Source organism: Ammospiza nelsoni, chromosome Z (genome assembly GCF_027579445.1).
Source record: "Ammospiza nelsoni isolate bAmmNel1 chromosome Z, bAmmNel1.pri, whole genome shotgun sequence".
In the NCBI taxonomy this organism is placed as follows: Eukaryota; Metazoa; Chordata; class Aves; order Passeriformes; family Passerellidae; genus Ammospiza; species Ammospiza nelsoni.
In genome coordinates this window covers 11,259,830-11,372,828 of record NC_080669.1, presented here as the reverse complement: position 1 = coordinate 11,372,828, position 112,999 = coordinate 11,259,830, and the positions used below count along the sequence as shown (strand labels likewise).

Here is a 112,999-nt window from a genome sequence, read left to right as displayed (position 1 = left end):
TGGTACAGAACTGTGAGTGGATATAATGTTTAAAAGTTGTCACAGTATCAACTGAACATAGATCTGTATTTGTATTGACAAGACTGTCTTTATTGGCCAGTACAATGCAATTCAGAACGGCAAAGTGGAGAAGATTTCAAATTTAAAAGGGTCACATTTGACCAAGCATTCAATTCCATTCTTCAAAAAGAATAAAATTGAAAATTCAGGTTAAAGGTTTTGAGTGAGATGTCGTTGTGCAGTGGTCACTATATGAGCAAATCAAGTGCTTTCACCACAAGTTATACATCAATTTAAAAAGTTGTATGCAGGGAAGCATGCTTGAAATACTGCCGTTATAGGTAATGATGAATGATCTATAACTGGATGGTTTTTTAACCCATGCTTTAATTAGAATAAGTTCCTGGGCGTTTCAGACTAACAGGGCACTGATAATCCTCTGTCTTGCAGATGATGAAACCATGCAAAAATTTGTAAATTCTGTTCTTGTTTGATGCACCAGCTGTGAGCTGTTTACCAGGGCCTTGCTGACTGCCTCTGTAGATGTGTGTACTGCTGGCATGGTTTGGATCTGAAGAGCAAATCCTGGGTAGGAGCCATGGTTCTCACCACTGGAGAAAGAACAGCCACTGAAGCAAAACAAAGCTATTTCTTCTGCTTGTGGAGGACAACAGGGTAGTCCCTAAATGGTGTGGGTAAAATAGAATAATGATGAATCCATGAGCAGAGTCATGGTGCTGAAGACTCCCTCCAACGAGCTGAGGGTGTGCAAAGAAGCCAGCAAGACCTGCAGCCCTGTTTGAAGGTAGGACACATGGGAAAAGCACCTCCTCCTCAGGGAGGGTCAGGAAAGCAATTCTAGGAAACATTAAGAGATCCACAGAACAGCATGGAAAACAACACAGAAATATGCACAGCTGACATGAAAACCATTAACCAGAATATCAGCGGAAGATGACAATTAAGGAGGCTGCATTTTTGTAAGGGTTTTTGGTTTCTTTTGTTTTGAAAACTGGTGATACTATCAGTTGGCTTTGAAGTTTTGGCAGGCAGTTGATAGGACTGATAAACTAAGTCTGGCAACTGAGGCTGTATGGCAAAGAAACATCACATTTTCATCAGTCAGCTTAACAAGAAAAAAACCCACTGGAACAATGCACTCTGGAATGAAGTTTTGAAAGAAAATTGTTCCAGATTTAATAAAAAAAGGATAAGTGTATCCATGAAACTTTGTTCCAGACACCATTTAACCTCTTCTCTTGTGAAGTTTTATGTTTTCTGATTATTACTGCACTTAAAAACAACTTGTAGTGGTATCAGCATTTCTCCAAATATGCCAACACTTTCAGGCTTGCATCCTGTCAGACTGCAAGGAAGTGGTTAGTAGATTGTTATTGCTTAATATGATGAATGGTGTCATTTTTTAAATTGTTGGCTTTTTTTATTATATGTTTTAAAGCTTTTAGATGCCCATTATTTTTCTGGGAGCCTCACTGAAATTAACCAGGAATGTAGTACTTGTCCCCTGAGTGCTTGTCATACTGAGGTTTATCAGCTCTCTAGGAGGAATATCAAGTAAAACTTTGAAAAATTGATGTATTGGGATACTGTAAAATTTTTCTCATCCATGGATTTGGACCAATGGATTTGGATCAAGGACCTATGTGTCTCCTTTTATTTCATCTGCTTTTGTTGCGAGGAGGGCTCTTGGATGGTATGCAAGCCTAAGATTGCAACAGCCAAGTACAGGAAATGCTTCACAAAGCTAACTCCAGCCCTAGAGCTGCAGAGGGAGCTGAAAGGGAAATAAGCAGAACCTTAGCACATCCAGCTTGCTTTCCTGTTAGGACAGGAGGATAACAGAAGACAAAGCCATGGCTGTTCCTGCTGGAAATAACCTCTTCATCTGCACTAAGCTGGTGCCAGCCAGTCCAGCTGTGCAGAACAGTGGGCCATGCTCAGTCTTTGTCAGGAATTTTGAAGCCTCTCTCCTGGGGCACTTTGTGCAGTCCAGCCACTGATGGGCATTTGGGCCAAGACACAGAAGAGAGAGGTCCAGGGCATCACAGCTGATCCAAAGTTAACTCCCTGGAAATGCACATGCTTTGGGCACTGGGTCCTCTGTACTGACTGCTTTGTTTCTTTAGGGTCATCACACCTGTAAATGACAGCTTAATCTTTCTTAGCCCATTTTCCTAAGAAAATGCTCAATTTTTCTGTACTGGGAGTTAGCTTTGAACAGAGCTCTATTATTGCAAATGTGCAGCAAGCTCCACTGGATCATCATCATAAAAAAAAAAACCCACAAAAAGTATATATAGTTCACGTTCCAAAGTATTGTTTTAAATCTGTCCTCTAAGATTATAAACTGTTTGCCACATTTTGAGATGTGTCAGATTTTCAAAAATTACTGAGAAATTAGTACAGTTATTCCCCCACACTTTTTTTCCCCAGTCAGACCTGAAGATTACCAGTGGGAATTCTCATGCTGACAGAGACCTAAATACCCAAGACTCCAACAGATATAAAGCATATGCATCATCTTTATCCCAAGATTCCAGATATCATATTTTGAAAGATAGACTTCTTGAAGAAGTTCACAAAACACTCTCTTCTTTATTGATCCAACAAACCTTTACTGCAGAATGTGGCTACATGTCAACTTGTGATCAAATTGGCCAGAGCTCTGTATATCCTTACATTCCCCAGACAGCCTGTTTTCCAGGGCCTCTTTCTGGCAGGCCTTTGGCGGAAATGTACTAAGGTTTGAGCCTGATTTATAAGTGGAATAAAGCAGGTCTCCAGTTTAACCCCTTAGTATGTCCTTCTGGCATCTCAGAGCACAGTACCTGTTTAGAATTCTTGTCCTGGTGCAGCTTTCAGTCCCATTGCAGTTCATCATTTCTACTTGCTAAGTTTGCTCTGTTAAATCCTAAATCTGATCTCATCTGATCTCCAAACGCTCTGATCCAATGAGACAATTAAAAAAAAAAAGAAATCTCTCCTAAAGCCCATGTGATTGGCAGGCAAAGAGTTCCAATATTTTTGGCAAGTCTCCACACTTGGTGACATGTGACGTGTCTCAAGAAAACATGTATCATAGAAGAAGCTCAAAATAAATAAATTACAAAATATAATTAATAAATCTTTTGCATAGATGGACCTGAGGAGGGTATGTACTTTGAGCTCTTGTACAAATCAGCTTTCTACAAAGACTGTGAATAAGATACAGAAATAGGACATTCCTACTCACAATAGGATAGGAATACATTTTTCACTTAAAATTAATGTGTATAGAATAATAATGCTGCTAGCTACTAGACCCTGTCTTTGGTGCAGAAAAGATCATAATAGAATAAAAGGATGTGGGTGAGCCTTTGGATATCTCTTTATATTAAACAAACAAACAAACAAATAAACCAAGAAAGCAACCCAAAACAAAACCCCAAAAACCAAAGAAAGAAGAAACCCAGTACAACACTTCTGCGCATTTGTCTATTTGTCTGTGTTGGGAAAGCTAAAGCCACAAAAGCAGGATTTTCTTTCAGGACTAATGATACAGTGGATGCCTTTGAGAACAGCTCAGTAACAATAATAGAGGTGGGAAGTATTTCTGATCTTTCCTTTGATAGAGTTGTGTGGGACTGCAGGCTGACCCATGCTCCCAGCTGCTACGTGTGCTGCGGTGGTTTTTGAGATGGTGTGGGAAAAGCCTTAGGAGAGCACACTCAGGATGCACTCTGAGGAAGATGGCAGTAGGGACATGAAGATAGCGAGAAGAAAACTCCGAGCTGATGGCAAGGTGAGGAGAAACAGGAGGAAGGCACAGGGGCTAGAAGGCAGCCTGTGGCTACACCACTGGTTACTTCAGGGCATAACTTCTCAATCATTGAAGCCAAACTATGGGAATGCTAGTTTCCTTATAAAGTCATGAGGAACTTGTGCCATTATGGTCAATCTAAACAATGAAGTTATCAAATCTCTATGAAGGACAGAAGGATGTGTCAAAAAAAGGAGCATCCCACTCTTCATGTCTGGTACAGGAGTGATAAAAACACAGTCTCTGTGCCAAAAAATCCCTACACATAACTGAGAAATTACTGAAAACTAAGACAAGTTCAACCTGAGAAAGTTTGGGTGCATGCAACATGTGCTATTAGTATTAGTTTGTTCTGGAAACAGAAAGAAGGACATTGATAAAGTACGGAAATGGGCTGCTAACCACATTCTTCATTCTTCAGAAACTAGTAAATCTAGTTGTGAGGTAAAGGAAGAGGGGAGCCTAGCAGGCATAAATCAAAACAAATACCATGGAATAAGCAAGGACATTCTGGCAAAGTATTCAAACCTTCAGGCTATGAGAAGCTCAATGCTGACATTGCAAAAGAGCACAGTTTTGTAGTGCTAGCCACTCAAAAGAAGAGGGGCCCCAGGATTCTTCCCTTCCCATTGCCTGGCCAGCCTTTGGATGATCTGCTCTGGTGACTGGACTTCGCAAGCCAGAATCATTTGTTAAAGTCTTAGCTAGTGACTTCTGGCAAATTTATAATACACTCAGTAACTTGGAGAGAAAAAATCTTGGTGTCTTTTTGGTGAACTTTAGTCCTTAAGACTCTTACCTCACAGTGATCCCAAATGGGTTTCATTCACATGCTGAAGGAACTCTTTGGCTTGCTGTAATTTCTTTATTGCACTGGTACCATACTGATTCAGAATCATCTTAAATATCACTGAATCTCACTTGGGGTCATGGTGCACCACCCTTGTCCTCACATCAGTCCCCCTGTTCTGGAGGGGTGACCGCACCCATGACAGATCATACGACACGTACACATTTTCAGTTCCTGTCCCTTGCATTATGAATGGATCTTAATTTTCTTCCCTGGGGTCACTTCTGACCAGAATGAAGACTGTATGATCCTAGCTGCAATTTCAACCAGAATTTAAAACTGAACTCCACAAGATCCATGCCCCATCCCCTGAATTTGACACTTCAGGAGAGATAAACCTCCAAGCCCAAGCAGATGTCCAACATAACTGTAAAAGGATTATCATGGGCTTATTTACAAAAGTTCTAAATAACTTTTGTTCTGGGAACTCATGGGAAGCTATTGGAAGACTGTCAAGCAAGCTGAGCTTTTATTACCAAACCCACACCCATTTCATGCACATTTCAAGTGATGTCCAGGATGAACAGTCTATTCTTTGTAGTGTTTTCTTTTCTGAATTAACCAACCCTCCTGGTTTTGATTACCCTTCTCAAGCACCTCCTCAATATGTTGATTCATTTAATATTCCCTTGGTTCCTTGTTGCATGACTTTTTCCTCACCATGTGCACAAAAAATGTATATGCCAAAAAAAAGTGAACTCTGAAGTGTTCCTTTCTGTAACAGAACAAAGTGTTCTCTTTCCCCTTCAGTTGATTATTGTTCCATGCTCTGCTTAAGCTGACAGCACCTTAAAGGTTATAAACGTATATTTCAAAGGAAAGGTTTTCCTATGTGTTTGATAGACAAAGATGAAGCTCAGCATAGAGAGCACATCAGCAACAACTACTTATCTCAAGGTAGTTTATAACTACCCTGAGCCTTGGTAGGGTATTCTTCCATAAATCAGGACATTGCAAAATGCAGAAGAGCAACAAGGAAAGTGAAAGTACTAAAACACAGAATGAATTGTGAAAGGCAAGAAAATAATTCCAGGGCTGTCAAAAAAATGACACCAGGACTGGGCTTCTACTGCAGCAAATTTTTGGAAACCACTGTGCAGAGTAATATTACACACATTTTGCTGAGTGCCCTTTTGCCTGTTCTTCACCTTGGTCCGATCAGAAATAATGTATTTCAAAGCAAAGATGACACACAACATGTAATTGGGATACTCCTACATCACATAGATTACATTAAAACATATTCAGCAAAGATTTCCCACAAATATTGTGCAGGTGAAAGCTGAGATATCTCACCTGCATGGAACAAAGAGACATTTGTAAGCAGTTTCTTAAAGCTGGATACAAACAGGAGTACATTAGAACCCAAACATTTACAACAATCTGTCCAATTTAATTTCAAAATACATAGAAATCTCAAGTGTGAAACTCAATCATCTTGCCTGTATTTAGATTTAGGAAGCACAAAGGGCAAATGCAGATCTCATCTCACCATCTTTCTGCAAGTCTCTGGACCATAATCCTTGGCCAATGCTGTCATAAAATAGAGAGTGGGTGCTGACTTGTTCAGAAATAGCAGCAATACAATTGATTTGGTGTTATATGGGTGTAGAGTATTTAACCATTACTTCTCTAGGCCAGGAAGATGTTGTCAAGTGTAAAAAGGTATGTAGAGCACAGTGGATAATACACCTTCCAAATAAAGAGCACTACCCCTTCCATTACCTCCTCAGTAGCTGCTTCTCCTGATAAATACCTTGGGTTTTCCTTGGTGATTAACTTTTCCTTAAATAATTCTGTTTGAATGGTAATGCGCACCAAGTTACAGTTACCGTAATGACTTACTCCATTCTCAATTTCCTTACTTCCCTCTGATCACATTCTGTTTATTACAAGGTTAATCCCATTGCTAGATAATCTTCTACCACAAGAAGTAGTTTTACAAAAGAATGTCAGGTGGAATATCCCAAAAAAACTTTTTGAACCAAATGCAGCTATTCAGGACTCCATCTCAAAACCAGAACTACTGCATACAGTCACTTTTTGTGGGTTTTATGTCTCAAACTGAAAATGTTTTCAAAGTTTTGTTAACACAGTTGTATTTATAAAAAGTGCAAGTGAGCCAAAGCTCTGGCAGTACGCCACTTTTGCTACACTACTTAATCATTATTCTCCTTCTCTCACATAATAGACACTTCAGTTCATAAACATATTTTATTGTATCATAAAATGGCAGTCAGGGATTGCTTCAAATATCTTAATGACTCCTTGCTGTGGGTATGTAGCAGAACTAATGGACTTTGGAGTGTATCCCAAGAATTATCTCAGTACTCTTCCCAAATTCATTGTGTCAACTCTAAAACAAAGTGATGTGATCATAGTAGGCAAGAGCTAAAGACTTTACCATGGGGAATGGTAACTTCATTTTAACATCACAACTGTCCTCATTAAACTGCAAATAGCTAACTTTTGCCTAACAGCTGTGTTTATTGATATCTCTGTTGCCATGCTGTATCCCTTGGTACCATCAGAGAGGGTCCATTCAGGAAGGCTCCCCAGTACCCCAGCAGCTCACAGCTCAATGAGACAATGAACCACTTCACAGGGAAGATAGCTAAAAGTTCTCCTAGGAGAGACATCTTCCACTTCTGCAGCCATCAGTTTTTCTTGCCTGAACTCTTTGTTAGAGTGTTGCTTATGTATGCACTACTGTAGAGGAGCCCACAGTTTTTATCATCCATGTATCTATCCAGCAGTTGTGAAAAAATGGTATTCACCAGCAGTTTGAAGAAAATGGGTTGCAGACATCAAAATGATCCTATTGCCTCATCTACCATCTAACCTGCCAGGCATGAATGCCTCGCATGCAGAAATCTGGGCACTGGTCATGGCCAGTGTCGTGGTTTGCCACACCAACACCTGTTATTGCCATGACTGTTGTGCCAAAAAAAGAAGCTTTCCTGAAATTACCAGAAGGGGAAAGAGGTCATGTGGTGGGAATTGAGGGACAGATTTGGAACTGGAAAGAAGTGTGGGATGAAGGCATGTAAAAGTATGAATGTTACAGGTAAAAGGAAGGTGTCTATGTATCTCTAATTGAGAAATGTCACATATATTGCCAATTAAAAGAGCACCAATTTCTGATAACCCCTTTTTTAAAATTTGGCATCATGTTGCTCTAAGTATATGCATATTATTACTGCTCTGCTGTCTCACACTGAAACAGATCTCAGGATACCTTCACAAAATGCCACAGCTTACGCATATGCTTGTTTTTTTCCCATGAGAAACACTGAACGTGAACATACAGAGCTGGTTAGGGCAGTTAGAGATTCTCTTATTCTATATTGTATACTCTGCCAGCAAAGTGATTTCATTTCCAATTACAAAAAAAGATGCAGACAAGCTGCACAACAACATTTCTGGAATTTTTAAGTTAAAAGCAAGAATTCCAGGAATGGTCCAAATAATCAGAGAATTGGAAAAACAGAGTTCCAGCAGGAGGGGTGAAAAAAAAGAGAGAGGAAATTCTAAATTATCAATCCCTTATTTGCATTACGTGTTTTACTGTTTGTACAAAGATGTTGCCTCAAAACCAAAACAAGAAATTATTAGAGGTCGAATGCTCCAACCTTTATGGCTTCATGTAAACATACCTCTCTCTAGTTAACATAGAAAGTTTTTGTGGTCGTTTCTAGAAGTATCTAACCTCTCCTGTGTAAAATTGATTACCACAACAAAATGACTGCAGTATCAGAAAATGGGGTAGAGCTAAGTAAGCATCTTACCATACAAAAAGAACCAGGCCCTCTAATAGCCCTGGGAAACAGATCTTGACCATACAATTCACTGGAGCAATTTGCTGAAATGAATAAAAGCAGAAGCACAGCTTGCTGAGGTCCAGAAAAACAGGTAGGAACCAATTAACCATCAACAGAGACTGTACGCAGTTAAATAACACTAGGGGTTTGCATCCAGCATTCTTTATTCTCCTTTGACTTTTGTTTTGTTCTAATGTTTCTTTACTTACTCTTCAAAAGCCTCTCAGAACTGAGGTGGTGTGCTCAAGGCTGCATCCTTAGCTTTACTCTTGCTCACTGCAGACAGAAAAGTTCATAGCTGTTAGCTAGCACATCTACCCAGGCAAATCCTGCTGCATGGCAGAGGCAGAATATGTGTGTATCTTGAGCAAAAAAAAATAGGAAACATTAATTTTGGTGAGAAATAGTAAAGTGATACTTTTGAGTTAATGTGAAGCAAAACACTTCAAACATATCAGACTGTATACCTTCCAAGCTGGTTTAATTTTGAAATATTTTTTAAATTGTTCATGTCTTCATTTTAAATTGTCGTATTATAATTTTTAATATCAATTATGAAGCAGTGAACAATTAAATAATGACTACAACTTCCTATTCTCCTTAGGAATTTCAGTAATTAATTTACTGAAAAAAGTTTAATATATTTATTACTAAAATATCTACAGTACTTCTAATAAAAAAGATTATTAACAGACATGTAATAAAATAACTTAAAATACATATACTATTAAAAAAAGGCACAAAAAATCTACAAGGCTCTAAATTCAGAGTGAAGCGTGTAGAATTCAGCAAAGACCCTTCAACTAAAGTGAAAAGAAAAATACGTAGAAATGCTGGAACTTTTCACCAGTTGGGTTTTTTGCTGCAGCCAGCTTTGTGTTTTCTGGGCACGGGATATATACACATACACAGAATGTCTCTGTGACAGTTCTGGTGCATTAGCAAATCTTCAGCTCTGTGGAAGGTGCAATTTCATCTTACACATCTCTAGTGACAGCACTGGTTTTAAAACTTCCTGTCCTCCTTCAGTCCTTTATTTATTCCTGCCTTCATGCAGCTGTTCACCCCCGCCCCTTGCTGAGCCAGTGTCACAGTCTGTGAGAGCAAGGGAAAAGAACACAAACTTCCCCCATCCCCTTGAAGAAGAAAGTGGAAAAAGAGAAGCAATGATGAAGTGATAATTGCCCCCTTTCCATTCATATTTATTGAATTATTTGCTTCTCTAAACTCCATGTAAAGACTGTCAATGCCTTTGCAGTATCATTTTCTGAATGACAATCTAGCATGATACTCTTCCCAGTTAAAATCTAGACCTTCAACATCTGGCAAGACAGACCAAACTCTGGGTTAGCATAACAAAACTGTTTCTTATCATGAATACTGGGATGAAGCCAAATTACTGCAAGTGATATGACTTTGCCTTCTAAACTTTGTGTTTAGACTGCTGAATTAATGAACTAATGACTTGCATGGAGGCTACACCCTCTTCTTGGCAGCACTGGCTGAAGAAAGCACTCGTTATAGTACAAAAACAAACACAGTGCTTTTGGAGAAGCAAATTGTGAGGGTACTAAATCATCTTTTTCTGAACCACATCAATATTACCATTTCTTCTCAACCCAGAAAAATCAAGAAAAAATACTATCCTCCACCTCTGAGGTTTAAGACTGGAAAGTGCTGATGGAATCCCATATCAATTATTGATTCTTAACTCTTAGAGAGCCTCCAATGAGTACTTCATGTCAAAGAGGTTTACAAAGTCCTAAGATTTCTAAGGCAAAGGTACTAAACTTAGAAGAGTTCTCCTCAGACTCCTTCTCAAACAAAGAAATGTGGTATAATAGTACAATGGACGGGTGCTTATTTTTCAATTGAAGTCACTGTAAGATAAAAAAAACTTTATCCAATGCAGATACAAGAGAAAATGAAAAATGTAAACCATCTGCATGTGAAAAAAAATGTAAAGGATTTATGGAATGATTGGGAAGGCTTCTGCACAATGTACAGGCCATAGCAAGATTTTTCTTTTGATCGAGAGACAGGATATACTGAAAGAGCCACAGACCCCTTGCCAGCACATGGTAAGAAAAATAGAGTAGTTGGCGGAGGCATGGTGCTGACTTTACCATGTGTTTGGAGACACTTGCTCCCAGACCTATTCATTTTAGTATTTTATCACTTTAGCATTTTCATGGTAGGCTGTTTAACAGAGAAACCTTTACTCTAGTCTTTGTTTTGCTGCCTTTAAATAAACTGGCTGCATGCCCAAACTTCTCAGAAAGAGTATACAGTATATACTGTCTAGGAGCATCCAAAAAGGCTTGTCCTTTGGCTCTCTACATATTAAATTGTTGTTGCTTGGACAATGGACAGCACAGGGGAGATGAAGACTTAGAAAACAGCTGAAAACTGGACCAGTAAAATGCCTGATGAACCTCATCAGGTTCGTTCAGCTGTAATACCAGGAAAGACATGAGGTCTCATTGGGTTCAGCAATCCTATGGTTAATTTATCTGGGTTTGAACAAGTGAGGGTAAGACCATGATCTTGACATTACAGACAGGGGAATCATGGGAACAGAGAGCCTTGGGGAGAAAGCACAGACTGAGATTTATGTTCTGCTATTGTTATTCGGTAATCAATAAAGCCAAACCCATCAAAACATAGCTAAGCTATACAATTGTAGGGCACAGCCAGTTTCACAGGGCAGCAACCCTTTTCTATGCTCAGAGGTCAGGGAAAAGCAGAGATACTGTTTGAGGATGTATTGGCAGGCTCCAGGTGCTATAAAAAACTGAGAAGCAGCACAAGGTTGTTGTCTTGAATTACACTTTCACACTTCCTACACTGCATCTGTCTCCACAACTCATCTCAGGAGCCCCCTTTCACTTCCGCTTTGTCTTCAGGCTTATCTGCCTTAGCCTTGCACTTTTGAATGGACTGCTAAGGCTGAGTCCTCCCAAGACAGGAGAAGAGAGGCGGGAGACACCTTGGCACAGGCAGTCAGCACAGAATCTCAGATTGATGAGCAATCTGCAATCCATCCGGCACGAATGACAAGACCTAGTGGGAGGCTTTGTAAAGGACTCATGTCATGTCTGATAAAGTCTGTGCAGCTCTGAAGAGTTTTTTGTGACACAGGCAGAGCCCTTTTTCAGGCAGGTAAGGCAAGGTAATAATGAGCAGGAACAATAACTAAAGGCTACTAAAAATTCTGACAGTAGAAGCAACAGCTAGAGGCTACTAAAACTACAAACTACTACAGGCTACTAAAAAGGCACAAAGGGCATACACAATGGATTCATTTGTTAAAGACAAATGGACCTTTTGTATTCTGTACAAGAAGAAAGAAAATAAAACCGGGGAGTTGAGAAACAGAAAAAAAATTCACCTGACAAAGTAGTAAACTTTGCTGTGAGCATTCAGAGACATAGTCTCTCATTTGAAACAGAGAGATGCTAAATGTTCTTTACATTAAATAGGTAGATAGGTATTTAATTCTCCAGAATTTTTAATCTCTTTGAAAGCAAAAGGCTGTCTATTAAGTAACTTTGTCATCCAAAAGAAGTAAGCAACTGAATCAGAAACATATTTTATTTGTAACAGCTGTACCAGCCATCAGTAAAAGTTATTTTGTGAGCTGCAAGAAAAGCACATATAATTTTGAATCTTTTTTATGTTTCCATTACATGGCATTTACCTGTATGGAATAGCTTATACTTTCAGATCCAGTTGAAACAGCCACTTTCCAAAGCATACAGCCTTGGTTCTTGAGAATTTAATACAATTGCCACATGAAGCAAGCTATCCCAATGTGATGAACATGAAAAGACCTCTGGAGAGTAATCAAGTTACAGCACTTACAGTGAAGTGGATTATATAAAATGTAATGAGTCAAGTTTTAAATCCTAGTAAGAAATATAGGAAAAGACCTAAAATAAACCACTGCTTTATGTGAGGACCCACAGTGAAAGAAAAATTACATATAAAGGAAGGAAAAAAATTCACAAAATAATCTGGATTAGTGTAAGGGTTAAAGCACTTTTTTCTCTAGATGGGCTCATGTTAATAACATAAGCAACATGCATATGACATTGTAACTCCCATAAACACAATGTGTTAGAAGTTTTTTAAAATTACTTCATATACCTGTGTTTATTTGTTACAACACAGTTGGCATGGCTAGGTGAAGAAAACAAATAAAACTTTCCAAACCCTAAGCACATTTATCCAATTCTAAATAATACGTCTTTGGGGAAGTTAGATCTGGTTGCCCTAATAAACAGAGCAAAAACTTTAAGAAGAGAATCTGTAGAGCTCAACTTTTGTTTTTTATACAACACATAATTAATACTAAGGAAATAAGAGCAGACACTGCATCCATGTACTAATTTATAGATGAACCGTCCAGCTCTACAACATGACAGGGCTGCCAGTTGGTATTTAGGCTAAACTTCATGGCCACTGAATTACCCAACTGCAGTAGGTTACTAATTGTTTATTCATATATCTGAGTTTCCATACTACAATCATTACATGCCATCCAGATGTCTCAAATAGCTAAAGCTATGCATACCCATGCTAAGTGGCAGACACACTAACATTATCAGTGTATCTAAAGAAGAAAGCTTTTTCAGTTTTCTCCTTCTCAGCTTTGAATCTCTTGATCCATTTCAGCCTGTTTGACAAAACCAGACATCTCAAAGACATTTAATTACCCAGGTGTTCTGTATCTACAGAGAGAAAAAATGAAATCCAGTATTCTTGCTGAGGGAAGTGCTATACACCATTTCCTGTGGCATTTCATGGCAGGCCATCCATCCCACAGGCTTTGGCTCTCCCCATGGCATGTGGCACTTGTGGCGCATTAGCTTGCTCTTAACTGCAGCCAGTGTTTGTCCCCTCCCCTCAGAAACACAGGGGGTGGGAAAAGAGACAAGAATACAGAGGCAAGTGGTGAACTGGGAACACTGTGAGCACAGCAAGATCTCAAGTTACTGAGATGCACATCTCCTGGGATACTGGAAGGGAAACTGGCTTGGTGTTGGGTGACAGAGTGCATGGTTTTAGAGGAAATCAGCATTCACTAGATCTGCTGCTCATGGAATAGCTTGTCTTTCCTTCTGGTTTACTTACAAAGTGTCAGCAAGCACATGGAACATTGCTATTCTAACAGCAATTTCTGATTTTTTATGAATTGCATTCTAATACAGGTTCTCTTTTATTTGAGATTAAACTATCATGGGATATTGCAGCTTGAAGGTAATGCTTGGCCAAAGCCGTCTGAATAAGAACGGGTGATATTCCAGTTCCAGGAAACAATACACATGCACTGCTGTGTGGAAAGTAGGAGGAAAATACATTTTAAAAGTCCAATTAAGGAAGGCTTCGCTAAAAAAAGTCCCTACATTGCAACATGTAGCTGCTTTCCCACTCCTAGAAAATTCCAGATAGATTATTCTCCCTTCTGCAGATATTCACTTACTTCTATTTAACTGGAAAACTGAGAATATCATGCATCTGGTTTGCATTCCTTTTCCAACTGGAATAATTTGCTTTAGATTTACTCATATTAATTTAGGGCTAGAAATATTTACCTTTACCCTTCTCAAAATATAAGGTATTGTACCTTATATAATACCCTTCTCATATGACACTTCAACCAATTTGTTTTGTTTGGAGTCAGCTTGGACCAAGCCCCAAGTCAGGCTGCTCAGTGAACCCTAAAAAGCCCCAAGCCAGGAGGAGCTTCAGAGTAGGCAGAACCTTCAGGAATCACTTGTTTGGCGTCATAGATGTTACCACCTTTCCACTAAGTAGTTAACAGGGTTAACTGGACTTCATGATATGCTGAGGAAGACACATCCACCCAGATACTGATTGTTGTGCTTTTTTTAAACACTTAATCCTTGTTTCTCTTCTCAGCATCCCTTGTGATTATCTTCCCATGCACTGTGTTCCTTGGGGGATAGACTCTCAGAAGCATAGGTCTCCAAAACCACTGGAGAAGAAGCTTGGCCATGAAATCCAGGTGGCAGAAAGACACTCTATTCTCCTTTTATTGTTTTAAATCTTGTTTGACTGTTTTTTCTGAAGCTTGGAAGACAAACCAAATAAGCAGGTAGATGGAGAGTGGCAATTCCTTATCTTAAGGCAGAGCCTATCATTAGTTCACTCATCTACAGCTGGGCAGATTACAAGAAGGGATTTTTATCTGTGTAAAGAAATAACTTTAATTTAGATTGCTTCTCTAAGCAATCTTTTCTGTTTGCAAACAAATTGCAAGCTAGAAAAAAGAGCACCAGAAGCAGAGGTCAAAAGTTATTTCATGGACCTTGGCTTAGGACAGTAGTAGTTAGGTGTTCAAATGCCTTTTAAATATGGCCTAATGGACCTTCTTGTCTTTGCACACACAGCCATATTGTGAACCATTTAGGAATGTTAGGATTTTGTGGTTTGATATGGTATGTGGTTTCAAGATGATACTGAGTTTGTCATTGAGGTTGAACCTGGAGAGACAGACTTGTTTAGATCACCCTGCCAGTCTTTGCCCATTTTTGCACTCTTTAGAGGAGTTTGTGCAAACTGTAATATGAAAGGGGTTTCCAGAAATACAGAGGTCCCAAGAGAATACAAAAGTACAAAAATGCATGGAGCAACACTGGCAAATTTGATCACAGGGTTCAGCCCCTCATCCTACTTTCAAAACCCTTTATGAAACTTGCTTAACCCCTTAGTCCCATTTAAAATACTCAGTTAAATAAAGCTACCCTGTGTTCAAAGCAAGATCTGGCTTCAGTTTCCATTACTCCAGTCACAGTTCTATGAACAGTGGTGCAAGGGCATCAAGGAAGCTGGTTTGATCAGTACTGCTTGGTCTCAGAAATGTAAATTGTAGGTTTATTGGTTTCTTTCTCAGTGTGCAGCTATACACACTGATTGTTTCCACTAATTCTGAGTGGAGTCCCAAATGAAAAGCTCAACTCTGTTATATCTAGAGTGACCTTTTTTGAAAAACTCATTCTCTATGGTCAGAGCTCTGGATTTCCTGATCTTGTTTCCTGGTGTTTAAGACTAAAAAAAAAAAACAAAAAACTCCAGATGGTATAAGCCTGGCTTTAACCTCTCCCTACAGCCTTCATAATTTAAATGGGAGGGATAAGAAGAATTATACAAAGATATAATGTTTCATAGTAACAAATAATGGTAGCTGTAAACACAGGCACATTTCTCCCATGTAACATTAACTGCCACCTGAAACAATGAATTTTCTCTACCTTCTGAAAGTATTAGATTTTTGCTATTGCATAATATAGAAAATAAAAATATCCATCTTCTATTAGTTTGAGATGTCATATACTGAGAAAAAAATAATCTTTTATAGTGGTTTTGATACAAGGTAGATGAATGCGTTGGATATTGCATGTTTTTAAACAGAAAAAAACTATGCAAAAAAGAGGTTAACTTTCTTGTGGTTGAATCCATGAAGTAAATAGAGAACATATTTTGTTTGTTTGGATCTTGGGGGAACAAACTGTTTTTATGTAGTCATATTACACTAAAGAAAGCACTGTAATGTATTGCATTTCAAAATCACATATTTATATAATAGGGGATATACTCACATCCAACATAATCAGTCTCAATCACAAAACCTGGAAACAGTTTTGAAAAGTAAAAACTTGTAAAATCACACCTTTGTTTTCTAAATGCTGACATGCAAAGGAGGAAAAAAAAAAAAACCCTATAGGCCTGAAGTAAACCTTCACATCGTTAGGATCTAATTGTGAAAAGCAGTTTATCCTACATAACTTTCTTACACAAGCCTGATTCAAAGTGAGTACCTTTGAAACATCCTGTCTTGCTAAACTCCACTAATCTCCTCACAATCTAGCTCTTAATGATGCTGCCTTTTACCTTAATTCCCACACTTGCATTTCACCAGGGAAATGTCTGATAAAAATAAATAACATAATTCATCTTCAGTGAAGAGGACTTGGCAGGTATTTCTCAAGTTTAACTAGTAAAGAAGATGGTGTCTTAAGAGAACTACAGGTTAGGAGGAGTGCCTGGAAACTGTTCCAACTTTGAAAATTATTCCTGTGCCATTTAGGGAGAAACCCAAGATCTTTCAAGATTTCCTGCAAAGAAACTGGGAGTGAGAAGCTCAGAGTAGATAATAACATTTTCCTTATTTGGAACCACTGTGTGACTTCAGGGCTTTAGCTGTCCTGGCACCAGGGCTGCTCTGGTAGTTGCTTTGGTTTTAAGCAAAAATTGCATGCAGTGAAAACTGTCTTTAAAAATTCCTGTCAGCTCAGATTCACTTCTTAACAGTGTGGTCACAACCAAGCACCTTCTACAAAACTCTAATTTTAAAAAATCCATAATCTGCTAGACTGATGCTTCTCTCCCCAGCAAAAAAGTCACCCTGTACTGATTTACAAGTGATTGCAGTTGGGAATTGCTGTGTGGTAGAGAATAGGAACATTTCTAAATAAACAATGATGTAGAGCACAAAAATGCTAGCCTCTGTGATCCACTGAAACATGAGATGGATCTCAGTATTCCTAGAGGAGGAGTAAGTTTAGCTGATTAGTTTTAGGGATACAAATAAACACAGTGTGTTTCTAATTACACCAGTGAGTCACAATAGAGTGCTGGTTAATTTGGGTAGTTTTGTGCCTGAAGTTCTAAAACTGTTTCAAAAAACAGTGTGCTTGTCCTTCTTCCTTTCCCCAAGCACAGCTGACTTCTTAGCAGCATTAGTTAATCATCACAGCTGACACAGTTTAGGTCACAATCCTCAATCTCCTTTATGTCAGGACATTCATGCTGTCCCTGCAAAGTTCTACATAAGTAACACAGCCTTGTTGCTCCTTGTGACTGCTTGATTGTGGTAGAGCTCAACAAGTGTTATAATACATTAACAGATCTGAAAACATCCCAGTCACACCTGCTCAGACCACCTCAAACTCAAAAGCATTTAAAAATCTACTTTTCAAAGTTATACTCAAAGAGGCAGACAAGAACATTTTCAAACACAACCCAAACTTCAAAACACAAAATCCAGGGATTTAAGTATATTGGTCTTCACAACCTCTCATGGTTTGTTTTTTTTTTTTTGTATACTATTACTTCTTAACTAGGGGCATGTGATTTTTCAGACTGGAAGTGTACCTTAGACAGCTACAACTCCAATTTCTTGACTGCTTTACTTTTGTACAATTCTGTTCAATAAAAAACAGAGGAAGGAGAAGAGTGGCTACCTAAAACAGAATTTTTGTGTCAGTATATATATATATATATATATATATATACACATTTTTGTGGGACAAGGTTTGTTGTTTTAAACTGCAGAGAAACCATGATGTATTAAGTTAATTATGATTAACTTAATACATCATGGTTATGTATTAAGTTTAATTATGAGAGTTGTGCTTATTCCTTGGTCACTGTGTACAGTGCAGAGTCATCTTGACAAAACTGCCATGTAAGTAAGGCTACGATTTATTCATTTTGGACAAAGTACCTTTCACAGTTATAAAAGGAGTTCTGAAAAGTAGTAGAAAAATTACTTTTTATTACAATTACTTTTATCTGTGTATCTTTCTATCTACCTACCTATCTCATCTCCCCCTTAAGCCCTGTCCTGCACACTTAGAAATTTTCTAACTCCGACACAACTTTGATCCCAATTTCCTGCACAAGCATCAACAATAACTCCTAGAGCCCTACCTTGATTCACATTCCTCTCTCTTCTAGTCCCTCCACCCAAACAATTCCATAACCAGAAAGTGATTGCAGTACTACTTAACTCTTAGTTTATACTAAAACAATGCACTAATAAAACAACACAACTTTTATGCGTTCACTCCAAGGCTAAGCAGTGTACAGCTCTCATTTGGACCTGTGTACTTCAGCAAATATAGTTACATAAGTCATGCAAATTCTCTATCATGAATAAAACTGACTTTGTGTGTGTGTGCATACACACACATATATATGTATGTATGCATGTATGTATGTATGTATGTGTGTATTTTATATTACTGTGTTCACAAAATAGAATCAATGTGAGTTTGGTATTAAGATTTCATTTACGATGGAAAAGTCTGTCCACCTGGAGAAGACATTTCAGAGTCATCCAAAGAGAGAACTTCACCAATATTTCTCCCCAGGGGCTTGATGGGATCCATACTGTTCATTCAGTCAAATGGCTCTGCAGCAAAGCCACAGCCCCTTCTGATTTTCTCATCTGGCAATCCTCTAACAAACTTCACCTTTTGCAGTCTTCCGGTAGTATCTTGATTCCTACCCTCCCATCCTACATTTGTGAGTCATCTTTCTGGGATTTTTTTCCAGAAATTTCTACATATGGCCTCTGTGTGCCTTTCCGCCTTCCCGTAAATTTTTCCATTATCTCTCTCTCAAATCGCTTTTCCCAAACTGTGCTTAATTTCTTTTCTCTTCTTGCCACGGAACTCCCTTTTTTTCAGCTTCCACTCACATCCCCAAGTTTTCTATTTCTTTCCATCCATTTGAATCAATTAGATTAATGGATTTTTTCAAAACCACTCTTGTCTGATGTCAAGCAAGGAAGTTCAGTGGCCTCTCACACAGAAACACCGGAGTTGCAGTTCCCTCTCCAGCTAAAGCGAGGGGTCTGCAGCTCCCCGTGTGTGCTGTAACCAAGAGAATTAGGAGGCCTTCCCACACATGAAGTTGTGAACTCAAGCTGTCCATCAGATCACCTATAAAATCAGTGCTCCACTCAAACTGCCTCCACAAACACCTCATCTGCAAAATCAATAAGAAGAGTAACAATGATAACGATGACGATGATGATTATAATCCTATCTCTACAAAAACTCCAAATGAATCTTTTTTTATACAGAAAACTCAGAAGCTAGGGAGGGGAAAAGAGAACAATTTTGCTAAGGCAAAGAAAACATATGCTGCAATAATTTACTTGGGGGCAGAAAAAAAATTTAATATATTTGCATTGGCCTTGTGTTGAAACCTTGTATGCTAAACAGGTCTTTGGCCATTAAATGTCACCAGAACTCCCAAACTTTTGGCACAGTACTTACATGTAACAAAAAGACTAAGTAAGTGAAAAGCTACTAGCATGTCTTCTGGCAATGGACTATCTCTATTTTCTTCACTGTTTTCCCTAACTTGAAAGACCCTGCATTCAGCCTCCCTGCTGCTGTCTAGACACAGCTCTGCTTTTGCCATCCACCCTGGGGTGAGTCTGTAGCCTGAAGCCACACTAACACATTCTCAGCTGTCTCATACAGCTGTGCATTGAAGGGCTCATGGGAGGCTGCAGTTTCCCCATCCCTTCTAGAAGAATACAGGCTCCCTGCTAATGCACCAGATATCGCCACCAGCTAATGAAGATGTCAGCAGATGATAAATTGTCTACACCTGGTGAGCTAACACAATGCTCGTTCCCCAAAACCACTGGCCTATAAAACTGCACAATGCCTATTGTGTGAGAAGGAGAACTGGAAGCTCCCCAGCCCTAGTGCCCTGCCAACTCAGCCAGGTCACCTGGAACAGCAGGGTCTACAACCACCAGGGACCACCAGAGAAACCCCCAGAACAATGCATGGGTAAAGGCGAGGGGAAATACATTAATGATTTTGGGGAAATGATTATCATATGTATGTTTATTCTGGGACAATCAACCAATATGTGTGCATAATATGGTATAAAAACAGAAACAATCCAGTACTCAGCATGCACAGATCTTGGAGGAGCTCTGTCTCTGTGCATCCACCCAAATAAAGAATGCCTACCTCTTAATACTACACTTTGTTAAGGAGTTTTTATTTCATCAAATTTTTGGTAGCAAAGATAAAACTTTGAGGATCAGCTTGGGAGGAAGTGAGTGAAGTGCCTTAATTTTGAAAACTCACTTAAACCCATTAACAGTTCCAGCCCTCCCAACATATTCAAACCTTTACTTGGAAAAACTTGTCTAAAAAATGATGAGGCAGGAGTGATGAGTGGGAAGAACAGGAGAGATAATTGAAATTCCAGAAGTGTGTCCTCCTAGAATAGGTATGACTGTCGTAGCACACACTGGGCAGTGAAGGGGTGATAGATACCATTACAGCCAAACTCTGGGAAGAATTTCAAAATACAACTCTGAAGTATGAAACAAAATGTTACTTTCACTCTTGATTTTGATCAAGAGGCTCTGTCTTCCTTACACTCTTACAAATCAAAATATCTAAAAACTTAAAAAACATGGATGCCAAGCAAACCTAATGACTCTGGAATGTTATTCATTCTTCTTGTGAACAGGAGAGAAATTTTCTAAAAGGAAACATCATTTGGGAATCCCAGTCTTGGCACTGAAACTGACATACACTCTGAAGAAATCCAGCCCTCTTCTCCTTTTAGCCTGTCATTTATTTAATAGGTAGCACAGGTAGAAGGAGGCTAGGGAAATAGGGAGATTGGAGAACTCATATGTTAACACTACATACCTTGAATATTCACCCCACCAGCAGCCCTATCACTGTTTTGCATCAGAAAGTGCACAAACATGGTGTAAGTACTTTCTTGCACTCACAAATGCTGCTAATACTATGTAGAACTTACTAAGAAACAGCAAATTTTCACTTTTCTCTCATTTAAATCCATTCATTTTCTAATCATCTTTGTTAGTGCTTCCTCATCATTCATACTGCCTTTAGATAAATGGTCATCAGAAAAGCAAAATTTGATCAAACAGCAACTGTCAGATAATAAACACATATTGCAGCAGTTTAAAGCTCACTGCTTTTGTCCTTAGCCCAAGAAGACCTGGGTTTACAATGGCTATTTTCTCTCCTTCCCTCCCTCCCTCTCTCTCTCTCCCTCCCACTCTCTCTGTCTCACTTAACCCAATAAATGATTTCTCAATTACATCACACTTTTGTTCCAAGAGTATAAAATGACCTGTTTAGCTCCTTCTTTTACAACCTTAATTACACTCATTTTTCTTATAGCTTTTGGGCAGCATCCTTTCCAAGCTGCTCTGCAAACTACCAATTTGGTTTTGCCCAAGCCTTCTCTTTGGTATTTGCCTCCTGGGAAACCTAATTAATTTAAAATAATGACTTCATGCATGATACAACATCTTATTGAGCTACTACCCTCTCACATCACCTTCCCTCATCCTACTATTTCTCTTACTATTCCCTTGGAGTTGGTTGGGACAGATTTAATTTTCTTCATAGCAGCATGTATGGTGCTATGTTTTGTATTTGTAACCAACCAGCAGAGACAGCACGCCCATTTCAGGTACTGCAGTGTCAAGCAAGGCCTTTTCTGACACCACCCCACTCCAAGCAGCAAGGGAGCACACAGGAAGCTGGGAAACGACACAGCTGGAACAGCTGTTAACTTGTGTTGTGCTAACTCAAAACATTTGGATAAGTATTTTTGGATAAGTACATTACTAAGTATTTTAGTAAACTGCGACCAAACTAAAGAGATACTATAGTGGCATTACACTACTTAAATGGGCTGTAACAGATTCCTAAGGACTGAAATTTCAAAGTCAAGGAGACCCATTTAATAGGGTAATACTTGCAAGCTTTTGCAATCTGTTGTACTGATGCCATGAGGGAAAGGATGAGCACTATTTCTTACCTTCCTTCTGATTTCTGTGTGACTCTAAATTGTAAAATACTCTCTCTGTTTCCACCTACCACTTTTTTTCCTGCAGATCATCTCTGTGATAGCAGCTCTTGCTGAAGACCTGGATTAGCCTTCTGTGTAGCCTCACAGCCCCCAGGACAACTGTAACACCTCATGAGGCTTTCTCAGGCCATCACTTCTATACTGCAGATTCCAGTTACCCTCTGGCAAGAGGCTTTCACACTAACTTTCATCCTCCCTCCTTTGCCAGCACTACGGTTCCAGCAGGCAGGTCCACAGAAGGGCATGTCTCTAACCAGCCTTCACCTGCCCTTGATTTCAAAGTAGCAAGGGAAACCTCAGCCAGGATGCAGATGTCTGTATTAACATAGTTCTATATAGAAACATATTCACAGAATCACTGAATAGTTGGGATTGAACAATAAATGTCACATAGTTCCAACTCACCCACCATGGACAGGGACAAATTTCACTAAACCAGGTTGCTCAGAGCTCTTTCCATCTTGGCATTACACACTTATAGGAGTGGGGCATCCACAACTTCTGTGGGCAACCTGTTTTACTGCCTCCCTCCCAGTCAGCAAAGAATGCTTTCCTAACATGCAACCTCAACTCAATGTCTCTCAGTTTGAATTTGTGTTCTACATGTTGGCAGCACAATCACATCTTGCATGACTGCTCAACATCTTGAGGAGGGACAGCAGCCAGGATTTGCCCTGCTGGACTTGGCTGTCCTGAAAACACAGAAAAGACAGACAGACAGACTTCCCTGCCTGTGGAAACACACTTTGTATGAGAGGCAGGCAAGCAATGACACGATAACATCTCAGTGTCTCAGGAAAGGAAAGGAATTATGTGTTCTGTCCTATGACCCAAACAACTCTCACATGAAGTAAAACAGCACCTCACTCAGGAATGGGATGGCTGTTTGAATTGTGAAATATTTTTGCTGTTCTGGCACATATCAGCAGAGCAAATTATTGCAAATTACTATTTTAAATGCACAGTCCATTTCAGTTTTGCTTCTCTCTTCTAGAGACTGCTTGGCCAAACTTATTCAGATGGGCCTTTAGGGGGGAAGATGTGGGTGCTACACACTGGCTACACCAGTGAAGTTTCTCAGGTACACAGAGAGTGCAGATCACAGAGGTATCCTACCATGCACACAGGTCATGCAGTCACCCAGCACACATCCCAAACTGTGACATTCGACTCACATTTCACAGCAACTCTGCTGGCTGAGTCAACAATCTCATGAGAAGAAGGTGTATGGATTTATCTGTGCAAGCTAACAAAAACCGAGGGGACTACAGAGAGGTGTCTATCCAAGCAGCTCACAGGCTGCTGTCGTTACAGGCCTGTATTTACATGCAGCTCTGGTAAGATTATAGTCCTGTTCACAAAGAATCTGGAGAGGGATTTGCTCCACACCTCCAGCAGCCTTTCTGGCTGGTTTTACAGCAGAGCCAGCACAGAAAGGGACACCCAAAGTCTGTGTCTGCTGCCGAGTCTCAGAAGAGCCCAAATGGGCAGGAAAGCAGTGGAACATGTCACACAAGTGTGCCTGTCAGTCTGCCTCGTGGGACGGACACAGGAGCAACTCCAATGTCCCTAGGATTCCAGTCACAGGCATATTTGCTCTGTGCAGAGAGAGGGTGCCTTGACCTGTGGTTGCTCTTGGGTCACACTGCACTCCTACTGTGCCACGAGACCAAAACCAGCACACATGAAATCTGGCTGCCAAGATAATATTCAGAGTCACTACCCTTGTGTTCTTGCCCATAGAATGAAAGCACTGAGTATTTTGGGGTAATCACTGAACACCAAAATTTTCAAGGACAGATAACTTCCCTCAATGGAAAAAGATTTATGATTTGTTATGGTAATTGTTAGCAGCAAAAAACAAAACAGTACTTTTTGTGAAGTTAATTGTTCACCTTTAGTCAGGTTTTGGCAGTACTCGTTTGCTTTCCTTGCTCTTCCTAAAAATTATGAAAAATCTATGCAGAAGTTGAGAAATATATTTTCTGCAGGACCTAGGCTGTTTTTCTCTAACAGTTACAAGCAGACAATTCCTTTGGTTTTCCCTGCATATGCCGTAATTCTGTATCAAGGAGTTTTATGAGGTAACCTTTAGAACTTTTTCAAGTTCTCATTTCACTATCATAGGCCTAAGTAAAACTCAAGGCTAATTTTAGCATTTATTGGAACGTGCTGCTAGAATGAAAAGGTCAAATGTGCTCACAGGAAGGCCGCACCAATTTGAATTTTTGGCTTGAACCTGTTTCTCCTTGCAACAAATGACTTTCTTCCATCTACCCATGTCAAGCAGAATGAACCTCAGCAGCAACAGCTGTTAAAAAGGAGGAATTCTGTATACACTTGTAACGTAAAACTTTCCCTTTTCCCCATAATGTATTCAAAACAGTGGTGTCCAGGGAGGAGAGAGGAACACAATGACACAGCACATGTACTTTCTGTGCTGCTGATACCACAGACAGATTTCTCTGCCAACATGAGATACTTCATTTTTATTAAAAGAAGAGTCAGATTTTTTTTCAGCAGTACTTACTGCCCCTGCCCCAGCAGAAAACTAGCTGCTCTGTTCCAAGTCTAAGGAGGCAGATGATAATGCCTACTCACCCTATTGAAATATTATCCTTTCTGCCCTTTCTGTTTGGTTAGAAGAATCCACCTTGCAGTTCTAAGAGAAGCCTGGAGTTAGGAAAAATGGCTTTCAGAGATTCATTTACACTTGCTGGTACCCTTAACAACACCACTCAAAGGCAGGCCCTGTAGATTTGGAGAATGGCAAATTAGTTGTCTGTGTCCCACAGGTGATGGATGACTCAAATGACCTTTTCTCTTTTTAACAACAAGCAAAAGAATGTTGTCATATAGACATACACATATAAACACATAAATATCCACACAATCACCTTTATCTGGTAAGGGTGGGTTTTTCTGTTACAAAAGTATTAAAAACATTTAAATACATAATCAAGAGCTTAAACATTTAGATCCCACATTCTGTTTCCATTTTAAATCCTAAGCGGTGGTTGAGAGGAAACTGATGAAACAGGAGAAAGAATTCAAAAGGCACATTATTCTCATGAAGGTGAAGAACAAAAGCAGATCAATACTGTGGCAAGACTATGAATATCTGAATATCATAAAAGGCAAGCCTTAGAAGGTAAAGGGAAAGAATACCATTTCCATAATTTCTATTACGCAAGTATCCCCTCTTCCCAGCAGTGTCTAACGACATGGTAAGAGGACAGTACCTCCCCAGGCAAAGTAAAGATATTCCTCTGGCAAAGGGGTGGCAAGCAGACAGGTTCAGCTACCTAGAGGAAGCCAACATGGTCACAACATCAGTGTTTATTTTGAGGGGAAAGTGCTACCATTGAGGCTCTTCTATGGATGAGAATTTCTCATAGAAAGGAGTGCAATTTTACTGTGAAAAATCTAATAAAGTGTTTTTTCCCATCTAAAGATCTTCTGAATAAGGACGCACTAAGCTACAGTCACGCATTAAATATTTGCTGGCTAGTCACAGAGAATCTTCATGAAAAGCCTGGTGTCAACAGAAGAGCTGTCCAGAGAAAAAGTCTTTTGGCAGAAGACACATCAGATCAGAAAAAAAAGCAGCATATACAACAGTTATAAAACCCACAAAACTAAACCAAAAGAATTTAGAATAGCCATATAATTGTTAAAAGCAAAGAACCTACTGAACCTAGTTCACTAAATGAAAGACAGGCTGGCTATTGACAGGTGAGAAGTTAATCTGAAATATGCTTCATGTCAAGATGCATCTCAGACATACTTTCTTTTGGGTGTTTCATCCAAATAAAGACAGAAAATATTTCTCTGCAAGGAATGAAAAAATTTTTAACTACATAATCTTACAAATTTGAAAAAGAACTAGGGGAAGAAACTGAGACAAAAATAGAGGACTCAGAAGAATTTCTGAAATTCTGAGTTGCTTTAACAAGCAGCCCACAGAACATTCTGTGGGTCAGAGTAGCAAATGTTTCAAAACATCCTATTCCTCTGGCAGGAGACCTAACCATATCATAACAGGGGCAACAATGAGGAAAGCTTTCAACATTGTTACTTTCAATGTCACATGTGCCATGCATTAAGAAGACAAACAAAAGTAGGCAAAAGCAGATGAAATGGTGAGGTTCAGTTTTGTACTAGCTAAGATATCCAACTTGGGCATACTGAGGAATACCTCATATGGGGGATAAAAAATGGCTGCATATTCTACTCTCTCACTTTCTTTGATCAAAATGATAAAGAGGCAGTTAATTACTTAAACCCCATCTGAAATTTTCAGAAGCCTCAAATTAAGAAATTCATTGGAAGAAGAAATATTCTTTTTGAGAGATTGGGAGAGAATAACTGTTTTTGAAATAATTTTTAAAATGGTGTATGTTAGTGTTTGCTAAATCTAATACCAAGACTATACATGAAGTTGTTATTCTCTTCCCACTCCCACCTTACGAAATACATTAAAATTTGCTGGATCATGTAAGATTTTCTACCTCAGAAATAATTTCTCTTTCTCTTTTCTTTCTCAAATACTCCCTAAGATGTTAGCTATTGTTGATCAAACAGAAAATATTATGTGTTTCAAAGCTCATTCTATAGAGTATGTCTTAATATTCAACTGAAAGGAAAATAACATTTACTTTACATCTGAAGTAAGGCAGGACATCTCAGACTGAAATCTGTTGTTCTTGATAGAGAACTATTGCATTCTCATATACAGTATCAACTAAATACTTCTTTGGAGAAAAAAAAAGGCTTTGCAGGAATTCTTAAATATCCCAATGATATTTTTATTATTCATTAAAACAGACTTATACATCACACAGAGCTTAAAAGCATGATTATAAAAATCAATCACTATCCCCCTTTATGTTTTTGAAATCACAGAAGAGTTTAAGAGCTGAGCAACTTACGCAGAGGTGATAGCACTTCGATTTCTCTGAGATCTTGACAATACTATGTGTCTCATAAATCTAATTCTCAAAGCAGAGAATCACAATGTCAACAGGCACAGAGGCCCTATTAAAGTATCCCCAATTATCTTTCCAGAGTGCCTTTCTTTATCACATTATTTGATAGACTCTCATGTACAGGTTTGAGCTGCCCAAATATAAAGTCCTCAGCCCATTCTGTGCTTCTCACAAGACAGAGCAATCACAGGGCCCATTTTTTCCCCTAGACAAAGTCAGACCATCAGTGAAAGTCTATCAGATTGTGTAAGTATCAACATGTATATGTAAACAAAAATCAGATCTTCGGTAAAGGCAGTTTTTCCTTCAGTATAATAACGAACAGCTTTTGTGAGAAATGTAAAGAGCCAATATGTTCAGCATAATACCCCTGTGTAAGCCCTTCAGAGATTAAACTACAATATCAATGTCTGCTACAACAGTATTTGTCAACATATAGTCAATTGGCTCCATGAATAGGAAATAATGTGGTTTATTGCAAACAGTAGACTTCAAAAAACAGGTATTTCGAAGTCCAGTTTGTTATGATTTTATTTAACAAAACATGAGTTAAATGTTTTCATGCAACATTTGCACTTAGGTCTTAAATAATCATGACAAACAGAAGTAGTTAAAGAACACACTAATTATAGACTTTGGTGAATATACAAAAAAACTCAGCATTATAGGTTATATAAAGTAAAGAACATATTAAATACTTCCCCAAAATACTGCAGCAGCTGAGACACAGTGATATGCCTTGCAAGGGCACAGGAATGTAATTTAGAAATCACATGGGAACTACCCCTTTCCTTTAATTTCACAAACAAGACAAAAGCAATATTCAACTCCACACACTGATTTTTCAGGTTATGTCTATGCAGTACCTTGAGTTTTATCCAAACAGTAAAAGTAAGACATGTTTATTTAGTAAACAATTATGCAGTAAATCTTTATTACATTTCTTCCTTGGTATTACCTGGAGTAGCCATGTTATTTAAAAGTGGGCAGGTTTGGTACTTTTATACTGATGTCACCAATATTAATATTTCTTGGGATCTCTGGCAGATTCATATTCTTTACAGCTGAAACAGCCCGGGCTGGAGCTCCTGCTAAACCAGCCTGTATATAAAGTGAGGAAAAATGCAAGTCAGGCAAAGTCAGTCACAAGAAGGTTCACCAGCAATCTACACAGACAACTAACTTTTCAAGTATTTCCATGGTTACACAATTAGAAAAACCACATGGTAATTGTGTTTGGAATGAAATGGGTTACTTGGAAATATTAAACCAGAAAGAGAAAACAGTTCACATATTCCTCTTTATATGGTAAAACATGTAATGTCAATTGGATGGAAAAGTATGAGAGGAAGGAACAGGAGGCTTATCCAAGCACATGTAATGTGCACGTCACAGAACAGACAGTCTCAAGGTATTGGGTGTCCAGTGTGCTGCCTTTGCCTCTCACCTATTCTAAAAGTTCACGTGGTTCACACTTGACTAGCACTGGTTACAGGTTCAGAGTAAGTAACCTCAAAGTAATAAGGTGCTGAATGTCAGTCAAATCAATGAACACAGACACAGACACACACACACCTGTGTGTGTATATATACATACATACAAAAATACATATATATGTACACACAGAGGTATTTCAAGGTGGCTTTGACTAAAATGAAAAGGATAAACACCCTGCATTTGTGGTTGATGAAGAGCATGCAGACAGCCAAACTAGAATAACCTGTTTCCCACAGTAACTAATTATACACTAACATATCTGCATCCCCTTGAGCATTACACAACAACACAGTTATGCCAAATTAAACTATTACACAGCACCTATTTTTTATTAAAATTCTCTACTGCATGCAGTGTCTTTGCATACAAAACTGGAGCCTTTCTGTATAAACATGCAAGTTTTACAATAGAAAATTGCTGACTTCCATTTAGTTCTGCTTTTAGTTAAAGCAGCTGCCAAGTTTGCACACTGGGGTATATTATGAAATGCTAACAATTTACAGCTCAGAGGCCTGAAGACATACCAAAATCATCTTTCCCTCTTGCTTCTGAAAACACCTATTCAAAATCTTGTTATTTTAAGGACTATTAAAACAAGACTGTTAAGTGTTACTACTATTTTTTATGCTGTGAAAAAAACCAGACTATTAATTTTAGGTATGGAAACGTTTCTCCTGAAAGTTCAGATTCTCTACGCAGATTTAGAATTTGCAGTGTGGTTTTACTTCAGGCTTGCCACAGAAGTGTAAAAATAATTTTTATTTTTGCAAGGAAATAAAAAAGCATGGGACATTTTTATAAGAAGAGCTCTTATTAGCAGAAAAAGATATCATATTACAAATTTTCTGAATAAGTAAAAAGAATTAACTTTAAATTTAATGTTTTAAAAGTAAGATTAAAAATATTCAAAAACAATAAAAATCACAGTGTAAGATTTACTAGTTTTACAGTGTGGCATCTTACAGGTCCAGTAAAAAGGAGCAATCCACAAGAAACAAAGCCAGATGCTAGCATTTAGTTTAAAAAAAGACTAAACCAATTGGAAGATCTTTAATTTTAGGTTTTTCAAAGACTGAAGAAACCAGTCCATTTGCACACAAAGTATTTCTGAACAAGAAATACAGCAAAATGAAAGCAGAAAAAAGGTTGTGTCATATTTGATTACTAAAAAGCATTGGTACATGACTACCACTCAAAGTATAACCCTTTCAGATTCTTGGTTTTCACTGAAATTCACTGCAAGTGCAGGGTAAAACTACTGAGGAGTGCACCTGAACTTCCATGGCGTTCACCTGGTCAGCTTCACAAAAGGAGACAGACACCCCACACACTTCTCAGATAACAACTCTACTTTTTGAAGGCTATGAAAAAAAATATTTTCTCCTTTCTACTACTCACTTATAAGAAATAAAGTCAAGTTAACATAATATTTTCACTTAACATCCTACCTACTGTTCTTCCTTCTCCCCTTAAAAACAAAACCCAAGTCAAAATAAAACTGATTGAAGTTTCTGATTTTGAACTAACCCTTTACATGGAAAGGCTAAAACGTCATAAATCCCTAGACTTTAGTCATGGGATGATTCCCAGAAGAAGAAACAGAGACCAGAAAGCCATTAAGTCATCTATTAACCATATCTTCCCTGTCAAACCCTCCTATGTGAGACACGCCAAAGTTGCGAAAAGCATGTGTGGCAGAGAAGATAGCTGAGAAAACTGCATCTCTGATGTTATCAAATTTGCTCTTACTTTGAATTATCAACAGAATTACCTGTTCTCAGAAGAACAGACTTAAGTAAAACTCAAAAGGTGCAAAAAAGTATTCTGAAACACTCTTTTTCCTTCATTTTCCTTAACCAAATCTATCAGGCCATCCTTCCCAGAGGCTCTTTCAATAGCAGCATTTTCTTAAGAGGGGAAAACCTGGACCTAACACCAGCAGTACTAAGAAATGGAAGTATCTAAAATCTGAATACCCCTGAATCTGCAATAATTTAAAGGAGAAGTATTAACACTGCAATTTCTTTCTATTTACTAAAAAACAGTGCAGAAGGCATGAAGATGCCCAACACCGTCCTGTTATAACTGAGAACTTGGAAATACTAATTTTAAATCAAGAGGCAACTTCCAGTGAAGTCTTATCAGATAAAACAGTAAAGGCTTTTAATCCTTTAAATTCTACTTGCAGTAATGGAAGAAAAATTCATAAAGCAAAATGGGGCAATGTAAACTGTTTTCCACTGAGAAGATGAAAATATTAATTAAAAGCAATGAATTATACAATCTACAATTGAAACAGTGGGAAACCAGAAAAGTATAATAAGTAATGACATGGTAGCACATGGCTGGCAATCAAAGGACAGGTGCCTTCTGAGTGACTTGGATGGAGATTCTTTACCCTAATTTAATGGAAGTTATTTATTCTTAATGGACAAATAACATTTTTAGTAGAACTGGTTATTATTTTTACCTACCTGCTACTATCCTCTTTATACAGACTTACAGTCCCTGCCTCCCGCCCCAATGGCTTAGGATACAATGGAGACACAATTGAGAATTATTAAAAATACCACAATTGACACAACCACTGCCCTTCCACCCCCCTACACAGTCATAACTTCCAAATTTCATGAGGACCATTCTGGATCACGATCAGTGAAGATCCCTGACAAAACTGCTCTGATTGTCAGATTACCTCTTTTTTTGACAGCGAGATTATCTTTCACTATCAGATGCTGGAGTAGAGATTTTCAAGCTATTACATTCTCTTCTCCTGGAATTCTCTGTATTAAGTGAGTTTGAAGGATAGTGTATACATAAAATGCATGGCAGAATGCTATTTAGCACAATTAATGTCCACCCTATCAAGCACAATACATTTACACAGCATTTCTAAGAGAGAGCAAACAGCTCATAAAAAATGTCTAATGGATCAAATGACTGAAAAGCACTTGAACTCCCAAGCTGGATAACAAATACAATTCAAATACTATTATATTTTAACTCCTTAGCACTACTTTTTAGCATGTCAGGCAGTGAACTAGTAGCAGTCTTTCAATTTCTTTTACTGGAAGTGAACTGTATTTACAAACACAAAGGTACAACAAACAGTACTTTGAGCCCTGTGTGCTTTTGAGGCATTTTCTAGAGACACCTGATTAATACAGCTTCCACTGTAACACTGAACTCAACTAGTTCCACCTGCCTTTTTTATCATGTAATTCAGCAGGTAAGTTGGTGATGTGCCAAGAAAAAACTGTTCCACTTTAAAAAACAAAACATGTAGCAAGCCTTAAACATGCAGTGAGAATGATGAATCGTCTGTCACAGCAAGCAAATGACTGAAGCAAGTGAAAGTGAAGCTTCTTAAGACAATTAATGCAATTTCAGAAAGACAATATGAATTGCATACAGCTGGTATAACAATAAGCCAATACAACACAGTTTTGCCACAGCTCCTTTGTACTCTCAATTTCATTTGTTGTTGAAGGATGTGCTCTAATGTTGAAATGCTGCATATTAAAATTTTAGGTTCCATTATTGCAAAAAATGCTTGTAAACATGTTCATATACTTTTAGAGAGCAATACCATATATGCAAAAGAAGACACTATTTCATAGATTGAAATAGATGCATTTAATAACAGGATTTTTACTCTACTGGTCCTAATCTATCAAGTGAGAAACATAAGCTGTCAATAATTTACTGAGGTCATTATTAACCACTATAGGAATAAATTTTCTCTGTTCTCATCCTCATCCTTTCTTAGAATGCCCAACTGGTAACTTCATATCAAAGTGATCCCAGCAACCCTGTTTTACTCTTTAAAAAGAAATTCAGATAATCTGGGTAAAGTATTGCACATGACAAATATTGTTAATATGCATATACAAATAAAAATGTTACAACTATCATCCCAAATAATTCTACACAGAACTAGCTAGCACTAGAAAACCACAGCCTACTGGAAAACAAAATAATGAAGGCTAACACTGCAAAATAAGCCACCCTTTTCCAGATACTTCAGAGGTACTAGGACCTCTCTGCTGCTGGTGTTTCATAGCAATGCTTCTTTTCAGAACAAGTATGACTTCAAAGCAGCAGGGATATGAAATCATGAAAGGATGCAATACATAATATAAAGGAATGATCATGTCCCCTGCTCATGAGGTTAAATAAATGAACGTAATTAGAGAAAAACCAAAATGAAGTCTGCAAGTATATCAAAATGAGGCCAAACAGATAAGAAGACTTAAGACATACTCTTAGAAATTTTAAGCACTTGAATCACAAAAAGAGTAATGGATGGGAATGATTAATTATTTCTTTGTTTGTTTTTCATTGCCAGACCCAAAAATAAAAACAGAATATGTGTGAGCAGAACACAGAAAAAGAAAAGTAGCTTTGCACAAAAAGAAAAACAAAAAAGAAACCAAACCAAAAATCTGAGATCAAGCTCCCTAGTGTTACCAATAAAATACAGACTGTATATTACAAGTGTTAGTTAATATATTAGGCAGAGGAAGGTCACATCTTTGATTTTCTTCATGTGCTGTAGCATACTTCAAATTTAGGTTAAAATGTTGCATGTTACCAAGAACTATTTTTAGCTAATGCTTTTACAACTCAGTGCTACCAAATCCAATTGTGGAGTTATATTTGTTAAATCTTAATGGTATTGTAGTACACTATCCTAGGAAGATCACATAAAAAGTAAAGAGCAAGGCTATTAACAAATTAAATAAGTTTCAATTGCTTAAGATTCCACCTGTTTAAAATACCTGCAGTTTGAATACACAGAGACTTAAAACAAGTGGAAATTAATTTTCAAGTACTGCCATTAACACGGACCGACATTCAAACTGTTAAGCTAAACTAAATGTTTCAAACAACAAATGGCAGGTGACATTGACCATAAACTGATACAGTCACACATACAGTCTCCTTCTCCTTCTGTTCTTTGCTAACATTCATGTTCAGGGACTGCAGTTGCTGGGATATCTTAGATCAAAATCTGGACATTCGGATTATAATGACAGCAAATGTACATCTCAAGTTGAGTACATGCTGACAGCCCTTCTCATTTGATGTTCAACATCCTTAAGGCTGGATCATCAACTTTGGAAATTCTACATCATCTTTACAAATTGCACTGATAATTTTATTCTCTCTATACAGAACGATTTCAGTTTGCTGGTTTTAGTGGTGGGATTTTTAAGATTTCATTCACCTGAAGCTTTTTCTGAAACTTCTCTTTGCAAGCAGGTAAAAGTTCTTTGTTTTTGTCTGGAAATAGTAACTGGTGAAGTAAGAGAGTTTGTATTGAGTTTGTATTATTTATTTTAGATTATCAGGGACAAAATTCTCCCATCAAAGGAGTTATTTGTATTATGTCATCATATCTTATTTTGTTATCTGTGTGTTCCTTTTTTATTGACATTAATTAAGCAGGATTTTTTGGCTAATATTAACACAAGTTCATATTCTTTTGTTTGTTAACAATGATACAAAGAAAAGTTAAATTCTAAAATGCAGGAAGAGAAATAAAATAAAAAATATGATGTCAATGAAAAGCTAGTAAAATACACTATAGCCAATAAAAAGATGAGGGAACTACAAGAAACTAGCACAAAAAGTAGGCTACAAGGACTAGTATGGGTATTTTTACACATAATTTTTGAGTCTGGCCTACGTAATTTATTGCCTTTGACATCATTTTGCTTTCCCTTTTTGTTAAAAGTACATTTTTTTCTAAAAGTCAGCAATACCTTTGTCTACCTGTCCTGTCTGGGAGACTGAAAGATAAAGGTCTGTAAGAGAGAAGAATGGAAAGAGCCAGAAAAGATCAGGAGGTTCAGAAAAAAATGAGGCCCAGCTTAAAAGTCTAAATTACACACAGTTGAACACTCCAAATAGAGAAGAGGTAGCCCAGGTTTACCTACAATACTTCCAGAAGCTCAGAATAAAATCCCAATGACCCCTCTCCCAAAGAATTCCCTCCCTTGATATCACAATGATTCTTTGGCTTCAGGATTGACCAGAAACCCATTCACAGATTAACACTAAACTGAAAGCCAGGGAAATGCATATAATACAACATTTCTCAGGGTACAAATAGTTTCTTTTGTAGCCCATCCAAATAGTATTAGCTCAATCACAAATCAAAGCTAGGGACTCTCTTATAGCAGTTTAATTAATCGCTGTTGAAAATATTCACAAATTACTCAAGCTGATAATTTTGGTCAAATACATGTAAATATTCAGACTTTTTCACTAAATTTTAACCGAAAGCCTGTTTAGAAACCTAGCACATAACTAAACAAATACCTGATGTTAAATAGCTAAATTTTGTATATTACTGAAAGCCCGATGGGCACAAGAAAAACTGAAGTATTTCTGAAAATGTAACCCAGATACAGCTTTATTAGTTTCATCATTTCAGCTATAACAGTAAAGGCCGCTTGACATTAAATAGCTGCTTTGTAAATGCAAGAGGCATGATGGTGGTCTAAAAGCCAAAGGGACTAAAGCAACAGTGCTGTCCTATATACTACAGACTACATTAATACTAATTTCTATATTTTATTTTTTCTAATTAAAGAAAACAAAGAAGATTCACTAGTTTTGGTTTCTTTGTGAACAGCATTCAAAATTTATTAACTTATTACTTATTTTGATTTACAAGGATTTGCCTGTGTCTTGAAAATATGTGTTCAGGAAAGACATACTCAAAGAATTACAATCTTGATCAAAAAGACAAAAAGAAAAGAAATAGCAATCAGGAATTTTCTGCGGATATACATTAAACAAATGATTAATGGTCTAAGGAAACATTTATCAAATATTGTGATGTATCTCAGCATTACAGTAACAGTTAAATTTGAAAAGAAACAGTCACTGAACTAAGGAAAAAGAATGTATTTGTGGGGAGCAGACTGTGAAATGTTCTGCTTCATCCCAGCCACCAAGTGTTTTAATTTACCACTGCTACTTCTTTACCTTCTATTATTCATTGCTGAATGTAAAGGAACAAGTTCCTTTCACTTTGTATATACTTCAAGTTCTGCGTGGGTTTTTTCAGATCATCTAGCATCTACTTTTATACTAAAAGCTCTTAAAAGAAAGAACAACTGGTTGATGAATAATGGAACACAGCAAGTATTGCAGCTGGCTGCACTGAATCAATGTGTTTCAGAAGACTTGTCAGAGATTGGTCTACAGTTGATTTGGTAACAGAATTCACATAATTAAATGCTTTCAGACAGAACCAATATGTACATAATACATGGTAGAGCACAACTGCTGAGCAAGTTCAGCTTTTGGGAAGACAACTGCATTTTTATCAAATAAGGAAAAGTGTAAGTATACAGAAGTTATTCAAATATAATAAAAATTTAGGAGAATAACTCCAAATATTCATCTCTGTGATCAGTGTTTCATTCTGAGCGCGAGAAAAACATTAAAATGAATACTTTGGACATGTTCAAAATCTACTATAGAATCCTTTCAGATGCATATAGCTATGTATTGTGTTACATCATATCTAGCTTTTTCTTGTTTTTCACATGTTGTTGACCGGATACAGTTTGGAAGTTGTGCAAAACAAGGAATTAAATGCATTAAAAAAACTTGAGGTGGCACAGCTTGAGACTGCAGAATTAGAACAGTATACATTGTACCACAAAAAAAAAATGAAAAATTCATTTTTCTCTTTACTGCACTTCAGTTAGAACTAAGAAGTCTCTGGGTCCTCTCCTAAAATGCCATTTAGTTCATATTTATGCCACCTGGAAGTCTGCTCAGCTGACTTCCAACCTCAGAAATTCAGTCTCCAATTCAAGCAAAGGCCTGCTTAGAAACTTGGATATTATTGTTTTGATGTATTCCTCTGTGGAATTACTCCCATCATTTAGAATCCAGCACAGACTTAGCAAAGATATATTAGCAGCAGCATTTTGACTTACAAGGCACATATGGTGACGTTAAAGGGACAGTAATATACTGTATCAAAGATAAAGTAATTCTAAGATCCTTTCTTAATCTAAATGTCTTTCCTAAACACAAATTAAACAATTGTTAAATTGAAAAAGGATTCCCAAAACTCTTATGTGATCCCTCACTTAGCCCATTATAGACAAATACAGAATATAATTTTCTCACTTATTGAAGACCAAAGGCTCAGATTATCAAAACTGCAGAATTCATATTTACTTTGAAGCGTCTAAAACTGGGCTTTAAAGTCTGTCTAGTCCACTTCAGTCCAATTTATTTCCTTGTGTTGCAGTATTTCTGCTGCTATTTATTTCAGGTGCTTAGAAGCATACTATCAGACAGGAATATGTAGTCTTTGAAGACACACTTAGTTTCTTCATCTGATTTCATTTAAGGGCCGAAGTCACTAGTCCAGCATAACAAGTAGGCTGGAATTAAAAGGTTTTCTGTAACAGAAACTTAGAGAACTACAGAAGTATCTTAACAGCAATGGTGCACAATGCAATTAGATACAAAAAGTAAAATCTAACCAGCAGTGACTAAGCAGTTTATTACTTCTAATGAAAAGTATACTTCTAATGAAAGGTACAGCACCCTGAGATACACTGCAAATTTCTGGTACTATAAGCAGGCAGCTTACACTATTTAGTTTACTATGAAGGACAAAGAGCATTATATAGCATGCATTTACTATAACCCCTGTTTTTAGTTTAGAAACTACACAGTGCATCACTCTTACCTCAGATTTCTCCAGTTTATTTTGAGCATCAATCTGAGTGACAATTTCATTCATATTGGTCTCCAAAACCATTCCACCCATAACCATTTCAGCCAATATATTATGGACCTAAAAGAGACCAAAAGAGAATTTAAAAATGCAAAATATCCTACATAGAATCTGAAAAAATGGTCTAGGTACCTTGATACAGTGAAACATTCTGTAAGTCATTTAATTAATGTTAGCACTTAATCTAAAGGCAGTTGGAAACAAAGCTCATAATTTCATATTCCTTTCTCTAGTATATTCTTTGTTCACACCACTTACAAACATGCTAAGAAATTTTCACAGTCCTCTTTTTTTGTTCCCATTTTCTATCCAATTACTAGAGTTTGAGTTAGCATCAACAGCAGTAACACCTCTAGGAAGGAAGTCCTACTAGACTAAACATATTGCTCACAAGGAGATGTGTAAACACTCTGGGCTACACTTGAGAAGGAAGAGACTCTGATGCTCACCCATCACAGACCCCAAGATTTGGCTCAGAAGTAGAATTGACATTCCCGAGACACCTGATAAATATGGAGTCTTCAGTATCTACAGCTAAGACTGCCAGCTAGGACTCAAACTGCAGGAGCACAGAAAACAGCTGAGGACATTGCTGAAATGGGTATGTTTGAACATCTCTCCTCCCTGCAGCACTGACTTGAGGATGAAAACTCTGGTTCATAATTGCTGCCTCAGAGTCTGCACTCAAACCATAATAAGATTTGGTTTGGGTTTTTTTCTTTTTAAAAAGGCATCCTTCTGCACACTTACTAGTAAAAACCCAGGGTTATCATGTAATGTATAATATTTTAATAGTATATTAGTATTTAAATCTGAAGACAAGGAGTATTTTTCTACTTTTCAGAAATAAACATGTACAATCTGGTATCTCAAAAGCATAATTTTAGCTACTATTTTGGATATTCTCCCTGTTTCCCCATGGATTGAGGATAGAAGTAAATCTTTAAATCAAATAATCAGGAGGTAGTACATCAAAAACCAACACAGTCCTTGCTTTTGTGTCATACCTAAAAAACAAAATTGAATTTGTTTCTCTAAAACAGCCCTTCTCCAGGCCCTTTTGTGCTCTTCCAAAACCTTTCCTCCTATATAGTTATTACTCCTTTGCCTCCAGTCTCTAGAATATTTAACTTCTTCCTCAGTGCAAACCACTCCATACCTTGGGTCATGCTTATCTTTCTCTGCATTTTTTCCTACTTTCAGAATGCAGTAGTGAAGTCTAACACACAGCATTTAAAAATGTTCAAAGCATAGGTGGCTTTAAAGAAGCTGGACTATTTTGTCTTTCCCCACTTTTATTCTAAAGGGACAGCTTTCTAAATAACAGCATTTAATTAATTTTATTGGGTAATCTCCATATGAAAGGAAATCACAGCTTAACTAATAAAGTTACATAAGCATCATAATCCATTGACTCCTTCCTCTTAAATACGTTTGCTCATATGTAAGCAGCAGCAAGATAAAAATAAACAGTAACTGTTTTTTCTTTTCAAATTAAAATTCATTGCATATACATATTAAATGTACAATTACACCTTATTGTCCCTATCTTTTCTTATTTAAAAAAATCACTATTTTTGCCAAGAAACAACGAAAACAAAAAAATCATTAACAAAAATGCAATAAGTGGAAATGAAGTGCAAAAGAGACTTCAATAGTGTATTAAAAATAGTATTTAAGGGAAAGACTGAAGGCACAACAAATAGACATCTTATATTCCAAAAGGGATCTGACTGTTGAGAACATCAACTTTTTAAAATTTGAAATTGCTGTTTTGTAATAACAATTTTGGAGTGTTTTTACAAAAATCAAGAGAGTGCTTCCTATTTACATTTGATGCACTCTCTAAAAGCATGAATGCACATTCTAAAGAAAAAGGAATTTATCAAGAAAAAAACTCTCTCAGGAAAATTTGGCAAACACATTTTCTTGTCTTCAAGAAATTTGATTCTGAATGGTTCACTCATCTGATTAGATAATAAACTCTTGCAAGAGATCATGATACTCCCAGAGATATTTCAATAGGTGCCAAAAACCAGTGAAAAAACCAAAGTATTCCCTTACATCCCTAGCTGAATATATTCTATTATTTTAGTTGGATAATAGCTTTCAATGATGCCTTTTCCATCAGAAAGTATTAGGCTCTTGGACTCAGTAGGACCGAAATAAACCTGCCCCTCCTCCTCACAAGACATGTGAAAACATCTTGCTCCAGCTATAGCAAGTTTTTTGGCTGCTTGTAATACAGATGAAGAGAAGTTAAATTCTCTTCTGTACGAACTACATTCCCCAACACCCCAAGTCCTCATCTGCTACAGCACATTAGAAACAGTCATTCCACCTATATTCCATTCTCCAAATGAATTCATCATACTCTGTCAATATTCTTGAAGAAGCATCTGTCTTGGCTCTGGGTAACTCTAAGTCACTGCAGAGTCCTGTACAATTATAAACACCTGAGGAGCATAAATATTTCCTTACAGAAATACCACATAAAATACCACACAGCAACAGCTGTTGAGATTACATAGTTTAACTCTTCTACATGCCACCTCATCTTTTTACAAGAAAAAATGTTGGTTTAGGCAGCTCTCACAAGACAACTGCAAGAAAATAACCTCCCACAGCTCCATCAAGAACTGAAGACACAGAACAACTCTCATTCAAATAACTTAGCCAATCCTCACTTTTCTCAATATCAGACCACTCAAAATACATATATTTTAAAGATTTCACTCCTAACAGCACCCACACATAAGCACCCATTATAACCAAGACTGTCAAGATCAAGCAGGAGCAGCTGCTGTTCTTCCCTTTTGCACACTTGAAATATATTAACAAGAAAGAGAAAGTTAATGCATTAAGTATGAAGGCTCAGTGCATTATGCTTCTTGACAAGTTGACTGTATCAGCAGTTTAAAGAAAATTTAACATTTTAATTTAATTCTCACAGATACGTCTTCCTGTTTTGTTCTCTGACCTATAAGAATATTGATGAAGTTAAACTGGAGGGAAAAAAAAAAGGAAGAATCAAGATTACATCAAATTAGTCACAGCTGCCCAACTAATGCTACTGTACAGTTGGTGGCAGCCTTGCCTTAATACAGAAGTTCATGTCTCTACATTGAATTCTTTTGTTCATTTACGCTCAAGTTAAAAATCACTGCACTGGTTAATGTCACATTCAGAGCTTTTTAACTCAAGGTTTCACTGGCTTTTATTGTGAAAATGTATTATTTTTACTGGAGTATCTAACTAGTATTTTGAGTTCTTTCAGATACCTAACTTGGTATTACTTTCAGTCTGCTTTTTCTATCTTGCTTTTCCTGTAAAAAATAGGGACAGGCGACTGCACAGAAAGCAATGGTAGGCACAAAATGCAACAGAAGGAATAAATTCTATATATTAAATTCTCAGCATTTTAGGTATTACACCAAGAAATGCCAAAGTCCTTTTAAATGAAGGGTGACTATAGTAAAAGAATTTCTCTAAACTAAATGAGTAAGTACAACACTTGTTTCTCACAGCTGGGAATATTCAAACAACATTGTTTCTAAGTGTTTGAAAAAAGACAGTCCATTTTGAGATTTTAAACAGAAAGAGCCACACAGCATTTAAATTACATAACCATTGCATATTAAATGCACCTTCCAATCCAACATTTGACCAAACCCCATCATGTTGATTAAGCCACAGCAGCAAGTGCCATGTCCAATTGCCTCTTGAACACCTCTGGTTATGGTGTCTCCATCAGTTCCCCAGGCCATCTGCCTCAATGCCTGACGACTCTTTCAGGGAAGAGGTTTCCAGCTTGAGGCCACCTCCTCTCGTCTGCCCATGGTTACCTGGGAGAAGACACCAACCCCCCAATTACAATTTCCCTTGGGGTGGTTGTAGAAGGCAGCGTGGCTCCCTCGAGCTTCCTCCTCTCCAGCCTCAACATCCCTGCTCCCTCAGCCCCACCTCACAAGACATACCATCTAGACCCCTAAGCTTTGTTAGCCTTCTTTGGAAAGTAAAGCAGAGTTTAATATCAAGTATCAGCTGAAACAAACATATTACTTGATAAAAATATTACAGGATGTCATCACAGTACCTTGTCTACATGGAAGATTAAATCCAGCTCACAGACATTTTCAAAACATTTGTCTAGTGTTTCCACAAATACCTGCAAAGAGGGGAAAAAAGCACCAAAGGTCAATCTTTAACAAAAACTCTGCAGTTCCATTAGGTGTGAGGTTTGAGAAAAGCAAATACAGAAATAAAACACCGGTCAGATCTTAAGGCATTAAAGGCATCTACTGAAATTATGTGGTTAACATTATGTCAAAAGTATGTTATCTATGTAGAGGACAAAACTGTATGCACAAGCCAATTTAGGTTAAAACTGCTTAAAGTCACACTGTTTTAAAAAACAGATACATCTTGACAAACCAGTAACATAACCTACGCTATAATTTTCTCAGCTGTGATTTAAAGTACTCCTTCCCATTTCATTACAACTCAAGTATAAAGCAAAGAAAACCAGCTTTTCCCATCATTGTTTTTAGTAATTACTGCATTGCAGGCATTTCCTAGTTAACCAGACTGTTAACTTTGCTGTTAAGTGTCAACATCACTCCTTCCAGCAGCAGGACAGTACAGACCCACTGAATCCAGGATAAAAAAGGCATCTGTCTTAATGTCATACCTCCTGATCCTGTCAGGCATATTACCATATAAATTTAGAAAAGTCTGTAATAGTTCACACATAAGCAAATAAATCCTCCCTGAATCCAGAACATAAAAGCATAAAAATCCAAGCAGCTACTGCACTCCAGCCAGTGATGTTCCCTGCCAGATATGGTCTGTACATCGCCTTCCTCTGGGTGTTTCTGGAACAGATTTCTTGGTATTTATGTTTTTGCACCTTGCTACACCAAGAGCACCTGATCCTCACTTAGTCTGGACAATGAAATGATGATTGCACTTGCAGTCCTGAAGTTCCCAAATACCAATCACCAAGTGCTTGTGGTGAGTGCTATTAGAGACTCCAGCCTTAGAGAGTTGTACACACAGCTCCCTTCGTCCAAGGGATAACTCCTACGGACACGGGTTATGTCAAGATCTTTCTAAGTTAAATATAAGATTGAGCTTAGGGTCTTCAAAGCAAATTTCTGAAAAAATTTATTGATCTTTTATTAATGGCATGAAAATAGTGGCAACTTGTTGGAAATTTTAATTAGTTTTGTATATGTCAAGGCCATTTTCTCACAACATGTATTTAATATTATTTATTAAGCTGTCACTGTATGCAATTTTTTATTCAATTCTTAACTCAAACATCCTAAAGAAGCAGTATGGAAGACAAACACCTCATTTTGACTCTCTGTTCCACATGATTTAGGAACCCCACCTTAGTATTTGAGAGGCACCAGATTTCAAACTGTCTAGGTCCAGGCACAAATGTGACACAGATCACAGAATTGTTTAGGCTGGAAACCTGAAGATGAATGAGTCAAAGAGGTACGCTAGCATTGACAAATCCCTACCCCAATCTCTACCCCAAGTCTCTGAGTGCTACATCTAGATGTTTTTAAAGCACTAGGCAGGGTGACTCCACCACTTCCCCAGGCAGCCCACTCCAATGTCTGACAACCCTTTCAGTGAAATTTTTTTTTAATATCCAGTATAAACCTCCCTTGGTACAAATTGTTTCCTCTTATCCTATTTTTTCTTTCTTGGGAGAAGAGGTTGAAGCATCTCTATAACCTCCTTTCACACAGTTGTATAGAAAGAGAAGATCCCCCCAGTCCTTCTCTCCAGATTAAACACCCCTAGGTCTCTCAGCCATCACTCCTTGTAAAACTTGTGCTCCAGCCCCTTCACCACTCCACTGCCTTTCTCTGATCTTGCTCCACCCCCTCAGCATCTTTCTAGTACTGAGGAGCCCAAAACTGGACACAGGATTTGAGGCACGGCCTCACCAGTGCCCAGTACAGAAGGAGAGTTGCTGGCCTCACTACTGCAGATCTAAGCCAAGGTGCCACTGGCCTGCCTGGCTGCCTGGGCACAGCTGGCTCATGTTCAGCTGCTGCCACCCAGCATCCCCAGCTCCCTTTCCACTGGGCAGCTTTCCTGCCACTCTGCCTCAGCTTGGAGCGCTCCAGGGACTGCTGTGATCCAAGGGCAGGACCCAGCATTTGGCACTGTCAAACCTCCTACAACTGACTTTGGCCCATCCCTCCAGCAGATCAACATTCCCACTCAGCACAAAGTCATCTGCAAACTGGCTGAGAGAACACTCAAACCCCTTATCCAGTTCATAGATAAAGATATTAGAGAGGCCTGGCCCCAACACTGAGCTCTGGGGAACACCACTACTGACCAAACACCACCTGGACATAACTCCATCCACCTCCACTCTTTGTGGATGAAGTCCTGCTTCTACAGACATGTATTTATATCTACCAACCCAGGGACATAGATCTGCTTGACATCACCCATTCCCAAGTGTCTACCTTGCCTTATCAACAAAGACTACTTTCACATCTTAATTGCTGATCTTCAGATCGTGCTCAAACTGAAAAAGAAAGAACGATCACACACTGCCCTTGCTATGACTACTACTATTAAAGTCTTTAAAATGTTGACATCAAACTATAAATTAACTAATGATGCATTTAGACTATCCTTTAATACCAAAAATACAAATCTATCACTTAAACTATGAACACAGAGCATATTCAGAAGCAGGACAATAAGGTTTGGTGACAAGGTAACTAAGAAAATAGAATATGCATCTGTTAAATTATGCTGAAGCTAAGCAAAGCAGGGATTTTTCTTCAAGCAGTTGTTAATTCATTGCAGTAATAACAGTCTTCTGTAAAGAAGGGATGCAAACAAACAAAAAAAAACTTGTATGTTAAGTAGAAAAACTACACATTTGACAACATGTGGTGCAAAACAAATCACTAAAGATGTTCTCTTACTTTCCTTGCACCTTAGGAGAATGCAGTTACAAGAACAGTGCTGTTTGACATTAGCTGTAAGAAGAAGATTGGAAACAGTGTAAATGCAACCTCCGTCCAATAGTTTTACTTACAAGAGCTAAGAGTTTGACACTATTCCTCATACAATCACCAACTCTGCACATGATTCACACACACTGACATCTGTCTAGTTCCTCGGAAAACAAAGGAACCCATTAAAGACACAGGCAACATAAGAATCCTAGAAACACCACCCTCCCCACATGTGTTTAGTAGCAACGTGCTGGCTCTAAACCTTTACCTATTACACAGCAATCCCATCACACACTAAACAAACTCACAAATCTCTGCTTAAAATGCACGACCAGCAATGCACAACAAACATTTTTTAATCTAAGGGAAATACAGCTGGCACTGGCTATTCCTTCACAGAGATTTTTCACTGACCAGGGATTTCTCACAGAAGCTTTGGAAATTTCCCCCATCTTCCATTCATGATGGCAAGCTCACTCAGAATAATGCCAGAAATTACAAGGTCTACATCTATTATAAATTATCTTTTAAAACACTAGTCAGCAAGGAAAACTAGATTTTTTACAGTAACATTTCTTGGCCTGTTTTAAGATGCCTGCAACAATTGAAAAGGTAAATAAAATCAGAGTCACTTTCATCTGAATTTCAGTTGAGTCAAATGAATTGCACACTGAGGCAAGCAGTGCTAATATTTAAGTACTTCAGTAATCACTTCAAATGCTGCAGACTTGTAGATCAATAACCAGAAGAGAAAACACATCGATTGCTTTGACACACACACATATCAGTTCAGATGCACCATGTGATGTTACTGGAAGAGTAACATAAATAAAGGAGTGAAATAGCAGGAAAATAAGGATGCATGCACAATTAATTACTAGCTCCCCCTTGTGCTTCATTTTTGAAATTACAATCTTTCATGGTAAAAAGAAAAAAAACACACATCTCCATGTAAGGAAACAGAAAACATTAAAAAAAATGAAAACCCCAAAACCCCTACACCTTTCTTTTGTAAGAAATATGCTTTAATAAAGACAGATACACACTGGGAGCATAAATTATATAAAACAAAACACAATATTTTCATTGAATATATGCAAGTCTGGAGCTCTCTCTACTCAAACATGTCAAAACAAAACATCACCTTTTCAATGAAGGGCTTATTTTTAAAATAAGCAAATAAGACAAAAATGGAGTAAATCATACATTAGTAGGAAGATAACAAGGGCAGCAGAAAACTCAGAACACAATCAATTAAATGTATTGGAGCATAGATAATGTCAAATACTAACAAAAGCAGGTACAAAAGATAAGCTCAAAACAACAGGAGTAACTCACACCAAGAATATCCCCTTCTTCTTCCTTACCTAAACAGCAATGGTAAACCTGAGGACAGAAGTAATTCAATCTGCCCCTGGAGAGTTCTCATCTCAGTCATATGCCTCTCTGTTTTTTATTTAATTAGCATAAAAGCATCTCTGGTCAGGATCCTTTATCCTTAAGAACTGAGAAAAACATGTTACACAAAGTGCACTGCACTTCCCACATGCCTCTCACTGAACACCCTTACCTTGAAAGGCTCCACTGAATTTCCCATGGAAGACTGATCTCTCACAGATTCCGCTGCTTGCTGACTCATTATGTCTTCAAAGTACAGCTATGGGCCAAGACACTCACAAATTCTTGGAGCTGACAGAGGCTCTTAGGTCCATAACAGTTAAGGTACCACTGTAAAGACCCTTCATTTCTCCCTTATGCCAGTTTACAGCTAGTTGTGTTTTCAGACATATTTTTCTTCCATGCAATAAAAACCTTACACTTCACAAGCTAACACAAAGATGCTAAAATAGCATGACAGAATTTACAGAATCCAAAAGACTGCAAAACCTAAGCATAGCACAGATGCTGACCTATCTACCAATCCAAGAAAGCAAATATAATAAAAAGAAACTTGTGTTTATATTTAGGAAAAAAAGGGAAGAAAATGGTCAAAAATAAACAAAGTGAATTTGCCTTTCGAACGAAGAAATCCAAGTTGAAGATAGTATCAAATCTGAGGCAGAGTCTATGATTTGTAATGCATAAAGCATATTCATTAAGCCTGAGTCAAGAAGATTTACCTGTAAAACAGCTCTGACCTAATGGAGGGATAAGTGGCATTCACAAAAGTATCTTAAGTATCACAACAAAAACTTTCTGCTGAAAAGAACTGCAGACTACCATATGTAACCCAATCTCCTATACATTTACCCAGTTTACATGACAGAAACCTCCAAAGTGCTAAACTGAGTTCTAGATTTCTTTCACCAGTTTACTTTCCATCACAAACTACTATATATATCTACTTACTTAGTCATACACTATATGTATGTCATAACAAAGGCCAGATGTCTTACTCCTACCTGTGTTATCTCTGAACTACAGTAAACAAAGATGTATAAGAATGGTTCAACACTTTCAGGAAGAAACAAAGCTTATTTGCTCAATCCAACATCCGTGTGTATATCCTGTTAGTCTACACTGCATGTGTAATTGACAAGTAATAAGAAACTTTCTGAGGGCCCTCTTTCAGTAAAAGGTACATTATGATTGCTACTGCTAAGAGGATTAACAGATCCTTCTTCTGAGCCAGTCTAGAAATTAAAAATATTTAATTAATCTCAATACTCTTAATATTTAACATATCTCTAATACTCTATGCTATAATCAAATGGTTGAATGACAACGTGTAAGAGAATTCTGAATCCTCAACAGCTGCAGGTACTGTGGTGAGACTATGATTTATAAACAAAATCATACAAGTCAGAAAATCAAAATATTTCTACAAATGGAAATAGCATTTTTATTATTTCAGTTTCCTTTACGTAATTATGTTGACATGTAATTAAATACTGGGGCATTTTTGGAAACAATGTGAAATACAAAGACTAGGAGATCAAAATCTACTTAAGTATTTTTGGTACCAGAAGCAAAACATTATAGAGAAAAGTTTAAATTCTCTAATTCAAAAAGTTTGGGGGCTATATAATTACGGGTAGTAGTAAGGGCAAGCAATTTGCTTCAACATTTGAACGTATAATTCAGGTTGCACTGTCTACACATGAATATGCTTCTTTTCTCTGTTCATAAATATTTTGGCTCTTCCAAGTAAGAAGACACAATATGTGACAGGCAACTAAGCAACCCTGTACAACAAACTGCTAGGAACAGGTAGAACCATCATGTACCTTACTCGTTAACGCTGCACTGTTCGGATACTGCAGAATGTGCGATGACCCAAGATCATATAAGAATCCAGATGTGAGTTTTCCTTCCCTCCTACTCCCACAGGCACTCTTCTGGATCTACTGTCCAGAACAGCAGCACTGGAGCAGCTGTTCTGAACAGCAGGAGGTGTCTGTGAGAAGCTATGCAGCTTCAAGAAAGGTCTGCAGGGAACTGGGAGGCCTTAGAGACACTCAGTGTTTCCACAGTGAAATAACCAATTGATACAGTCCCACGTGTCAGGACAGATTTTACTTATGCAATAAATCAATTCTCTTGATGTGCAAACTTTTGAAAGGCTTAACAGTAAGTTATATTTACTCTTTTCTAGATATATATATATGTATGTGTGTATATAAAAGAGATCCATTTTATGCAATGACATAAATCCCTTAATGGTGTGAAACTGTTTTTTGCCACATCTGAGTTCACTAACAGTGAAATTATTTATTTGCAAGTTTTAAGTTGGAAAAATCACTGATTTAGTCAGAGGCCTCTTGACCTAGGAGCATTCATATTACCAAACATGGTAATTGTTACTAGGTTGATAAAAGACATATTTGGCAGTTTAAATATTGGCCACAGCACCAAGCCTGCCTGAGTTTAAGAAACATTTGAACAATGCTTTAAGGCACATGGTGTGATTCCTGGGGAGTCCTGGGCAGTGCCAGGAGTTGGACTCAATGATCCCAATGGATCCCTGAGTTGGAATGAAACTGTACATGGAAGCCTTGCAGAAGACATTCTGTTTGAGGTGTCAGTGATCTTGAACAGGTCATGTCTGCTCTACTGGGCTGAGCAGGACAGATCTTCTTAATACAATCTATAACCTGTGATGTCCTTGGCAAAAATGAACTGTAGGAAAGGAATGTACTGATTCTGACTAAGAGACTGTTGCATGTTTAGGGGTTAGTCATCCACATAACACAACCTGAATAGACACAGAGGCCCGTGCTGTGCTGCAAAAATTCCTTGGCCAAGGGATAAACTCAGCCAGCTCACTGTAACAGGAGCCTGCAGGCAGCTCCCATGTGGTACCAGCGAGCATGCCACCTCATGGCCTCGCCATGACCCCAAACTACAGCAAGAAGTTCTCCTGAAAATATCCTTTAGCAAGAGCCGTTTTCCTTTGAGGAAATTATATAATAGTTCAAAGATTCAAAAGAGGGAAAGCTTCTCTCCACAGACTGGATCTGCTCTGCCCTGCACACTGTGGGAAAACCCAGCTGGGCTCCACTGGGTGCCACATGAAGGTGGCATGTCCAGCACCTGAAGGGCTGTAAGATTTACCACCTACACTCATCTTTTCACTCTGCTCTGCTAAGCAGTTTTCTTATTAAAGCATTTGTGCTGTTAAGCCTTTCTCACTGAGAAAAAGAACATAGGCTTATGGACCATCTTCCTCCCCAACAACTCCCACCCTACCTGTCCCAATTCCCCTGGAGCAGAACACACACCTAGGGGAGCATTTGCCCTCCTTTTCTAAGGCATACCTGTCAAAAAGCTCATGAGCCACAAGGAAAGTTTAATCCAAAGAGGTTTTGGCCATATTTATGCATTATGCATTTATTGTGAGTATACATATGCATGTATCTATGTGTGTGTGAGTCTGGATATATATTAATATACATAAATATATACATATACATACAGAGCATTGCCTGTCAAAGTTCTCATGATCCACACTTGCATAGCAAATGTTTGAACTGTGCCACTTTTACCTGCAGCCAAAAAAGGCCTTGAAAAGCTAAAACAAAAACCAGTTTGTGCTCAGGAGGCTCCCAAGAGTTTCCTCACTTTCCCGTCAACTTGGACAACGACTTTTCCAAAGACAGCCCAGAAAACTGTAAACAATCTGAAAATAATACTCAGCACTTCTTGGTATGTTCACAGTATAAAAGCAACCTTCCAAAAAAAGGCAAGCAAAATGTTTAAGTTCTAAGCTACTTTACAGTTGAATTACAGTAATTAAGAATTAATAAAAAGCAAAAAAAAAAAACCACCAAAAAACCACAAAGCAGCAAAAAGAACTTACTTGTATGAGGTCTAAAATACCAAGCTCACTTTCTGAGGAATCCACACAGAAGACAAAATACAAGGTGGCATAGTGTCGGTAAATTAGTTTGTTATCAGATCCACCTATTAATCTAAAGAGGAAATAAAACAAGTAAAGCTTAGTTAGCATCTCAGGCTAAGCTGAGCAAATCCTCACAGTAATTTCAATTAACAGGAGGCCTATTATTAACAGCTAGAGCTACATTGCAACTTTTATTTTGTGATATAATTCCAACAGAAGACTAAGTAATAAGACAGCTCAATTTACATTTACCAAACAAGCAGTTATTGTTATCCATATGGATAAAAAATGACATCAACCTGTGCACCTTTTTATTAAAATCAATTCAAACAGATCACAAAAAAGCAGGTATTAAATGTACTTTCATTCCACACTAGCAGGCAGGCACTGAACAGGGATTAATCTGCTTTACAGATTAACAGTGCATGCCTATGAATCCCTCCCTGACCTTCTCAGAAGAGCATTAAGAGGGGGAAAAAAAAAGAAATCTGCAATGAAGACTGGTATTTGGATTACCAAAAAAGCCTTAAATTAGGTTTATGATCCGTTTTATAACAAAGAATATGTAACACTTGTGCTACAAAATGTCTGATATCTTGAGAAATAGGACCACACTTCAAGCAGTAATTAATGATGCAATGTTACAAGTCACAGAAGCAATTATATTTTTATGGACTCACTAATCATCATGGCACTGAATGAGAAAAGGTCTAAAGAGGTATGTTCTTCCATTCTTCTGTTACAGCCTTCCAAACAAAGGCACATAAAGCACAGGAGATCTACCTCAGACCACCGACATTTGCTTTGAGCTGTAAGAGGTCCACTCCCAGATACACAAAAGTATTTTTTGGGCTGAACCTATATGGCCATGACTGTTGTGACTTTTCCTTAACTCTGTACCAGAACTGAATCACCCATTTTGTGCAACGTAACTCATCCCTTTAATTTTTGTCATTATCACAGAGAGAGAATACACAGATTAAAAAACAAAAAAATTTAGGTCACTTGTTTAAGCAAATTGCTCTGCATTAATGCTTGGTAGGGAGCAGGGATGGCAGTAAGGAAGGGGAATCCTTTGTTTCTGTAGAGCAGGTATTACATTTGTGTATCAGACAACACTTTTACAAACAAACAGGACAGTGGAAATACCTAGCAATTGAAGTTTCTTCTTTTGTCATCTATTTACCCAAGTCTTTCAAATACTTCATACTTGCAGTACACACAGTTCTACACATAAACTGTTGAGGCCTTTGGGTAAACTGCAAACTATAAAGTAAACCCTGTCCTGAAAGAAAAAAATACTGAAAAAAATACTGAAATGGTAATCCTGTAACTGAGCAGTAGGGGGAAAGCCAGAATTCTGTTCTCTATCTCAGTTTATTCTTGTTAAGCAGCTGTCATTTTTAAAAAGCTCCAAATGTCTTCTGCCTCTCACTTACAGAATTCAAATCAGAATGCTTCCAGCTTGAGATCATCTCCAAGAACCTGATGATAGAATCACCAGTTGAGTAGTCAGAAAAGAACAATTTAGATTTAAAAACCAGTATATAAAAAATCAAGAATCATTTTGAGCAAGAAAAAAAGACATCCTAGCTGATATGGTACAGCTAAGCATTTAACTGACTCTGCACACAGTAAATCTAGGCGTTAGAAGACTGACTTCCAGTAACCAGAAATTCCTATAAATATAATATTTAACAAACTATGACAATCTCTGTCACAGACTGGAGATAGTGAGCTTATTCCACCAATTCTGACCCCTTCTTCTAGAGGGTGGCTTTTTATCTATTTACTCTTGAGGGCTAATAAATACTTCAAAATAAAACACATCTCCATTTCAGAATTTCATTAGCTAAAGCAAGATGACAAAAACAATGAAGATGATTCAAAAGAGATTTTTTTTGTGTGTCTTACAGAGACAGAAGACCTAAGTCTCACTTTCCTCCTACCTTGCTTTTCCTTTATTAATAAAATATCTGGGTTGAAACTGTACTAGTTAGCATATTTAAAACCTTTTTTTTTTTCTTCCCAGTTCATGGAGCAAGCCCAAATCCTGATAAAAAGGCTGCAGAATCCTACTATAAAGGCTATCTGCTCAAATATTAGGAGTTCAAGCCAAAGAAGTTACAAAGTATTAAATTTTCTAGAGATTTAGCTCAGTTGGTCAGAATATGGTGCTAAAAACACCAAGGCTGAGCGGTGGATTCCTGTACAGGCTGTTCAATTCAGACACCTTGTGGGTCCCTTCAGAATATTCTGTGACTCTGAGTCAGTGGGTATGGCAAATGCCAATGCCTCTTAAAATGTGACCAGCCATCTTCAGCTTGATTATAGCAAAACAGCATCTGTTCCTTCCCCATCTTTGTATCTGAAACACTCATGGCACTAGATATAGCACTGTGGCTATTACAGCACAAGGGAAAAAATTTTATTGCCTAAGACATTTTGGCACATACAGCTATGCTTCAGTTAGTAAAGAATATGCACACTTGCTGCAGAATGATATAATTCCTTGTGTATCAACAAATCTCAAGTGGCATGGCATTTACACGACAGCTGTGAAATGTTGTACCGTAATCAGGAATAAAAATACTTGAAAGCCAGTATTTGGCATTTATTTCAAACTTGATACTTACAGTCCTCCTTCTAGGAAATTACAGACATTTTCATCACGTTTTGATACTAAATGGAAAGTTTCTCTGATAATTTGTTGCTGTGTGTCTTCACTCTGTGAAAGAAAACACACTGTGCTAAACAGGATTGACAATGCACACAAGACTGTAAAAAACAAAGTATGTCAGCACTCTCAAACTATCTACTTCTGAAGCCTTAAATCTGGCAGTTAATAAGACATGTATTATTTGTGTCATTTCAACACAAAAAGCCATTATTTACAAGTTGCAGAAAAAGGTATTACTGAGAAATGTGAAAAAGTGATTGTTTTTAAGAAACTTCTGTAAAAAAAATCTAAAAGTAGGATTTTTAAGTAACCCAGAAGTGTTCTCAAGTACCTTGAATTTTTTTGTATTTCCAAGGTAGCCTGAACTACTTTTATCCATAAACTGAGAGTAAAACGAAGTCCCCAAAGCTTGAAGAGAGCAGGGAAGCTTCAAATCCCACAATATCTAACATTTCCAGAAATACCCTAAAATACAAAGGCACCATGAGCAACAGGTTCTCCTAAGCCATGACCTTTAATCTTAGAAGATCAGAAACATCACTTCTGAGACTGAATTCTTCTGGCTCTTTGGAAATTTAATTTTTACCTTTGAAATTATGGCCACAGGTCTACATTCTGAAAGACGAAATGATGACATGTATTTTAATTGCCATAAATTAATTTCTTCTACCTAACTGCAAAATATTATTTACTTCACTTTATGCAGTTTCTGTTCTCATATGAATCAGCTGAAAAAGTTAGAGTTGTAAGTTTTAGTATTATGAAAGAAGTAAGTACCTCTTTCACGGATCTGACCGAATTAATCTCTCTAGAAAGCTGCAGATGCATCCCCTCACAGAAAAAAGCCGAGATTTGCCTCCAGTACCAGTGCAATTGACACTAAAGAATGCATAAACTTCAAAAGATCCACAAAAAAATCCACATTATTGAAATCAAACATAAAAATACAATCTATATGATTGCACCTGTTTCTGCGCACCATAAAGTTTCTTACTTCAATTTGCCATTCACATTTTCAAAACTTCCAAGTATTCTGTTTACACAAACATATTACCCTACTTCAGGCATTGAGAAATTGTTCAAAGCCGAGTTATGAAACTAGTAGATCAGAAAGGTTTTACAAGAAAAATCTGGTATCCTCTGGCCGTCTGTTCATCTCCTTTCCCTTCTACCTCAGTCACACAAAAGAAAGACCTGAAATAGTTACACTCCTTTAATTCAAAACCTGACCGTGCAAACTGAAGGGACACAGTCATCATTTCTGCTCTGAGGTGTGCAAGTAAGATACATCCCTTCCAATGATCTATGAGTTCTCTAATAACTAGAATTGCAAGAAAGAGGTCACAAATCCACGTAACTGCATTGCTGGGAAACGAGTTATTTGTTTACATAACTTTTAAGAAATACCAACTGTTTTCTTGCACTTTAATGCCTAAGCAGACCTCAGCATATTTGCTAGGAAATACGGTACAATACGCTCAAAACATTATCTTAAAATTTCTTATCCTTCAACTAAATCACGAGTTTCCAGTGCACCTTTCCATCCAGACCGAGCGTCTGTGCTGCATTTTCATTGTGCCTGCCTTCTACCACGTCAAAGAATGCTCTTTTCTAGTTCCTTACGTGTTCACGTCATCTGCAATTTCACAGTGTACCGATTCTTTCCGAGAGGAGAGGCTCTGTTCCGGAGCTGCCTGCCCCGCTCCCCCAGCCCTGCCTGCACACAAACAGCAGCCGGACTCGGGCCGGGCAGCGGGGCTGGCAGCGGCGCTCACACGCGGGAGAGCCAAGGTGCCGCTGGACGGGACTCCCTCCCGCCCGCCCTCCCGCCCTCACCCCGGAGCTCCCAAAGGCAGCTCCAGCGAACACACGACCGCCGTTCCCCGAGCCCTCCTCACGTACGCGCTCTCAGCACCGTCCCTTCCCCCGGCGCTGCCCGGGCCCGGCGCAGCCGGCAGGGCCGGGCCGGGCTGGGGACCCTCGCGTACAACCCCGCGGACCGGCCACCGCACGGCCCCCCGGCCACGGCGCGGCCCCCGGCCACCGCACGGCCCCCGCCCGCCCCGCCGAGCCCCGGCCCGCCCGTACATAGCGCTGGTAGAACTTGGAGAGCCGCGGCTTGCCGTGGTTGTTGAAGATGAGGATGGCTTTGATCATGGTGGGGCGGCGGCGGGGGCCGGCGGCGGCCGGACGAGCTGTGCGGTGTTCCGTTCCCGTTCCGCTCCCGTTCCGCGCCCTCGCTCCCGTTGCCCAGCCCGCTCCCGCTCTCGGGCCGGTGCCGGCGGGGCGCGCGCACCACGTGACCGGCGGGGCGCGGCCGCTGCCGGCGGGACGACTGGCGTCGCACGCGACTCTCCTGGCGTGTCACGTGACGGGAAAGACGGCGTCCCACGAGGGACAAAACGCCTCGCGGAGCTGAGGCCGCCCCTGGGTGGCGTCACTTCCCGCCGCCCGCGCACCAGCGGCATCATGGCGGAGCCCGAGGAGCAGCCGCCGCCCGCCGCAGCGCAGAGCGGCAGCCGGAGCGACGGCGGGGAGGAGGCCCCGGAGGGCGGGACCGCGGCGGGGCCCGGCGAACCGGGCCCACCCCCGGCCGGGTCGCCGGGCACCGAAGAGCCCGCGGGCGACGCGAAAAAGAAAAGTAATGGGGTGGGAGGCTTTCGCGGGGTCGGGCGGGCGCGCTGACGGGCAGGTGTGGCGGCCAATGGGCGGCGCGGGCGGGCGGCGCGGGCCTATGAGCGGCGGGGGACGGGCCCGCTGTGACGCGGCGGGCGCTCCCCGCAGTTGACGTGCTGCTGAAGGCCGTGGGCGACACCCCCATCATGAGGACCAAGAAGTGGGCGGTGGAGCGGACCCGGACCATCCAGGGCCTCGTGGACTTCATCAAGAAGTTCCTCAAGCTGATGGCGTCCGAGCAGCTGGTACGGGCGGGCACTGGGCGGGGCTGAGTGCGCAGGGCCCGCGTTGTCAAACCTGCAAAGACACTGTTGGAATCTAGGCTACAGCTGCCTGCAGGAAACCTGGAGTAGCAGCACCGAGAGAACTGTTCCAAGTAGAGTTAGGATGTAATATAGAGCGAGCTGTGGGTGTGTGCAGTACGCTGTGGGTATGTACAGCACAGTGTGGGTGTGCTCGGCCCTGGCCTTTGGGCTTTTTGCAGTGTCTGTATTTCTCGGTGTCTGTCAGGCAGAGCTGTGTGCACGCTGGACAGCCGTGTGTCCCAGGGAAACATTGCTAGGCACCGTGTACCTGGTGGAACTAGGTATAGAGACAGAGTATTGGAGAAGCAGTCCAGAGGTTTTTGGGATCAGCTTCCTGAATCTGAGTGTCTGTTTCCTTCAGAACTCACATCTAAAATAGTTCAGCTACTGTCATAGGAGTGATTTTGCTCTCAAAATGGGGAGTTGGGAAGTGTTTGTCCTTGGGCAGCAGATTGCCAGTGTTATTTATGGATTCCTTCCTGCGGAAGTGACTAGCCAAAGTGGCCTCACAATAATACTGGAAGAGCTGGAAATACAGTTGCACTGATTTTGTTTTTCTGCAGTGAACTCTCAGTACAGTCCAAAGTTTTTATTGAAGATACGCAGTTAAAGCTAGCCTCATTAAAGTAGTCAACTAAAGTGTAGCCGAATTCATTCTATTCTTTGTTTGGAAGATCTTATTTAAGTATATAGGCATAAATGCACTGGCCTTCTGATTCACTTGGAAATCATGAGGGATCTGCTTTTCCATAGTTTAATATTTCAAAGAAGAGTGATAAGTATGATGTTGACCAAGGACATTCTCAACAGTTGGAGTCCGTGACTATCATCTTATTACCTCAGCACACAAAAACCCAGGAGCACGTAGCCTTCCTGTGTGGCTGAAGCCTAAGGCTATGCTTCAAGAACAAAGCCCTAGGAATTTTATATCTTTTATTAGGAAATAGCACATGATACCCCAGTGTCCACTGTTGCCCCACACAGCAGATCACAAGGCCCTCTTTGTCATTGAGATTAGCTCCTATACATGTAAATGTATTTATTGGAGCAGGAAGTTAGAAGGATGACTTGAAAATAGAACAAGATGTTTCTTATTTCTGTGTTGGCCATTCTAATTGAGCAAATATGGAATAGTGAGTGAGTGGTTTGGGCTGAAATAAGAGCAAGAGCTGAACCCTTTGTGCAGCTGTATGGGAGAGTAATGGGTCAGCTTGCAGGAAGAGGAAGTCAGCACGTTTACTTTGGCTTGGTCGGCTGGTCAGATAGAGGGGACTCCTCATAGTCCTGTTGCTCCTCCACACTGAAGTGAAAATGATAGTAACTGGTCGTATTCTGTTATATGCTTAAAGATTAATAGCAGAACTTTTGACTGCAGAATGATACTTCTCTGTTCCCAGTGGGATCCTGTGCTATCTCCATCTCTTCTCCCTCATTTTCTTGCAGTTCATATACGTAAACCAGTCTTTTGCTCCGTCTCCAGACCAGGAAGTGGGGACCCTCTATGAGGTAACTTTCATCCTGAATATCCTTTCCAAATGCATTTAGCAGGATTTGCCTGCACGCCTCGGGCCCTTGAAATCTCTCACTGCCCCTAGCAGTAATAGCTTGCATTTAATTGTAGTGTAATTGATGTTTACTGCTCTGTGTGAACGGGGTCCAAAGAGATGTGACTTCATGCAGTCTCTGGAAATGCATTCCTTCATGTGCAGTGTGTTTCCATGCCTCTCACTGTAATGGGGAGCTTTCTCATGACAATATTCCATGACATGTTTATCTGATGGGAAGACTTTTTGTTTTGCTTCATGTGTATGCTAGCCCATGAGTAATTGTAACAGCTATTGTTTTTTTGTTTTTCTTGCAGTGTTTTGGAAGTGATGGCAAGCTTGTACTACATTATTGCAAAACTCAGGCATGGGGATGAATGACTGGCCACACAGTTGTTCAGGTTTTCTCTTCAAAAACGGAGAAAGGACTAACTTAAACTCAAGCTGTAAACACACAGAAAGAGGGATTTTTGCATTGCTGCCTATGAACACATGGTGCAGATGAGTAAGCAAGGACCTGGTTAGGCTATACGATCACATGGCTTTTTTTCTGATGTACATGTGGGATACAGAAAAAACACCTGCACTTGCCATGTACAGTAGAGCCAGCATTCTTGTTGCTGAATACTTAATTGCTGTATCTGAAGGGAAACTTTCAGTTGTTTGCAGGACTGACTGGACACCTCTGTCCATATGTTGTACTGAAGATAAGAGAACCTTTTTATTAAAAGTAATGTCTGTTGTACATGTAGCCTGGGATTCAGTTTACTTCTTATGTGTTGTACATCTGTGGTGTGCATCCTGTTCTTTGTGAAATCTTCATCTTGAATGTGCATTATCTCATATTATTTCAAGACAGTATTTTGATTTTTTTTCTTGTAATATATAGGCGTTGTTATCTAGTTTAATTACTCCACCCTTTGCCTTCATCCTGTTGGTAAGTTGAGTACCTAATTTAGGATGGCACATTATGAGAGGCCTCACAATGCTTCCCTCCTGCACAAATTTTTTAATGATTTGTTGAAGGCTCAACACTTCAGCAGCTCTCAAGCTGTTTTTTCTTACACTGCTTAATGACTTGCATCTTTAGCTGAATGACGTAGCTGCATGTTGCACCTGGAGTTCTTGAGAAAGTAGATATGAGCTGCTAAAACCTCTATATATTCTCTTTTTAACTGTTGTTAATTTTCATGTTTTACCAGCTGTGTGGTCCACTAAACAATAGCATGCAATTTATATTCTTTGCTAAATCATAGCTGTGAGAATTGACGTGAGGTTTTTTCCATTATTGAGAGGACTTTGTACCTTGGCTAGGGTGCTGACCTTTGCTTTTATTTATTGGGGAGTTTGGGTGTGAGGGTGGAGATTTTTAGTGGGTTTATTTGAAGTGTCTGTTGTACAGTCTTATGTGTTTGTTTAAGCTGAACCAAATTAAATGTTAGTTTTTTGCTTGGAGAATGTTCTTATACTGGATAACAGTTTTTGTCCCTGATGTAATCCAGTTCTTCAGCACATACAGACAAAACAGCCATTTCTAGTTTAAATAATGTTTTTACTGTAGTCTGGAACTGCTATTTCATATAAAAGTGGCTCTTATGTAGTCTCTGCAGCCTGTGTATTGGATTTTTTTCCACCTGGAAGAGTAATACCCAGCTTAACTTACTGACATTGCCACAGTTTGCGTGCAGCGTGCACGTATGCTGCTGTTACACAGGCACATGCTCTGAATGCTTGCTGTATGTGTTGCTTGATGTATCTTGGCACTTTTTAAGTGGAAAACTTGAGTTCACTTCATTAAACTAACAAGGCAGAATTTGTTGTAAACTTTAAACTTCAAATATCCATACTTTTGCCTGCTCAGAACCCTGATCTCCTGAATCTCCATCTCTTTAAAAGAGCTGTTGCAGAGGGAAGCACTCTGATTCTGTCTGGTTGAGGACATTGCCTGCTTAGTTACTGTGACGCCAGCATAACCTCGACAGCCACTAGAGGGTACACAAGGACAAAGGTATTTGCATAGTTTTATCTAGGGCTCTTTTTCAATCTTTTTCATAGTATGTCCACATGCTGGCCTTACAAATATAAGTAGTTTGTTCTCCCGTGTGACAGTATGTTTACCTAAGATAAGCTACTAGTCTGGTTCTCTTTAAAGAGTGTTCTATTGGTGCCTTTCACCTCACTTGAACTTAACAAATGAAACTACTGATAAACTGCAAATGTGCTCTTAAGAAGTGATGCAAGAAGGTTGATGTGTGTGTGTACTGGGGGCGTTGTGTTTTGCTTTTAAAAAGTCAAAAGACATTGAGATCTTGAAGAACTATAGGGCATTGTGTCTGCCAACTAATTATAGAAGGTTGTCATTTATGCTGAATTTATAAATAATTTTTATCCTCTGAAGTTGAATAAAAAATCGTTTGCCTCAATTCCTCAAAATGTGATAATCCAATATTGTAAAACCCATAGTAATTGTCTGGATTTCCTCCTTTACCACATGCATTTTTGGACCTGGATAAATGAATCATGAAGCTTTGAATTACTCATTTATCTAAGATTCAACTTGTTCCCTGAACAGTACTTGCTTTTTGCTGGTTGCTTCAGCATTTTTCTGCTCTTAATTTCTTTCCAACCCCAAGTAATTTTTTCTTGGGGTCTAGTTTACCAGTATACAGCGAGTACTTACTGATCCAGCCCTTGCTTTCTGTTTTCTCAGTGCTCCTAAGCGGCTGTCTTTATTCTGTTCCTTTTATTGACTGCCAGCTCCAGTTCTGCTAATTCCCCCATGTAACTTCCGTACCTTCTTTACAGAGAGAGTCCTCCTTTTTGACATTTTCCCTTTGGGTTTGTACCTTGCATCAGGGAGGTGGTCAGTACTTACCTCTGGTAGCTCTTTGTGGACCATGGACTCTGTCTGGAGCTGAGGTGTGATTTTAGGTGGCAGAAAACTTTCCTTGCTCGTATTCTTAAGTAACAAACCATACTGCAAACATTTCAAGTAAATTATGTGTCAAGTAAACAAGTAAGTGCTTCCCAGTACATTGCTTTTAGAACTTGCAAGAGACATGTTGAATCTCCTATTTTAAAAAGGGACAGTTATAGCTTCTAAAATCATAAATTGTCCTGATATGCTTTTCTCTTTGAAAAGAATATTTCCAGTAAATTGGAAACATAAGAAGCCCAGGTAGAACATGAACTGTGTTCTTTGCATTTGGTGTCATTTAAGTGACTTCAGTTGCTAGAGTGGGAGAAAAAGGGCATGAAAGTAAAGACTGTCTCTTGGACAGATCAGTGAGAGTTGTACAAAGCAAAAAATTAAAGTCTAGATTTACTCAGAGTTTTGTGCTCAACCGATATGCTACTATACTAAACTGCCAATATTTGTAATGTAATTTAATTCACTTGATTTAATGTAACTGCTGAATTAACAGAAAAAAACAAATTGAAAAAAAATCAATAAATAATTTTTAAAGACAGAAATAAGTATTGGAAAGGGAAGTTACTACACTGTTTTTATGAAAGACCTAATACTTCACAACATCCTGATACTAAAAAGTAATTCTATGCAAAATTCATTTACCCTGTTTCAAGTTAATACTCACCAGATGCCAACCCTTCACACTGTGAGACACTATTTTTATTAATTATTATAATGGTTTAGAGACTAGCTTTAATGATAGATTTCTAATTTGTAGTTTGAACTAGTCTTAAATGCACATGGAAACCTGAAGAAGCTAAATGAAACTTAGGTTACATCAAGAGTGAAATTATAAAATACACAGTTGTGCCTCCTGTGAGCATACTGAGCAGATGTCATCATTTCCAGGACTTTAAAGTCTCAGAAAACTACTGCTTAGATCTTAACAGAAGATGTGTCGGTGTTAACTATCCCCACAACTCAAACCTGAATATACTGATACACAGTAAAGTCATGGTGAGGGGGCTGGAAATCCACACATCCATTTTTCCAACTCCTTCTAATGCCAAAGCAGCTTCTATTTACCGATTGTCACTGTTCATTCTCATTTTGCAAATCAAATTCTGCTTGTTTGTACAGCTTTTTAGCTTACGTTGCTCTTGACTACCCTGAAGTCTCGGTTATTCAGAGATATTATACAAATGTTATTCAAGACATTATCTTACTACAACATCTTGATCTTGAGGGTTAGAAAAAAAAAGGGGGAGAAAAAATTCCTTTAACTCTGGAGTTTTTCATGAGGACTGTGACTATTACAAGCTTGTATAAAATTCAATGTGCATTAAAAAAATAAAAGGTTTTCATGAGAAGAAAAACGTTTGACAAGAAAACCTGTAAAATGCATTTCTTGTTTGCAAAGACCACGTTTCAGCTTTGTTAGTACCATGTTTAATATGCTTCCAAAGCTAAACGTCACAAAACCCCACACTTTGCTCTTGCTTTAATAGCAATAACGTCGTGAGATGTCAGATGCCTCTTTTAGTCAGAATTAGAGCGACAAAAGCTCATTTAGAGATTGTTTCTTCCTGAAATAGGTGGTCAAAAAAGGTTGAATCACATTTTTGACTGAGACCAAAATGAGTATGTTAAAGGCTTAATGTTAAGCCTGTCACACTACATCTATGTCACTAGACTTGTTAGTGCCAGGAAATTTTCTGGGACACTGTAGCCCAGTCATCTGTACAGTTGGTTGTTAGAACACTTGCTGGCGCAGGTTTTGGCCTGTGCTCAATTCAGGAACTGGCAAGGTACCATTTTTGGTGGGCACACGGGATGTGATCGGCCTGTTACAGAGTTCAGGAGGTAAATAACATTGATGAAATCTGTTCTGTGCAAGCTGGCCCTTGCACAGAACAGATTTCATCAATGAGTGATGGTGCCAGGGATCAGTCCTTGGGATACTTGTTGCTCAGTACACAGGTGAAATTTCAGGTGAGATTTCATCCCTTGTATGTGCAATAAGAAGAATTAAACTTTGGGACAAAAAACATGGTCCCTCTTCAAACTTCAAGAACAATCTAGGAATTTTTAAAAAATTATTCCTCTGCGTTCGCTCCATGCAATTGTCTCTAAATGACTAAATTGATAGGCCCTAAATGCCTACCAATAGCCACAATCAGCAACATTTTTTGTTAAATATGAGAATGTAGATGGTGGCAAGGTACTAGCTATATGTCTTGGTACCATCATACCTTACTTTATTAAAAGTAGATGATGAACATTACTTAATAATTTTTTTTTAAAGTACACGACTCTTGGAATCCTTGCTCTGTATCTTCTTATGGAATGATTCCACATGGAAATTATTTATACAATGTGTATATATCAATTAGACTGACACTATGTGCCATTAAAATATAATTGCATTGAGGGCCTAACCTTAAAAAAAAGGTTTGAATCAACATGTTCCAATTGCAAATATCAGTATATGATTTAAAGCAGATAAAGATGTTTCCCTTGAATTCTGTTTGGTAACAGAACTAATAACCCTAAAGAGCTCTTAATGGGAACCCTCAAAGAAAGAAAAAAGATCTCCACATAAAAGTGCACAGCAATGTTCCTAATGTGGAGGCTAGCCAGTACTTTGGCTTTCTCATGTAAATATCATAAATTTTAAAAGACCACAAATTTATTTAAGTCTCTTTCTTGCAGAGAAAAATGTCAATATTTTGTATTTTATTTATAGCATATGCATTCCCCACCAAAAGTGGATCAGACTGATTCTTCCAAGAGTCCCTTCTGTGGTGTGAGGTTTAATGCCACACAGCTCTTCAGTGCATTGTTTGGAGTTTGCTTTTACCTTCAGCAGAGCCCATGCCCTTTAGTAGTTGCTGGTTTTTTCAGTGAATTACATGATTTTGTTTGTGGCATCCTCATTTCACTCGTGTTTTACTTCATGTTTTTAGCCTGAAGATGGTGTTTAACTGCATGATATTTGATGCAATTGCTCTCAAGCTTTTTTTGAGAATTGCTGTGCATGCAGCAGTTTTTCATCAAAGATCAGCTGCATACTGAGTGATCAATCTCACTTTATACAACTGACGGACAGCTGCACTGATACATTGATTCATGACTACATTGAGTCATGTAGCCCCAAATCTTGCACTACAATTGCTGATCCAGGTTTTCTCTTTAGAACCCTCTACAAACATCAGAAACTTAGGTGAACAGAGACTTAACAAAGAGGTGACTTAGTAAAAGGGGTGGAAGTAATTTCAGCTGAAAGAGGAGGTGTAAGTACCCATGAGGGTGTTGAAGTGCTATTGCCTGGCCAGGCTAACAGACCAAAGAGACACAGCATAGCTGTTTGCCGCAAGAGTCTGGTCATTTAGACATCTTGGATCCCACTTTCAACTAGCTCACAATTTTTATTTGGAGTTACAAGATATAAAATAAAGTACAGTCACAAGCTACATTTGCAGGCTTAGTACATGGTGCAAAGTGTCTAATGCTGCAGTTTGATAATTCCATTGATCTGACTTGAAGATTTTCCTCAGTAAAGCATGAGAGAAACCTTGTGAGCTGCACCCCAGTAGGAGATGATGTGCCAGTAAGTGACTGACCACTTCAGCTAGTAAGTGTCTCCTGGAGTTAGATGTCACGTCAAACGATTGCTTGATTTTCTTATACCTGTCTTTTGGGTAATAGCAGAGTGCTTCAGCATTTGTACATAGAGCAAAGGTTTTGTGGTTAAAGTCCAAACACCTATTCTCCAAGACAAGTTTTTAATAGGATACTTGAGAAATACATATAATAGTTCATTTCTTCAGGTGTATGATTTCCAGCAATAAAAATGCATAAAGTCCTGCAGTCTCCTTATGCAGAATCACAACTGAGAATGTAAATACAGTTCTTTTGCTGTGTGGATTTCAGTGTTCTCTTTTTTATATTGAATATTCAGTGACAGTTAACTGCTGTATGTGCTCAGACCCTTGTGCCATTTCTGTTAATAGGGCATAAGCAAAAGCACAAGTTGGAGAGACATAAATATTGTTCCTAATGGTGTTCAGTCAGTCAAGTAATCAACTGATGTTTTGGAGATCAAAAAGTAGGTTGAACAATTCCAAATTAAAAGCTGTAAACACTTTTGAATAGAAGCAAATAAAAAGTATAACTATATAAACTATAATAAACTGCAGCAGTTGTAAACTGCAGTAGGTAGATCCAGCCTGATCCCTTACTTGTAATAGAGGGAGGTATAAAATGTTCTTTTACTAGCAGTATTTAACTAATGACCTCATCAACTTTGTGGCAAAGGAATCAAAGTACTGAAGTGTTAGGGATTAACGGCAGTGGCATAACTATTTTTCCCCTGGATTTAAATACCAGGGAAAATACCTCCAAGCACAAGTGTACAAATAAACAGAGAAATATAGCTGCTGGAAATTAGTTTCTGTCAGATCCTGTGAATATCAGAATAAGACAAAAAATACTTGAAAAGTTACCTCATGCTGCATTTCAGAACCCATAATTGTGATTCTTACATTTTATTCTTGAGAGATGTTCTATTCCTTTGGGCAGTGCTTCCAGCAGCTGCCAAAAGAATGTGAATTCTGCCTTTGAAATAAAAGGGTATTTCACACTAATTCTAACTCTGTAACCTACAGCAGTTTTAATGGTGCTGTATGAGACTTCTGAGGTGTACTGAAAAATGTGCTACTTGTCCGTCTAATCCTTGGAGAGCACCAACCAAGAGCTGACATTGAACAAAGACAAATTTTGTTAAGAAATAAGACTCATTCTTAATTGTGAATTTGAAAAAGTTACCTAGGGAAGTGATATGCTTGTTCATTACCTGCATTTGGCCCAGAAGAGTGGACATGGCTGCTGAGATCAGCACAAGAGTTGTGTTTAAGAGATTTGGGATAGTCTTAGGTTCTCTCAGACCTTAAAAAAATCTTGAAATTATTGCAGTTTTCTCTCTCTTTCTCTCACACACATACCAACAATAATTTACAAAATACTGTTAAAGCAGGGTCTGCTTTCGATATGCCAGGAGAGGTTCTGGCTAAAAATGCCTAAAAATGTACCTGTTCAGTACACTGATCTGTGTTTAATTCCAGTTTGCTAGATTCCAGCTCTATTTAAAACTGGGAAAGTATTCCCTACTGCAGAGAAGTCAGAAATTCATTCAGCCTCTCAAGCTATATTTACTTTATTAATGGCACTTCTTTTTGTCATGCCTGTACTTTCATGTACAGGTCAGGGAGAGGGAAGAGAATGCAGGTGTGCTAAAAATCCCTTAAGGTAAACTGTCTGTAAGGGAAACTGCAAGCTGCCAATGTTGTGAGCACCTTTGAGCCTCAGAGCTACAGCAGCCCACACCACCAGTCTGCTTACTTCCAGAGCCATATCATAAGGCAGACCTGAAGAGCTGAACCTTTTTTCTCTTTAACAAAGAATAGATGGATTTTCTTCAAATAGTGTTCTATGGTGTATAGTGAATTCCTTTGCCAGAATTCATGACTAATAACAGCTCTTAAAACTAATAACAGATTAATTACAACTAATAACAGACTAATAAGAGATTTCATTAACAGCTGAAGTGGAAGGAAGACGGCTGGTGTAGTATCTACTTGTTCTGGTGCCAGTATATAGATTGGATAGACTGAGGAGCGTGAGGACGGTCTGTTGTTTTAGCACAGTCTGTTTTGTCCCATTCACTGTTTCTGGGTGTCATTCTGAGTGCTAATGGTTACGGCAGCCCTAATTGTTCCTGCAGAGTGCACTGGCTTTCAAGAAACAGCACTATCAATGGGCAGGCTGTCTGTAAGCAATCTCCAGCAGCAATCTTCTGTGTGCTTGAAATAGCTGTGTGTCTTGTTTTGCTTTCAGTAGAGCTTTTAGATGTATTTTTTCAAACCAACGTGTGAGTAACGGAGGCAGCGGCAGAGCGCACTCCCCGACAGAGGGAGAGAGATGCTTTCCGCCCGGCAGCAATAGCCACTTCTCCTATTTCCCCGCCGGGATACGGGAGCGCCAGACCCCCGCCGGCCCGACCTTCCCCGCCTCGCCCGGGCTCCGGCGGAGCAGCAGCAGCGGGCGGTGGAGGAGCCTCTGCAGCCGCCTCCGGCTGCTCCCGCCCGCCAGGGTCGGTGGCCGCGCTCCCGGGGACGGGGACGGGCAGCTGTCCGCGGGCCCGCCCGCCGGGGCGGTGGTGAGCTCCCGCCGTGCCTCCCGGCGCATAAAGGCAGGCGGCGGGGGCCGGCCCGCGGCAGCGGCTGGAGGCGGCACGGGAGCGACCGGCGATGATGGAGCAGCCGGTGCAGACGGAGACCTGGAAGGCGCGGAGCCTGGAGGAGCTGATCCGTATCCTCCATCAGATATTCGCCGAGGATAAAGTCAGCGTGGACGAGGTCCAGGCGCTGATGGAGTCGTACGAGAGCAACCCCGAGGAGTGGCTGCAGTACGCCAAGTTCGACCAGTACAGGTAGAGAACACCCCGGAGCAGGGAGCCCCCGGCCGCGCAAGCGGCGGCCGCGGCGAGGCAGAGCGGCGGACGGGGACCGGGATCAGCAGGGACGCCGGGCGAGCCCCTCCCGCCTCCGCCTGGAGCCGGCCGACAGCTCCTCCGGCGGCGCCGAGGGGCCACGGGGCAGAGGCCGCGGGGCGGGGGTCGCGGCGGGGCCGGGGGCGGGGAGCGGGCGGAGCGGCCGCGGCCAATGGCGGCCCCGCGGCTCGGGCGGGCGGCGGCCCCGCACCCGGCCCCCGGCCGCTCCCGCTCCGGGCAGGGGGCCGCGATGGCCCGGGGAGACACAGCGGCGTGCCGCAGACCCCGAAATAAGCGATAAACCACAAGGTGGGGAGAAGGAGCCCGGGAGAAGCGCGGGGGACGCGCAGAGGGACCAGCACTCACGGCGCGCTCGGGGTCCGTGGCCGAGCCGGTGCCTTCTGCGCGCCCTGCCGTGTCGGCGGGCCGGAGCTGCCCCGGGGCAGGGCAGATCGAGGCTTTCTGCTGCTGCTCAGCGGCTGGAAGGAAAATACCTGTTGGGGTTCTAACTCCTCTTGCTCTGCCAGCGACTGATTTATCTCTGCCGCTGTTGGCTTCGCTGTTTTAAATTTCAAGATAAATGCATTTTATTCGAGTGTTTTCTTTAAAATACAAACATAGAAACAAAACCCCACTCAAACACCTCAAACTTCAAAACTTCTTGTTAACTGTGGCATTGTGACAGCATCATTCTAGCTTGACTTTTTTAGCCTCCTTTCACCTCTCTGTGACTGTATTCCATTTGGAACAAATAATGACATTTGTAACAGAACATAGGAAACTAAGAATCAGGAAAACAAAGTGTGTTAACATTGGTTGTGGCAACCTTTTATTTACATATTTATTTATTATTTGGTATTTATACATTTATTTTTGTCCAGCCAGACCTGTACAGAAATAACAGTGCTTGAGAAGTCTTGTCAAATGCCAGCATTGATTAATTGTTTTCTGACATCATAGGAGAAATAAGTCTACGTAATATATGTACACATTGTGGATGCAGTGAGAGGCAGTGTGTAGATATAGATGTTTCCTTTGAAAGTAGTTCTTTATGAGCATCCTTTCTTGAGTAAAATAGAGAAATAGAGTGGACTTATGGGGATACTAATTTGAAAGTATTCAACTGACATCAATGCACTTTCTGTGTGCCCTTGCTTGCATTTTTCAGGTGAGACTGAGGCATACCATGGTAGGCATAAATATTTTCTTTACTTGGCAAAGTGCAAATACTCATGGCTACTGCTAAAATTAAATCTGAAGATCTCTCACTGAGCTACTTGTACCATAGCATCAGACCCAGATCAGAAGGGTCACTCTATGGGAAGCTGGAGCAAAATCCAAATCCCTTCTCTAATGAACTTTTCAATTGAACAAGGTGATCAGAGTTCAGGGGAAACTTAAAGGAGAGTAAAAGGAAACAAACACAAGATGTTAATTGAAAAGAAATTTTGCTCTAATAAACTTTGTTTAGAAGTAGATGCTGGCAAAACGTCCCTCACAGGTGCTTTATCCACACAAAAATGCTATAACACAAGACATGGAACTTTCAGGAACAGAGTGGGAGGACCATGTGCAGGAAGTCTGGCATCTTCATTCTTTGTTATTTTGGCTTTGTACAAATGAGTTCTGTGTAAGAGAAGGAAAGCCAAGAATATCAGAAAAGGAGCTGCAGAAGAATGTAACTATGTATTTTTCTTGTTTCGTTGCAGTCCTCTGTTTCTAATTATAAGCCAGCTGCTGAAGTGACTTCATTCAATAACCATTTTGATTTGATCCTGTCTACCACTCTAGTCTGACTCACAGTTCCCAAACTCCAATCATCTATGTAATTCAAAAGAAATAGTATTCAAAATATTAGATATTCCTTTTCCTTCCCAGAAAAATATTTCTTACCAAAAAATGCCAAACTTATAAATGCAATTTCATTTTTTCTAAGTAAAACTTACATTTCAAGAAAACAGAAGAAAAATAGTTTTTGTATGTCACAACCTTCTTCCATAAAGATGTTTGTATAATTTTCTCTTTTATAGACATATTAGTACAGTTAAGAGCAAACATTTTGTATTTCAGGTACACAAGAAATCTTGTGGACAATGGAAATGGAAAGTTCAACTTGATGATCTTGTGCTGGGGTGAAGGTCATGGCAGGTTTGTATTTAAAAACTATGATTTTAGCAAACATATAAATTCCCCACATCTTTTGTATCTTTGTCATACAAAATAGAGGAAACATAAATAAGTCCTATGGGAGCTATCAGAAGGTGTCTGGGAAGTAAGCAGTGCAGAGCTTGTATTAGTATAGCAGTCCTGAATACCTGCTGTAACTTTTGCAAGTTTGTAGTCCATGGCCATTTGTAAAGCACTCTTTCAAAAATGCTTTGTTTTTCTACAAAAGCTAAGCTTCTCTACTGTTTTTAGTCCCAGAGATATGACCCTGCTCAACCTGTCCCATTCAACAGACCCATATAAGACCTGACCTCAAAAGCAGGACTAGGTGCAGTTTAAATAGTCTTCATTCTTTCAGGGTTTTTAAATCTGCCTTGTGGCAAGATGAGAAAAGTAGATTTTGATTAGGACTACCAATGGGGAGGAAGGAGCCCCTTTCCAGAACTGTTTGGCTTTCTCTAGGTTTGTGCATCTCATCTCTTCCCTCAAAATGGATCATAATGCTGATGTGGCCTCCCAAGTCATGTGCATAGACTGTACACTTGGTTGTGTTGTCCTACACTATGTCAGGGCAGGATCTGTCTCTTGGAAGGTCTTTCACTGTGGGCTGAAGCAAAAAATTGAATAGCAAATATGCAGGTTTTGGACTGAATATTCTCAAATCTAAATAGAAAAGCTAAGGAGATGTTGGAACAGGGTTTTTTGTTTTTTTTGTTTGTTGCAATTGATCATGTACGGCATTCTTTAGAGGATGCCATAATATGAAACTCAGAACAATACAGAAACTGAGCTCACCACCTCTACTCCTCCTAGGCTATTCCCACACAGCCTGTAATTTATGTTAAACTGTGTTCAAGTTGGATGGGCATTTGTTACAGCTAGACTGAGACAAGCTAGTTTTGCTTCCTGCAAGAAGAAGGTCAGATTTTCTCATGTTATTTGGAAGGACCATGACAAAGTGGCATTTGTGAAGTGTTCTGTGCCTGAAGCAAGCCCTCCTCTCTCAGCATCTCAGTTTGCAAGAAATCCTAATTTTTGCTGAATAGAAACAGTAATGTACAAGTACCAGGTTTTTGATTGAAACTTATTAGCGCTGTACTTCAGAGGGTCAAATTCCCTCTTCTCTTTTGTCCCAATGAGTGGAGAGCTCTCCCTTTGTCTAATCCTGTTTACTTCTATAACAGTTACTCCTGCACTAAAAGAAAAATAAACTAAACTAACTATACTAAACTAAATATCTAACCCATATGTAATCTCCAAATGTGGCAAATAAAACATGCTTCAGAGCAAGAAGAGAGATCAAGAAAGCAAACAAATCCTACCAGATTCTGTTGAGTTTTAACATGAAAATGCCAGTGACATTAACAGCTTAGTATCACTGGTTGCATTTAGTACTCTCAGAGTGAGAAGTATGGCATTTTTTTTCAACAATGCATGTGAATCCCAGCAGTAAAGGGGCTATAGAAATTAAGCAGCATTAGCTCATTTCTTCATATTTTGGAAGTCAGCATGGTGGATTTGCAGAGATCAGGTATACTTGCAAGTTCATGTCAGCCTTTTCCTGGGATCATGGTAGAAGCATTGTTTTGTTTCTTGGCCCAGAAGAGTTTTTGCATTCTGGAGAAATTTTCAGCCCTACTCCTTTCTCCAGACTTTCTTTGTGGTTCTCTATATTGAAGTCATAGGCTGACCAATATCTGACTTTTCTCCAAATCCTGCTGTATATGAACTTAGTTCAATATATTACCATAGCAGCAGTGTAAGTAGACATCCCTTAATGCACGTCCCTTGTGGAATGGAATTTCATTCTAAGGTTTTGTCCTCATACAATATGCTATGTTGTCTGTCTTGCTCTGAAATAAAATGTGCGTATCACACTGAGTTTGGTTATTCTTTTTACATATATAGCAGTATCCATGATCACACTGACTCACACTGCTTTATGAAGATCCTCCAGGGAAATCTAAAGGAGACTCTGTTTGAATGGCCTGAGAAAAAAGGAAATGGTGAAATGACTAAGAAATCAGAACGAGTTTTGAGGGAAAATCAATGTGCCTACATTAATGGTAAGATATTAAGCTTGTTTTGACAATTATCTGTCATGAGTCTTATTCCGAACGGAAGAGTTCATCTGCTTTTGTCTCCTACATTTAACAGTATAATACCTATGGCTCTATGTACAGTTTAAGAATGTGACTCTTTAGACTCTGCACAAGCCTGTATTTAGATTCAGTAAAATAAACAACTGCATCAAAAATGTGCTTTTCACTCACTCTTAAAACATTGTAGCAATTGCTTGTAGCAATAATAATAATAGTATACTGGGTATCTCCTCTAGTCCAAACAGTCTTTAGTATTGTGCCCCTGATGATTATGTGTAATTGCTTGTAAATATAAACTTGTATAGCATTTTTTTAAGAAATAAGAGAAGCAAGCTTGATCACCTTGCTTTTTTTTTTTTTTTTTTTTTTTTTTTTTTTGTTCTCAAAGAAGTAATCCTTTTACTCAGTCATGGAAAATTTATGGTGAAACTGTAGAAACTGTCTATGAAATAAATTGACCAGCTAGGAACAGAAACCTGTGACAGTGCTACTTCTTGTTCAAATCAACAAAAGGCTGTAGTGCTGAAGGGCAGTGTGAGCAAAACTGAAATTTCCAATCTACAAAAAAAAAAAAAACCACAATGTTGCGAATGACTAAGATTCCATCAGTAAGGGTCTTTAAGTATCTAAATCCATGCCGTCATCACATGTACTTGTAACTATTACCACCTCCTGCTTTGCTGGAGACCATCCTGGAGTTGCAATCTGGATGTAATGTGTGCTGGTGCTATGAAAGACCCTGCACATTGTGCTGGACCACTTTGAGTTCAACAGAACAAAGGTGAAGCAGCAGACAAGCAGGTCATCTGCTTTACATGTCATGGGTAAAGCACTGGAGAGCACACCTAGAGGGGCTGACCTTGGGAACTTCCCAGCTAGAGGGAGACTCATGTTGGGTTAGGAACTTAGCCAGGGTGAGGGCACTGAGGAGAAAGACTGGTGTTCTGCAGCCCTCTGTTGAAGCTGTGCCGTGCTAAATGAAAGCACTGAATTGATAGGGCAGGAAATGGCTTGACACATCTGCAGCTGCTCCTGTGCCAGGGACATGGGTTCTCCACCTCAATCAGGTCTCCCTACATATGCAGTCCTTTCCAATGCAAACAACTGCAGTCTGTGTGCATCTTACCCAAAGCTTCCTCAGTTGTTTAAAACTAATTTGGTATCCAGTTCTCTGAGGCTGTTTGGATCTCTGCCATGTTTCATAACAGATGTTTTGGTTTAAAAGGAACATGTTAAACAAGCAGAAGGAAAACACTGACAGTGTGCTGATTGCCATAATTACATTGATAGCAAGTGCCTTCATGATTCTACTGTGTGCTTCTTGGTTGCTCTTGTACATAAGGGTCAGAAACAACTAAACCCTGTTTATTTGAGTTCTCCATTAGATGAGCAAAGATTTAGGACTTTCCCCCAACTGCTACATCCTTTATTTAGACAAAGTATGTTAACAACACTTTGGGCTTCCAATCAGACTTAAGAGTGTACTCATGACTCTCAGAGTACCATGGCTATGTTGCACAATACACGTCCAGGTATTATATAACAAATTCAAGTTCAAAGGCCTGAGCTGTTTTTACAGCAGGATCATAAATTCATTATTTTATGTTTTTACAGCAGAGTCATAAATTAAATTCAAGGTCTCTCTTAAGTAACTCAAAACCTCCATTTTAGTGTAGAATGGACATGGTTTGTTTCATGGATGTGATTCTTCATACCTGACATTTTTCTGTAACAGCTTGATTATGCTTACTATTCAGTCATGATTGGAATTGTGTCAGTCACTATTGATTAGTTGCTTTATAGGAAAGCGAAAGCAAATGAAAAATGTGTTCTCCAAACCAATAAACTGGAAGGATTCATTAGGAAACAGATGCCTGCAGTAGAAGATACCATATGTCTGCCCATAAGTCCATGCCCCAAATGCACGTAGCTGACTTTCTATGTGACTGATATCCTTGTTACTTGTAAAGAAGTACAAAAGCTTTTGCCCTCTTCCTGCTTCTGAAGCATGTAGAGCAACAGGTCTCCTAGGAAAATAAATGAGCTTGAAATCCTTTGGGAATGAGAGCTAGAAAAATATTTACAATACGGTCTTCCTTAATTTTCTTGGAATTTCTGTTGGCCTTTATCCTGTGGCAGATAATCTAGAAATTACATGAACTGTGAAAGGCAATAACACATTTTGAATTACCAGTGTGTTTAGAAATCTGTGCTAGAGAACACCAGTCAAATTCCCTGTACTGAATTACTTGTTGCCCATAAAAGTGTGGCCATGCCTATTTGCTCATGAATTACAGTTTAAAAAGTATTTTTTCTAGGCAATTGAGATCTCATTGGATCTTCCTGCTAACACACCTTCTTTTTGCCATTTTGTGCCTTTGCTGGTGTAGACTCCATTGGCCTGCACCGTGTGGAGAACATAAGCCACACAGAGCCTGCTGTCAGCCTGCATTTGTACAGCCCACCCTTCGACACCTGCAACACCTTTGATCAGAGGACTGGGCACAAGCACAAAGTCACGATGACCTTCTACAGCCAGTTTGGAGAAAGGACTGTCTGCGTAAGTACAAGATGAGGGGCTCCTCACCCAGCCCTGGGCGCTGTGGGGTTGGGTACAAGGGGCTGCCCTGCGGCCTGCACAGGCTGCGGTGACCCTGCCCCGGGACATGCAGGAGGGTCAGCACCTCTGCCCTTCCTGGGCCTTCCCCTCTTGGATCAGATAAAACCTGTTTTCAAGTACTCTTTGATTGGTCAAGTTGCACTTCCCTTATGTGGAGTTCCCTGTTTTGTTGCTTTCCTCTCCTTCTGAGCAGAGAGGATTAGTGAGACATCTGCTACTAGTTAAGCACCTTCAGGCCACAAATGATGGTAAATACAACCTAGCCCATGGAAAGTGTGAAGTAGCACATTGTTTTGGCCAGCATTAGTCAGGTGTGATGTTTCCTGCCTAAACTCTCCTGCCAAAAGGGATCACATTTCAAGAAGTTTTAAACCTTGTAGCTTACTGTAAATACTTCTTTAATCAATTCAGTTCTTCATAATCACAATATTCACAGAGTAAGACATGCTCTGAGAGGAAGAGTAGGCCAGTTGTCTGTTGTCTGCATTCTTGGGCAATGGGTGATTTTATTTGGATAGGAAAGAAATCTTAAGACCATTTTTGGAGCAACCAAGCTGGAACATGTGGGAGACATTAACAGACTTTCAGCACTATTCCATGCATTGGGAAAAATAACTACTTACCTGTGGAGAAAAGACTGATTCTCGATGTTCAGCCACAGATGTTCAAACACTGTTTAGTTTTGTTTGATACTGAACACTTTCATTTTCCTTGAAGCTAGAAATTCAGTGCTCAGGAGTTTCCTAGAGTGAGTCCTTAGTCAGATCAATTTAAATTTTTTTATAGTTGTCAATTACCATGTAAATTATTTCTCTGAAGCCTGCCACATTACCAAACAGCTGAAACAGAAATTTTAGCCTTCCCAAGTTTGAAAAGTCCTTGAGAAATAAATTTGAATTTATAGTTCAGATTTTAAAGGGTAATTAACATGGAAGAATTCTGAACAAAATTAATGCAAGGATTCAGTGTCTGTTTTCTTTCTTTTTCTTTTAATTCTTTATTGAATATTTAGTACCTAAGATAGTATGTGAGACTAGGTATTTTGGCTTGGAGTGTTTCACTGCTCTGATCTGTAACCATCTGGCAGTGTTTTCACCATTTATGGGGCAGTGGATCTGGCTTACAGGAAAGAGCTAAATCTTAATCGTCGGGTCTCTTTCATGAATTCCTCTAAATGGAATTTCATTAAACAAGAAGGTGGTAGAAAGTCTGGACCACTCAGCTGCCTAAATGACTTCATGCTACAAAAACCTTCTGGTCTCAGTGACTTGGTTTCTGGAGAACAGACTGAAAAAGCAAACTTTCTTCTGTTTACCAGATCACAGAAGGACCCAGGGAGGCAGAGATCTATAAGTTATAAATATCAAGAGAGTAATGTAATTTGTTTGTCTTTTATGAGTGAGAAGATTGGCTGAACAAAAGCACATTCAGTTCTTCCTCTTTGTCTTAATTATTGTAGATAAAATTTTAAAATTTTTAGATTTTATCTAAAATTAATGTCTTAATTTTGTGGATTAAAGACACATGTAAATACCTTGTGATTTCTGGCCTCTGGCCATGATGAATTCTTAATTAACTAACTCTCCAGGAAACACACAGTAAGTTATATGGGCTTAATAAAAAAAATAGTATGTGTGTCAAAGGACTTGCCCATTGGAGTAACTGTATAATTTACAAAACATGAGAATACTGATAGGAAAGTCCACTGACAGAAATGTGATTTTGTGTTGGGTGTCACAGCACACCAGTTTCTTCTGCCAGGAATTTTGCAGGGGGAGGCAGTATCTGTTTGCAGCCTGTCTTCCAAGCTGGACATTCCAGCAGTTTCTGTCAAAATGAAGTAGAGCAGGCTATCGGGGAGACAAGATAGTCTGAAGTAGGAAGCAGTCCTCAGCAGTCCCTTCTGCCATGAGCTTACTCGTGGTCACCCAGAGCCAATAGACAGGGTGACTTTTTCAGGCACATAGTGCCTTCTACAAAACTCTGTCAAGGAGCACTGAAAACATACACTCCGGGTATTTTTAGGAGCTACTCTGAGAACAAAGGTACACAACGAGACCATGAAATAGACAGTGACAGTTTCTTTCCTTAAAGCAACAACTTCTCCTCTTTCCTTTTAGGCTACAGGAGTGCCGCAGGAGAACAACTGAGAAGCATCAGCATTTGCGTAAGACCTGCTGAATGTTTAACCAGGGACAGAAGACTTGCATGGCTAAGGCTGACAGCCAGATCCATTTCATTACTTGTACATCGGAGTACTCTAGGGCACCCTCCAGACCACACACAGTTTCCTCGAGCAAATGCCAATTATGGGACACTAAGCTAACTGGTGCCATAACCTGCTTCAGAGGTTAGATGCCTTTTCTTAGGCTCCTGTTAGAATTAAGTAGCTGGTTGTCTAATTATAGCGCCTTTTAAGCTCCACCTTGGTTATCACGCTGAGAATATCAGAAATAGAGTTTTTAAACATCATCTGATTCTTCTCAATAAACCTATGGGGATGTATGCTTTCAATGTAATTAGTAACTATATAAACTTCTAAGCTTCCAGTCACTTGTACCTCTGGGTAGTACAGTAGATACAACTAACAGCAGTGCCTTTTTTTTTTAATTAAGTCTTTTAGGTTTTAATGCTTTAGGCCATCTTGATAGTTTTGTGCATTTTTTTACCTTTTTTTTTTACAATTTAATTTGTCAGATCCTGTTTTAAATAGGAGCAGAGAAATGCTTCATGCATGATGATTTTCAAAACTGATTCCACAGAGATTTGATGTTAAGGAAGACTAATCATACTTAATTCAGCTAATGTCCAGTTTCTAAAGTATTCTGTGTAGCTAATGAAGAAGAAAACTGAAATAAAACTGGATTTCTGCACTGATTTCAGAGTTTTAAACTTTTTTTTCACTGTAACTAAAATACTCATCACACTTTACCAAAATCCACATTCCTCATGAATTTTTTCCAAGTAATACACTGTTAAAAAAGACTTTTAAAAGCTGGCAGTATGTCAAACATGCAAAGAATCCTGACTCAAATTAAGTTGGGGGGAGTTCTGTCACTGAGTGTGCTGATGTTTAATTTTATCCTCCAGATTTAGTCACAGGGAAAGAACCTTCTTGAAAAGAGTTAACTGTAATTAAACGCATAAAAATCAGTAAAGATGAGTGATGGAGATTATCTCATTCATTTAATGCAGTTAATAACATATTCTTAAGTAGGGAATATGTAGCAGTTCTCCTAGTCTCGTAGGTGACTGCTGGTTAGTCAGACAGCAGTTTAAATTTTGTCAGTATTGGGTTGAGTCACATATTTCCCTCTATATTGACAAGCCCAGGAAATATTTACTTTATGAGACCCCATTTCCAGAGAGGCTGTGTCAAATTTTTAGAAAATATTTCTATGTGAGTGTGAGTGTTTTTGAATGAACCTGTGCCTTGTTGTGAAAGTGTGACAGCACAAGAGATGAGCTGAGGCTGGCAGTCTGGCTGTCCTGCTCATGCAGGGTCATCTACAGCAGATTACTCAGGACTATGCCTAGTCGGATTTTGAGTATCTACAAGGACCAAGGCACTACAGCCTCTCTGGGCTTTTGGTGTTTTATCACCTTTTCAGTAAAAAAGGCTTATGTTTACACAAAATGTCTTGTAGTTCAGTTTGCACCCAGTGCTTTTTGTTCTCCTCATCCTCCCTGCAGAAAATAAGCAGTTTCACTTAACTAACTTCAATTACAGCATATTAATTGGGCTTTTGCTTACTAGGTAGAATTAAAGAACAAACTTTACAGCTTTTAGGCCACGTGTTCAGTCAGGCCAGGGGGAATGGAAGATCAGGGAGACAGCCAAGAAGGCAGAGTAGATGAGAGCAGCTAGCTGTTCTAGGATGCACACACACAGAGCCCCAGATAGTACTCCAGCTAGTCACTCATATACCTAGCGAGTGGAACAGAGGAAATACAGGCTGAAGTGATAACAACAATCTACACGAGTTGACCCAAGTACAGTTTAGCCACGGTGCGCGTGATATCATGCATTGCATAGAATAATACAGGATTAAGGTGTTTCAGAAGAAGGTAGCTACTGGGGAGTTGTGTCCTCTGTACCTCAACATAGATGAGGTAGCCTGCCCAACATAAAGGGTACAAACACAGGAAACCTCAAGAGAAATGTTTAATTGAGTCCAGAGCCCTTAGAACACATACCACAGCCACTACATTTGCTACTTCCCAAGCATTAGCTAAGCATCAGGTGCTCTGAACAGCACAAGCATAAAGCTACTACCTGCTAAAAGCAATATTCAGTCAACAAATATCAAGTAATATAATGAGAAGCATAATCACCTTTTCACTCACACAAATATGCTCGTATAACTTGTGCTTGTTTAAAACACAGGAACCAGTAATAGCAAAATTGTATTTGCACACTATTATGGCTGAACAGCCAGCATATTAAATCTTCTAGCATATGAATGTACCTTAGGTTTGGAATAGTGTTAAGTGGCCATCTGATGAGGTAGCAATATGCTGCAGACTAACAATTAGATTTCATTGGGCAATGAACAGATGCTTAGCATTTCATATGCTTTTACCTGAAAGGTGTTATTGACCAGTGTCACTGTAAATTGAAGAGTTACCTGAGTTACTGCTAAGATCTTTATGTGGTGAGAGATACTGCTTCGAATCATCCAGGCTGGTAACAGCAAGAGGAACTCAGCCTAAATACGATTTGATGCATTAACCAAGACTTCAGTGAAGGAGCTGCAACAGAAAGACATAGGAAGGCAAAGCAATGCCAGGATTGGAGTGAAGCTCAATATTTACATAAATTCAGCAAATTCCAAGGGTGCGGTGTTTTTTGTTTGGAGTGTTGTTATTATTAAAAATTTAGCAAGAAGAGAAACTGTTTATCAAAGATATGTTTGAGATGGGAAGGCTCTATAGCCAAGAGTCACTGGGAAGGCACGTGCCATATGCAAGGGAAAAGTTGTCAATGGGGGCTCTCCAGGAAAGGAAAGGCCCTCTCAGTTAATTTGGCTGTGGCTGACAAGGGCTAGAAACAATGAAACTAGAGACATGTTTGAGGCGGTGTTCACTTACCTATAAACAGCAAGTGAGCAGTTCTTTTGCTTCATATGCTGAGATCTGGGACCTCTAAGGCCTCTAGCAGAAATTGTTTCTCAAAGAGGGTCTCTTGCTGCCTAAAGAGTTTCTTAATGTTCTTGCAGATAATTGAGCCTGAAGTTACCTTGTGTCTAACTCACTACAAAATCTTGGCATACACAAATCAGTTAAGCCTTGAGTCTCTTGATGTTTTAACATTGTTCATCATTGTCCATTGTTGATGTATAGAGGAACACAGAACCAAAATCCACCCTATATATAACCCCTCTGTCATCAAAGTTTTTTTCCTTAAACCACAAAGATACAAGATGTGCTATTCACTAGCAAGTCCCTGTAGTTATTTTTTCACACTCCTCTCATCATGGAGAGAAAGCTGTGTTGCAAGAATATAGCCTTCCCAAGGGTAAAAGAGGTGACCTGCCCACAGTAACTGTTTGCAGAGACAAACAGAACAAATCAAGCAGAAGCTCAGGGCTTTTCAACCATACCATATACTCTGCTCTTGCCAGCTTTGCTCATGAAAGATTTCACTGTCCTTGAACATCAGTCATATGTTCTGTGAATGGAGAGTAATTCCATTCACTGTCTCTAGTAAAGGAAACAAAACAACCATGGATCAACTGTGCAGGTCTTCCGGACTAGCTCTGACACTTGTAGCTTTTATGAAGTTTTACTCAATAATTTAATCTCAAATACCTGAATCCTGTGGTGCTTAAGACTACAGTATATTTCTTCAGGGATTAATGACCCCCAAAATAGGCATAGACAAACTCTTCTGACCAATTTGGTCTTTTGTGCATGCCACACAAAAATCATTTGAGGGGTTTTTCAAAAAGCAATGAAAACATCTTATGTCTTTTACAGATCCATCTCCCCTTTGCTTTTACTCTCCAGTTCACTAGAAACCTTTGGTACAGACAGATAAGTACATTATTTTCTCTTAAAATTTAACTTCTTGACATTTAAGGTGTACCTCCTTCCTCTCTCATTGCAGGTTGAAAGGAACACATAAAGTTAAAATCAACTATATTTTCACTTCACTTTTTCCAGTAGGAAAAAATTCTTTCCTGAACCACAAAGATAAAGTGTATATACTGTTCACTGTACATACACTTTATATATATACACAGTGTATATGTGCTTTAGTTTATTTTTCATGTCTATTGTATGCTTTCAGCCCCCTGTGCTTCCTCCCAGGCTTAGTTCAGCTGTTTGGTCGACACATGGTGATGGACAGTTTAAAACATGAGGGATACATGTGAATTAATGATATTTCTTAGGAGATGAAACATCATTAACCTACATCTTTAATTCATAATGATTAGAGGAACAGCATAAGAGGATTGTGTGGCACATGCTACCCTGATCTGGCCAGTTTTCCTGAGATCCATGAATCACATGAATCACAAAGCTGCCATGACAAAAATATATTGCCTGACCAGAAAGCAAAATTTCTGCTGCAAAGCACAGCTCCCACTCAGTATTCAAAATCAGATCCTCAGGATCTTTTGGTTTTATTTTTTCTTTGGTTTTGTTTCTGTTTTATTTGCTTTATAAAACACATTGTCATTGCAAGGCATTTGATTTTCATAGTAAATCACTGTCTTGGGAAGCTCTGAGAGTCACAGTTAGAGAAAGAAACCTCCTCTCCCTAGTTGAAAAAGATCCCCCAGCAAAACATGCTCTGTTAACTATGAGCACTCTGATCAAATAAGGTTGCTGAAAAATGCTTCTTCCCTTGTTTCAATCTGCAGACAGGTATGCAGCTTTTCCATTAAGAAAATTACTGAATTGCTGTGTGAGTGCTTGGAACCAGAAGCAGAGACCTCCTGTTGATCCCTCTCTCAGTGGATGGCCCTGAAGGTGCATGTCCTAAGCATAAGGAGAGGCAGAAAGACATTTCTGAGAGGCAGAAATAGTTCTGGACATTAAAGAACTACTCTGTAAATGCTGACAGTCTGTTGCTACTGCAAAGACCAAGTTCACTTTGAGGTCTGGTTACACATGCTTGTAGAGCCCATGGTTTGAACTTTTCACCGGAATATTGAAAAAACCTACTGGAGGCACCCAGACCTGTGGCACATATTTATTCCTCTGGCATTAGCTAGGGCTCAGAATGAGCCTGAGACTGCTTGTCCGAGAACATTTACCAAGAACACACATAGGGAGAAAACAAGCACTTGAAAAAAGTTTTCCTCATAGGAAATAAGCAAAATAGTCCTGTTTAAACTCAGACACTGGAGGAAAGCTTATCACCTTCTTGGGCAAGATCTTTATCCAATCGAGGTTGGAATAGCTGTGCTGTTGTCAACCAGATTAACATCTTTTACACTGATTGAAAAAGCCATTACTAGGATTTAGTATTTACTTCTGGTTACTTGTATTACCTGAGATTTCAAACTATATCCCTCCCTGAACATGGTTACTTATGAGTGAAGAGGTGCTGCTTAAGAAAAGCCCTAACAGCCAGTTTCACATCTACCAGGAGTATTTAGAACCAAAGTCTTCAGACAAGAGGCAAGTATGAGAGGAAAAGCTTTTCCTACATCATAGGATAGTGAAAATAAATAGCATACATCTCTGATTTTGGACTTCACTTTGTTGAGGCATTGCAATGTAGACAGAGATTAAGAAGGTCCTTTAATTTTTTCTACCTATTTTGGGGTTCTGATATCTTGCAAAAATGAATGTTAAGGTTTATAATCTGAATTCTGGCTCCTGCTCTGTTGGCACAAAACACTTGAAAAAACAGCTTAAGTAATTTTAAGACTCCCAAACTTGGAATTTTTGCTAACACAGTGTTTAAGTCATTTTGCAAAGCACTGCAACATTCCAATTGTAAAATTTCTTAAACCAGGTAGAAAAACAGTCTCAAGGTTCTCAATGACATTGAATTGCATAAAGTACAAACATGTAAATTATTGTTGCCCTTTTATATGCAATGTGATATCCCTTGCCCCATTCCTGGCTCATAGAAGCATGTAATAGGCATTAGAGAGAATTAGACTGTTGTACACAAAATGAGTTAAGTTTTGTGTAGTAACCTGTATAGCCTCAACTGCTTCAGCATCTGAGCTCCTGAAAGTTTTTATTCCTATAGTATGAAGTCTGTAGCAGGTGAGTAATATGAAGTTCTTTAATTAGAAGGGAATTGAGCATGGAGAAGTTGGTGGCCTTCTATCAGACAGGGCAGGTAGCTCTACAGAAATGTTGCAAACCCTCTGCTAGTTTTCAATTAATTTAGCTAATCTTTATTCCTGTTGCTGCCTAAAAAAATATAATTTTCCACAGACAGCTAAAATATAAGGACTTGCTCTTTATAGAGCAACTGTGCCCTCTATGAAGACAGGCTAGGGAAGTGAAATCTTTTCAGCCTGGAAAAGGGAAGGTTGTGTGCAGACCTCAAAGCAACCTTCCAGTATCTGAAGGGAGCCTACAGGGAAACTGAAGAGAGACTCTTCATCAGGAACTGTTGTGACAGGACAATGGCTCCAAACTGAAAGGGAAAAACTTTAGATTAGACAGTAGGAAGAAATTCTTTACTGCGAGGGTGGTGAGGCCCTGGCACAGGTTGCCCACACTCTGTCAGTGGATGCCCAAACTCTGTCAGTGTTCAAGTCCTGGTTGGACAGGGATTTAGTGGAGGTGTCCCTGCCCATGGCAGGGGGGATGGGATGAAATGATCTTTAAGGTCCCTTCCAACAGAAGCCATTCTGATGCTATGAGGAATCATTCGGTTACCCTGCCCTTCTACTGAAGGACTAAATTTGAAAATAAGACCTAGAAATATCAAATGCACCCATGCAGAGAAAACTCACTTCAAAAAGAAATAATGTATAATGTTAGGTATTTTTTAGTAGTTTTTGACTCTGAAGTCACAACCTTAACATTCAATAAAAGCAACTTTTATAATCAAAATTTCCCAAACACTTGTGCAGGTCTTCTCCACAGAGCTGAAAATGATACAAACCAAATGGAAAATTCTTTTCATAGACTCATACAAAAATAAAGGTGGGGTTTTGGAAACCAGCTAGTTCTAAACAAAACAGGACCAAATATTGACTTGCCTTTGGAATTCCCTTATTTTCAATGGCAGAACAGCTAGTTAAGAGGATCCCAAGGAGATGAGTCATGGAGTCACTGTAACATTAAATGCTAACCTTAATTATAAGTCATTTCTCTGAAACAAGTGTTGCTTTCTATCTGTAAGGGATAGCTCACTGTCACTTGAAAATAATGAAGCAACTGCAAGTAACTGCATTTTCACTCTGCCACTAGCTTGTATTTACAACCCCTGTTGAAAGCCAGCTATACCACAAGCCAGAGGGATTCCAAAGCTCAGGCTTTGCCAAGGACTGCAGTTTCACTGGGATTAGCTGTGTGAAGAGGTTTGTACAGTTCAGTGAGGAGCAATCAGGACCAAAATTCACCAGTGTTTGAAACGGACAGGTCAAACAGTTGCTACCTTCATCTAGCCCTCTGAACATATTTGTTTCAAAGGCTGGAGCCTATTCGTGGGTTGAAGATTCTTCTGAGCCACCACAGTCTGCAACTTTGCATATTAAGGTCCACTGACATTAACACCAGATTTAATCCATATAGAGCAAAAAATCACCGGGGTTCATTAAGAGCTATGCACAATTCCAGCTGCGCTTGGTGCAAGGTACAAAATGTGCCATTAAGGTCATGCTCAAAAAAACAGTGAAGCAGCAACCCATTAAACTGTAAATATCCTCCTTCCTATTTAGGATGGGAAGAAAGAAATATTTTGGTGTTGTATACTCATCAATATAAGAATTTGGAATGACTAGTGGTTGCTTTAACCCCCTACACAGAGGTCTTGATCTTGTTGTTAAATACATACAGTGGCTTGAAAGCAGCTTCATACCATAATGAAAAATGGCAGCACACTGAGTTAGTGCACAGGTATTTCTACACACTGTGCCACAATCTGGGTTCATGGAAATTATCCCATGCTTAAATAGAGAGAATTTGAATGGCCCTGGATGGACCGTGCAGAAAAGAAGGAAAGATGCTGACCTTGGATGAAGCAGTTCTCTGGGAGTAATTATGAGGTCCTAAGACCAGATTTGCCTACACAAATCAGATCTCAAAAGAATATTTTATAGAAGTCTTTAATCAACTCACAGTCTGTGCCTCCTAGGAGCACATATGATCTCCACATGCAAGATTCCCTTGAGAACTCTGCTGATACAGAACCCTTAGAAGAGATCTGGAATTATTGATTGGTGAAAGGGCAATGACTTAGCAGTTATTAAAAAAGCCATGCTATTTCTCAGTGTTATAGCTACTCGTGTTATTGTGATGCAAATTCCTTATACTAAACACTAGGAGTGCTGAGAAGAGAATTATTTTTGTTTAACAAGTATATTAAGTTCCTACTAGGGGTCAAAGTACGTGGCCTGGCCTGCTAGGGTAGGGGCATGATGGTTTACAGGAGCCAGTATTGCCATCTCATTTGAATGAATCATGGGTATATCTCAGCTAATGCTCTTTTGCTGATTGATAGAGACCTGCTGCATCACACACACTGGAGCATGGTTCTGGACTACACATGGGGCTCTTAAATCCTTTTGGGTTGCTGCAGCTTTGCTGGCATTTCTCCTAGAGATCAGAGTTGGTACTACCTACCTGTGTGGTGGTACAGGATCTCACAAGCGAAACAACTTCTCAGGTAACTCCTTGTGTTACCACTGGCTCTTCCAGATGTGTCAGTAGTTTCCATGGATTCATCCTCTGGAATCACTTTTCCAGATGAGGCACAAGAAAGGTAACTGACTGATGTACAGACAACCCTAATGGGGGGGTAGTGTCCTTGTGATAGGGTGGATCTTGTAACTCATGTTCAAAATTCATAAATTAATAAGAACCATGCTCCAGAGATCCATAAAAATAAAACATTAATTTGTACCACAAGAGTCATTAGATCAGCTAGCGCAATTAAGAAAAGAAGGACAAGTTTCAGGACGATACATCTTCCTGCATGGAGATAAAGAGCACATAGGATTAAATCTCAGGAGAAATTTATGCCTAAAATGGAAATCTACTGGTTTACAGGAAAGTCTTTGATGGACGTGGGATTCTTTAATACAAAGGCAATATCACCCTGAAGAAAAGAAAATAAAATGGGATTGACAGGAAATTTGCAAAGACAATGTCAAAGTTCAGAAAAGCATTTCATGGAAGTGCTTTTGTATTGAACTTTGAGTTTAACTATTGGTACCCACAGAAGTAGACCTGGATGCAACGGTGCTGATGTCTCTCTATCCCAGCGATGTAATAGCAAGTTTTTGATGTGCATTTGGAAAGGAGAGCACCAATTCAGCTGTATCTTTTATGTTCTTTATATCTCTTAGATCCCCTTCAGGAGAGACAGCTGTGATTTAAAAATTCCTGTGAACTCTCCTGAGTCAAACAGGAGACAGACTGTTCTTCCAAGAGGTGCCTAGCACCACAAGTGTGTAGGCTCTCCAGGATCTGAGACTCCGTGATGGTTTTTGTTATGTTCTGGCTCTAAACCACTTGTTTTCTTTACTTTCCAATTATTTTTCATTGCAGGGCACAATGTTAGTTCATCTCACAGGAATTTGTTTACTGTTTTCCACTATTTCAAGCCTGTTTCCTGCTTAGTTTTCAACTTGGAAAATACCTTTTTCCACATAGACACATTTTTTCCCCCTACACTTCTGATTAGATACTATTTTTTCCACTTTTTGCTTTTCTCCCATAAGTACCATTACTCCTGGCTGAAGAACACCAGTTGGCCTGAAGCTGTATTTTTTGTTATGTTTGAAGGTCCTCTACAGTTAAGAGGGTGTCTTCTTTGCTGGATGCTGACCAGTAATAACTCAGTGGAGTAAAAGTAGGGAAAATAAGCCAGGCATTTTGAAGTGCACTCTTGATGTGGTTTGAAACTTATTTTCCATTATCTTGGGTCTGTGGGAATATGCTGTCAGCTTAAAATTTGTTTTTATTCCCCCCTTCCCCCCCCCCCGACCTTGTCATCTTGTTTTTACTCCTTTTTTTCCTGACTTTCTATGCTATTTTCTTTCCTCCCTCACCTTCCCCAACACCCCCGTGCCCAGCCCCCCCACCTTAACGATATTTTCTAAGCATCATGGGTTGTAGCCAAGAGAGGGAATTTGATTTTGTGGTGAAGCTCTAACAAAGCAAGAGTGGGATTCAAATGGATGTTCAAATGGATTGGGAAAGCTGCACATTCAGCATGGAAGATATATAGGTTTTTCATCTACTCTTCTACATTACACTTTCCAAACAGTCTTTCTTCAGTAATTCAATACTTCCTTCAAATTATACCTCTTTACAGGGATTAAACCTGTCAAATAAATCTATCAAGTTGACAGGGCTCTCTGTCTTGCCTCTTTCTCCAGTCAGTAGTTCTTATGGCAAGGCTAACATAGAGGCACAGTAGAAGATTCTGTTTCCTTAGTGATCTCGTACTTGCTAGCACTAAGTCAAATTCCTTCCTTTAAGTCAAATAGATAGGATATTGAGGTTACAGAGAGGGCACTGCAGGAGGAGGATATTGAGGTAACAAATTGTCATTTCAGAGTGAAAAGTCACCATAAGATACAAGGAGTCCTTTTAGTCCTTACTACTGAAACCTCAAAGGTCTTATGTTGCCAAGGGATGTCTGCGCTGTCTGTGCAAACAAAACGCCCCGCATCTCCTGGGGGAGCCCTGACAGACACGCTGGGCCATGTCCATAATGCATCACCACACCACGGTGAGCAAAATGGAGCAGAGGAGTGGAACCAGGCCCTGCACTGCCAGAACACCTCAAGGTGAAGTGCAACACAAATCCCAGCAGCCAACAGGAAAAGCTCTGCTGGAATATTGCACAGTAGCAGCTGGATGATATCACATTGCAATTAGAACTGGCTCCTACTCTAAGAATGGTTTGTTTAAGATCTGAGTGCTTCTCTACTCTAGTAGTAAAATATTTTAAATCATTTTATTTAAATTTAAATACAGTTTAAAATATACAATATATACATAGTCACACTATAGTATATAATCCCCACTCCCACTTGGGAAGGCAGAAATTTAAAAACTGTGTCATAACATGCACACACTTTAGATTTATTTAACATTTTCCATGGCTCTATTAATTTTCTACTTTCTAAATATATAAACTTAGCTAAACTAGATATGTACAGAAAAACAAATTGTGAGGGCTCTGAGAGGTATGAGGGGTATGTTTTCCTGTTCTAAGCATATAAATCATATAGTGCATCCCAAAAGGATGATCACGGTATCTTTGTCAAAACAGGGGTTTACTATAAAAAGGGGTTTACTATAAAAATATCTACAGTGAGAGATGTGCTAGTTAAGGACAGGTGGTTATACGCAACCAACTGTATCTATGTGTATACAAACCAAACTCCCAAGAACTGTATCCAAACCTGTGTGTACAGATTGTATATGTGAGATGGGAACTACTATATAAAAAAATAAATTTAATTCATGCCTGTCTCCCTTCAAAGGATGCATACAACTGTGACCAGAGCTTGAGCAGGTGTCCTGTGATGCTTCTGCTGGAACAGAGTTAGAAGCACCCTGGACCTCACAATCTTGCTAAGAGTGGAGTGCCTGGGTATTTAACTCATGCTGTATGTCAGACTCTGCGCCTGATACAGTCACATTCCCAAGGGACAGCCAAGACAGAGCACGGAATGAAAACTGATGCTCTGGAAGGAGAAGACTCATTGCAGTCTCATGTCATGGTGGACACAGAGGAAGTAGATGGTGCCAAACTAATTCAAGCCAATAGGCACCTCAAAAGGGAAAACACTCCTCCCTTCAGTGGAAAAAAAAGGGCTGGAGAACTGGTTTTGTACTTTTTACTTGGATTCAACTACAAATGTCCAGTTCTCAGTGGCATTTATAAGATTGCTTGCTGTTCTTTAACCTCATACACTGTAATTGAGGTAACATGTTTGACTTAAGTCCATCTATGAATTTTTTCTTCTTCTGCACCTTTAATGCCTGGTTTCTTAGCACATCTCTTATTCCTTCAGATGTACTCTCTTGTGCACAGAACATTTAAGCTATGGTTTGATAAATGTCTGGAGTTTTATATTTCGTACATCAGGGTATTTATTTTGTTTGCACTTACTTTCATTTACTTAGATAAAAATTAATTTAAAGTTCTATATCTTTGCTTAAACATGAAATGTATTAGTCAGTGATGTGATAACTCGAATTCTACTTTATTACACTTAGGTGGAGCTGGCAAAATTATTATATTGATCCAAGCTGAAGTTGGGGTTCCGTTTTGAACTTTGACATACACAGAGTTCCTGCTGATTACAATAAAAATTAGGCATATGCAGCTCAGCATTTGGCCTTTGGACAGAATGTGTATTAGGTTTTGCTTTCTCTGGGAATAGAGGTTATGTCAAAGACCTTGCCTATTTGAGACTTGTTTACTTTTGCTTGTCTAAAGCGAGTTTGTTCCCATCATCTGACCCCACCTGAAAGTCACAGAGCTAACTTCCAGCTTTGCCAACTGTAGCTCTCCCAGATTGCCAGTACTTTTGCATCAATGATGAGGACAGGTCACCTCACCTTGTTGACACAAAGATATGCCTTTGCAATGCAGCCTGGGGATGACACTGTCAGTCTGTTTCACAAACAGAAGTATTACGTCAGTTCTTATTGGAAATTCCCCCCAGTCAGGCACCTAGTGAAAAACAGTGGTTTAACTGTTTAGATGGCACTTAGTTCTGTTTGTACAGGAACTGTTAAACTAATTTAACAACAACATATCTAAAACTGCCACTTAGCACAATGGAACCAAAAAACTGAAAACAGCTAAAAGTAATGTTAGTTTGAATGGCCTTAACAGAGCTGGCCAGATTTTTTTAGCATTTATTTTACTGTCATTCCAACAAAGTGCACAGAAAGTTGAAGGTGAGAGAGATTTTTCTCATTCTGGTTCCAGTCAAAGGCACAGCAAGAAATTTCCTGTACTGAGAGCTTACATTGTCTGAAGATAAAACCAGAAAAAGTTGTAGGGGAAAAGAAGAATTACTACACAGTTGCTGAGATAAAAAACTCCAGGCAAAGAAAGAATAATGATTTGCTGAGAGTTACCAGAGATTGTAGTTTTCTGAGGACCTGCACTCAGTGCTTCTAGACAAAGCACCAGAGTATTTTTCCACTCAAGTTTTGCTCCTTGAAGTAACATTTAATAGCATGCATGGCAGAGTATAAATACACATAAAACCAAATTAAAGCAGTTCAGATTAGCTGTGGTTTATGCCTACCCATTGTGTGTTTATGTCTCCCATAATGCAGGTGAAAATAGCTGTCCAGAACGGTAACACAGATCAACTTTTTAAGTAGTTATAGAAGCAGAACTGGGACAGACATGAGAAAGATGGGAATCCCATTTACTAGAAAAAAGAGAGTTTGGATGAAGTTTTGGGACATCCTTACTCATCTGACCACAGTACTGCTGGGTTTACAGAATAGGGCTATGTAAAATGCTCTAGAGCTTATGGCACAGTTCACATAGTACTGATAAAAAGGTATGCATTTCTGGAGATATTCTGTGCAATTTACTATGAATTTTTAAGGCTCTTTAACTGAATTTAGCAATCTGCTTCTGATGTTAGAATAAGCCTTTCCTGCAGCAACCTCAAAGTCAAGTTTTGGAATCACCTGAATTCCAGAAAACCGTGGAGAAAATTGAATTTGAAAGAACGCTGGTGTTTACATGTCAGTGTTTACATATGTATGTACATGACTTAGGTGCATGTAAAGTAGAAAGCAAGGACTGTAAGGCATCATCATTTAAGGAGGTAGGGCCCAAAGAGGCTTCCTTTTCTATATGAGGAGAAAATTTATTTCTGAATTTTTAAGTTTTGTGGGACTGATTTCTTTTTTGGGTCTTGGCAAGTTACTTGTGCAGGCACTGCCAAAGTGATGGCTGCACACCTTTAGGCAAAGTTCTCACTGTCGTTTGGGAGGATCATTTCCCTGATTTTCCTCTGAAAGCATTTAAAACAGTTCTCCTTTATAATATTAGTTGGTTTAAGTTTCTGTAAGAAAGAGTTTAAAATGGGAAGAAAAAATTGCTGTCTAGGTCTTCTACTCAAAGTTCTTCTCTTCTCCCATTGTGCTCCCAAAATCCTGTGCATAAGAGGTCTGAAAATGGTAATTGTTTCTGGTTTTGTTTTTTTTTTTTTTTAAGAACTGAAACAATTATTGGAGAAATGTAGGCTTTAAGGTGCTGATAAAACCCAACAAAATAGCAGTTACTACTGACAGTTAGGCTGTGAAGAGATCCATTGGCATCTCTGTTAAGAGGCTGATGACACCAGCAGAGCTTTACTAGAGAAATGTGAGGAAACACCTCCTTGGCTGGGACAGATGCTGGGAATAGATTGATGTAAGGCTTTTCTGACAGACTGTCAGAGTCATATCCTCTTTAATGGTTTAAAGGTTTAAAAGAACGTGAAGGGCAAGATCATCTGTCCTGAGTCAAGCAATGGAGGAGCACCTGAATAGGTGAAAATTCTTGAGAATTTTCAGAATTTGCACACTGAGGAATGTGGCAAAACTATTGGGCACCCAGAAAACAAAATGTTACACAAGTTTTTGTCAAAATGCTGGATTGGACATGGACATTTATGAACAGCTTACTACTGTCCTTTTGCTGCTTCCCTCATCTTTTTACTGTCTTTCTTCCTTTTGAAAAATAATTATATTGATATTTCTATGGATTCAATTATTTCACATTTATTTGACATGTCAGAATATTTGGAAACATTAAATTAGATAAATGGTCTCATACTAGAGAGACAATTCAAAAGCTAATATAGCCATAGACCCTTTATTCCTGGTATATTTTATATGGTGAATATTGGGGCTGACTCTGCCTCACTTGCTACATGAGCATTCAAAAAGTCCACCTCTGAAATGGAAATACTTTTGAGTATTTTGGCCCATTTAAATGCCAAGTTGTTTCCACGTATTTGAAAGACAAAGTCCAGCATGTTTACCCTGCAATATCCAGGTAAGTGTTTTCATAGAATAATCAAGGCTGGGAGAGACCTTCAACAAGTCCAACCACCAACCCAGCACTGCCCTAAACCCCTGAAACACATCACCCAATGCCTCTTGAACACTTCCAGGGATGGTGACTCCACCACCTCCCTGGGAAACCATTCCAGTGTCTGACCACCCCAACAGCGACAATGTCTTTCTAATATCTAATTGGACTCTCCCGTGTCACAGCCTGAGGCCATTTCCCCTTGTCCTCTCACTGCAGGCACTGAGGCAAATTCAGGCCCCCACTCACCCCAGCCCCTTACAGGGAGCTGCAAAAAGCAATGAGGGCCCCCCGAGACCTCTCAAGGCTCCCCTTTCAAAAGGACAAATTTAAAAATGAAAGCTCAAAATATTAAAAGGTGGAAGCAGCAGCTGTTTCATGGAAACTTTGCAGCATTTATTTTAGTAGACAATTTCATGTGTAAATACTGCTTAAAAATGTGAAATAGCCTTCTTTTTATTAGAAGATGTAAAACCTAAAATACCTGCCTATTTTCTTTGGGTTTTTTTCTGGTTTTTATTCCTTGTGCAGAAAATAAGGTCTCATTACTTAGCAAAGTCCATCTCTTGAAATTTTCTTTTTTTGTGCCATAAAATTTTTAAACATCTAGCACTTTTAACTTTGTTCTTATTTCATTGAAATTATGTAGGAGGAAACAAAACACCTAATGGAAACTGACAACCTCTTTGTTAGATGGCATGCTGATGAGGATGGTAGAAATATCTACCCTGAGTTCAGGGGTCAGAGTTTGACTGGGAAAAAAATATTTTTCTTTCCTGCCTGGCTTTCTGAAACTCAATCATCTTTCAACAAAAGACCCTTTAGATTTGCAGTTATTTGGGACTGAGGAAGAGGTGTTCGGTTTCACTGTTGGCTCCTTCCAGCCAAAGCTATAATTCAGCAGCTTCCACCAGCACGCAGAAAAAGAGTTGTCACTCAGCAGTTAAATACTGACATGAATAGTGCCTTTGTCAATATTTCTGTTCTGCCTTTGAAAGCACACAAACCAAAACAAAAAGTCTTTCGACAATGTGTGAAAAACAAAACTGAAAAGCTTCTACAACCTTTGGCAGCTAGAAAGCTGCCCATATCAAGTCTTAAAAATGGAATGGTCTTTGTCAGGGGGAGGAAAGCTTGTATTCTGAGATTTGACCATCAGGTAGCTCAGCAGTGCAGCTGTGTGTCTCAGAAAAGTATTTCTTAGATGCGTCAGTTTGTTGGTTATGCTTTTATTTACAATCACTAAGCACTTGCTGTCATCATTGTATTCATTTTGAGTGAGTTTCCCTTCAAAAAGCATTAGCAAGACACTGAGTTTCCAGATCTTCAGTCAGATTTGATACATTCTAAGTTCTGCCAAATAAATCCCCAAGCTGGGTGATTTCCTTACCCAGAAAAATAAGGATTTGAGTTTTTGTTGTTTCCTTTTTAAATTCTGAATGTTCTTGGTGTCACAGACTCAGGATGACTCTTTGGTAGCACCAGCAGAAAGCATTAAGTAAGTCAGGCTTAGATAATGTATTTTTTTGTGTAACGTCCTCATTCAATTAAGTTACAGAAGCATATCTCTGACTTTAAATACAGGGATTCTTTGAACTATTCAAATGAAATGCTGCCCAGCTTCTGAGATGTTTTGTTTGTTCTCCATGAGTGGCTGCACTGCAGCTGTTGGCAAAGCCTTTCTGAGTGTGAAGTGCAGAGAGCAAAGATGAAGACAGAGAGGCAGTTCTTTAAGAGGCAGTAGGAAAACCAGATTTCACACACACAAAGAATACACTTTTCATACACTTAAGCTTAAAATAATCTGTATTGGGTAGTGTCAAGGACAGGTATTACAGAAAATATTGCAGGCAGTGACTAACTAAAGAGTACTAGGACCGAAGTGGAACAGTTACCTTTTGAGTTGCACAATCACACTTGCAAAACTGAATATTCAGATTTGTTCAGATAAAAGGGTGCATAGGCCAAAGCTGCCAATTTATCTACTGCTTTTATTCTCAGTTGTTTTGGATTTTAACTTTCACCAGTGATGTCAGAAAATTATTAAAAATTATGTAATATCTAGCAGACTCAAAAGCATCACCACTGCTCAGTCTGCTCAGAAGCTGCTGGGAGTCCAAATTCTCTCAAAAAAACTAAACCCAAGACTTTGTGTCCAAGTTTTTTGTTAGATAATTGTTTTTGTTTCAGGGTTTGTTTTTTTTTTTTTTTTTACAGGATAAACTACTTCGTGCTCACATACAACAATTTGGAAGGTTTTTTTCAATCATCTGGCATCTTTAGTCTATGAGCTAATATGATTTGCAAGAGCATGTCTATTATAGAACTGATGTGTTTTCAGCAGTTACCTATAATTACATTAACAACTTCCTCTGGATAGTCATTGCTCAGATTTACAGCTGATTTTACCTGTGTCTTTTATTTGTAGGTCAGTCAAGATCAGCTCAGCTAACTGTAACCTTCCACTTAGATTTTAAAATTAATTACTCTTGGTAAAATTCCAGTTTATTTTACTCAACATTGTTTTTATTAGAGCAGCCCAGTTGTCTGCCTCTAGGTGCACTTGCTAGGAATGTCCTCAATTCACTGATCACTAGGACAAGAAAGAAATTCCCTGACATGCCAAGCTAGCAGCACTGGAAAACATGGAGAGAAACTCTAGGGTCTTTGAAAAATGGGGAATGCTGAATGCATCTAAGTGACCACAGAGGGATCTCTGTTCCAAAAAGAGATTTCTCTGGATTCTTCCAAGAAGACTCTCTTGGAGCATATAACAACATAACAATAACAATCTTCTGAAAACCCAAGCCATACATGAATATTTAAGGGGAGAACTAGCCTGCAGATTCTGCTAAGGAGAATGCTGATGGTTAGAATGCAGGCTAGCGTAAACATTCTCAAAATTATGAGGTATAACACATGGTCTCAATTTAAAGCAGATCAATGCAGGTTTGCTTAAACGGGAAGAGACAGATGTAAACTCTCAGGTGGAAGGAACTTCCAAATGCTGCCTGAGAACATATGCATGGAGTCAGGTGGAGAGATATGTACAGAAGCTTTTAGCACCCAAAGGGAAGCCTAAATTGCAGGGCTTTAGATCACATTCTGTGAAGGTGTTTTGCATGAATCTGTTGTTTCTCATGGCACCAGGGATACTTCCAGCCTGCCCTTTCTAATGTAGCAGAACTGATGTCTTGGAATGATGAGCAGAAAATAGCTGAGTGAATCTTGTTGTTTATCCTGGTGTAATATTCTTATTGAGGTAATTAAAAACCTACACTTAATTTTTTTAATTTACAGTCAGTGCTTAAATACATTTTTTCTAGATCTTTATCCAAGATGTGTTATTTTGTCCACTGAAGTCAGTGAAGTAACAGTGACCTAAGTCACGAGATTTAATCCTGCCTGTGGCTGGAAGCCCAGTGTTTCCTTTCAAAGCTTTGAAGTAACAAATAAGTAGAAGAAAAAGTAGAAGAAAACACATCAGACAGAAATTATATGTCAGTTTTGAACCAGACCATTTACTTTGTTTGGCTTTGGTTTCAAGGGTTTTTTTCCCCCATTTATTAGTGTATTTATAATTAGTCAACACCTGCCAAAGGTGCTACTGCAGCTGCAATGGTAATCAATTATATACTGGAAGATCATTTGGGCTGTGCATGCATTGACAAGTAGGATAACACAGTAGGAGTGGATCTATAAAGTAAAACAATTTGTGGGTATTCTGCAATACATTAATTTCAGTAGTTTTACTTTAGATTGATCCTACTCTGATTCTGTTGCTCATTAGTGGCTGATACTGTCCAGTGGCACATCTTCTGGGTTGGCGTTACCTGCAGGTAATCCAGATAATATGCTTTGAGACCTCTCTGCAGCATGGAAGGTGGGAAAAATTTTGAGATTTTCCTGGAACTTGTGCTTCTGGTCTCACCTACAATCAGGCGTAGAAGGATGGTTTATCACTCTGTCCTGAAGATGAGCCATCAGTTTTCTATACTGCAGTAAGTACAGTCTGTGCATGGTCTTGCAAGTTCTTCCTTTGTTAAAGGACTTCCTACTGGATTATAGGTAAATTTGCTTGCAAAAGGATTGTTTCTGAGCTGAATAAGAACATATCTGGTGTATAGCATTGTTTACACTCTTCTGAGGCTTTCCAGAGAACAGCTGTTTCTTACTTTTGAAGTGTAATGAAATGGAGACAAATCTGGCAGAAAAACTCAAAGGGGGTGGTAATGGCTTAGAATTTGTGCTCCCTTCTTCAGGCAAGGTGTTTGACTCAAAGAACTTGGAACTTCAGCTGGGCAAGCTCACTGAGGCAATACAAATGTCAGTGATTGGAATTTCCAAAGAACTGACCAATACCTTTTATCTGGAGAGAAAATCACTAAGCTATGAAGTTTTATATGTTTTGTGTTACATACTTTCATTTTTGATGTTCCCAAATGACCAACATCACTTTATTTTTCAGGAAAATAGTAACTTCTCAAAAGCTTCTTCTCTCTCTATTGCTTCTTCACAAAAGCAATAACGTCTCAAATCAGAAGGCAGACAATAGGAGATTGATTTGAAGACATTAATGCAATTAATCATTATGTTTATTTGACAATAATGTTTCCTGGAATAAGTCTGAAACCACTGTTAGCCCCGATATCACAGCTGGTGAGAGCACTTTCCAGAGGGTAGCTGGAAGTGGCCCTGACAGCTGCACTGAACTGTCATGCTGCACATTCCATGGTTTAAACAGTAATTTATTTTGCAATCCCTGCATCATCAATTCTGGGATGTTTGTCCATAATGTTTAATGTTTAAAGAGGTCAATATTTAAAGAGACCTGTTTTCAGCAAATAAAAGCTCTTCGTTGCTTTAAAGTTAATATGTCACACACTCTGATGGTGATGCAGAGCAAGAGCTGTCACCCACAAAGTGTCAGTGCCTCTGTTAAGATGAGAAACTATGGTGCCAAGTGAACCACTGGTGAAAAAGACTGTTTAAAACTTCTGACGCAGTTTCTGAGTATCTTCGAAAAGTTCACCAGAGCTTAAAGGAAAAACTCAATTTGTTAATCCTATTCAAGACATGCAGGGAAACAAAAAAGTGTGAGTAGTACAAAAGAGGCTATATTGGATTTGCCAATGCAGAGAAATCTGTTGCTCTGCCTTCCTCTGCAAGCCAGTGTGGAATAAACAGGCATGTGGGACACACTGCTGCTCCCAGCAATGCCTGTAAGCTCACACAACACCTTCCTCTAGGATCTCTGCTTTGAAGTATCACAGTATGATTGGCATCAAAGTTCCCAAAGGGATACTGGAATTACCAAAATAACAATTCTGTGAGTTGTACTGTCCCCAAGGGGAGGTGATGGCAATAAAAGCTGGTACTATAGGCACAGAAGTCACAATGTACACAAATGTACAGTAATATGAGCAAAGAAGTAAAGGGCTGGTGGAATCCTTTCCTGTGCTGCTGACTCGAGGTTGGCAGGCTTTGCATCTGCTAACCCTGCTGCTTCTAGATCACTCCCTGTGCCTGACAGGGCTTTCTGCTGCCAAGGTCTGTGGCAGTGATGCTGGGAAGCACAGCCCATCCTCCCTCCCCTCCCATGCAGAGGAGCAGATGGGAAAAGAACGCTGAGAAAAATCCACAGTTATCAGAGTCTCAAGGATCCTTATGCACCCGCTAACTGAAACTCATAGAAAGATTAGTGAGAGACTTCATTCATTACACAAATACAAACATAAAATTTATTCTGATTTGGGGAAATTCACACCAAAAAGCAAAAATAAAATCATTCCACAGTATTGGAAAAACACCCCTTTTATCTACAATTAGTTTATTTAAAGGCTCAGGTTAAATGTAGTGTATTTGTTGAGCAAGCACAAACTATACCAGACACATTCTTATAATTTAAATTCTTCTGATTTTTCAGGAGCTGTGGCCATTTGTTTCCAGATACTCTATGCAATTCTGATAATTCTGGGAAAAGGGGACATGTTAAAAAACACATTGGCTCCTAACAAGGAAATTTGGCTTTTTAAGCTGATGTGATTTTCACATCCGGAAAATGACATCAGATAAAAGCTTTCATTGGCCAGAAATAATTTTTTGTATGTTTAAAGGGAGGACAAAATACAGTTTAACACTTCTAAGTACTATTTCTAAAGAAATGGGTGATATAGTTTGTTTCATCAACCTAAGATTTGTGAGCTAGATCCTCCATAGTCCCTAAAGGCATCAATAATTTCTTTTAAATAGAAAAGAGAAACAAACAAGACTTATGAAATCGTCTCAATACTGAGGTCTCTGCACTCCCCCTCTCTCTGCACTCTCTGTCTCCAGACCTCAAAATGCTGTGAAGTCAGGGCAAATTGCCAAGAGTTTCACACCCAGTGCTGAACTGGCATAGAGTCAAAGGTTGCTAGTCGCATTTGGATGCCAAAACAGAGCACTGCTCTCACTACTGGCTTTTACATGTCCTTTCACAAAGCTTGATACTTTGCAATCTTTGCCTCTTCTTTCACTGCTTGCTTTTCCAAGTTTTTCTTGAGTGCTGATCTTGCTGCTGCTAAGAAAGCATCTTGCATACTAAAATATTCCTCTTCAGTAGGAACTGTCAATCTGTGTCCTATGTCCCCATATGTGAGGGGAGGGACATGCTTCAAGCTGCAGGCTCTGCACATCTCGGCAGTATCAGCTCAGTGCTATTTAAGCCTGCTGTCTGGTCACAATCACCTTCAGCCACACTGAGCCAGCCCCAAAGACCCGCTGAGAGGCTGCCTCTGTCTAGGCTCCACAGACGTGTGCGATGGAGACAGACTGCTCTTTCTCACAGCCCCCAAACACACCCAGACTTCCACTCAGAAATGGAGCGTGTTAAGTGCAATACTGCTCAGTCAGCACACAGCACTCAGTGACTGACCACTGCAATCAAAAAAGCCACAGGCCACACCAGCTAGGATCTGTCCCTGATCCCTGGTCACAGGTAATGTCTACCCTCAGAAGATACCATACTGGGACAGCAAGATGTTTGACCCAGAGCTTGCAAGCATACTTTTGGGACACCAGTTAGCAACTAATAATTCACAAACTTCACTTTAAGATCAGAAATGTTCCCACTGAACAGTGTTAAATGCTTTCAGATCAGTCACCTGAGTAATGTTATGAGCTCCCATACATGCCTAAAGTCCTTTCCTTTTAAAAATGTGTACATGTATCAAAGCACCTGACAAAATGGCAGATTGACACCCTGTCAATATGTGATATTATGGCACTTTAATATGAGGCTCCATTCTCTGGGAAAAGCAAGGGCTCGAACATAGAAAACTCGATGTAACATCATTTCTTGGTGGATGTCCATGTCCAAGTGGCCACCAGAAGCAACCTATACAACTGAGCAGATGTCTCCTCATACCAGTGCAGTTAACTCTGGCAATGGGGGGAAAAAACACGGCAGCCTGTGGGGAAGTAGTTAATCTCTGTTCTCCTGTGCAATTCTCAGCAATACAGCAAAAGGAGCACACACTACAATTAATGATTCACACATTTATAACTCTTGACCTTTGTTAGCCAAAACACCTAAGTAAACCAATCTCTACACTAAAATTTCTTGTAACAGCTGTGAATAAGGCAAATGTTTAAAAAAAAGTTGGGCTGGAAGGACAACTGGTTTAATTCTAAAGGTAAAACAAAACAGGAATATAGGAACAGTCAGATGGAGTTCAACAATAAGGCAAGCAGTAACTGCTAAAAACAAAATGTAAAAAGCTATTTTGCTTGTGTTGCACACTTCAATTTTGCAATGATAACGAATTATTTGTTTATCTCACCCAAGAAACTGTTTCCTCATTTCGTGTTACAGCAAACAGCTGACTAGGTGAAAAGGGTTGATCAGTAATTTTGAGGATTATAAGTACATCATTGATCTGGTTCCAAGTAAATGGTCATTAAAAAACCTGTTATCTTTGCAGCAGTTTATCGGACAGAACATAGTATTTCGACAATTTCCAACCCTTAGGATGGCAGGCACGTCCTAAAAGAATATGCAAAATATACATACTCTTTTTAATCACTACATCTTTTGGCTTTATCCACACACTAAAATGAACAAAGTCTGAAACTAAATGTTAAGCTCTTGAACAAGAGCAGGTCTCCTTTTCTGAGCATATCTCACTGACGTTCCTACAGCTTGTAGCTAGAATTTTGTCTTATGGCAGCAGTGTATGCTTTCTATTTTGCAGTAACATATGGCATAATGATAATTTAGAAGCCTATTTGTGTCAGGCTAGCAAGGGAAAGCCAATGAAACAAGCAATGTTTTTAGGAGAAATTGTGCAATTCACTCTCAAGTACTCAGTGCTCTGTTAAGTGCCAGTGAAGAAATTCCTACCCATTTTTAGCATTCTGCTTTAGAGGCCAAAAGTAAATTGGGATCCATAAGCACTGTGGATTCCTGTAACTCCACCTATTATCTGTTACTGCCAGATCAAAGCTTTTAACTGAGTAAACCAATTTATGCTTCCATATTTGAGTCAAATACTCTTGACAGTGCACACTCTGCTGATTAAAAAAAGGTGCTTAATCAGCATAAATGCATGCCTTGTGCGCAAGAGCCCAGAATTTCACTGGAAACAGACTGCAGCATCTCAGCTGGGAAAATGGCTGTTGTCCAGATCACCAGAGATTTGGAAGGTTGTTTCTTGTGGACACACTAGGTACACATAGAGGCCTATAAGGCAATGGCTGCTGGATGATATTGGAGCCCTATGGCCAGAGAAAGGGTCAGAAAATTAATTGTTGGAGAGATTTTAAGGGGGAATGGAAGGAAAATTTTATAGCACCCTGAAAAGTGTAACATACAAAAAGTGAACGGGGGAGCTCACGCAGCAATTACTCAGAAGTAAAAGGGTATCACTGTGGCTTCCTGCATAGAGACACAATGTAGATAAGTGTTTGTGTCCCCTCCAAAATTTTTCTTATGACAAGTTGTTATTGAAGACAATTAAGAGTTATACAAACAAACAAACCCTCCACTCCCAACGTTTTAAATAACCTAACAAAGGTTATTTTTCTCTTCCAAAATAAATTTTTGTTCTTCTCTATTGTGGAGTCATGATTTCCTTTGTTCTTCATGCTCAGGACTCAAAAAGTAAAGAAGTTCTTCATTTCTGAAGTGAAATAATGTGGACTTAAGGTTAATTTAGAAACAAACTGGCATCTTCCCTCAAGCCTGCTGGTCTAGGACACAAAGATCTAGTGTTCTTCACTTTCAGGACTAAGAAGCAAGAAGAAGAAAGGAAAAGCTCTCTTTAATTTTACTTGCGTTTTACTTGTGCATTTCCTTAAATAGAAGGCAAATGATATAATCTAAAGCATCTCAAAATTGTTTTCTTTGACTTTAATTGGCTGGCAGTTTGAGTTAAGATTCTTAACTAACCTGAGTCTCAGTGTTGTGCTCCAATCCATTCCTTCAGTGCTGTAACTAGTGCTTTATTACTGCAGTGTATACTTACTGATATTGCACCCACTGGGTTCTTAGGCATACAATCTGATCTATAGACATCAATGGGAATTTTGCTACTTTCTTTTCAGTCTAGAGTTCACTTACAGCTTGTTGAATCACTGTTTGGTTTGGTTTGTTTGGTCTTTTTAAACAGGGGGCAAGATGCAATTAGATACTATATATCACATTAATATTTCTGATGACTCCATTGATAACTGATGGTTTATGCCTGAGATTTTCAAACTGTGTGATAGGAGAAAACCGTCATTTTCTGTTTTTAGTATTGCTGCTTTTTGAGAAGAAACGTTTCTTTTTAATCTGCCTAAATGGGTCTAAACCCCCCCCCCCCCGCCAAAAAAGAGGAAAGCAGGAAAGCAGAACAAGAAACAAACCTGCTGTTTCTAGGTATGCAACAACAGTTGCTAAAGCCATATCAGTAGGACAGAAGAGCTGTCATCACATCAGGAAAATTAGCAACTAACCCCTGGAGACCTTGCTCTTGAGATGTTGGAAGATATTATTATTATTATTATTATTATTATTATTATTATTATTATTACATTTGAATATTATTATTCTATTATCATAACAATTATGTTTGGGAACAGAAATATTAACCTAACATATTCAAATCTATCTTCCTTGGAAATGTGACTCTTTTCAGGAAAAACTGATTTGTGTGAGTGAGCCTCGGACTAAGTGACCTTTGGTGTTTTCCCATTAAAGTAAATAATCATCCTTTTTTCTAGCTGTACGAAAGAGTTCTCTTGTCCAGTGGGATAGTGATTCTTTCTCTCTTTTTGTCAGCGAAGCAGGGGGAATATCTTCTTCAGAGTAGAAGTACATGTATTGGTATACTATAACACAACTTAAGAGACAGATCTTGTTGAACCACCCCAGTACATAAAATCATGGCTCCAGGTCACTTAGTTTTATTAGAAATGAGCAATGCAGGATCCTTCTTTGCCCCAACTCACAATTTCTGATTACTTTCATTTCTCCATCTTTCATTAATATTTCCATTTTGCAAAGCAAGCATAAACCTTTTCAGTTTGGCACAAATGACTTAGCAACTGCAAGCACAAATGTCCCATTATACAACTACATTTGGTTCCCATTTTAATCAGTGCAACAACTTTGCAATTGTATAAATGTGCAATTAAAAAACCTGCTGATATGATAGCATGATAGAGAAACCTTCACTTTTGAGATGCCACTACCCTCCAGCTGAGTATATCATGTTCAGGGCTACAGTTCTTGTCTGTAATAACACCCTACCTAGTTCACCTGTTTATGCTCTAAGAAATGTGCTGAGTTGTAACTTTTGTGCCCTTTTGAAGAAGCAAGAGAAGACAAAATGTGATGCCTTCATTTGGGTGACCTCTGCAGGTACAGAGATGATCAGTTTGCTGCATTAGAGGTATCATGTATTGATCCATGGTAAAATTTAGCTATCTCTACACTTAAGATCCTTTTAGACTGGGGGTAGCTGACCTCACAGTGAAAGAATTAGCTATTTCTGGAGAAAGAAAAAAGGTTGGTTTCCCTGCTTGTATTTCTTTATTGTCTTGGACAGATGATTTCAAGACAGAATTTTGTCCATTTTCTATGTAACACTAATAAAATAGAAAAGCCTTGTTGAGGACTGCCATCCTGGATAACTATTCCCCTCAAGTTATGGCTAATATTCTGAATGTCAGCACTAGGAGGAAAGGTGTGCGTGTCCTCTGACATACACAGAAAGTTAAAAATGATCAACTAGTAGTAACAATCTAGAAAAGGAAAAGAACATATATATATATATATATATATATAATATATATATGGGGAGGAGTAATTTAATTAAGTTCCCTCTCTAATTTTTAAATATAATATTATGAAAAGTATTACAGTTTCAGGGGTTATTTTATTGCTTGTCCAAACCCTAAGAAGCTTCAAGGATGCAATATATGCATATTTAACATGCTTATTCCAGGAAGGAAACAGAGGGGTTTTTGTTCTCATGTTCTCTCACTTTTTTCAGCATCTAGTATATTAAATATGTACAAATGCAAAGGGTGTCCATGAATGAAAGATTCCACCACTTCTGTTTGTCATCAGAACCACATATATAGGTGTCCAGACCTGGAGACTGCAGTAATGATGATTACTATAATTTTTGCAGCTACAGCCCTAAAATTTAAACCCTTCACCAATTACTAAAAATATCAACCCAGAGACATAACTTCTAGCCCAGAAAAATTAGCAGAATATATACGATAAACATCTAAATTCCAGAGGGAAAAAAAGTGCATGGTTTCATTGCAACCTCCTTACAGCTGTTACAACAAAGTTCTTTATTATCAACATCAATATTTTGAAATGTAACTATGGGTGTCATTTTAAAGTCTTCTGGAATTAAAATGCTGACACATGTGACTTTCAAAAATGGAAGCAGTATTCTAAACGAAGGCCCTGAATTTCTTGAAATACATTATTTTCTCTGCAGTGTTTCCTGATGTCAGCTTTCTGTTTCATCTAATATAGAAAAAACTGTCTTCAAAACACTGCCTGTACCATGGTAAGTTAGTAATTAAATAAACCATACTACGACTATGATTAAACCAGATCTTGGTTTTTATTTCTGTATACAACTTTAATTATTACATCCTTGTTACAACATAGAGAGATTTCTGTCTATCTTATTTTTCTTATTGAAAATGTGTCACATCCTAACTAGTACAAAGATGCTGAAAAATAATCAACTACCTGGCACCAAGATGATCTACAAGCACTTAGAACAAACACATGTCTTAAGAAACCGACTTTTGTTAACTGCCTCTCACTCATCTTCAGTAGTATCCTAACCTTTCCTCTTCCATCTATAAGCAAATTTAACTGTTGAAGCAAACCTTTGTATTCTTGGTCTTGCTTCCCTACCACAGCCACTTTAGAACTCTCCCTTCTCTGCTTTAAAATGTGCCTCTGCCACACCAGACCAGGTTTGTCAGATTATCTGTTTACCACTTTTGCTAACAGCACTGAAAGAACCTGTGAGCATCTGGGACACAAAGCATATTGCAAAATTATCAAGTCACTAAAAGCATCTTTTGAAGGCAGCTATGGATATATGTGTAATTTTACAGACTGGCATAAGCACACCATCTTTCTGAGTCTGTGATTATCTACCAGCCATCATTGAGTATTTCAATATGTAATGTAAAACACAGCATGGAGATCTCTCTGGTTTCATAGTTCATACTGTTATAAAACCTGGTTATCTATTAACCTAGTGATAGCTACCTGTCTTAGATGAATGTGATAAGTCCTGCGGACTAGACAGTATCCCTTATAGAGACAAATAATAAAGATTACAAGTTTGGGTGGATTACTTATGCAAATAATTTGAAAATATCTTCAGAAGGGTCAGATAAGATGATAACCCAAGAAATTACAGGAAGTGGAAACAGAAAATATGAGATTGGAATAAAAGCCTGAAAAAAGAGAAAGGGAGCAGATTTCATTGTCCACAACATTACTGTTTTCCTGTGCCCAGGATCCAATAATGAACAACACCACCAACAATAATTTCATAAAAGCCTGGCATCATGCTTGTTCTTTCTTTCTTTCAAAAAATATGTCTCCCTCAAAAAATAGGCAATCCTGCTGCCTGGTGGATGTTGTCATTCATCCCATCCATCAGATTTTGCAACAGGACTTGGGTTACTGTTTTCTCCTAACAGAGTGTCAGATGAGCAGCAGATGCTGATTGTAATATCACCTCTCATATGAGCTGTTTTTGTACTTCTTCACAGATGTTTGTCTTCCACATGACTGACAGCTGAAGCCAGTTCAAAAAGGATGACTAAGGCTGGAATAGGTATGAAGCCAAGGTTCCTCCTGGTTTCTTTTCTTCTTCCTGCTGTGCCCCATGTGGCTGGCAGAGCTTGGTCACTGTGGAACAGAGGCTGCTGGAAGTGAATTCTTCTTAAGCTGACTGGCTTTTGTTCAGTTTTGACTCAGGCTTCCAGTCCAAACTCTTAAGCAATCTGCGCTGAGAAAGCTCTCTGTGTCTGTGTACAAGGTTTGTGTTGGTTTTGGTTTTGGTTTTTTTTTGTTTTGTTTTGTTTTGTTTTCTGTTTGTTTGAGTTTTTCAGTCTGTTGGTTGATTTTTGTTGTTGTTGTTCTTTTCTAGAGGCTTCCAGTCAGATTCAATCTGTGGTTCAGAGAACCATTTTCTGAAAGACTGTGCTCTGCACAGAGGATCTTTATTATCAGCCTTGTGCTAGCATATTCTTTGAAATTTACACTAAATTAGGCTTTAGGTTTAGATGCGGATGAAATTATTCTTAGGTTTCTATACCTCCATTTCTTTATGTGGGCAAATTGTGGAACAAATCAGGGAGGCATACTGCATTATTTTACTTCTTGTCTATTAATTAATTCATTTTCCCCCTGAACAAATGGGTGAGAAAAGTCGTGTCTACATATGGTGTCTACATTAAATTTTTCTTTCTGAAAAAGGAACACATGATTCAACAGCTCATATTCTGTCACAGCCATAATTTCATCATGTGAAATCCAAGGGTGCTCTGTGTTCTAAAATACTCAGTATGTTCCTCATCTTTTTGTGGACATGCAAGAGGCAAAGAGTTTTATGGGTTTTACTAATCCTTTTCTACTTCTCTTGGTATGACTTCCAAATTCAGTATCTGCAATGTCTTTGCACAAGTCTACAAACTGAGACACTCTAGCAATATAATTTTTTGGGTGCACTTATATCAGCACAATGTTCACACAGCATTTTGTGTAATTGTTGAAGGAGTATCCCTCTTTCATTTTATTAGTGACAATGGTAGACAACCACTCCTGTCTGTCTGGTAGAAGTTGTCATCACCTCTCACCCAAGTTCAAAGCATTTCCAGCCAGCCTTTACCTAACAGCTATTTTTGTTGAATGCTTTGGTGAATCATACAAAAACTGTATGTGCCTTTTGCTGCAATATACACTATATAGATCCTTTACTTACTTCTTTTCCAGCTAAAAAGAGAGGATTGAGGATTATAAATAGTTCTCATGTTTCTTCATCTAACTCCAAGTCCCAAAATTCACATTCACCTCTCTCTACCTTTTTCTGCACAAGGCAATTTAGAACGGCTACAAGCTCCTGGGTAACAGCTTTGTTGTTGATATTTTTAATCCCACCTAAGAGACTTGCTTTTCCCCCTTAATCCTATTTTCCCCATTCTCATTCCACCTCAAGAAATCCCTCTTCCTCTGCTATTTCCTCTCCTTCTCCATACTGCTTCATGTGGTTTTCATTCTGAAACTGTTTAATGTTTGATCTTTGCCTGGTCTTAATCTGTTACAAATTGTCACATCCCGGCTTGAATTCCTACTTTTTAAACACCATGACAATATATTGCTTCTCCAAATACTTCTATTTTCTGTAAGAACACATGAATGTACCAATACCGTAATCTGTCAAATACCTTAAAAGCAGCAAAACATACAGAATAAGTGAAAAAAAGCCACAAAACAGAACTCCAGCTGACTCACAGTGGACCTGATTATTATGCTGGAATCACTATGAATGGAGAAGTCCCATCACTACATGCCCTTTTAAAACTCTTTCTCCAGTTCTCTTGCAGATCTCCTCAGACACTGGAAGGCCCTTAGAAAACTGTCTTGGAGCCTTCTCTTCTCCAGGCTAGGGTTAGGGTTGGTTTTCTGGGCTGCTGGACATTGCTGGGTCACGTCCAGCCTCTTGCCCACCAACAGCCCCCCAAGGCCTTCACCCCAGGGCTGCTCTCAATTCATTCCCTACCCAGCCAGTACCTGTGATTGGGATTGCCCTGACACAGATACAGGATACTGCATTTGGCCTTGGTGAACTTCATGATGTTCACATGGTCCAATTTCTCCAGCCTATCTAGGTCTCCCTCCACGGCATCCCTTTCCTCCACTGTGTCAGCTACTCCACACAGCCTGGTATGATCAGCAAACTTGCTGAGGGTGCTCTCAATCCCACTGTCTCTTGTCACCAACAAAAATATTAAATAGTGCTGGTCCCAAGGTTCCGAGATGAACATAATTTGTCAATGGTCTCCACCTGGACATTGAACTGTTGACTGGAACTGTCTGACTGCAACCATCCAGTCATCTCCTTATCCTTCAAGTGGTCTAGACACCAAATCCATGTCTCTCCAGTTTAAAGACAAGGATGTTGTGTGGGACAGTGTCAAATATTTCCCACAAATCCAGGTAGATGAGGCCAGTCACTCTTCCCTTATCCACTACCTCTATAATCCTGTCATATTACATATCCACATATCTGGATTTGTAAGGCATGATTTGCCTTCAGCAAAGTTTGTCACCAGTTTTCCACATTCCTTAGTTAGTTACCAGAAGGTTTGGCTTCATGGTTTTGCTAAGCTCTGAGGTGACTGACAGTTTGGTAGTTCCCTGGATCTTCCTTCCTTATTTCTCTTTTTAAAAACATGGATTATGTTCCCCTTTTCCAGTCAGTGGGAACTTACTGGACTGCCATGATATCTAAAGTATGATGGATAGTAACTTAGCTACTTCCTTCATTAGTTCACTCAGGACCCACACAAGAATCTTGTTGGGTCCTATTAATTTGTGCAGCTTCAGGTTTCTCAGATATTCTTGAACCCGACCTACAGCAGGCAGCTCTTCATTCTCTCAATTCTTGCCTACACCTTCTGCAATTTTGACAGTGTGGCTGGAGAACTTATGGGTGAAGAAAGAGGCAAAAAAGTAATTGAGTATCTCAGCCTTTTATCTCAGGGTTACAGCCCCGAGTAACTGAGTTTCCAATACCCATCCTTAAAGAGCTCACATTTTTCCTAGTCTTCCTTTATCACCAGTGTACCTGTGGAAGGCTTTCCTGCTGGCCTTGATGCCCCTGGTCAGGTTTAATTGTATCAGTGATTTAGTTTTCCTAATCTAATCCTTGGGTATTCAATCTCTCCATATTCCTCCCAGGCTACTTGTCCTTGCTCCAAGCTTCTGTAGGTTTCCTTTCTTGTGCTTGAATGTGTCCAGCAGCTCCATATTCATCTGTGCACACCTCCTAAGGTTTTCACTTGGCTTCCTGTTCATTGGGAGTCTCCTGAGCCTGAAGGAGGTGATCCTTGAACATTACCCTGCTTTCCTGGGGTCTTCTTCCCTCCAGGGCTTTATCCCATGGCACTCTACCAAGCAGATCTCTCTAGGCCGAGACAGCTGCTCTGAAGTCCAGGGCTTGCTTTGCCCCTCCTCACTGCCCTAAGGATCTCAAACATCACCATTTCATGGTCACAGCAGCCCAGGCTGTCCTTGAGCTTCCATCCCACACCAGCCTCTCCTTCTTGCTAAGAACAAGGTCCAGCACAGCACCTCTCCTTGCTGGCTTCTCTATCACTTGGAGAAGGAAGTTACCATCGAGGCATTCCAGGAAGCTCCATGCTTAATGCCCTGCTCTATTGTCCTCCCAACAGATAACTGGGTGGTTGAAGTCCCCCAGGAGCACCAGGGCTTGTGAACACGAGGTAGTTCCTATATGGCCTGTAGATGACTCATGTCCCCTGTCCCTGCCATCCCTTTAATCCTGGTCCATCATCCATCCCCAGCCAGAGCTCCATGCACTCTGAGCTTATCATTGACATAGAAGGCAACACTTCTTCCTCATTTGCCCTGCCTGTCCCTTTTTGAAGAGGAATATATAAAATATGGAGAATTTTTATTGGTTTTGGTCTTTTAAGATATGTCAACTATTACGAAGCCACAATATTTGTTCTAATACTTTCAGACTGTTTCTGTAGGCAGAATGATATATTTTATTAGACCGATTATGTGTAGTTGTAAAGGCAGGAAGTAATTAAGTTTTACCCCAGCTGGTGGCTCAGCCCCATGCAGCTGCTCATTACCCCTAGTGTGATAAGGGAAATCAAAAGGGTAAAAGTGAGAAAACTCATGGCTTGAGATAAAAACAGTTTAATAGGCAAAGCAAAAGCCACACATGCACGCAAAGTGAAACAAGTAAATAATTCACTCCTTCCCAGGGATAGGCAGCTGTCTCCAGGAAAGACAGGCTTTATATCATGCATAAGAGTGACTGGAGAATACAAATGCCATCTCTCTCTTTTCCTCTTCCTTTGTCTTCTCTCAACTTCATATGCTGAGCATGATGTCATAAGGTACAGAATGTACCTTTGGTCAGAGGGGGTAAGCTGTCCCAGCGGCATCCCCTTCTTAGCTCCTTGTGAATCCCAGCCCACTCACTGCTGGGGAGGAGCAGAAAATGCCCTGATTCTGCATAAACACTGCTCAGCAAGGAGAGAACCCTGAGTTATCAACACAGTTTTCAGGATGAGTCCAAAACCCAGCTCCATACTAGCTACCATGAAGAAAATTTACTGCATCCCAGATAAAATCAGAATGTTTTATAACATGTTAAAAATCTAAGTGAATCTAAATCTGAGTTAATACAAGTGCACATATGGAAACACAAGTCTTTCTTTCATTAGGTAAAGTGAAACAGGATTATCAAAATTCAGCCATGACTGGGAGGAAAAAACCAAACCAAAACAAAAGGTGAGCCACTGAGAGGAGTGCTTTGGGAAGGAATCTTAAAATGCTTCATTTAAAATCTGGCCAGGGCATCCTTTAGGTTTCCTATCTAATTCACTGCAGCCAGCCTTTCATTGTCTCTCTCTCTTCCTGGGTTTTTCAACCCTTCCCCAGATCCCTCCCCTTCACACTATCCACTGAAGTCAGGTTTGGACTAACAGAAATTGATCTTTCACACATCCTGAGCACTCCAAGTGCTAATGAAACTAAAATATTTGGGGTGGTCCTACTGTCATATCCTAGCAGTACATGCTGTGTAACAGGCTGGGGAAGGCACCTGTCCCTGGAGAAGACTGGGAACTGCTAAATGTCAGCTAGAGATTGCTGACAGCGGGTCACATCTGCCACTGATGCCGGGACAGAGACATTTCCCATGGGGTAACATTTCTTCATTTTCCATGGAGCAACTCTTGCAGCTCCCTCCCTGCTGAGAAGACGGGTGCTTGTAAGCCTCATTGCCGGCGATCCCTGTAGGTTACACACACGGACTGCTGGTACGTAAATGGATGCGTGGCTTTCACTGCTGAACTGTGAGCAGTGAACTGAAAGGTGTAGGCCTCAGATGTTGCGCTCTGTTGAGCTATGCCTACAATGTTTGGCTATGATTGCCACTATTTACTTAAATATTTTTAGCTTTTTGATATCCATTTATCACTGAATTGAAAGAGTCAGTTTGAAAGGAAGAAAACCTTAGGTACTGAATTTACTTTGAACAAAAACTGAGAAGAGGGAACTAAAGAGGTAATGATTTTAAACAGAAAGAGGATTTAGACTATTTAGGAAGATTTTTACCATGAGGTGGTCAAACACTGACACAGCTTGCCCAGAGAGGTGGTAAATGCCTCACTCCGGGAAATACTCAAGGTCAGGTCGGATGGTGCTCTGAGCAACCTGATTTAATTGAAGATGGCCCTGCTCATCGCAGGGGCACGGACTAGACGACCTTTAAACGTACCTTCCAGCCCCAACCATTCCATGTTGAGATGGTTCCATGTAAATTGTGGTGACCAAGAGCTCCCTCTTGTGTGTCACAGAAAGAGCAGCAGATCCGTGTCTCCACAGGTCTCCTCGAACCAGTAAGTAAAAGCTTTTTCCTCAGACATTTGCAATCATGTAAAGTTTCCTACCTTATCTGAAAAGAAATAAAGTAAAAAACAAATAATAAACCACCATGAAATGGAAAAAAAATTCTAATCCATTAGACCTTATTATGTACAAACATATTTTTAAAAGACATTGAAAGACATTGACATTTCTTGATATTGTGTTTATACAAATACGGGTTCACAAATTGCTGTTGCCAATAACTCAGGATTCTGCAAGAGTGCATGTGACATATTTCAGATCATAAGAGGGGTCACAGCATTACCAATATTCTCCCTTCTTCCAACTCCTTGCACAGCAGCAGCTCTCAGCCTGTTCCTCTGTGAAGCTGTACATATGGAAAGACAGTAAATGCTTAACTTCGGGTGCACCTAAATTTGGTTTTCATCTAAAACATTTATTTGAATTTGTTATTTTGTTGTGTATTCTTTATGAAGGTGTTTGGGCTTTTATGTAATCAACTGACATAAGCACAGCCAGTAGTGCACTGACTTTTAAGACTCAAAGGAGCTCATTTCTTGTTCACTGCATGAGAACAGAGGTTAGAAAATGCACTGAACCTTGAAAAAAAGGATAAATTCAAGCAGTTTTAAGGTCCACTGACTTTTTCCTCCACAGCATGACTTTGCACAAATCACACTGAAACAGTGTGATGAAAATGTGTTACTATACTTGACTGCACTCCAAGTGTTTTTTGCAAGTGCCAGAGTTATTCAATGCCACTTTTTAAAGTATGAAGGCCAGCGAAAAGCCTGTCTGGTTTATTTTAGTAATTTTAGCCTATCCAAAATTAAGCACTATACTGGGAAGTAAAAAGGAATTAATTATCTTGACATCAAGGTCTATTATTTATATAAAATCTGCCAAAGCAAGCCCAAAGCAAAGGCTTTTAAAGCAGACATACTTAAAATGGGGAAACTTTACCATTTTAGGTAGTTTGAGTAGCAAGATAAAGTGTACTGTGGAATATGCTTTAAATGAGAATTAAATTAAAACAACAAAGTGGAGTTTTCTAAACGGTTACACAGAGGTTTCAGGAAAGATATTAAAGGACTGTAAAGGTGAAGAACAGGTTTTTTTCTGTTCCACTATTTAAATAACAGGAACTGTTCTTTCAGTCATAAGATCTTATAATTCTGCAATTTCATCCATATCTACAACATCTAACACAGGTAAAAGATCTACCTCAGGAGAGTAGCTTGATTCAGCTACTAAGCTGAGAAGAAACATTAGGACCGGAACATCTTGTATTTTGGAGATTTCCCTGGTCTTTCTGCAGTGGTTTCCGTGTGTTTTTGAAGGAATGAGAACTGCTTGTACAACTACGGCTCATTAGCAGTCTTCAGGAGAGCATGTTTCAACTGTATGCACAAGAAACATGTGCCATTTGTCAATTTTCATTTTCCCCATACAGAAAGTGGCAACATACATTTACAAATCAAACCAATGCAAAAATAAAATGAATCTCTGTTTTTTTTCCTAGTCTTTGACTTTGCATGTAAGGTAAAAAGGATCCTCAATAAAGTCATGTATCTATGCATGCGTGTACGGAGGAAGTTGTAATACGGACTTCTGCTTGAAAATATTCTGTCATAATAGAGGGAAAAAACCCCTATAAAGGTTTTTCTCAGGGAAGAACTATGCTGAGAGCATCTGAAACCAATTCTCACCCTACTTAAACAGATTGTCCAGGAGGAAAGGAAAACTCTTCGTATTACTCTCTCTAAAATACCTTTTTGAACTTATTATTATATTTATTGAACTTATTTCAGTTTCAAGCTGCTAAAGAATTACTGAAATTCATAAGCAGTTCATAATGCTAGTAACTAGTTCTCTTACTATCATGATTGCTACATATATAAAACAACTAGTCCTTAACAAATCTACACCAGGTGAGCTGCAACCCCACTACAAAGTGGAGCTGATGCTATGCAGTTAGTGCTGACAGCTCTGCCTGCTGATGGTGTAATGAGGAGTCACCAGGGTTAAGGGGACCAGCTGGAGAGCTTTTTGGATGCAGTCTGCCTTCCTCACTCCCTTGATGTTTTATAATCTCTGACCTCAATCCAAAAAGAAGTTGATGTAATCTCATCTACTCTTGCTGATTTATTTTGGAGATTGGAACATCTTCTCCATTTCTCCTTATTCCGCAGGTGTCACCAGACTCCTTTCTTGCCTGCTCTGTATCTCACCCCTTCTGTGTTGGTGATTATTTGGTGATATGTTTCCAATCATCATTTCTTAAGGAAGCTTCATTTTGCCCATTCAGTGAAACTTTCAGAAAACGGCTAGAAAGAATGAACTAGGAAACTGTAATCTGGACATGATCACTTCAGTTGCTGTGAAAAATCACAGAGGAAGTCTTTTTAAAATGTATTTCTTGCCACATAAGGAGAAGGTGATTAGTTGTTTCAGTTCCTGCAAGTCTTTGATCACTGATTTAAGTAAAATGACTGGAGCTGCATCACATGGCACAGATATATAAACTGCTTTTGAGCCACCTCAGCTACCAGCCAACACTTAAATGCCACCTAAAATAAGACAGTGTGTTTAAATGAAAACAGCAAACATCTGAGCATTAATTGTAAATAGATAATGTCTGCCTCAGCTGTAAGGTGGGTACTTGGTAAAGCATCTGCCATGTCACTATAATCCACACCTGCATATCTATCAGAGCCTTCTACACATGAATTTTGGGTACCTCTGCCCTATGAAATCCACAGTCCTCAAACTGATGCCCAAGTTTCTTACCCAGTGGTGAGGATGAAAATCATACCTTCCACAGGCTAGCACAGGGCTTCTCTCCAAGGCTAGAGGATTATACAGCAGCACCCCAATGTGGTGCCTCTTTTGGCAATAACTTCATGCAGGTTCAGCCCCTCTTCCAGAGAAGCAAAATGGGTGACCAGGCACACTGCATTCCAAGCTCATGCTCCTGACTGGGAGGTTTGGCCTGAATTTTTCTTTTCCTACTTTGCCTGATTTGCCACAGAACTTAATATAATAAGAATGGAGGGTATCTTTTCTCTTTATTTTTTTTTCCTTTTTATATTTATAAAAATAACTGAGAAAGGCTGAGAGTGTTGGGGTTAGAGAAGGAAAGGTTTTGTGCAGACCTCAGCAACCTAGCAGTATGTGAAGGGGGCCTACAGGGAAGCTGGAGAGGAACTCTTCATCAGGATCTGTAGTGGTAGGACGGGAAATAATGG

General features: G+C 39.2%; 3 protein-coding genes across 4 annotated transcripts; 2 read left to right on the top strand and 1 right to left on the bottom strand.

Moving 5' to 3' along the window:
- Positions 1 to 26,979: 26,979 nt before the first annotated feature.
- On the bottom strand, positions 26,980 to 54,762 carry AP3S1 (adaptor related protein complex 3 subunit sigma 1). Of its 2 annotated transcripts, none has more exons than XM_059492877.1 (6): positions 54,574 to 54,762; positions 52,442 to 52,533; positions 49,764 to 49,875; positions 41,557 to 41,628; positions 37,413 to 37,520; positions 26,980 to 28,284 (listed from the first exon to the last, which is right to left on the bottom strand). In XM_059492877.1, exons 1-6 carry the CDS (start codon positions 54,640 to 54,642, stop codon positions 28,156 to 28,158), a joined length of 582 nt encoding a protein of 193 aa, XP_059348860.1. In that variant the 5' UTR covers positions 54,643 to 54,762; the 3' UTR covers positions 26,980 to 28,155. The 2 variants fall into 2 exon arrangements, with proteins under 2 accessions (XP_059348860.1, XP_059348861.1); XM_059492878.1 differs by lacking the exon at positions 26,980 to 28,284 and adding an exon at positions 34,456 to 34,491.
- Positions 54,763 to 54,926: 164 nt separating this feature from the next.
- Positions 54,927 to 60,487, top strand: ATG12 (autophagy related 12). Its single transcript, XM_059492826.1, has 4 exons — positions 54,927 to 55,126; positions 55,270 to 55,406; positions 56,910 to 56,972; positions 57,328 to 60,487. Exons 1-4 carry the CDS (start codon positions 54,955 to 54,957, stop codon positions 57,385 to 57,387), a joined length of 432 nt encoding a protein of 143 aa, XP_059348809.1. The 5' UTR covers positions 54,927 to 54,954; the 3' UTR covers positions 57,388 to 60,487.
- A 5,694-nt stretch (positions 60,488 to 66,181) lies between these two features.
- CDO1 (cysteine dioxygenase type 1) lies at positions 66,182 to 76,236 on the top strand. Its single transcript, XM_059492941.1, has 5 exons — positions 66,182 to 66,411; positions 68,542 to 68,619; positions 70,546 to 70,703; positions 73,130 to 73,299; positions 75,480 to 76,236. Exons 1-5 carry the CDS (start codon positions 66,230 to 66,232, stop codon positions 75,507 to 75,509), a joined length of 618 nt encoding a protein of 205 aa, XP_059348924.1. The 5' UTR covers positions 66,182 to 66,229; the 3' UTR covers positions 75,510 to 76,236.
- The last annotated feature ends 36,763 nt before the right edge of the window (positions 76,237 to 112,999 follow it).

Bases quoted from the DNA above. Each gene is read 5' to 3' on its own strand.
- ATG12 (XM_059492826.1), top strand. From the start codon at position 54,955: ATGGCGGAGCCCGAGGAGCAGCCGCCGCCCGCCGCAGCGCAGAGCGGC. The intron at 55,127-55,269 runs GTAATGGGGTGG...CGCTCCCCGCAG, and splicing joins GGGCGACGCGAAAAAGAAAA to TTGACGTGCTGCTGAAGGCC. The intron at 56,973-57,327 runs GTAACTTTCATC...TTTTTCTTGCAG, and splicing joins AAGTGGGGACCCTCTATGAG to TGTTTTGGAAGTGATGGCAA.
- AP3S1 (XM_059492877.1), bottom strand. From the start codon at position 54,642: ATGATCAAAGCCATCCTCATCTTCAACAACCACGGCAAGCCGCGGCTC. The intron at 41,629-49,763 runs GTAAGTTCTTTT...CCCTCTTTGCAG, and splicing joins GTATTTTAGACCTCATACAA to GTATTTGTGGAAACACTAGA. The intron at 37,521-41,556 runs GTACTGTGATGA...GGTCTCTTTTAG, and splicing joins TAATCTTCCATGTAGACAAG to GTCCATAATATATTGGCTGA.
- CDO1 (XM_059492941.1), top strand. From the start codon at position 66,230: ATGATGGAGCAGCCGGTGCAGACGGAGACCTGGAAGGCGCGGAGCCTG. The intron at 70,704-73,129 runs GTAAGATATTAA...TTGCTGGTGTAG, and splicing joins TCAATGTGCCTACATTAATG to ACTCCATTGGCCTGCACCGT. The intron at 73,300-75,479 runs GTAAGTACAAGA...CTTTCCTTTTAG, and splicing joins TTGGAGAAAGGACTGTCTGC to GCTACAGGAGTGCCGCAGGA.